This window comes from Netta rufina (assembly GCF_964035555.1).
Source record: "Netta rufina genome assembly, chromosome: 8".
NCBI lineage: Eukaryota > Metazoa > Chordata > Aves > Anseriformes > Anatidae > Netta > Netta rufina.
The window spans coordinates 16088578-16210473 of NC_140131.1; the positions used below are offsets into that span (position 1 = coordinate 16088578).

Below are 121896 nucleotides of genomic sequence, written 5' to 3' on the forward strand. Positions count from 1 at the left end.
TGCCTCTTAAAGGGATTTTGTAAGTGTGACATTTCTTTCCTTTTGAATACTTTAGCTCACTCCTGCAACACGTTTTTACCGTCAGGACTGCTAAAGAAGCGTGCAGAAAAAAACAGGAATAGAAAAGAGCTGTACCAAAAACAATACTGTCTAGTTAGAAATTAATTCAAGCAACTTGTACAAAACTGGTTGTAAGGAATGTATTATTTTTTAATCTCCAGAAAATAAACTCAGAATACACAATAATAAATATTATAATAATTAAATAATAAATATTATCTCCTCATAAATGGAGTATTATTTGTAGCATAAGTGGGTAAAGACTAACCAACCCAAGCTCTTCCATGTAGGCAAAGCATAATTTAAGCAAGGCAATCTTTTTCTCCCCCTTAGTTCTTTCTTGTATGAATAAATAACAACTGATTTTCCTTCCCAGTATCGTATCCTTCTTTGAAACATAGTTTGAGCTTCAAGCGAAGATAATTTACTAGTTACTACAGTCACTAGTATAGCCAAAATTCACTCACATTTCTGTTGTAAAAACACCATATTTTCTGTTTTAAAATGCATATTAATATGTGCCCAGTATTTCTGTTTCTCAGACTGAGAATTTTCACTAGCTGAAGTTTTTCCTATGGCTCCTTTCTTCTCTAGGAAAGTTACAGCTTTGGCTGAATTTTGTTTATGGAGTCTGACAGAGACTCAAAAAAAAGCCAAACCTCCTGGGAAAATATACGCTTAAATTAGAGGGAAAAGCAAAGGACATGTTCACTGAGATCAGATTCAGTTCTGGAATGGAGAAAGCCAGTTTAAGACACACACAAAAAAAAAAGAAAAGCTGCATTTGACATATGGTCTTCCTTTGTACATAAGACAAGCAACTTTGAGAAACTGTTTCACTGTACCACATATAGGGCCCTGTAGGGTTTTTTCAGATGAAAAGAAAAGCTAGTAGACTCAACTGCACAGGTGTCAACAAGAGTCTAATCAGACAACATTGGGACTGCAGGAGGTAGGCACCTAACTGCAGAACTATTACTACAAATGATGACAAATAGATGGAAGAGCTTGGTTTAATGGTCAGAGCTTAAAGGGAACCTGTAAGATCTATATGCAATAAAAATGCTTCTGTGCTGAAGAAGTTGATAAGAGAATCAGTGATAAACAATGGAATATGGAGTACCACAGTGCTATTACAGTACAGGCATTTCTAACAGGAACACTATCTTAATGACTTTTTCCTATATGTTTTATAAGGTAAGCAATCTTTGGAATGTATGTGTGCAATCTCACAGGTTTAGTCAGGCACATAGGCTGCAAAGGCTGATGGAGATTTGACATCTCTGACTAATTAGAGCATTTTGTGAATACCTTTACAATGCTTTCTATAGCTGCAAACACCTCAATACTTTTATAAATCTGGTTTATGTCTACTTGAGCCCACAGACATGATTCCTACATGAAAGAACACAGCTGTGTATGAACTGCAATTCAGTTTCTTGTAAAAAACATTTATTCCATCTTTTTCTAAATACCTGCGGTTTGGAAACATATAATACACAAGCACACTAGATTAATAAACCTTTCTTTATCACTTCTAGAAAACCTCTGACCCCATTTCCAAAGAGAGAAGAATATTTACAGAAAAAAAATCATTCAGAAAATGGAAATCAAATCTTTGGCGCCTCATACACTTCAGAACACAGATATCCTTAAAGCAACACTGTTTAATCTCCCAAATCTGTAAAAACAAACTTTTACCCTTAATAAATATTTTCATTTGTGTACCATGCAAACAGTCTCTTGGCACTTCTTGATCCTTTATACTGGGAAAACATAACAGGAAACTCCAGAGAAACAGAAACATACCAGTTCTGGATACACAGTGGGAGCTGCTCACAAGTCCAGTGCAGATTGTTAAAGGTGTTTAAAGGGAATTGTTCAATTTATTACTTCTTATTTAAAAAGCAGTATATGCCTTTACTCAGTGTCTGGGAAACAAAGAACATATGTGTAGGGAAGCCACAAGACTGCATGTTCCTCAGCTGGCAGAACTTCACCCCTCTCTTCACTTAAATACAAAAGCACAGAATTTGATACCCCCTGAATTTGTCATTAGTCTTACTATAAATTTCTTCAGTACCTGAGACATTACTGTATCCCTCATCTAACACTATTCTTATAGGTTCAGCCATAAATAGTAACACAGATTGTTGTTTTTTCCCATTTCATTCGTTAGATCCCCTTAAAGGGGCAGATAATTTCAAAAATTCTCAAAGACATGGTACAATCAGATCAAAACAACATAAAGAGACTTGGCTCTGAAAGTCTTGATCACCTCTGAAAATCTAGAGCAGGCACCCAAATCACACATCAATCTTGAAAAAAAAATACTTTGTTCTCTGAAATGGCAAAATAAAAGAGCTTGATCCTGGTGGCTATACCACAAAAATAACAATGGAAAATAGTGAGGCTATTAAAGCACCTAAGGGCAGCAGGTACAGGAACACAGAATGAAAAGGGCAGAGTCCCATCACTATTCATAATGCTGTCTTGTTCTGCTTACATGTTTTAATGGGGATAGATACAAGGTATCTTGAATTGTGTTAAAGAAAGAAGGTTGTGCTACCCACCATTGACCCACAATGTAAACAGGGCTGCCTGTGGGCATTTGAAGGTGCAAAAAAATCCTCGCTACTGCCCCTCCATACGTAGCTTCCTGCAATGAAGTTAAAATGTGGCTTTTTATACAAGCTACGTTACATGATAACTTCTTCTAAAAAATAAACTCATAAAAAAGCTCTTAAAAAAATCCTGATCCATGTTTTCAGCCCACATAGATATTAAACCTAGTTTCCTAGACCCTGAAAAGCTAATTATGCATTCAATTAGAGTTTCTTAATAAAGATTAAAACTCTGAAGTCTATTACAAGCCCATATTTAATTCAACTGCCATTTTATCCATGCCATGAAAGTGTGAGTGGTAACAATGAATATAAATTATAATACATGCCATAGAGTGAATGCTATTTGTCCAAGTACGTTACTATAAAGAATTAAATTTTGCTATCAGTTCCATAATCTAGTTAAAATTGGTATTCTTTATTTGGTCTTTCAATGTAGTCCAATTTCCTACTTTGAAAAACAAATTCTAGGGAATAAAGAAAAGAGATTAATTTATCATTAAGACTCTGCTTAATTGAAGTCAATTCCGAACAAACTTGAATTCAATTTCTGCTCATTAAATTGAATGTGCTCTGCGTTTCTCTCTGCATTGCTTTGAGCAAGCAGCTGAGAACAAGGGACTAACATCAAAATTATTAAATTGAGGAGATTTTATTTGGTCTTCACATGCCAGAGCCGCTTTGATGAGGAGCTGTTTTGGCACTGAAAGGAAACGAGAGCAGCTGGAGGAAAAATCAAATGAAACTAAGCCTCGGAAAATTGAAGAAAACGCAAGCTTAATAATATTTAATAATTAAATTTCCACAAACAATAGCGGCAAATGAAGTAATCTGCAAAGTCTGTGAACTCATTTGCATAATTGATGCCGGTCCCCTGTAAATGAATAATGAAGATAATAAAAGATGTTGCTAAAAATGGGCACAATAACAGCAAATTTCATCAAGCCGTGCGCTCTGATTAATCTGCTCTTGCAAATCAGCAGCGAGCGGGGGACGCGTGATTACCCGCGCCGTGGCCGGCAGCAGGCGGCAGCCTGCCCCTGCCCCTGCCCCTGCCCCTGCCCCTACCTGCCCCATGCCAACCGGCAGAGGCCCGAGGCACGCAGTCACAGCCGAGCAGCACAGCAGGGAAAGCCACAGGCCCTGGCCAAGCGGGCACACTGAGGCTGGCCACAGGGCTGCACCCAACCCAGGGACCAGGCACACAAGGGGGTCCCACACTCTGTCCCTCCTGGTGGGCTAGCACAAAGCTCTGCTGCTCAGGCTGTCCCGAGGTCACTGTTCAGTGACCTTCCTGTGAGCCCAAGCCTTTTAGAAAACCCTTTGCCCAGCCGCTGAATCAGCTGGCCACCACCCCAGCACGCTATTATTGCCTGGTAGGGCCTTCAGAGCTAGAGAAGGTGCAGACGGGTGAGCTGAATACCTGGAGCTTCTGCTCGGCCTGTGATCTGTACCACCGCTCACTTGTTGGCCAAACTAAGGCCAGCTGGATGGGTGACCGTTGAAACCTCAGCCTGATGCAGCACCTCAGGTTCTGCCCAGAACACGTGGCCACCGCATCACGAAGCAGCCTCTGCAAGCATAAATCACTCGCCAGTCATAATCTGGCTCAAACACTGGTCGACATAAAATAATACTTATAAACTAAAAACTAATTCTCAGTTTATCCTGATTTAGCTACTCCCACAAGGGTTCAACTCTGCAGATTTCACTGGTATTAATTAGTGCTTCTCACCGGATGGAGATTTTTCACAGATTGCAAAGAAGCTACGAGAAACCAGTTACACTGCTGCCTGGAGCTGATGCGTAGGCTGGCAGTGGACACTATGCATTGGAAATAGGAAAGTATTCTGAAAAGTAATATATTTTTATAATACAGCCACTTTTAAAGCATTTAGAAATAAACATATAGGAAGACATGACTTCATTGGGACTACTCAAAGGAGTATTTATAGGATACGCACTAAACTGTTAATCTATAGATATAACTTCATATTTATTCTGTTGGCTTGAACACATGCTCTCTTAGCCCATTTAACTATTGCAGTGAATAAAAACTTGTCATTGTATCTGATACGTGTGTTTTATAGCCAAAGCACAAGGTACCCTCTATTTTAATTGTGTTATTTTGCTCAAATCCTGGATCCACCTTAACTAGCATTTGTTTGAAGTAAAGGGTAGATATTTTATTACACAATGGAAACTTCAATACAAGACATCCAAAAGAGAAGCCTTTTATATCGGTTTAGTGAAAATAACAACAAAATTCTCTAGGTAACGCTCATCTGCATACTGCAATTCCATCTACTTAACTTTATGAGCTTTAACAAGTCTTAGAAACCACCATCTCTCTCCTTTAAATGTAAAGAAGAAAAGTCTGCCCTTTGTGGCAAACTTACCTTCTTCATCTCTCCTTTTGCACTGATATTAAACAAGTGTTTGAATCTGGTTATTAAATCTATGTACAACACTATACAGATACACAATAGAGTTTGTTTGATAAATCATAATTCATACAACTGTATCATGGGCAAATTGCTTTCAGAACATACAAAAGAACCCAAGCTATTCAAGCTAGCATAAGCTGTTTCTCAGGAGCTTGACAAGGAGGGCAATAACCAATCTTAAGGTACCAGCAGAGCCTGGATGGCAAGAAAGTGTAGGGTTTGATTGTTTTATTAGGTATGTAGGGAATAGTTCTATTAGTGAAATAGGAACAGATCCCACTATAGGAGATTATAAATCCATGTTGTGCTGCTAGGAGAATAGCTTTTAATCATATCCGTGTTTTCGTAATACTTGAAGTATTCAGTTCCCAGCATAAGTTAGGGCAGACTTTGAACTGCTAGAAATCCAGCAACTTTGTCACTGACCATAAGGGCATCCTACTGGCTGTGAATAGCAGTAAGCATAAAACAGCCAAGACCCAAAGGGGAGTGCTGAGCTGTGTATCAACCAAAACTGCTCCAGGTAAACCATGCCAAGTCCACGGAACAGGACTAAGGATTCTCTGTCCAACAGGTTTGTAAAGTTAGGAGTCAAAGATGTCATTTATAAGGGAGAATTCATTGAAAAAAATGAAAGAATGAATGGGAATTAGGATTTGATTTCTGATGGAAGTGATATATTTGGAGTGAAAGCTAGCTGATATACCAACTTGGGTTATACCTGAATTTAAAAGAAACATTATGGTCATTCACAACAAGAATTACATTCAGACTAGAATCAAAGTAGCAGGTGGAAGTGCTCTGCTTGGTGCTCTTTCAATTCTCAACTTGTCAATGAAATGCTGAGTCAAAAAAGGGACATGACTTCTGAGTGAGGCACAAAATAATGCAAGGGCCATAACAACGAGAGAGAAAAGATGGGTGTTATCATCCACAATATATACATTTTTAAATTCAAAATAGAGTTCAAGGAAAGAACAGAACAATTGTTGCCCTCTGCATGGTGTTCCAGTTGTAGTTTAGCAGTAGAATTGCCTACTAGGTGTTTGCTGAGTGATGTTTGCGAAAGGCCGGAAAGAGGCCACAGACCCACACCAAGCATTCAGGGCATTCACACGGGATATGGGATAATTAACAAAGAAAGGACAAAAATGCATGTCCTAGGTGCCAGGTGGTGCCAATGGTGCCTAAGTACCATTTCCATCCTGTTCTAACCTACAGTCAGACTTCATTTCAGAGCTGAGGTTTCAGCTTTTAATGTCAACAGTCATTCTTATGCCAAAAGCATATCCCAAAGATCAGTGGTGATTCTGAAAGGGAAAATTTGTTGAGAATTTTTTTGCATAAACAGTTTTCAGAGCTAGGACTTGAATGTGCATTTCCCAGGACAGTTCTCTATGGTTACGACAAGTCTCCATTCTTTCCACCACAGTCCAGGATAAAAATGATTTTTCCGACAGAAAAATACTCAAAACTGGCATATTCAATCAACACTTTCTGATAAAATATATTCTCAAATAACTCTCTGTACAGTTCGATTCAGCACAGTTGCAATATGTAATTAAATGGGAATTAATGGTAGTTTCACATCAAAAAGCCTGGGGGAAAACGGTAATTCCACTGAACAAAGCTGGAACAATTCTGCTTTGGGCAGTATCCAGACATACAGGTATATCACTTGTTCATGATCATGGAAAGATGGGGGAACCAAAACAAAAAGGAAAGGTTTTTAACTGTTTCGTGTTGTGATCCAAGACTAAGGACGATTTACAGGAATTCTTACAAGCTAAATATGTACAATTTGGTATCTGAATAAAAGTTTGAAATTATATCCAGTATAGCAGCATAATGTAAAATTCAGTATTTTTAAATCATATAAGTTGGTATGATTTTTTTTTCCAAACAGAAATGACAAAGTTCAAGTATTTCTTAAGCTTGTCAGCCTTCATCCCTCCACACCTCTTCCCTTATCATGAGGAAAAAACAAACAAACAAACAAACAAACCAAAACAAACAAACAAACAAAAGCTCCAGGCTGTAACGTGGCATGTAAGTACTCAACCAGAAAAGTAATTAGTATTTTTTTAATTCTGTTCTGGGGAAAGTTTAGTTCAGTCACTTTTAACTCAAATAACTGTAGAGGAGAGGAGAGGAGAGGAGAGGAGAGGAGAGGAGAGGAGAGGAGAGGAGAGGAGAGGAGAGGAGAGGAGAGGAGAGGAGAGGAGAGGAGAGGAGAGGAGAGGAGAGGAGAGGAGAGGAGAGGAGAGGAGAGGAGAGGAGAGGAGAGGAGAGGAGAGGAGAGGAGAGGAGAGGAGAGGAGAGGAGAGGAGAGGAGAGGAGAGGAGAGGAGAGGAGAGGAGAGGAGAGGAGAGGAGAGGAGAGGAGAGGAGAGGAGAGGAGAGGAGAGGAGAGGAGAGGAGAGGAGAGGAGAGGAGAGGAGAGGAGAGGAAGTTTGATGGCTCACAAAGCCTTCTTATACTTACATAGCAAAAGTAACTTTGGGAGTAAAAATACAGATTTGCTAACTATTGAATCATAGTACCACAGGCCAGGCATTTAAACAATACTCAATACAGAATTTATGTATCACAGCCACTGTCAAAGAATTGGGACATATATTGACAGTACTCAGCACAATTCATTTGGTGTTTGGATTTATTTTTTTAATACTTCCAACTTTTTTAACTAATGCATTTCCCAAAATTTTAAAACCCCTAAACCTTAAGTTTTCAGTGTGTTTTTTTCAAAACCAGGTGACACTACAGCTTGAAAAACTGATTCCATGTGAACCTTCAAGCTAGAAGAGCACTAGTGCGAGCTTCTAAAAGAAGGCAGGTGGCCATGCTGATTTGTATGTTAAAAAAAAAAAAAAAAAAAAAAAAAAAGAGTCTAATGAACTAGTAAATTAAAACCAAAGTTGTCTCCTTCATTCTGTCCTTCTTTACTGCCAGACAGACATTTCTTCCAGCCAAGGCTCAAAGGTGGGATGCAATGTGTGACAGATTCAGAATTAGCTCCGTATCCTCAATATCACAATTCATTATTTTCTGTGTAAAATACGTTCAACAATAAAAAGGACTAGGTGTCAATGTATGTGAAACAAGAATATATTAGGAACTAAATGCACTGACATTTCTTGTAACATGGGAAGTTTGAAAACTGCGTTGGCAGACTCTAACACTACCCTTTACAAATGGAAAAGTTCAGTAGGAGAGCAGACTTTTTAAAAATGAAAAATCAAATGTTTGATTTAAGAAATGCTGCAGTTTTCAGACAGTATATGCTGATATAAAGCTTATTTATTTTGAAGAATCATCTTTTATTTATCTTTTATTTCCTTCTCTTTTTGAGCCCTATCATTGCTAGTCCTTGTTAGAATTCATTATCAAGAAATCTTTGTCTGATAGCAGGACTGGGAATAATTAGATTTAGTCCCGTCCAGTCCAATGACTCTGGTGCATTGACTCAAGACCTGACCTTTGTTGACTAATTAATTAAAAGGACCCTGTATCAGATGCAAGTGTTGTGATTGTTTTTAATGCCCTACAGCAATCTTAGAAAAAAAAAATCTAGTGTGTTATTCTCAGCATATATTTTATACACCTGCTATTAGTACAGCTATTTTTCATCTTTAAACATGGACATGAAGAACTGTGGTTTTAGTTACTTGCATTTCCGTTAGAAATATTGTTTAGAAATGAAATAAACTCTAACCTCAATGACACACTAATTCAAAGATGCTGAGACTAATGCAGTATCTAGATAAACATATGATCTAAAGAAGTCGGGAAAAGCTTTTATTAATATCTATTTCTAATTTCCTTCCTTGCTCCCTCTCCTCTCTCTTCTGATTCTTAGAGTGCCTATGTATTCCTTATTCATCCAAAGCGTTTTAGTGTTGTGTCAACACAGGCTCCACTTGGAGAGCATCCAGAAATACGGATCTTCAGTGCATCCCTGTTTTGCCCTCCAGTGTTCCAAACAAAGACAGGCAGAATTTAGCAAGTCTTGCAGGAAATTGTTTCATTTGAAGTTTCGCTTGATCTTAGCTGATAGTTTTCTGGGAGAACCAAGCTATATTGCTCTTAATAATAACGAACTATCAGATTGCATGAAATCTTTGCAAGGGGGCAAAAGGACCTATTGCTCATTCATCCTTCTCCCCTGATTTCTAACATCCCTAACTGGAGCTCATGGGTTTTATCTGCAGAGCCACTCAATAAATCAGGCCAATGTCTTTATAGGCTAAGCCCACCCAGGAAATTGTGTTAAACCTTTTTGTGCTCTCTTTAGTATTCATCTGCCAAGTTTCCTGCTATAATCATAGCCAACTTGTCAATTTAATTGTTAGGAAATGGGTTTTCTTCAACCATTCCATTTGTTTATTTTTACTTTATCTTGAAATTGTATATGATAGTCTTCCATGTTAAATTTCCCTGGACAGTTTAACAGTTGTGTGGTATTTCTAAAAATGAAAAACTAAAAATTGACTGGCTTACAGTACCTATAGGACAGATTTCTTCCCATGGGAGGTTTCTCTTCAAACTTTATATCATTATATTAACTATGTTGAGTTTTGTTGGAATTTCTATGTTTTAAATGTTCCCTTTTCATTTTTATTTGCTACTTTAAGAGCTTTTATTATGTTAGTAACAGAACAAGACAGGTAAAAAGGTGTAAATTTATGACCATTGCTTAAAGATCTTTATTAAAGTATCATTAAAGATTGTATTTCTTCTAAGAATTCTCTAAACTAGAGCTTTGGCTCATTCCGTCATGTACTTAGTCATAGCTGGTGAAATTTGGTTATGCAACATGCTTTCTTCCTCTTCTAGTAAAGGAGATTTTTTGTCATGCTATGCCAATTTCCATACAACAGAAAGTAGCAATGAGTAATTAAAATAATTTTATTGGAAAGCAGTTGCTGAAGGGTTGTTTTGCCAAAAAATCAAACTAGCTATTTAATTGTACCTACAGTGTTATATAGAACAAAGAATATCCAGGAGGAAAAATTGGAACTATATTTGCCTAAAAGTAGTCCTGCCACTACAAAGCATTATATTCTGGAGCAGTTTTCTCAATCTTATTCAACATCATCTAGTTATTAATTCAAGGTGGTACTTTCAATGACATTCCCTTGGAGGGACGTTAGACGTGCACTTGTATGATCTCCACCTTGTATGAAGAGAATTAATAAAAAATGAAGTTCTTCACTCTGAACTATTCCAAACTAGGTATTTTCATTTATAAATCTGTTTATTTTACTTTGACAGTCTGAAGGTTAAATTAACTCTTCAGTTTTCTGTTCTTTTACTGTGCAACTAATGGAAAGACTTAGAACATACTGCTGCCTCTTAAGGAAAGCTATAACATATGGCGCAAATGTTAATACTTTAGCACATCTAAGTCATGGACTCATCAAAAAAATTCCTGAGCTGTGATAAGGTTTGTAAAAGGTCTTGATACAGAGCTACTGTAAATAAAAATGATTTAAGATGCTAATTCAAAATAGATAAAAAATTTCTGTTGGGCATTTTGAATGCCATGCAGTATTGCCTTTGCATTCCACAACACATGACTAGGCACCTCCAGTAGAGATACTGTTCTTGAGTCAGAAACTGAAAGGAATTAGATTGTTTTCTTTCCTTCCTGTAAATGTACATATTTAAGGATTTGATTCCAGTACTGGATTTCTGCAAATGCCTAAACAGAAGCAAAGGTTTTGATGACCCTGACTATGAAAAAAAGCATAAAAATGTATTGGTCATGCATATCCCTTTGCCCTTCTTAGTAATAAACTATAAGTAGAATTTGGGACATACTCTGCATCACAGATTTTGTAATCACCTCCTCCACATCATTACTGAATCTTAATTGGATTCACTTGGGAGGACAGTTTTCTAAACAGTGAGGCTTTTCTGAAAAAGCTAAAGTTACAGGGCTTTTAGCTGAGGTTACCAGAATCTATATGGGGAATTGCAGATCATTGCAGTTGTATCACAAAATGCATATGCTGCACTGGGCAGCTACCCTGAGAGGTTTTTCTGGACTAAACCTGTAAAGTAGAAAAGTATTGGAGATATTTGCTACAAGCTCATAAAGAAATGAGTCCAGAGCCTTTTGAATTATTTGTTCCATGTTCTAGCTGATAAACCACAGCGTATTTATTATAGTGCTTATTTCTCATTGTTCAAAATGTACTTGCTCATCATGAAAGACTACTATATTGTAACTAAACATAAATCTTAAATACACAAAGTCTTATCAACTATATGTAGAATATCTTTTAAAAGTATGTCTTCAGCTAGAGACTGACTACTTGCCTTAATTTATGCAAATATAGCCTATAGCAAAAAGCTTTGTATATTTGTTTCCCTATGGTATTAGTGTTCACAAAATAGGACATTCTTTCAAGGGCATTTTATAAACGCAGAACTATAATTTATATAGCAAATTAAAGCTCATACAAAATGTGTGCACCAAGGTACAGATTAACATATTTAATTTCAGTATTACCTGCAAACCTATTTTTTTCCATGCACTGCTCTAATTAGCCATATAAAATCAAGTCAGTATATCGTAAGCAATTATTTTAGTGGGAGTAGAAAGAGAATCTGAATTAAATATATGGTAAGAGATATTATCTTATGGAAATTAATATACTCATTTGTATCAAGAAAAATGTGTTCTAGTTAAATTTTATAAGATAGTTTGGAGTTCAAAAATGTGACTCATGTAGAAGTTGTAGTTTTATAGTTACTAAGATGTTAGACTATGAAACTGCTTTTAAGATCCTTATTAATGTGCCAGTGCTCATTCTTTGATATCTACAGATTGTCAGTAACTAATAATGTCATTTCATATTGTGCAATTTCTCCGATTATGAATATTCACTCCCCCTACAGTCAAATGCTTAAATTGTTAGCAACTCTGTTTTAAAAGAAGCTCTTCTTCCATCATTTAAATGTATATGTCATACTTGGTTCTTTATATTTTTACTTAACTATACACTTGAGAGAATTATATGATGGTGAAAAAGTGCAATTTTGGTTCAATTAAATCTAAAAATAATCTGATAAAAAGTAAATTTGTCTTTCCCATTTTATCCTCAAAAAGTCTAAAGCTATGGATGAAAATAATGTTTAGGGAATGAGAAAACAAAAAGTGATCCACGTAATAATGAACTTCAGCTGTCTCCTCCTAATGCCGTTTCCAATTGTGATGAGATTCAGACAGCAGAAACCATTTTCTAGCAGCACGAGCATTTAGCTGATCAAGCTGCTGCAATTCAGAATTTTACACTCAATTTCAATTGTAGAGTCAGCAATACGTGCCATAGTTAAGTTCCCTTTACAAGAAGGATAACAGACCCAGACATTTATTCCCACTCCTTGCTCACAATCTTAGGATCTCCAGTGAAGACCAATACTAACCATATGGAAATCTGATGCCTGTATAACTATCTTGTGGCTTTAAAGCAACTCCTCCCCACTTCTTAGCACAGAAGTTGTTGTCTGACACAGCTGCTTTATACCTCCCACTCAGTCCTGGGAGAATGATAATAAGGAATTTTATTATTTGGAAGGGGCCCGCAAAAACAAATAAGATAATAAAGCCTTTGAGAAGAGAGGTACAAAAACATGAATTCCATTTTTGCCTTTCTGCCTCCAGAAACACACAAGAGTAGCAAAAGTGCAAGAAACTTCTTGGATCTAGAAATGTAAAGAAGTCTTCTCACCCCATGAAAAGTGAAAGCTTTGGAACACTTTAATGTTTCATATCTGGATAAACCAGTGGCCACTACAAAAATACAGTAAAAAAAGCATGTTCTAGTTCTTCCTTTAATATTCTCACACATCCCAGTTGAGCATCCTGGTTACTTGGAAGTCTGAGGTAAGTCATTCACGAACTTCCCACTGAAGCCTTTTCATCACATGTAAGCAAGAAATTTTCATAGGATGAACCTGTACATGGACAGAGCACCAACTACTGGTCAGTCTTAAGCAGTCAGCCAGTATCAGGAAAAAAAGCATGTACACACACACGTATTCCTGTGAAACAGCTGCATTCAGACAAATCATCACCTCTAGAGAAACTCATTCTACTTTACAAATCCCACGTAGTTTCCCTGACTGAAGGAGGAATAATTTCCTATCCTCTATATTAAAGCGTACAAGTAAAAGTAAAAGAACTGTGAATAAAATATTTTTATTTAATAGTTCCCTTAACATTGTAGGACAAATTGGCAACATGGCCTCAACCCAACCTCTAGAAGAATGTGGAAGGACTTCAGATGTGACAGCTAAGCCTTGCACTCAACATAAAGAGCAGTAGGAGTGACAGAGAAAGTGGCAGACAAATTAAAGAGCTACCTCTGTTTTAGCAATTTTTTGTGACAGCATTTTAAAAGTTTGCTGGGCAATTGCTCTAAAATGACAGTGTGCTGCTGAGCTGGTAGTGCACTGAGTACATAAAAGAACTTGTCAATAACTATTTCAATAGGGACTTTCAAACTCACAAGAGCTTCAGTATACATCATTAAAATATTAAATTCTTTCAGCTTTCACAGATGTAAAATTTCTGCTGCACCAATTTTGCTTATTATCTATGACCTTTCAGTTTATGGCATAAATGTTACAAACTTAGAGACATCTCATTTCTATACATTAGTTAGTAGTTAGTTACTAGTTCTGCATACTGCTGGGTTAAGGCAACACACTTGTAGCATCAGAAGCAAAAGATGAGTGCTCAGAGAGCTTTAGGCTTAGTGAGGCAATTTTGCATTTATTTATTTCTTTTGCAGTTTCTTCAGCTAAGTCAAGCTTTTGTAAAGAATTTATTTCCATGTGATACTGAAAATGCATTTTAAATGCATTTTCATCTTATTGTAATAGAAATGATGTCAAATATGAGTATGCCATGATTTTATTTCAAAGGAAAGTGGCTTGCTTACAAAGCAAATGCAAATATGGCCATGTAACAGAAAATATTCAAGTAATATTACTAGAGACTGGTTTTGCATCTGCTCTATATTACTTACTTTCTGCAAGCTTTTTCATACTTATTTGCTCAAAATTAATATTGTTCCATGTTGGCATTTTAGAGCACAGCCTCACTTGAGTCAAGTGAGTCAATATTGAATATTTCAATAAAAATGGAGTGGAATTTTTCTCACAAACACCAGAGGTTTTCCAATCACTTTAACAAGTACTGTCGTAATCTTCCCAGCCAAAGTGACTAGTGACATTTTTCATCACATTCCTTTGGCTGATAAAGTATTAGAACAAGAATGATCCAAAGTTAGTTTATATCAGAATTATTCAAGTGACTCTAATATCTTTGGTAACAAATTTTAATCCTGGATAAAGTCTGCTGATGGAAGACAGATAAATACAGACAAAGATAAATACTGTTTTCCACTTCCATGTCATCAGTTTGAACCTATTGTATTTTACTACTGTCCAAAAATCACCACTGCTGTAAGCTGGTCTGTGTGAGGTTACTAATAAGAAACTAGTACTAAAAGAGACAGAAGATAATCTGAGATATACAACAGTTTAGTATTTTGTTATATACTGAAAAGACGGTTCATGAGCCATATAAGATTCACTTCTATCCCACGAAACGCATTTAATGCTAGCATATAAATGGAAAAAAATGACTACTATTCAACAGGAATTGCTACCAACCACCATTACAAGTATTTCACATTGTGCTCTTTCCCCATTCCTTCATATGGATTGGTTCTTTGCTCATGGCATGCTCTCATGATTCCTGTTTGTGTGCTTGACTTTGCATTCTGTTCCTATAGCATAGAGCCAGTGTGATACTCTAGTGCTGGTCACATGGATTTCCAGAATTTATTAAACATTTATAAACATTTCTAGTTTTTGAAAGCAACATACTGGGGTAGTACTGGTGGACCTAAAGCCAGTCCATTGTTTTCTGAAACTGTTAAAGTTAAAGCAACATAATACATACCTGTAGATAGGCTGTAGCTGGAGCAAGCATGTACCCCATACTAGAATATGCTCAAGCCCAGATTCCAATCAGTTTATGCATTTGGCCTGGAAATAGGTGGGAAAGATGTTATCTGCGAAATCATACCCAGTTCTGTAGTTAGAAACCATACTGGAAATCCAGAGCAGTGGCTCCAATGTGTCGAAAAGTCCTGTACCTATCTACCCCAGTCCTTGCCCTCCACCTGTCTGAAGATACCGCAGTGTTGAAGAGCAGTTCACATGCTGTCATGCAACCATTCACAAAATATATCAAATCTTGCACCTGAAGACTTTCTTTCACTTCAAAAAATAAATAAATAATTGTTAAAATGGATACTGCAGTATCTAGCTTCATGTGAGTTAAGCACAGCATTACTATAAATTCATACAATTCTCTGAAGCTCAGTTCTACATCAGGTACCACAAACAAATATGCAGTAGGTCAGGTATTATGTTGAAATGATAATCTGAATTGTAAGATGTTTAGTGAAAAATGATATAATGTCACTAAATTTTAACCACTTAAATACATGATTAAAAAAAACTTTATACATCTGAATGGTCAATAACTTTAACCTCTTCAAACATTCAGTCATCATCATGGATTTTGTAAGAAAATGACCAAAACTCACCACACAGCAAAGAAGTAGAATTCTTTTAAAATTTATAGTGGTTATAAAACAATTCACAGAGTGATCCCCATCACTACATATAAAATTTCATTTTGAATATTTGTACCATATCTTCAATCATGTTCACGTTGAGTGAAATACAAAAGCAACCATACAGAATTTAGATAATATTCACATTATCTTATATATCAACTATTATATTTATTATGAAATAAACAAAATACACAACATGAAGTAAACAAAATACACAACATGAAGGAAATCCATCAGTAAGAGAACAATTTTCCTTGCAGTAGATATTTCTGTCAATGAATTAACTTCTCCCTAGTTACTACAGTCCAAATGGAGTGGCAAAGAATGAGTTTTGTAACACATGGGCTTGATCTGCATTCAGGCAAAATCAAAATAAATGGGAATCTTGTCTAGGACTCTGATTCTGAAAATGCTTACACATGTGCCTAACTTCAGACTTAAGCAGTCCTATTGAAGTCCGCAGGGCCACATGCTTAAAATTAATCCCATATAAATTTGCAGGATCAGGGCCTAAAGATTGAGTGCAAAACCAAGCCCTGTGTAACTATGGCCCAGGGTTTCCAAGAGAAATTACTTACAGAATATTACTTTAAGAGTGCAATGCCTAATTCTCCTAGTCCCCTTTGAAAATCTCTTTCTATTCCCCAGCTATTTCCTGAATATTTCAAGGCTCCTATGGGCCAGGCACAAAGAGCACAGACATCCTCACTGCCTTAACCAACTCCAGGATTCACGTGCTGTACGAATAGTTTTGTTCCAGATCAAGTTCTAAACTTTATCTTTGTTCTCTAATATGGTAATGCTAACCCTGTATTCATCAGTGCTTTGGTCTATGGGAACATATGTTTGTAACAGTTACATAGCGTCACACAGGAGGGAAAAGATGATTTTGTGACAGGCAAATTATTGCTATATCTCATTAGGAATGTTATGATCCTGTGCTGAATTAAGACATGCCAATTGCAAAGTAGTAATCATCACATAATCATCACGATGTTGCTATATTTGAATATCAGATAAGCCTACCACCAGAACAGCCCATTGTCACCTACCAGCTTGGAATACAGAGAAGATACTGCCTACAGTGATTCATGCACAGAGAACAGAAAATACATACTACAAGTACCTATTAGGACATGTATTCAGTAATTTGTTTCTAGAAGCCTGTGATTTTACACTTGAAGAGTGGAATATTTTGAAAGTGTCTGAGCCTGCAAGGAATGGTGCCTGATCTATTCAATAATGTGGTATTTAACTCCTATGATGTGATGGCCAGTCTGGCAAAATTATATGAACCTTCAAGCCCAAGTCAGTTATTCTACACCATTTTTCTTGGCTTTTATAGTGGAAAATGCCACTATACTGATGTTTGATTTCTTTATACTGCTGGTCCAGTTCAGTCAGTCTTTGTTTAACAAAATAATTGTACACTCCAAATGAACGAGTCTTCAGACACAACAAAATTGTCTCTGACTCAAGTTCCATAAGGGGTTCAAAATCTATACTTGACAAAATTCTCTCTCATGTAAGGAGGTGTAAATACCTAATACATAAAAATCTGGGGAAGAAAAAAAAAAAAACAAAAAACTCCTCAATTATCTCACCCTAAAGGTAGTTCTTCATTTATAGGTGGCTAGAAGGTGATTACAAGGAGATTCCAAGACAGAGTAATGTGAAAGAAAGTATCTCTGTTGCTAAAACTTACTTGCAAAACTGCAAGGTCATTTGTGACATTAAAAAACTCGGTCCTCATTTGCCCTTTCAATGCCCCTGAAACTCCTGCAGACACTATGGTGCAGACCTGCAATACAGAAAGATCTTAAAATTATGTAGAAGTTTTCCATTTACTAATGTGCTTGAGAATCATTCAGCTTCATAGATGAATGATGGTTTTCCAGGCTTTCCAGCTCTGTCTTATTCTCCCTCCCCTGGACAATCTCATCTGATTACACATCCTTGCTTGCTATTATTTAAGGCTTTTTGCTCCCTGAGCTACACCTCTTAAAATTTAATCACAAAATAAAATGAAGAAACACACAGTTACTAATCTAGACCTAGATATTTTTCCACCACTACTGAAAAGGTCTCCCATAATAAACCAGATGAGCCTAGTGACATTAAAAAAGTGGAACCAGCACTTCCTTTTCCTTTAATTTTTCCTCAGAAGTAAAAACAAAATAGGAAAGAAAAGAGTATAGGAGACAAGAAAATGGGTTCTATTTCTCTAACAGGAAATATGTTTTTACAGTCCATATAAAATTTTCATTCAGAGAATCTAGAAATGAGAAAAATGCTTTCCCATTGGGCCTGCATAATTATTTCAGCGCAACTACCAATACTTCCCAATTGATCTCTGCTATCCTTTCTCCCATGAAACCAATGATGAACACCAAAAGGACCAAAAGCTTTTTTTTTTTTGAAGGACCAAAGCTTTCTTTGGATGAGTAATTCCTCAAGGTCCTGTACTCATAGATACCAGCTCTGTTTTTCTAGATACTAACATAGATAATTCTGTACGTCTTACCATACAGCACAGAAGACTTCCAAATGTCTCTGCCTGATGCTATGGCGCATCTAATGCTAGTTCCATCTGAGCTAAAGTGGTCCTGAACATCTCCTGATAGTTCAGTTGGTCTCATAAGTAATTCTCTGTCCCCACACTGTACTGCCTTTACTGATCTTACGTGGAACTTTACTGGATCTGAATTGACATGAAGACAAAAATTTGGGGCCTCCTACTTTATATTATGCATGCTGTTATATTTTCCTCTGACTGACACAGGAAAAATAAAACACAAGTGTTTTTTTGTTGTTTTGTTTTGTGTTTGTTTGTTTGTTTGTTTTTTTCCTAGTATTTAATTGCCTAGTATCATGCATTTTCAATGCAATCCTGAGTTACATTATATTAGGTGAGTGAAGAATTGATATCATATGTCAAGATGTCACCTGACAATTTTTTTTCCCACTAAGATTACAAGATCACCACAAATAATTTAAATGAAATCTGAAAGCAGATGAATGAATTTAAACATCTAATTCACTAAGAAGTAAAACTTTAAGTCTAAAGGACATACATGTACGTCACTTCTGGGTGATTCCAAGGGAATCTACATTTTTCACAAGAATTTTAGCATCATAGGAAAACGTGACAGTAGTAATAATACATGATATTATACAGTGCAAGACAAGTTGGACAAATTACATTTGCTACTGAATAGATGTGGAAAGAGTCTGTACTAGAAGACTACCTGCTGGGTCACAAACATACATCAGTAATGGTTTGTCTTCAGCAAAAGAAAAATTGCCATTGTCATATTCCAAAGTGAGTATAAATTGTTTCATTATAAACTCCCTGTTGGTTCCTGCTTAACTGAGAAATCATTCAATCTGAATTTATCTTTCCTCTGCATGGCTTTGCTGTGTCTTGGTATCACCAAACTCCACCTCAGTAACAAAAACATTATTCCCTTAAAAAACAGACCACACTCTTGATCTTTAGCAACACTGCCACATGTTAACTCCTGGTTTCTGCCACTTAGTTCTATTCGCAGTATGAGGCTCCCAGTTGCACAAAGTCACTGCTTCATTGTTACTGATTCACAAGACAATCTCTACAAGCTTTCACCATGCTCAACAATTCGACATTTACATTTCATATGCAAGCATATTAATATAAATATTTTGAAAACATAACATCCATTTTCTATTTACAGGATTTGCTGTAGTGTCAATGGAGAGAAAATCTCAGTCTAGGTTAGCAATTACAGATACACTTTTTCCTCCATTCAAAATGCTTTTTATTTCCTAGTAAGCTGACCTGCTTAAGTAATGCCACTTAAATGTACATAAAACAAATATGTTGCCTTTGTGGTTCTCATTTGCATTTTTTACTCTTCCATCACATTTTTAGCATCTGATGGAATAAGGGTAAGTGAGAGCAAAGACTCAAAGAGAACTATGAAGCAACCACTCAGCCATCATCAAGGCTCCCTTTAGTGCAGGTGAGTCTTATTGTTTTCTCCAAGAGCTCCACTGAGGAAGGCTTTGTTGAGAATAAAGTTTTTTCATGCATAGTGCCATGAAGTGTCAACCTGAAGCAGTATCATTTCCACCTCACTTAGACTCACAAACAGCTCTATTATATCAACAGGAGCATGGCTGAGAAAAGTGAATGAATTTGGGCACTCAGTAAATACTTATCTCCTAGATCTTTGTTATACTTGCATTTATTTGCATTGGAAACTTAATAGGTTTGATTTTTGTATGTAAACATCTGTCCATATTTATAAGGGGGTAGAGTTGTTACAAACAAAATGAAAGCCAGGAGTTCTTTCCTCTCTTAATGAGAGACTACAAGCAAGATGTCACAGAACACTTCCTATTAATTTAATCTCAGAGGAGTAAGAACATATTCTGTATTTTACCACTCTCCACTGGAAAAATTTGCATCTCATTCTTTAAGAAAGGAGGTTGGAAGAGAGGATGTTACTAAAAAATGAGGTGATCCAATCTTTCCTGTGTCCAGTTTCTCCTCATTCTCACTGCCCAAAGTGACAGCCAACTCAAACACTAATTTGCACAGGCAAACTAAACCAAGGGATAGGTGCTGTCTCAGAAGACAGCAGGAAGGCAGAATTGCTTCACTAATTATGGTGATCAGGGGCATCCTTAAAGCATATCATTCATTCTTCTTTCATAGAGTTTTACAGAAGAGGAAAACCAAGAAAAGACAGATCGGAAGTATAGAAACATCTTTCTGCTTTTTTTTTTTTTTTTTTAAATAATCCGTGATTTACTGGGTTGGCAGAACATTGCTTCTTCCAAATCTCTTGTTCTAAACAGATTTTTCCAGTTCCTCTACTATACTGGGAAATTTTGGAAAAACAGATGAAGTAGAAGCCTCAAATGATGAAAAATGACAGTTTACTTCCAGGTGACCCTGAGGTCTCCTTCCTACCCCTTCCAAATTAAGAAGGAAGCTTGCAGTCTTCTGTACTATGCAGAAATTTATAGAAAATAAGTGTTGCAACATGGCTTCTATTCAGTTAAATCTGAATAAGGGTTCTTTCCTGTAAGAAGAAAGAGAATCCAAGCTTGCTACAGCCCTCCTCTTGCTGTTTTTCAGTTCAATAGCATACAATGGAGAAACCATGGGTGTTCCTGAAACAGTCTGCCTCTCCCCACTGGCAGCTAGTAGGTCCCAGCTAGTCCAGCTGTGGCTAATTTAAGAAGTCACAGGTGCAGCAATAATCTAGCAGCAGGAACTGAGTCATTGTGGATATTCTTTTGGATATCTAACTGCAGCTACAGACTGAAATCTGTCTCAGGTATGAAATTCCTTCAGATCCAGGAAGACAGTTAACCCAAATCTTCAGCAGAGACCTCAGACATTAGAGACTCAGAATTAAACTGTACGAATTTTGGACATGTGTGGTATATTCTGTTATTCTGGAGTTTCCCAAGTCTTAAATTACATAAAAATTAAGAGTGTGAGTAATAAAAAGCAGTGACAAGTGCTGCTTTTTTTTCCTGGTACTGGCTTAGCTTTCCTATTGGGAAAAGTAGTGCATGAAATATTATTAGATGGTTTGCTGTAGCTGCATGATATCTGTTTATTAAAACCCACTGATGTAACTAAGAAGCATAAACATTACATTTGCCAACAAACCTATTGCTACAGAAAAGCACACATCATCACAGTTAGTCTTCATAGGGGTATGTTCCAGAGAGACGTGTATTAGGACAATCAATAAAAAAATAAAAATAAAAATTTAAAAACAGTACTTCATGATATTCAAGCAAAACTTCAATCTTCCTTTCGACAAGCATTTTAAAAAAGGAAAGAAGAAATGATGTATTTGAATATAAGTACCTTATTTAAAACAAAACAAAAAAAAAAGGTAAAAGAAAAAAGATTTTCTGTTAATCCAAGTCAAGAGCAATAACTGTGGATAAAAGAAATGCATTCAAAAAACACTGCATTTAGTGTTAGGACCTCACTTATTCCAAAGCTACTCAAACCAGCAATCTCTTAACGAAGTATGGCTACATAATTCAGATGCAAAAATGAAGTGTTCACCTTGTGAGAAAAGCAGCACAGAGAATCCATTAAAGGAGGAATGAGAGCTGGAGGACACAAGTTAGGAAAACAATACAGATAAAATACGAATAAACAAAGAACCAGTGCACATTTGATTTCAGAAAACTTTTGAAAAACAATAGTTGTGGGAAAAAAATAAGAGTTGAAATCAAAACAAAGCTTGTTTTCTGACTTTTTCCTGCCAAGACCAGAAAAAATGCAGATAGAAAAAAGAAAAGCAATATCTGAGGATGATGTGAACACACCAACTGGCAGGCTGGAGAGGGAGTAACCGAAGGGACTTACAAGGTGAAAAACATTCTGAGTGCCAGGAGAAATGACTTGTATGTTAATCATTCACAATCTGGGAAAGAATTAAAATGCCTACCGATTCGTCAATGATCATCGATTCTGGACTTTATTGGTATGAATGTTATTTAAATAGAAAAACACAAAAAAGAGTTAATTTTTTTTTTCTGTTTGCCAATACATTTCAGTGCAATCATTATTCAACTAACATGAAGTCCTAAGTAGAAAAAGTTCTTTTGTACCTGAATCTTTTTTTCCACTACAAAATTAATCTTCTCAATCTATCTGCACATTTAAGAAAATATCTTTTGAATTAAAAACATACTGAAAGATCACTTTAATGACATCCTTTCCAAGACCTCTTCTCTCTCCAATTCTGTTAATTCTAGCTGTTTGTAATTGCATGATCATAGCAAACTATAAACGTTGTGGGGGGGCTGGAGGGGTTTGGAAAGGGCATCTGGTTCAAGGTTAAGCTGAGATAAAGCCCTAACTTGCTTTATACTTATCTATGTCTCATCTCAACTGCCTGATATGACTCTATCTTCTTGCTGAGCTGTGTTATCTGATTTTGATAATATGCATCAGTTGACAGACTTCTTGTTGGGGTGTATTCCTGCCACTGTAGTTTCAAAAGCTGGCTGCAATGAAGTATGGATAAATATTTAGCAAACCTAACGATGTTTGGAAATAATTGTACTAGTCTTTTTTTATGGTAAACTATCCGACATTCGGTAGTTTTCAAACACAGGTCAGTTAAACCTGCTTTTTGACTATTCCCAATTAAATTAGGGCTTCATTAATTTCTAGTTCATTCTTAACAGTCTTGATACTTTTATCTAAATCCATACTATTTTAAACAGACTCTGCTGCTTAAAATGCCCTACAAAATCTTCCAAAAATATTGGAAAAGCACCGGGAGCACATATTGAAGTGGGAAAAATTAACAGCAGAAGAAAAGGCTCTAGGGCCTTTACTTAAGACAAACACTGTCTTGAGTAAAGAACAGAAGATGGCTTGAAAGCTCAGATCAGGTTTTGAGAGTATTTCAGATGAATTTTGGAACTAATAGGTAGTGATATTATCCAAGCCACCAAACTTTGAGAGGTTTTTAAAGGATTCAGGCTTTGGCCCATGTCAACGCAAAAACAGTTATGTTGATTCTAAAATACTTTTGATTTTCAGCATTACAGAAACAGCTGACAGTGCTATACTATTAAAGACTGTTTATAACTTCAAGCTTGAGCTGGAATGGGGCCAGAGATGCCTACATCTGTTATTATACTTCAGTGATCACTTACTCTCAGTAAAGAAAAGTAATGGTTTGGATTTTGATCCTGTCCTATTCTGTGCCAATGCTATTCAAAGAAACCCTTGTCTTCTGCCTCCCATCAACCATGTTAAAATGTATTCTCCTGAACATACGTATTTATTTATAAGAATGGATTCAAGGAATACTTTGGTCTATATTCAGACCAAAGAATACAGCACTTACCAGTAGATTCCACTTATGGTGCTTCTGCAGTACCCATACCTGGCATGTTTTGCCAGATCTGATTTATCAAACAAAGCCATAGTAATTACCACAGGACAATACTATTCCCAGAAAGATCCTAATTGTAAAATACTTACTTCTCTTTGATTTGGTTTATTCAATTTCTTAAGATTAAACCTTATTAAAAGACAAATAGCCATCATTACGTCCATTACACAACATACAAAATATGTAGGTTTTGTCACTCCACTACTTTTTTTGATGGCAAAAGTAAGTTTTCCAAAAATAAGACAAAAAACTATTAATGGGCTATTCCCTCTTCTGTTTTTCATTCAGCATCTAAATATTTAAGGTAATCCAAAGCTTAACTCCACATATTATGAAAAATACCATTTAAAATGAATTTATGTTTAACATGACCTATAAAACCTTTTTTCTAAGCCTCAGTTGAGGTATCAGTTGCTTAAATATATTCAACACATTTAGCAGAATCCTACCACCTCTCCTATCCTCATTTAATTAAGAATTACTTTTGTCAGCCACAGGAGAACCAGAAGAGCTTTCTTTTAGTTATTCACAAAGTGGTAAAATAACACATGCAGATACAGCAGCTGACAACATAAGCAGGGTCAGTATTAGGACAAACTGGCCAAAAAGAGCAGCTTTTGGCATAATTTTAATCAGTCCTTGGGTACATGAAATGTCATGGAGTTTCATATGAAATGAAATTATCCCTTTCTCTTAGCTTATTTCTGTTCCAAGTAATCCTCTAACTCTTTATTAAACATTATCTTTGCCATCTGCTCTGGGTGAATGTTCAACACCTTGCAAAAGAACTCGGGCTGATTGGTTTTTATGGGCAACATGATCTGAGTTTTATGCACATACTTAGGATTATGTCAAGGACAAAGAGGATGAATAATCCATTAACTATAATAAGCAAGAACCCATATCAGCACAGCTAGAACATGTGTTACGTTTCAAAAGCAAAAGATGAATTAGAGATAGGCGGATCATAAAATACCCATAACCCAGGACCCTTTCTATACTAGGACATCATTTCCATACACACACACTCCACTAAACAGCATTTCTGGAAATGACGTTTCACTCCTGATGAATCAGACTTCTTAGTGCTGAAATGGCATTTCCAAGCCTACAACATGCAAAGAAATAACCCTGCTGAATTTGACATTTCCTCTAACATGGAACAGATGGGAGCAAAATACCTGCCCTATGCATAGGTCTTTAAACCACATCTATATGGTTAATAGCAGAATGTTACTTTATTTGCATACTTTTCGGAAGCCTTTAAAATGAATCAGTATGGAGCCTCTGCCACGTAAAGTCACAGCCTACAAATTTACATTAAAAGAAGTAATTGTCAGAGGTTAGTCAAAAGTTGTTATTAATTAGATCCAATTATTGCTTCCACTCTTTGATAACCACAAACATTAAAATTAACATTATCACTATTAGTCATAATATTCAGTGTGAAGTGTATCATCCTACCAAGACCTCATTTGCCGCAAAACACATAATTGTAAGAGTTTGGTTTCTTGCTCACAACATTTCATGTAATTACTCACCTCTTTCACCTTTACACAGCTGTTGCAATCATTTGTCTTCCTTTGGCTAACCCTTCAGACCAAAGTAGTTACCCTCTCTTCTACTATAAAGGTTTATGATCCCATAATGAACAACAATTATGATGGCATCTGATCACTGTGAGTAAATTAACGACAGAAAATATCTAGACAAGATATCTTTACTCATCTCCTTCTGGAAGGTTTGCACCAGATACCCTTGCAGCATGCTCTAGGATGTAATTACAGACTGGTGTTTTAAACATTTTCAGAAATTAGCAGATAATTATTTGACCCATAGTGAGCAGTATACTTCACTACATATCATTCTATAACTGAACACATTTTCCACTGTTCTAAGTTATCTGGAACCTGTTTATTTCAGTAGAACTACGTTAATTTAAACCAACAGTGGGACCTATATACCTTTAGAATCAGTGGCACTAAGGACTGTGAGAGAGGTGTAGACTTCTAACTATTGGATGCGCTACCACAAACTATGAGAGATGTCCAGCTTAAAGCTTTGACTGGCAATAGAAGTCAATATTATATTCTGGTATTCAAACCTCAGTACTTTACATGGTTAAGTTGGCCTGGGACTTTGACTCTTTTACCATCTCCTCTAGTATCCACTGGAAGCAAAACAAGTAGAAGACATACTAAAACTTTCCAACACGTATCGTGCTTCAGACCATTGCACCATACCACATTAGATTAGAGGAAGATCAGATTAGACCCTAACTCACTTATTATATGGGAACCTACTGAAGTTGCATACCCTAATTTAAATCTTCTGTGCTAGGCAACATATGAAAATCTACACAATAGCTGATAACACGGGTTCTTGATAAACTTGTTTTCCTAAACTTCAAGACTAGTGACCAGCTTAGAAGTACAACTTATGAACAACAATGACAACAAATAGAACTGAAATGAAAGAGCACAAAACAGCATTCTCTGAAATGGCGAACAATAACCTAGTGCATTTCTCTCCAAGTCCTCTTGCAATAGCCAGTATTCAGTGGTAATAAAAGGTAGGCAAGGCAGGATCCAGATACTAGATGCAACACCACACATTTCTGTTTTCTCTCCCTTTTCCTCTGCAGGAGCTCTGTGCCCAGGAATAAACCAAAAAATCCCATTTCTACTTCATCTCAAACACGAGCACAGAAGTCCTGGGTGCTGAATAAAGGAAGTGAAGGGGAATGCTATAAGGAGTCTTTCTACAGGCACTTCCAGCTGAGATCCCAACCTCCAACTGTGTTTGGCCCTATCAGAACCACACTTTACTAATTTGATCAGTTTAAACTTGCAGTCTCTCATTCCCAGATTTAAACACCCAGTGCATTCTCTTCAGTGAAATCTATTATATCCTTGAATACTTCTGTTTTACTGGAAAATATATGTACCAGTAGAATAAATATGACATAATATGGCACATGATTTTCTGACAGTGATGCAAAGCTCTGTATACATTTCCGTAATTATAGCCATATTTATGTCATGGAAGTTCTCATGTAAATGAATGGCTGCTTGACACACACAGGGAGTTCTTTTCGGACTGACTAGTCCTTATGGATTCCCCAGGTTGGAATGCAAACACCTTTAGTAAATGAAAGAACACCTTCAGAATAAATTGATATATACTATTCAGAGAAAATCCCATAAAGGAGAGGATACTTCTCCTCTCTGAGCAGACAGGAAAAAGGGTTTCAAGCACTCAAGTCTGGTCAAAGGTCTAGGCCATGCACTAGAAGGCACTCCCATCAGCTCTCATCCTAAACACTGAACTTCAGTGACTCTTAGGAAGTACAGAAAGAAGTTCTATTTTTTCCTGCTTATACTTCCATTAAACCTCTTTGACTTAAAGGTTTTTAAGTTCCTTTCCAGGTGTGCCTGTGGAAGAGTGTCAAGTCCCAGCCCAATGGAAATTTTAACACAAAAGATAAACGTAGCCTTCATTCTTGTCTAGAAAGTGACTCTTCCTTGCCTGCATCTTGTTTAAGTACATGCAGGACTTACCTGAGGTGGAAAGACAGTGGGATATGTGGAAGAACCCTCTCCAAAATACAAAAGTAGAAAGTATAAAAAGAGGAAAGTAAAAGAGTTAAGTAAACTGTTGAAGGGAAATAAAGATTTTATATAAATCTTACCTATTAGCATAAGTAATACACAAAATGGATTTGGTTTAGGTTACCAGCTTTTATCCAGATTATCCAGACAATCAGCATCTGGTTTAAGTCCACTATGCAACCATCTGTAGTAATGTCACATGAAGGATTATCCTTATCTGACATTTATAATGAATACGTGGATGGAAGAGGAAGGAGTGTGAAATGGAGTGCAATTGTTACAATTTTTAAGTCAGGTGAAACCACATCTTTACTTGCCAATTCTGATAAGCATTTAAGTATGTAGGAAAAAAAATTCCAACATATCCTCATTGATTTTTTTAAAGAAAAGCGGGGATATTGAGAAAAAATAATATATTCTTATATTTGACCTTTTACACATAACTAGAACATTATATAAAAATAATCCTCCATGTTCAGTTATGACATATGGGTGTGATCACACAAATAAAAAATAAAATCAAAGACAATCTTATCATAATCCTGTGAATAGGTAAGTATTTCCTGAAAGATCTTGAGTGCCTTCTAATCCTACTGAGGATAGGCCACAAGCACAAGAGGCAATGGGAGTAAGTAGCAAGAGCAATGGCAGGCTTTCCTGTTCGTAGGAGGAACATAATGTACAAAAACAGATCCGATATGCTAGAAAATAACCTGATTTATCTAAACATGGAGTGTTTTCTCACTAAAAAGTGAGAAGTATGGGGGCTGGAAACTTGGAAGGTGTGTGTTTGTTTTCCACCTCCAATAAATTTATATACTATAGCCTTGGACACAGATTATGTGGCTATAATTCAGAAAATTTGGCTTCTCTTCCAGGCTATGTTATTTAGTCCATATCGTAGAGCGTCCCAGGACAGCATCTACCTCTTGGCATCAATGTCTTCTCTCCACAAATGGTGACAGGAGAATGACCTCCTCTTGCTAAATCATGAGGGTGTGAAAAAGTGACAAGACATAGGAATCTATTACCACTATTAGTTTTAATGCATCAGAATATGCCATGAAAAAGCTAATTTTAGAAGCATAACGGAAAGTCAAATCAAATCTTAGGAAATGTTTTGATTTGGGGGAGTGGGTTATCCTTTTGGGAGCAATCAAATATTCGGGATAGGGAAAATGAGAATATAGAATATATTCTATAGAAAACGAAGATGACGCAGGTAATACTACCTTTCGAAGAACAGAATTTGAATGACTCTAGGTTAGGTCAAACTCACCAAGAGAAATCGTTTTATCATAAGATGGCTAGGAGAAAGGTCTTATGAAGTCTAGACTAAGTGGTTTGAGGCTAGATGATATGAGAACATAGCAAATACTACTGTAGCAGAGTGTAACAGCTAAACAAACAAGGTAGATTGTTACAATGCTAACCACTCCTCCCCAGTTTAAAACAAGTCTGCTAAGTCACATAGCAGAAGTACCTTTTGCAAAGTCACAGATAATATCCAGGGTAGCTTAAGAATTAAGCCTCAGCCAGTTTTATCTAGTCTTAACAAAACCCTAGAATGATTGCTATTGGTCATGTAAGACATGGATATCCCATTTCCTTTGGTGAAATGGCCACAACTAATAGCTGGTATTAAAATAGGCTTCTTCATAAGTATATTATTAAGTGTCACATGCTATGAAGTAGCCTGACTTTTTTTTTTTTTTTTTTTTTTAGACATCTAGATACTGCTGTTACCATGCAGAATGTTGCTAATGACTACGTTTTATAAATTCGTATGAGACATTTTTATAGCACATGCTGTATTGGCACCATTGCCCAATACTGTATGCAATTACTTTGTTGTTGCTGTTGTTGCTGAGGGCCAAGCTCTAACAAATTAAATTTAGAAAAGGGAAATAGGCTTATATGCAAATGGAATTAAATGCTGACACAAGGATAAAACTGCACTGGATTTAGATAGGGCTCTCCCCCCGACTTTTTAACCAATCATTAGATTTAAATTGAGCAGACAGATTCATCTTTGATTTAACTCCACTGTAATCAATGGAACTGTAGCAGGGACCAATATGTTTTTGACAGTTTTTATGCAACGGATATCCAGAATGAAGTAGATGCAAGATTTTTTTTTCTTATAATTTATAAAATTATTTCCCCATCCCCAAATCCCTACATCAAGGAAATGAGTTAGTGCATAAAAATGTATGAAGCAGGCAGCTGCATGCCAAACACCAATAACTGATCACAGACAGTGTAACCATAAACCCAAAGCCAAAATATTTATCTGACTTACCTGTAATCCAGAAAGAACTCCCTAATGGTGTAACTACAGCAGGATAATTGCATAGTTTATCCTCAATATATAAAAAACAATGAAGTGCACTTCTATATGTTTCTATAATATTTGTACCACATATAAATAATTGCTAAAATCAGAGAAACGTTCTTTGGTGATCTATTGAAGACATGGAAAGAATAATGATTGTTTGTTTGAACATAGCATTAGAGGAGATCCAGTAAACTTTTAGAACCCCTGGTTGTATATTGTGCCTTTATTACACGACTTCTCTTATACACACTTCCTCCCTTACCTGTCTCCACTGGCACTTCTTGTGGAAAGAACAAATTATTTATCAAAATACTTTGTAAATTAATCTAGGACCAGAGTACTCTGGCAACATGCACTGTATATGGAACTAATGAGGAACTAGGGATCGTTGCTTGTACCAGTCTGACAGACTCTGATTTTTTTGGCACCTTGTTTTTTGGCATCTAATCCTCTTCATTTTTCTCCCTCTTTCTAGTTTTTCATTGCTTCTTTTCAGCTGACAACTCATTGCCTATTCATTTATTCATGGGTCTTTTTTTTTTTTTTTTTTGGTTTTGAGGATTCTTTATTCAATGGTAGGTTCAGAGGAACTACAGTTTGTTATTCCACACAGCCACTTCTCTGTATTAAAGCCATCAAATGATATAGAGAACCTTCTGTACAGGCATTAAGTTTACCCTTATTGTGTCACAGTTTGCACTTTTATAGGATTTTCTCCCACAAAAACAAAGTTCTGGCTTCTTTCTCACTGTACATATATAATACTGTTTTAGATAGCTGATAATGGTTAACCACCTATATTTAAAGGAAGCATTTGAAACCTTCTATGACATGGTCACTAACAGCCAGAGTTTGCAGATGATCTGGCTGGAATACTACAGTAGTACGTGCTTTTGAGGCCTAGGGAGACCCAGGGTCCACAATATGTAATTGAGAAGCCTATTGTCAAGAAAGAAGTCCACATATCAAAAAGATGTAACTGCTACAGTAGAATTATCCTCAGGTGGCAGAGTAGCCTCAGGGCTATAGATTGCCTTAGACAATGACAGCAAAGCAGACAAATTTTGAAAAGAAAAACAAATTTAAAAGCAAGACTCACTTCAGATCGAACAGCAAAATATCTATTTACTATAGCTGCAAATGAATTAAAGTTTCTTTGTTCTTGTATAAGATTTGGACACCTTGGCTTATGTACATATAAGCAAAAGGTAAGAATCAAACAAGATAAATACCTAGTATTGTGCTTTGGGGAGGAAGAGGGAGAGATTACTGATCTTTGCTTACACTTGTTGTTCTGTATCAAATCACTAGAGACATATCAAAACAGTGCTTATCAGTACTATTATACTGAACAAAGGTACTAGAATCAGGTTTGAAGCACCTACAGCCTTTTTACTTCCCCCAAACAGACATAGTTGCTTCTTCCCCACATATCAAAAAATAAATAAATATACAGATTACTTGCTACCAGCACATTTTGCTTTACTGGAGATTTTTGAAATCATAATCAGAATTACTTTGGCTACATGCAGTCCTATCACAATATGAATAACCAAGAGAAGTACTGTGCTATCATTTATTTTAATTAAAAGCTAGTTCCAAAAAAAAAAGTTTAACTAAGTTATGAAGACTTAAGCCAATAGAAAGTGAGGAAACCCGATGCTTTCATGGTACACATCCAGCTTATGCATGCCAGAAAGAGGCGATCCTACCTTAGCAAGTACGTAACTTGCAACTGTATAACTTACAGGAAAGTTAAGGTTTTACTCTTTAGCTACTAGTACCTTCAAAAACATGAAACATAAAAGCCTAAGTATTCCCCCTTTTTCCAATGGTAAAGGTTTCAAGTTTTTATCCTGTTCATATTTGTTACCACTTTCCCATCATTTATATTTCATTGATTTCAAAACACAGAAAATGGTCCATCAAAATAAAACATTTTACAGATGTTACAAACCGTACTACAATCCTTCTAAACGTTCAGCAGGGAAACTACAGGCATTTTCAACTAATGCAACTCTATGCTTACTTTCTGGAGTGCTAGTCCTAAACATGCTGTTCTGCTTAGTGATTTGGTATGACCTGGTAGTAGCACACTCACTCCAGGTATTCATTCTTCTTACATGAAGAAAGAAGATTAGTAAATGGCATCTAAGATTAGCATGAATTCAAGGGTCTAAGTAAAACTAAGAAACAGGAGGCCTATTACCTAAGTCACATCCGTGTTAAGCTGCCCCTTGGAATATTACTAATATTAGTAAGAAAGTTTTCAACTGAAGCATTAGAAGCATTTTTTTTCCTAATCTTTAAACAGATTAAAAACAAAGAGCATTGTAATGTGAGAAAGATGCTTCAAGTTACATCACCCGGAAAAAAAAATTGCTAGATATTGGAATCACCCTCAAAGAGCAGCACTAACAGGTTGTCTTGAAAATTCAAGTTAAGTGGTCCATTCATTTTTAGATCTTTCTTCTTGTTTTGGAATTCATCCTTTTTGTATAACAAAATACCCGGATCAATTTGTAGTTGCAATAATCCTATTCTCTACATGTTTCTTATGTCTGCAAGTAATCAGTTTCAAAATCAGTTAAGTCATTCAAACTGAAAAGAGACTGTCCATTTAAAGACATAATTCAGAGGCATATTGTCATTTTTTAAGTTGAAACAATAAAAAAAAAAATGAACCTATTCAATACTTTTTAAAATGCCTTTCAGTGCTCTGAGGTGACTGGCTGCTGTTCAGTGAAATCTCTCTGCTGCTCTGGAGCCCCCTGCTGTAACGTGAATACATACCTTGCCAGTGCCAAGGCAACAGGGGCGGCTGCCTTTGCCTGGCCCCTTCATCTGGAAGAGCTAGCTAATTAAATCCACAGCTGTGAATGGTGCACAGCTCTCAGATGGACATAACATCTTGTACTCTGAATATTCCCTCTTCACTTTTCACCAATTCTAGAACCTTATCTCAGTCTCTCACCCAAATTAAATGATATTCCTCAATAAAGTTTTATACTCCTCTGGGGAGAAAGTAGTAAAACAGAAAGTCAGAAAAGAGTCTTTTATAAAAAAGAAAACAACAAAGAAAGGATGCAGAATATTCAAGCATGTCATCTTCATACTAATCAAATGAATATCCCCAAATGAATTCTGAACTGGGTTCACTGCGAGAAACTGCCCTATTAGTTGGTGACCAGCCACAACAAAGACAGAAAAAATAAGTACATGTAAACATCTGAACACAAAATCTGAGAACTATTTAAGGAGGCCATTTCATCACCTTTAACACAACGAAACATCCAGCTTGCAAATATATACTCCAAAGAGTGGGGAAAAAAATGTTAGTTACATTCTCAAGTCAAGTTAATGTAACTGTTGGAAGGCTGGCACTGATTTGTGAAGTACGAGAATCTGGATTCAGTTTGCAGTGCTGTGTCTGACCTGTTACGGAATCTGACCGAGTTACCGCTTGTCTCTGCCTCAGTTTCCTTCATTCTCACCTCGAAATAGGGATCAGTTGTCATGGCCAATGCTAAATCAGAAGAATGACAGAGGGGTGTGAGTGAAAACACTCACAGATGGCTTTAGCAGCTTGCTCAACTGTCCCAATGAGACTTCAGTCACCCCATTAAGCACTCAGCTGAGGCGCTCTGGCAGATTTCTGCATCCTGTGCTGTAGTCCATGTTTCCTGCCAAAGTCCATAGATAAAGGTTCTTTCAGCTGTGCCTACCAGTCCTTCACTCCCACCTCCCACTTACAGTATGCAACAGCCACTTTGTGTAGGTGGCACCTGGATCTCAACTGAAACTCCTCGGCACAACTTTACAACACATGAAACTAGGGGCTCCTGAAATACAAGCAACCTTCTTGCACTGACGATTTGCTGATGAACTAGCCCTGCTTTTCTTCCAGTCTCATGTTTAGAAGTATTTCCCGCAATTCTGAGCAACTGACACCCCATTTGCCTAGCGTACATCCCTGCAGTGAGTGCATTGAGCAGTCAAACAGCCAGTCCGTGGCCTCTACAGCAGCGCCTGCATAGTGGGTTTACATGGCAAGGTTTTGGTAGAAGGGGGCCATAGGGGTGGTTTCTGTGAGAAGGATCTAGAAGCTGCCCCATGTTTGGTAAGGGCCCCACTGCTGACCAGAGTTGAGCCAATAGGCGATGTTATTTTGCGCCTCTGTGAGAGCATATTTAAGACAGGGAAAAAAACGCTGCGCCACACAGCAGCTGGGAGAGTGAGAGGAGTGAGGAACAGCCTTGTAGGCGCCAAGGTCAGTGAAGAAGGAGGGGGAGAGGTGCTCCAGGCGCCGGAGCAGAAGTCTCCTGTGGCCTGTGGTGAGGACCATGGTGAAGCAGGATGTCCCCCTGCAGCCCATGGAGTACCACAGTGGAGCAGGGTTCCACGCTGCAGCCCGTGGAGGAGACCACGGTGGAGCAGGTGGCCCTGCACCAACGGAGGCTGTGGCCTGTGGAAGACCCCTGCTGGAGCAGATTCCAGGCCGAACCTATAGCCCATGGAGAGGAGACCACACAGAAGCAGGTGACCTGGCAGGAGCTGCTGCCTGTGGGGGAGCCAGGTTGGAGCAGTTTTCTCCTGAGGGATGGACCCCGTGGTACAGACCCATATCTGGAGCAGTTCTGGAAGAGCTGCTGCCTGTGGGAAGCCCACGCCGGATCAGTTCATCAAGGACTGTATCCCGTGGGAGGGACCCCACAGCACAGGGGACAAGAGTGACCAAGAAGGAGCGGCAGAGAAGAAGTGCTGTAGACTGACCATAACCCCCATTCCCCCGTTCCCCTGCACCGCCCGGGGGGAGGAGGTGGAAGAGGGTGGATGGGGGGAGAAGGTGCTTTTGGTTTCTTTCCTTTGTTTCTCACTTCTCTAGCTTGTTAGTAATAGGCAATAAATCTTACTGTCTCCCTATGCTGAGTCTGTTTTGCCCGTTACAATAATTACTGCGTGATCTCCTTGTCCTTATCTCAACCTTTGAGCCCTTTTCACATATTTTCTCCCCATTCCTCTTTGAGGAGGGGGAGTGAGAGAGCAGCTGTGGTGGAGCTCAGCTGCCTACTCGAGCAGAACCACCACAGCCTGCAGCACAGACACACGTGTGTGGTGCCAGGCAGCAGGTGTGCTGCCTCCTGCTGCAAGCACTGCAACAGCCACTGCACAGGTGGTTGCTTAACACCAACAATATGATGCATATTTCCTGTGCTGAGGGGAAATGCATCTTTCAGGAATTGTATCAGGCTCTGGCAAAAAAATAATATAGCTAGAGAGAACATATTTCAATATGAGTGAGCTAATTATAATTTTGGCTCCTAAAGCTTTCTAACAGCCAAAATACAAAGTCCAGCTGGCATGTCCTTCCGCCTGCCTGAAGGAAATAATCCCAATTTATAGCATAATCAAAAATCATGTTTCCATATTTTGGGGGTTTTATAAGTTACTGCCAATACATCAGCCTATGGAAAAGCCTCAGATTGCTTTCCAAGTGATGGAGAGCCAGGAAGAAAAAGTTTCAATGTATATGCAACTTTACCACCTCTACACTGGTTTGAAAAGCACACAGGATTGCCTGGCTGGAAGTGAGGGGAAAATATATCAGTCAAGAACTCTGTGAATCACATAGCCCTGTGCAATTAAGGGGCCGTTGTTAATTTTCAGATTGTCATAAATTCATTGGAGAATTTGAGAGAATTCAAAAAATAATTACAATAGAATGAAGAGGGGACTGGGTAATCAGTTGAAATGAAATCCAGCCCATGGAAATAAAACATTGCAAGAAACCAGCCCTGAAATACGCTGGGAGAATAAAAGGCATATGGAACCGAGCGACTGCATACACACAGCGCTCTTTAAAGACCAAGGTTATTTGGCATGAAGGCAGAGGGTGTTGCACAGCTCTGAAAACTGTTTTGCTAAGTACAGCAGGTCCCCAGCAGGTCTTCATTTCAGTCAATAACAAGCTAAAAATGTTGAAACTACCACAGATGTACAGGAAAGCAGCTGTATGGTTTTCACTCACTCTACCTATAGTAATAAATAAATATATCTCAGAAAATACTATTGCACCATTTGCCCTGAAATGGCATTTTGACTACACACCTGCAAGGGCAGATACATTTTTCTACATCTCATAACCAAAACACTGCACTTCAAACAGCAGTTTGCAATGATCAAAACAGCATTCATATGTCTATTTTTAAGTGATGTTTCTTTAGAGATATAATTACAATTTTGATTACTTGTGCACTGATGTAAACTAAATGAATTATATTCTAGGTGTTATTGAAAAAAACATAAGAGACCAATCCTACAAACTTTACTAACATGAGCAAATCCTAAATAATTAACAACATTAAAATCAGCACAGCACTTCACATGTGTAAGAAGTTTATGTAGTATCCCTAATTGACTTAAAGCCTAGACATGCTATTTTGATTAGTAATCCTGCAAACCAAGAATCAAACCACATTTACTCTATGGCTGATAGTCATCTTGCAGGATCTGTACTACTTGAAGTGCTGTAAATAGCTTAACACTGGTTCAGATTCTGAGATTGCAGTCAAGTCTGGTGTGCCTCCTGCCTTCTATGGCACATTGTGACTCGAACACAATTTTCTGCATCACAGTCATCCACTTTACTTTTGTATGTTGAGATATTCAAATTCTTTCAGTTTAAGTCTATGCTCATTCAAGCCACCCTGTCTTATACAGGGTGGAGAAGATCTAGGTGGAGAAGGCTTTGCTAGCTAAGTGCCTGGAGAAACTGTTAGATTCCACTATTTTCTGCAATGCAGAAGTTCTGTGATATTCTTTCAGTAGTTCAAAAATATACAACCCTAAAGCATGCTTTGGATGGCAACAGAGACAGAAGAGAAACCTGCCTCTACACACTGCCTACTACCTCAGCCTTTGGCCTTTCTGACACCAAACCCTTCAACAGCTCTCTGTGCCCCTCTGCAGCTTGCATTATATAACACTATAAGGAGCATAGTCTGAAGTTTTGAAGGATCAGTATTTTTTGGCCTCCTAGCTCAATCCATTTTACATTATCATAACGTGTATACCTGTTACAACAGTGAAGCACCTATCAGTCTCACAGTACTAATACCCAGTTATTTAGTAGCAACTACAGCCAGAACCCTGATTTTCGCTCAGGATCCCTTTCTCTCTTACCAGTTAAATACAAAATTCCATACATCTGTATACCTTGATTGTCTGGGTATCTTAACTGCATTGCCTTCTGAGATAACATTTCCTTGGTAGGGATAAAGTTCGTGCGCAAACAAAGCTGACGGATAGTAAGCATTCAGGGACAGTAATCACATAGGAAATTTACTGATAAGATTACACAAGGAAGGGCTACCAGCAGTGAAAATATCCTCCTGCATCCAGAGAGAGAAAATACCAAGCCACGGAGTCACAAGATTGGGGGTGGTGGCAAGGATGAGGGAAGACTGAATAGTCCAAAAGCCATCACTGTCTCAGAGTAGTAAGGTACGTAGCTGTTTCCATAAGAGCGCATCAGAGCTCTCTACACAGACAGGCTCCTGAGGGAGGATGCTGTTTCCCTGGTCTGGGGCTGCAGGGAGAGCCTGGGGCCTCTCCCTGGGACTGGGGCAGGTGGAGGCAGTGGCCTTACCTGCAGGAGGTGTGCTCTGGTTGTGTTGTGTAGCCAAGCAAACAAGCTGCAAGAGGGGCGCAGTCTGCGCAGCAACAGGGAAGATGAAAACTAGACTAATGGGATCTTCAGAAAGACCCTGCTGAGTCAAGAGCTTGAACTCCTAACAGCCTTGAAGGAGGGGCAGCCAAAGGCTTTGCTTATTCAAGTGGCTAATGGAAACTCCCAAGACAGTGAAGGCCAGAAGTTTGTGACTTTAGGTAACAGGAGGAAGGCTCTGTCCACCCACACATCTACAACTGCGGAATAGATTCAGTTTCCTGATAAGAAAGGTGAAAGCAGATGAGGGGAGTAAAAGCTCTGTGTAGGGAAGTACCAGAGCTGGCTGGAACTATGAATCAGCACCAAATGGAAGTCACAAGTCATATAACTGGAAACTCTCTACCCTGTAAAGGAAAAAGCTCCCCCCAGGGCTGAGTTATTTTGCTACCTATGGAGGTTTGTTGCTTGCCAGGGGCTCACAGCCAGGCTGTTCCAGAGACTACCACTGCTTGTCTGACTCTTACTCTTGCTTGGTGCCTAATCTTCCTGATATCTGCTGTAAGGGCAACATGGCAGCATGCAAGCAGACACATTGCTGTAGTAGTAAGAGATTAAATAAGGAAAATGGAGGCCTGTGGCTGAATGGAGAATTAGTGACAGCAAATATGTAAAAGAATCCCATGGAGAATAACTACATAGAAATCACCATTGAAATTTCTTGACTCACAAATGGCTGTAGGCTAGATAAACATTCAGGTGATGCATTTGAGGTGTATTTTCATAATTTTCTTTAGCTGTTTATGTTTTTGGCTACTGTTGGAACACTGGGCTACATAGATCTTTAATTTGATTCAAGATGAAAATCTTTATAAAGATTATTTTCAACTGCTTCAGTAACGTGCTAAAGTTACTATCTCAAATACCCAAACAGCATAACTGAGAAGGATCTCAATAATTTAGAAGGGGTTGGATTAGTTCCTGTTTTCCATTAGGAAAATTTGAGGTTCAGGAGACTTGAAGACAAGATGAGCCATTGGAGAATTAATCTTCAGACATGGTCCACAGAAGTTTGAGAACTATCAAATCACTAAGTACTCAAAATTGTGTGCAAAATATGAATAAAATATTGATTTCATTAAAAATGTTAAGGACTACTTAATTCAACAACATTTTATATGTTTGCATATTTATTTCCAAATTTGCATATCTGTTTGCATATATCTTGTAAAGCTGAACGTTAATTATACTTTGAAATCATGTATAAATTGTAACCAAGGATGTTGTATGAATTTTTGAAATAAGAGATACACTCAAGTACCATTAATTATAAACTGCCATTTAAAGAACACTGAAGCAGACCTCATATTGAAAAAATATTGAGCCCTTGACAAATAAAAAAAGGCAGCAAGAGTTATTAACTGGTCTAGCTGATTAAACAGCATCTCCTACAAACATAGCACATATTTTTTTTCTCTCTCCCTTCAGAGCACGGCTTACTTTTACTCAGAAGACATATGACAATTTGCTGGCCAAGACAAATACTGGTATGTACTGCAAGTATGATGCACTGGATTTTAATTTCTATTTAGGATGATTCTCTTTTTGAAGCTCTCTTCACATGAAAATTAAATCCAGTAATCTATAACAATAGACAAATAAAACTTCACGGATTACTTTAATGCTAGTGTCAAATGAGGTGAGTTGAAATGGTTTTATCACATGCTAATTAGATTTGTGAAATGATTCTCAGTAATTTAAAAAGCATTTACATAAGGTCAAATCCCAAGCAGCTTTCAAAAAAGCAGACTTGCTAAATAGACAAGATACGATGATCTGTCTCTCACTTAAAGTGGTAACTAGAGAGAGTCAAATTTCAAAAAGTTTTAGATATAAAATCCAAGGTCAGGTGACCTAGTAATTATTAAAATCCAGGGGATTCCCAAACATTTGTTTCTTAAGAATTATAACAGTATTGGAAAAGTATTATTTGCTCTTGTTAATTTTGAAAAGATGTGTAGAAGATCCATTAATACTGAAAAAGCACAATTCAAACTTGGAGCTTGCATAAAGAAGGTTTGGCAAAATCATTAGAGCAAATTACTGCTGCTGGCCATAACCAGACCTTAACCTATCTCCACCAAAGGTCATCTCCTTAAGCAGGGACAGCAGAAAGGTAAAAATCCACACCTCCCTCACACTCCAATCTGACATTTTAATTTCACCAACACTGAAGCTGTGTTTGCCTTGATCCATCAGCATGGACACTAGGCAAGTAGAGATACAAACTCACATATCTCGTTCTGGTACCTCCATCTCCTGGGTGGTATCTACAGCACAAGGAACAGAATGGAGCTCCAGGAGCAGTAAAATCTCAAAGTACTACATGCACCATACAAATAGGACCACCTCCACCAGCTTTAGTGATGTTGCACACACATACACCTTGCACTTTGCCTGTGAAGGTCTGACCTGACATTGATATGCTATCAGCCATTCATGCTCCCCAGTCAAAAAAATAACTTTCTTCAAATCTATGGAAACTTCTCCCCATTATTTCCTATTAGAAATATAGAGCATTTCAACTAGGGGGAGACCCAAAAGATGTGCCATGGAAATATGACTCTGTGGTTACCACAGTATTGCTGTTTGGTTCAAGATAATAATCAAAGAGCAGCTACTTTACACACACAAAACTCTCATTTCATTGTGTTTTGTGAGACACGCCACATCCTTTCCTCTTCAGCCCATATTTGAGACTAAGCGGTTCCATAAGAGAACAGACATACTCTAGCACAAAGTACTACAGATAACATTTAACCTTGTCCTTGTATCACCGTGCAACTACTGTTCACATTTGAAGAGCTGAGTTAGATTTGCATCGAATTTTAATAGCTGTTGATTCCTGGTATACTATGTCAACAGTAAATAATAATGGCCAATTTTCTTGCTTTCTGCAGGAAAATAATGTGAAACACCATGAGTTTTGACTTTAACTTTTTCTAATTTTTCTCATTTTTCTTCCCCATCCTCTCATTTCAAAAAATATTCTGCAGAAGAATACAAATGCCCCAGTTCCTGAAACCTTTCACAAAATAACACGCTGGCACTCCGTGTAATAACTAATTCTTGGCCTTGGTTCTTTCTCCTCTATCAGTCACATAAATATTTAAAAAACAAAAACACACACACAATGTGCATCTACCAACATGGCTCAGCATTGTTAGCAAATGACAATGAACCTGTTTAGAGCCTGAGGTCAGCTATATTGTTATATATATATATTTGTGCAAAGTAAAGCCAGATAGTAAAGCACAGAACTTAGAGAGCTGTGAACACTGTTCTTAAAATGAACAACCAGCATGATATTAAGCATGCATGGCTGTATAGAGCAAAAAACTTTCACCATGGTTAAAGATGTAATGACTTCATTACCAGACGTGATGCTGTTTTTCCAATGCCTGTAGTCCTTCACCTACAACTGTGGAACATTTATTTGAAAACAGGGAGAAAGAAAAGATTGCTCCTGCTTCTTGAGACTAAGAATTTCTGTAGCATAAAAGAGAAAAGAGAAACCTGACAGGATCCTGTAAATTTCATGGCTGTAATTTTCCATTATAAATGAAGACCTATAGAGAATGAATTAGTACAACATTGCACAGGCAACAAATAGCTCTTCCTACTGGTATATTATATTCTAATGACAACAAAATGTCACTAACTAGTATTAAATATTCCACCCACTTGTAGTAGAAGCATTCTGTATTTCCTGTAATAGAAGGACATCAAATTGGTCTTTTGTTACAGAGCAGGATAAAACTAGACCTTTGGAAGAACTGGGATGCAAATGCAGCTCTTTGTGGTAAAAGTACCAATTGCAGGGATAAGCCAAAACCCTGACACATTGCTGAGCACTCCTCAAACTCTGGTATGACTTTAGGTACCTGAGTGTAGAATCCATTTCTCTCACTGAACCTTCATGATTATAGACACCTATTTAGGTAAACATGGCAGAATAAAAGACTGCAAAAGTCTTCAAAAAAAAAAAGAAAAGACTGCAACGTGTGATAAACTAAGCGAGTTTGAATTTTAATTTCCTCTGTTGCTTTATTATGGTTTGCTGCTTTGACACACAACAGCTACTGCATCAAAGTTGGAACTCAGTAACCAATTAGTAGGTGGTATTGGTGCTAGTTAATAATGGCTCAGAAATGTTGATACAGCAATTTAGAGTTTGTGTGATTAATTGTTTTATTTTGGTGTAGGTAGGTAATTCTTTAAGTCTGAAAATAATAATCATTCTAGTTTGGCATATCCAACACTTGCAAGACTTAGATAACCTTGGATACCTCACAGACACAACCTAACTTCTAACTAAAATCTTTTTCTTGATTTTTTCAAAACTAATGATCTTCCCAAGTTTTTTAGCAGCAAATAAGTTTCTTAGCTGAAAATAGTGTATCTGCAGCCAGCAGTTCTTCATATATGCAAAAAAATACAGATATCAGTGTACCCGTTGGTGATTTTCATATAGCATGCCTTAGATAGCTACTTTAAAGTATGAAGCAAAAAGTAGAAGACCTGAAAAAAGTACTAAATCCTTAAAATTTAGCAATCTGTTTTCATGTGATTCCCATCCAGTGAAAGAAATTAAGACAGAGGAAAATGTAATTTTCTCCTTTCCTAAATTAGAAAAAAAATAATTAACACTGAAAAAAAAATCCTTTAAGAAAGTGGAGAGAATTTATGATGATTGTAGTAGTTTTTCTTTGTAGTCCTATCAATAGAGTACGTGCTGATCACATTTCAGGAAAAACTATTCAAAAGTAAGTTTAAAGATCAAATTTTAGAGAACATTTTAGTCTTGCTGGTATTTGTAAATATAGATCTGTACTTGTTATAAATAAAACTTTAAACAATTAAAATGTGATGTAGGTGCGATTGCAAATGAACTACTATCCTGTACTTTCAGGTACTCTACAATGTACCTTCTGTAATGCTGTTATGAACAAAAAGACAGCACTTTATGTAGTATACTATCAATTACTCCTGCTCAGCTCTTTGAATTCTGCTTGGAGAAATGAGAGGATATAATATAAAGACAGTTTGTGATGGCAGTCCACCTTTTCATGTGCACTCGTGTACAGAAAGCACTGAAACAACAAAAACTCACTCAATAACGTCAGCAAAAATAGTCTCTAATCATCATTAGCTTGATTTTTACAACTACCATGCTAATCTAAGCATGATAATACTTCTCCAGCCTTGAGCACATCATTCTATAATGCATAAGCAGCGATGTCAGCATTGCAAAGGAAAGAGTGTATAGCCATTTTAAGGATCCTATAACCTGCTTTCTAGCAAAGTTTCACTTCTTCAATGATCTTAGAAACTCCCATAACAGAGCCTACTCAAGATTGCATCCCCAATGTAAGATCATTTTCTAAAACAATCAGTATACGAAAATACAAATACATACATCCTTAAAGTAACTGCTTGGCTCAGTCGAAACCAACAAACACGAAACTCTAAATGTGGGTTTCACCTCAGCTGTATGTTAGAGCACTCTGGAAACCTTTACGTTACTGATGTTCTGAAAATTATTTCAGCTAGGGGGCGTTCAACTGACATTTTTTACATGGCTGCACTTCTGACATTACCCTGTATGAGCAGATGTGAAAGAAACCTCCTGAGGAGAACTATAACAGAAAAACCTTAATATTCTGTGCTAACTCGAAATTTCTCCAATACCCTGTATTAAAGGCCTCAAAATTCATTGTTAAATTGTAGCAATACAAGTAAACAAGCATTAGAATCTCGTACAGAGAAGTGCCTGCCATTCATTTATGCGATAGCCACAGCAGTACAGGGATACCCCCGAACTCCTTCTGTTTTGCACAAATCAGTGTTGTGCATTGTACCAATACAACAAAGTCAGAATCCAAAGAACAGATTACAGCAACAACAGTTTTGCCAGTGTAACTTCATGTACACAAAACCACTAATGGCATAAAACAGACAGAGATCATGCCTCCTGTTACCTCCACTTTCCTAGTTGTTACAAGTGACAGCAGTAGCATAACTATAACCTGAACTATTATTTATCAATGCAACTATTTTAACTTAAGATACTACATTTAGGGTATTTACAGTGGCAAAAGCTTTGTTTCAGTTAAATAAAGTCTCTTTCCACATTTTATAGAATGTCAAGTTCAGTTTAAAAACCTGAGTCGAACACTCCCTAAAGGCAAAGAAATCAAAAGGTGGGTGCATGATACTACGTGATTTTTAAGCCACTCAAGATACAATAAGAGCAGACTTATTCTGAGGACTTTTGATTTGAAAGCACTGAAGTACCTGGCCAACCAGCCAGCTCACTGCTGGTTCTGAGATACAGAACCAGAAGCAGGCAGTCAGCAGTCCCTCCCTCAGCCCCCAGGTTTCCAGTGACCACTTTCCTGTAGTATGTTCTATGCAATTACAGTTACTGGGAAAGGCAACTGAGGGCCTTGGGATTAATGCCTGGCTTCTCTGACCACGTGTCACAGGCAGCTCCCAGGTGCCAGCACCTCCACCTCACTCCTGAAGTTCCCTCAGTTGAAGGAAGTCAGAGACAGTTTCATCACGCGTCCACTCAGCAGGTTCTGCAAGAATAGAACATTTATTCCTGCCTCTTTAATGCAGATAAGATGAGTGCATCGACACCTTTTAACTGGCTGAAAGGACCCAGAGTTCAAAGTGTTGGACCCTTCCTAAGCACATATACCTTGGACAATCAACAAGCAAGACAAACACAGGTCTATCAGCATGGGTTAGATAAGGGTAATGAGGCATTGAGGTAAAGCTGGTTAAACACTGAAATTTGCCTACAGAAACTGTAAACTCTTCAGTGCTGATAATTCTCTCCCTGGAATGTCATAGGTTCAAGCTGACTGTGTTGGGCTGGAGGTCTGGTTAAGACAATGCTATGATACTTCTTCATTCCGCATACGAGATTTTATTTATATGCTGCTGTCTACCCCTCTGCAGATGAAGGAAGAGCAACACGGAAGAAAACACATTGCAGCATGAGACTCATTATATTTGAAGATGTCCTGTATTAAACTTTATATAGCATAATTTCCATAATTTCATGGGTGCCACTTTAAGAAACAAAATACAGTCAACTTTCATTGTGCTGTGGGAAGCAAAGCTGAACAGCACATCAGCAGTTATGGCGTTACATATGGACTTTTGCTTCCTCCTGGGAGTTGTTTTCCTTAGAAACAAAGCTGATTCCTATTTTCCACTTTGCTGATAGCTCTGTTCCTGCATAGTCTGTGCTGCGGTAGGAACTATTGTGCACCCTTCCCACCCACCCTTGCATACCCCCACACTTCCTCTTTTGTGGAACAAAAGCCTTTTCCAATTAATGAGGGAATTTCACAAAATTATATTCTATATCTATAAGGATATATTTTTATATTCTATATCCTTATAGATATAGAATATAAAAATTTATGAAAGAACTTGTTCCAAAACAAAAATTCAATAGGGAAAGTATAAATTGTTACGCAGGAGTTGTGTCCCTATCAACTTTGCATTTAATCTTAAAAGTCAAAAGAGGAAAGCTTCTGGGAAAGACAGGTTTCCATATCAAGTTTGGGTAGCACTACCTCCCAAATTATGAAAACAATTTGATTTCAGAGGATTACTTATGTAAGGATTCTGGAGTCAAAACTTACTAAAAATTCTGGTTACCTTCAGTTATTCTCAGCTACTGTCCTATGTAACTAGCATTTCAGAATTAGTGCATAGTCTGCAAGCAATAATGATACAAAATCAAGGCAGGGCAGGTTACTACAGCTATCTAGCTCCTTGAAAATAAGCTTTCTAACCTTCAGAAAAACAAGCTTCCAATAAACACAAGAAGCAGGCTCCAGTCTATGATCAAGAAATCTCTTATCTTTTAACCCTGGTTCACAGGCTAATGAGACCACTTTGAAAAAAAACCTGTCTTTAAGTGTCTCCCCTTTATCCTTTCCAGAATTCTGCAGGCTGTATTGCTCATTACGTGTTTCTCATAACACTGACTAGCCCCTGCCATAATCTCTCTCCTGCTGTCTGAGTGCAGGAACTCCTCACATCCAATTAAAGGGCCAGAAGCACATGGCTTTTCAGCAAGGACACAGAGGTGGCAAAGCTCACTGACTCTAGAGGCAATACTTATTATGTTTTCTTAAGGGAGATATTTCATTACTCAGGAAGTCCAGAAGATGTACTTCCTGGGAGAAGGTGGTTCTCTGCTGATAGAGGTGCTAATATAAACTGTATTTGAGACTACCGTTATAACTTTATAAAAAAGCGATGTATAGCCAAGCTTCCAGCCTTTACCCTTTCCCAAAGCCAGCAAGTATGTTACTGTTCTTAAAGTTTTGCATTGACACAGTGCTAACCAAAGGCAAATGCTACAAAACACAAGCACAGTCCCAGCATGTCACTTTGCACAATAAAAATGTAACAGGGAAGTGATACAATGCCATGCAAATCATTTCCTGGCCTAAATAAAAAGAAAAAAGAAGACCATTTTAGATCAAGTAAATTCACTTGTCCTAGAAAAATAAATGCATTCTGACTAGACACTGGAAGAAAAACAGTAACAAACAATATGGGAAAATAATAATAATACCAGCCTTAGCTAAACTTAATGTTCCATAAATGAAGACTGAGTGAAGAATTCCAAGTACTTGACCACTGAAAATTACTGATCATTATTATAATCCATAAGATAACAGCACCTGTAACCGAAGGCAGACTTTTTCTGAACTCTCACAAGCTATTAGCTGGGTTTCAAACATCTAGCCACACAGACAGAAAGGAGTTGAGTACCTGAAGGAGTCGTGGGGGTATTGCATTACAAAACACATTCACACAGCTGCAAACTGATCTGCAATTAGCACATGGCTGTGGAGAAGCTCTTGATAAGCTTCAGAATAGGATCACACTAAGACCCATCCAAGGTCTTCTTGCCAGTAGCAACCTTATTAAGCAAAGCATCATCATTTCCAACTCTGAAGACATACATTTTTACTGATTATGCCATTCTTTGTGAACAATGAGTTTTCAAACAGCATAGAGGAACTTAATCAGTGCTTACTGTAAGCCCAGTTGAACTTGCAGTGAATACAGCAAATGTTTCTTCCTTTTATATTAACAGAGCTGTAGTAGGCCCCACTGGGCCAAGCTGACAGAGTACATCCCTGTAAATGTAGTCAAGTTGAAAACAATGGCACTGCTCATAAAAAGTAATTATAGTTTTGTACATGTAATGCTCATAGGAATGAAGGTGTTTAGGATACAGCCTTATTGATAGCTTTTGTGATACAAAAGCCCTTTAAGGGGTTGTGTTTTGTTCAGTCACCTAGGCAATAAAGAATCAGCCTGCACATACTGGAGTTAAAATATATATATATATATATATATATACACACACACACTTTATATATATTATATATTACTATATATATATAATATATATAATCTATATAGTAATATATATATTATATATATAATACTATTACTATTATATATATAATATTATATATATTAAATATTAGTTATATATATTATATATATTATTATATAATATATATGTATGTATTATTACTTATTATATATATTATATATACATATACTTTATTATATATATACTTTGCTACATAACAGACAAAATTAAAGAGTGACTTTGGAAATTTCCTTGTCACAGAAACCCCAAAATATCATGGAAAAATCTTTAATCATCCATCCAGCATGAAAATGAGTGTTATTCATTTCATAACTATTTGTGATGGCTGTGAAACAATAAAGAATACATGCAAATTACACCAATACAATAAAGACTTGATTATGCTACTGCTTTGCCTATTTGACTGCAGCAATAAGCAAGAAAATGGAGACCAAGTGGAACACAATTTAGCCACCTTATACTGTAAAAGAACACTCACTTCTGTTACTGGTTCAGCTACTTAAAATAAATATTTTTGGCAAATAACTATTGTTAGGGGTCCTTATTTAATGAACTTTCCCTAGCTCCATCACAGTGATCCTGAGACTACTTTCACTGTGTTTGTGTTCCACTTTTGTATTTTTAAGACAAAATTGTTTTGATCTTAAGAGATGGCAAAATACATTTTACAAAATGTATTTAGCAAATCAGAATTCCACTTTCAAAACTAGTATTTCAAAACAACCTGAGGACCTTCTAAGTGAGAATATTTACATTTATTAGAGTTTACAATCATAGTTTAACCCTATTAAAGTCAATGGAAATTAAACGGCAACTTGAAAGTGTTTTTTATTTTTGTTTTTATTTTTTTTTTCTTTCCTAGTTCAGGATATTCCATTGTATTTTAGAGGAAGGATAAGACAGAAGAACACAGATAATGATATTTCAGGCAGTTTTCAGAGTGCGCATACAAGATATCCTACAGAAAACATGGCAATACACTATGCTAACAAACTCTATTTTTTCTGTTGTGGCAAGAAAATAAACCAACAATGTTGCATATGGGGGTTTTAGGAAGAGAAAGAGTACCTTCTATTCCCCTACACGTAGTCTAAATCTAGGAGGTGTTTTCTCTTCCCTGGCTCCTTTTCCTTTAAGCCATGAATCTTCCCACACCACTGCGGGTGAGAATCCATATTTTAAATTTGATTCACTAATGCTGCTTGAAACACCATTAGCTCATCCTTCATGCTCCGTAAGCTGTGTTAGAAGGGGTCACAGAGTACTGGAGCTGGCCAGCAGCCAGTCACAGCATGGCTAGCGGCCAGCCATTCTGCTGTGGACTGGAGGGGGTTCCTGAGAGAATTTGAGAGTTCTTGCGTATTTCCACCTCTATCGCAGCCCAAGATCTCCTGCAGAGTTTGTATGGACAGCCTAAGGATACAGAAGGCTGTGCTCCTTGTGCTGTATTTTCTTGTTGACTAAGAGTTATTTGTCCACTGGATGCCTTCATAAATTAATCAAATCAGCAGTAAGATTTTTACACAGTTTCACGCAGCTTAAGTGCATGATCTTGTTTTAGCCAAACCATATCAACACATGACTTTGTAGACTTGGTATTTTAAGATAATTCTTACTTTCTTACCAAGCTGAGAAAAAATAAATATAGGAATTAACAATACTATCTTGTCAAAATTCCATTTTCAGGAGGAAAGTATTTTTCTTTGTTACAGTTTCCTGTACTTTTAACTTTCCCACCAATGAATTACTGGATCTGGTCCTGAAGCATTCTTTAGCAACATTTGGAAAATTTGTACATACATTATGAAATGAAACCAAGTAACATATGGCTTCCAAGAAAATAAATTAATCTGAGTTTATAGATAATAAGAGAAATAGGCAGTATGGTTTATGGGAAAAAATGCACTTAGACATGGCACAGTAAAAGTAGCCTATCACCAATACATCATTCTCTCATGCATACTTATAAAGATCCATATATGAAATCTCCCACCCACAAACGCAAAACAAACAAAAATGCATAGCTCTTTGGCAATGGACTTGGTATAATCTGATAAAAAAACTTTACTATGGGATGCTTGAAAATTATTGCTCCACTTCGAACATCTCCTGAAATACATTGCAATATCAGTACAAAGCTGACAGCATCAATCAAGAATCTTCAGAGATGCTTCATTTGATTTTTCAGACTGATGAGAAAGCAACAAAGTTACAGGACCAAGCAATTTCAGATACTTACTGTACATTAATCAATTTGAAATGAACTCCTTTTGTCTGCAGCTGTAATGGGCTGGAAGACATTTCCTAAACAAATAGGTATTTACTTTTTTATTACTACTGATCAAACACTGAGACCTATATAAAACTTAAAAAAAAACAAAAATGTTTTTGTATTAAAGAGAATGTTCAGAAATGTGAAATCTTGGTTACAGAAGTTCAAATAAAAATTATTTTTTAAAATTCTATCTGACCTTGGATTTGACAAAACTGTATATATATAGGTCAAGATTATGAAAGGGCTTCCATTAGCAAAGTTATCTAAGTATTGTTCGGACTAGTTTTCAGGATGAAATACTAGCTCAAGTTTGTATTTACTTCATGCACAATCACTTTAACCTTGCTATTTGCACAGCAGACATCTTCTTCACAAGACTACAGAAGCTATTGACTATAAATCTTGATAAGATAAGCTGTTCATTCCTTCCTTGTCAGAGTGCTCTAAAAAGTCACATAAAAGAAAACAATTACTGAACTGAGGCAAATACTAAACGCTGATCCTAGATTTCTTATGGGGATTTCAGTAGGACTTCTGCCCAAATAAAACCAGCAGAATTAGAACCATTGTATGAAAGTCATTTTAAAGAATCCAATTCATTTGCAAAATTTAATTAATATGAATGCCAAAACTTCAGTTACAATTTATTCTAATTGGCACCATTTCTGAAATCTTAATACTTAAAAAGATGATGAAATGAGCATAGTAATTCAGCTACCTCCTTATCCTTGCATCTACGTATTCAGTCATCAGTTATACAATGTGTGGCTAAAACAGGAGTGAGAAAGCTTGTATTCCCCATCCTATGGAGGGAAAGAGTAGCCAAGACTGTCAGCTCAATATTTTAAATTAACAAAAGCCTCCACTGAGTGCTTTCTACTGTCTCTGGAGCTAATTTTGAAATGCAGGTTCCATCTATCTTTCTGCTTTAGTGAGTTGATTAAGGAAGTTTGTTTCACTTAGTTCATGGATTTAGTGTCATTTTTGTAAGTCAATGTTAAAAAGAATTGAGGGCTCAGACCTCCTGCTAAGAGTAGAAAGGTATTAAAAATACAACGGTATTCCGCATGCGTGTGTGTGTTCACAATAATGGTTTAAAAAACTAGATGAGTTAGACTACTCTTGTAGGAATGGGAAGACTGTTTCTTCATTTAGAGAGTTATTAACCTGGTCAGGGAAAATTTTAAAAAATTAATAATTAAAAAAAAAAAAGTTTCCATGTACTATAACAGATGACAAGCAAAGGACACTCTGCAGAGTGCAAAGAGCCTACAGCCCATGCAAAGACTATGGGCCTGCCGCAATCAAACAGTAAGACCTCCAGGTGAGGAGAAGAACTTCCCAGGAAAAAGAATAGACCTGGCAGAGTTTCCTATTATACAAAATTCACTGTGTTAGCTTGAAGCAAAAACTCGCCTGCAAGGACTCAGTAGGCAGAGCTCCATGTAAGTGTTTTTACTTGTTTCCTTTGCTTGCTGGAGTTCTCTGCAGAAAAACAAAACAAAACAAAAAAACACTTCTAATTGATCCTCCAGAAGTTCAGCTTTTTATAAATGTAAAGACTATTAGTTTTCTTGCAAGAAGTCACTATAAAGAGAAAAGTTTTATCTCCTTAATCCCTGTCCACAAGGTGAAACAGAAAACCACTAACCTCATTCCTTCAGTCGTTATGCAAAAGGACACTTTCTAGAAATACAAACCTGATTCTACTGACCTTCACTTGCAGTGTTAATGAACTTTCTTTAGCTGAGAGCATTCAGGCTATTTTACTAGGGCAAAATTGACTTGCTATAGGATAGTAATTCTCTAATGCTAAGCATCGGAAGATGTATTGTGACTGGTTCTTTTTTATAGGATTCCATGCTCTGGCATACAATATTCTACAGCTTTTAGATATCTAGGATCAAAAACAAACAAAAAGTTATCTGCAACCCTACTTTAAAAGAATATTTAACAGATAAAACAATGAACTCTGTGTGATTGGCCAGTCACAGAAGAATGCCATATGGTGCCATATGACACCACCTTTAAATCACACATACATAGGCACAAGCCTCAAAAAAACATTAGAATTAATATACATATGATGTTAAGTTGATCTCTGTATACTCAGACAAAAAAAAAAAAAAAAAAAAAAAGATTTGATTCAAATAGAGGATTCTGCACTGGCAAGTCCACAGTCTACCAGTTGTCTCCTTCGCCTGCATGCTGTCATCAAAGCCTTCTGAAAAGCTGATTACCTATCACACTTTCTAAAAAAAACCAGGAAAGAAACACAAATTATAGAAATATGTAAGCTCACTACATCCCCCTTAATACTTAATTAGCTATCTGATGAAAGAGTGAAACCATGCAAGATGATATGACTGATTCAACTGATCTACTTGGATTGTATTTTATCACAATGTTGTTCTCCAAGTGACCAAGAGACCTGAAATAAGTAATGAAGGCAGACATTCTTCTGGTTCTTAGAATAGGTTAAACATATCTACTAGTAATTTCCCTAGCTCCCCCTCTCAGCCTTTCCAAATTTGTTTTGGGCAAACTAAATCACATTCATTTTCACCAAGTCTTCAACTTTTTACTAAGTTAGAAAAGCATCTGTTTTTAGAGACCTCAGAGAACACCATTTTCCATTATCTTCATGTGAGTGGTAGACCTTACTATGTAATCACCATCTGAGTGTTCTTTTATAGCTACCACAAACAGCAATGCCTTGAGACCTTTTCAAAGTTACTTCTTTATGGAAGAGAAGAAAATAGTCATAAGATTGCATATCTTATCTTCTGAGGATGGGAAGTTACATGGTGATTATGATGTGGGTGAGCCACAGAATTAGGTTTGTAAATGGAAAAGAAGCCTAACAGATCTAAAAACAGCAGACTGAATAAATGTGAATGTGCACATGATACTCATGATGCAGATCTATGTGTAGAAGGATATGTAAAGAAGCGATTATTGTCTTATGGCAAACGAACACGGTATCACAGTTTGAAATAGGTCTCTTCTAAAGATGAGTTAAACATCATCTCTCTATCCTTCCTGGCAAAAGCATCATATCAGCCCTAGGAAACAATCCCATTACTGGGAAGTCACAGGTATTTCTACTTCTCAGTAAATTAGGTGCGTTTTCTTTAGCCTTATTGGATTGTTATACTACCTTTTCACATTTTTGTGAGGTATTTCAAGTCAATGACCTTTTAACAGATAGGGAAGATCATATGATGCAGCTGTTTCAGCCTTCCAGACTCCCAGATTGTTCAAATACCTTCATTCCAAAACTTTAACTTTGGTTTGCAGAAGACATACTGATGATGCACATGCAGCTGTATCTGTACATATTTCTCTGCCCTGGTTCTCACAAAAGGCTTTTTGGGGGCCTTCATTAAAGGTTAAATACCATCTCCTGCATGTTGGGGGCACTGTGTAGAATTTTTCCAGAAAAGTGGTACTAAGATGGCCTGTGTGCTTCAGAAACATGTCCCTTCTTCCTGTTGCAGCTTCCACTGTCCACGCTGATGACAACATTTTCTTGTTTGTAAGCCCCATCTTCTCCCCCTCTTTAGTGTGTATACATACACACTTGTAACAACATAAACAGTAATTTATTTTCAGGCAAGTTGGCCAGTACATTTTCCCAGAGATTTGGATATTTTGTAGAGATTATCCACTTCATTGACTTAATTCAGATGTTGATGCTTCTTCAAAGCATTTCTCCAAACCAGATATTTCCATGATCATCATGCTTAGCCCACCAAATTTCCTCTTTCAAAGAGTTTCCACAAAATAAATAAATAAATAAAAATCACACTACAGCTATTAATCAGCTGAAGTTTCAAAGGAAATACATACACATATTTAAGAATTACAACATTTCTTAGAAAAGCTAATTTCCCTACATATATTGGTACTCAAAAACTTCTCTACAGTCCACAAGGAGCCATCCACAATGTCCAGGCCAACTCCACACTCTAGCACACAAACCTAATACTAAGCCTGCAAAGCAGTGTGAAATACATTAGTAGATATTTGCCTCCATTGCAATCCCTTAATCTTTTCTATTTCAAAACAGCTTGCATATTGTAACCCACCTCCTACCCACATGTCTGACAGTAACTGTTGTGATGCAACTCTGCTAAAGAAAATAGGATGCCATGAACAGTTCAGTAAAACAGTGGGAAGCTCACATTAGCAATGGAAACACAAGAAATTAAAGAAGCCAAGTGAAGAGCCACACTTCTCTGCTCTGTACTGGAGCAGTCCTTTTTATTGGTTATCTTCATGACAGAGCTGAGAAATTTAGGAATTTCTACATGGGAATGCATAGGTATGTCAATGCAATACCATGTGATTCCACTTGTTGAAGAGTAAGAATGCTTTATTTTGATTCAGATGTTCTGCTTCCAAACCTCTGATACATTCTTTCATGGAAGTGAGCCATCTGCAAAACACAGAAAACTTCAGCATTGGTTAGCTGAACCACAAGGCATTTACTACCACTAATGTCCAATATTGCCTAACAATTCCCTTCTGAGAATATAAGAACTGGGTTTCTAGCATACAAAGACAAAACCTTGTCAAGTGAATCTTGATAACAGACTCAAGATGGGTAATACACAACCATTCTCAAACGTTATACTGACACAATGGCATAAAAAAGGCTAGAGAGTATTAACGCAAAACCCTTCTTTCAAAATTGCCAAAGCAATCAGGGCAAGAAACTCCTCACACATCTCCAAAAGTACAAGGCATCAATTTGTTTCCAACTACTTGGAAGAGAAGTCCTTCCAAGTCCTTCTATATTACTGTCATTTCCCAATGCAAATGTTGTTCAAAGACACTAAAAACAAGCAATTATGTACATCAAATGATTTTCAGTGAACAGGATACATACCTGAGTTAGCAATACTTATCAAATTCCTGTAAGGTTAACATAAAGGGATCAAACAATTTCATGTGACAAACCTGATAAAAGTCAATACTCCAGACTAAACTGTCTTTGATTTGTGTATTTCAAAGTATTTCAAACAATTTAAGTATTCAAACAGCACACTTTCTTTTCTTATATACGCAAGCCCTTTAATACCCAACCGTCTACCCTGAACCTTGAAAACTGCCAGGTTAAAAAAAAAATTAAAATCATTGAACTGCTGCTATGTCTGTTTCTCCAGTCCAACAGAAGGAGGAACAAAGGCCAAAGCTTTGTTTGGTTTTCTATCAGCATTACTGTAGATTCCAGTACCAGGGAAGTAACTCATTCTCAGCAACCCTGACACAGAGTACCTGCAGGAATTACATTTCAGAAAGAGTACCCACAAATCCATCAGTCATTAGAAAAAGGGAGAGATGGGGTACAGCTAATTGGCTTTATTGCCCAAGACCTCAGCTATGTACGAAACACAGAATATGAAAAGTGCCATTCCAACTCACAGCAATGTTAATTACTTGCTCATGTACTATTATCAAGATGTGTTGCCTTGTATTTCAAAGACTCAAGTTCAGCCAAAAGTATACAGCTGAGGTTAAAATGAATGTTGCAAGGAAACTTTGGTTAGCTTGCAGGGAAGTTATGCAATTGTGATATTTAATGGGTTCATTTGCCTGGGAAAGGAAGATAGGAACAGTGATCTGCAATTTTAAGTGACCAAACTAATTGGGGAGAGGAAGTCTGGGAAAGTGCACTACAGAGTTTATGTTCCATTATTCACTTGAATAATGGAACAGTCTTGGAATAAACTGCAACTCTTCCAGTGTTGAGAACTGTTTCTTAATCTAAAAGGAGTATTCAGACTTGGACGAGAAGTAAGAATTAATCTACCAGGAAATTAAAGGTGTATACATTATGTAGAAGATTAACCAAAACTGAAAAATGAATGAGAAAAGTAAAGCATAGGGTGCCAGCAAGTTCAGTGCATCCCGTTATATTCTCAAGCACAGACATAATATATATATAATCTAAAACTTGCAATATTTGTTTTTAAACTATGTTAGTACTTTTCCATTTTCTTCCTTTTTGTTTTTAAATATTTTTGCTTCTCAGCAGGACTTCAGCTGCTTGCTGCACCGTTTTGTACTCTGTTCAGAAACACAAAAACAATACTATGCAACCACCCTGAAACTGATTCATTGTTCAATGATCTTGCATTCTTAAGTGCATGAGTTCTCTCTAAAGCCAGCTGCACAAGGGATCACAGCAGTGGGCTGAGGGAAATACACAAGCCTCCTCAAGAGCTCCCTTCAGTTTTGTCAGAATGTGTTTTTTCAAGCCTTGCAAAGGAAGAAGGCATCAGAGAACCTTTCCTTGGACATTTTCCTTTTGAATTTTCTCCCATTTTCCTATGACTAAGAAACACAGGGGTTTTCTCCTTGATTGGCAAAAGAATTCCAATTGCTTTCAAAGTATATTGACATTAACAAACCTTTCAATTAGCTCGTTACTATTATGAAAAATGCAATACCAATACCAGTTAAGTTTTGAAGGAAACAATCTGCAGCAGAAACTTATTTCATGTTAGAATGCAAGACGTATCTCAGCACACTGTACTCAGTACACGATTCATTGTGTACTTTAATTCTTTGTCAAAAAATTAGAGACTTCAACTTTATTGTATTCATTATTCATGCAATCCAGCTTCCCACTTTGCCCTCCCAGCCCCAAGAAGAGCTCATACCAAAAGTACTAAGACAAAGTTCTCAAAAGCACTTCAGACACTTCGGCACATAAGACTTGCTTCCATTGAAGTAAACAGGAAAATTCCGTAGAACTAACTGGAAGAAAAAAAATCAAGGTTTGTACCTTGTCACATGTGAAGTTCCCTTGGCAGAGGACTTCCCACGGAAAAGCAGAAAAACTTCATCTGAAATTCTTAAAAGGAATAATAATCGCTAAGGAATAATAATCACTGAAGAAAAATTAGCTTCAGCAGTTTGCCACTAGATGGAGCAATTTAATATTAAAATTTCCATTTATATAGAAAATCCTCTACGTTCCTACCCTTTCACACCTTTACCTTTTTTGTTTTTTCCTTTTTGTGCTAAGGACACTTAGAAATACTGCATCCTTACAGGTGATGCAAGTAAGAAAGCTGCATATGAACACACACAAACGTTTCGGTATTTTACCTGTATTATATCAAACACTGGTAACAACGTGAAGTAAACTCAAATTCTCAAGCACTTTAATTAAACTATTAATTCTAGTTGTCTAGCAATCTACATCATGTAATCTTCAGGAACATTAAGCATTAAGAAATATGAGGCAGTTTTCTCAGAGTATTATGCTCTCTATTCACCACTGACACAAGAGGAAGTGGTATCTTAGCCTTCACACTATTAAATATTTAGAGTTCTTCTATATCTTAAAACAGAACTGAGAATTAAGAAGATTTTGTACCAGCACATAAAAAAAAAAAAAAAAAACTCTTGACCTCATTAGCCAGAATTTCAATTTATATCAGTCCTATCTAAGATCCCTGCAGAACTGCCTGTGCCTTCTGTCAGCGTAAGACCAGAGTTGAACTGATGTCTATCTAAATTTCAAATACCAAGCAACAATTTACAATTGTTGACACCCAAAAATACTTCCTGGTAACATCAATCCGTACCTTGTAAAGGTGACATGTATGTTTAAAAAAAAAAAAAATTAAACAGCAATGTTGTTGCCGAATGCAGTTCTGAGGCACCAAAGGAAGTAAATCCTCAATGATTACATAGACCTTACAATCCTTCTTAAATACAGGATTTGCTGGGAAAAGGGGAAGCAATAAACAGTTAAGGGCAGCCCGTGAATGGCAAACCCACTACTGACCTCAGTTTCACCTTTTTCTTTTAAATGAATTCTGTTAATTATACTTACTAAATATTCATATTTTCAAAGTAAGTTTTGATAATCTGAATGCTATAAAAACAAGTTATAACATATTGACTGCTGTAACTAAAGTCTGTGTGCCTCCTCAGAATACAATACACAGCTTTATTACCATGCCTGTTATTGCACTCTTCTAATGTTAAATTAACTTCTACCTTCATGGCAGGTGTAAATAGGCACTGTATTAGCTATTGGGTTCAGGTCCACGGTGAAAATACAAGCTTTTAATGTCTAGACATGTTGCTTTCTTCTAATAATTGTTACTATTATCTTTCATGATTAATAAAAGAGCAAACATCAGGCTGATTATGCAACTCCTAATTATACACTTCTGTCACACAGTATTCGGTCATGGTTCCAAAGATACTGAGGACATATAATTGATATGGTCCTGTCATCTCCACCATTATTATGACCACATTACTCTTAGCTCCAATTAAGCTAAATTCTTCTACCTCAATCAAATAGTCTTTAAGGACACTGTAGCTGAAGATTGGCCTACTAGATGGATCTGAGGATGGAGAGAAAGAATATAGAACAGAGGGAAGGTAAGCCCTATTATTTTATTTTTAGATTATTATACTTCATTTTCATCCTTTGTTCCATCACTGCACTACTTCCAGTAAGGAGGGGGGGAAAGGGAAGAGACAGGAAAAAAAAAAAAAAAAAAAAAAAAAAAAACAAGGAACAAGTCAAGGAAAGAATGAGAGCACGCTGAATAAGGCATTCCACTAGTTACAGACATTTCTAACACTTGTGTAAGAGCTACCTTCATTAAAACTAACGTCAGCACTGCAGCAAGCAAAGAGGTCAACGAATGTAAAGAAAATCCAGGTTATCACATTTCAAATACCAACCTAGAATATTTCAGCCTTCTCCTCCATTAACACCACCTCAATGTTTGCCTCTGGCTGACTGCTCCTTGACAGCAGAGATACAGAAAACAGATCAAGGCTCCAAAACATTTCTCCACACGTTCTTCAGTAGTTTCTTCTTTGAACAAGAAATGAGACTAGTAGCAAGTTTACTGACTGCACACTACCTGCTAGGCAGCAAAGCAACTTTAAAGTGTTTTATATTTCTATTGATATATTTTGTTATGTGATTACAATAAATGGTTCAAATCTGAGGCCATACTTTGTGGGATTTCAGTGAATGCATTTCGAGATATCTCAAAGCTACTTAAATGAATTCAGCTTAGTCCTTTAGATATCCAGTATTTGCTCTATAATATAAAAACAGACTAAATCATAACATCAAATGTTTATAGGAAAATTAATTAAATTTAAAAAAAAAAAATCACTAACATCTATGTACCTAAGTAAATTATGAGAAGCACAAGAACTTAATTGTAGTTTCTCTTTCAGATACCTAACCACTTTCCAATCAGAGCTACTCCACAATTAACTTTGTAGCTAGTCTGCAGTATATAAATCTCATCTGAGCCCTTCTACACTGCGTGTATTTTCAGGCATCACATGCCTGCAAATTTCTCCATGCAATAGATAATATCTTTGAAAATACCACAGATGTGTCAAAGTTTCAGTTACCGCCAGTTAAAAAGGTATTGCAAGCAGAATGTGTGATTAATTTCCATGCCTCACCTCTATTATCACCATTCCACTCAAAAAGGAAAATAAAATGTAAAAAATAATAACACTCTTACTTCCTTACTGATGCTTAAACAACAGTGTACTAAGGTTACATGTGGAACACCGTAACAGCCACTCTCTGAACCATAGGGTTCAGAAGCAGAAGAACATGAATCAAAACAATCTGAAGCTGCACTAAATTACAAGAGAGCACGTTTGTTTGCCATAGCATGAGAATAAAAGACTGGAGGGATGCAGGGGGAGGATGGAGAAGAGGGAATGGGGTGGGAGGGAAGCAGAAACATATCTGGTATCAGCATGACCATTTTTTTCAAATGCATCTTTCCTTTTACACTGTTTGATGCAACTGTCCTTTCCTCTGAAAATTCTTCAGCTCTCTTCTCTCTTGGGGATGTCAATCCCGGCAGACCAAGAACTGTGGACCTTGTAATGTAAGGCACCTTTTATTTGATGAGCACGGAGAACACAATTAAAGCCAGGTATAAACCTGCCTGGTAACTCTCTTGTTTTAAGTGTTCATTAGATGAAGATAGATCTACCCTTTTAATTCAGGGACGTTGCACACTAAGAACAAGTTAATAACTACTTAGGACTTCAATCCCTGACAGAGTTACATATGCAGGCTACTGTCTCTGAGAAGAGATAAAGACATGGAGAGAAAAAACAGCCATCAAGTTAATCATGACCAAAAATCATTACCATCTAAGACTGAGTGTCTGATGAAGTCTGTTTCAGGATCATTTGGCATGGTTGTTTATAATACCCACAAACATATTAGAGCTAAAGAAAGCTTTGATGTATGGCCACTACATCACCAGATGTGGCACTGCAGCAGTACTTCTTTCCAAGCGAAGGGCTTAGTGCCTGCTTCTCTCAGTTTTTGCTCTACTTTTCAGAGCACCAAATCAAACTTGGCTGAAGACAGCCTCAACAATTCACGAGCCACACACACAAAGTTCCACAATACACAATGAGACCATCTGTCAGTACCATCATGCAGTGGAAAACGCACACAACCTTCTACCTCCTGCATACTCTGCTGGGAGCTGCTAGCAGATCTGCGGAGGTTAGCACTGCTGGCAGTAACAGACTCATCAAACTTGGGTCAAATCCCAGCTCAGAAGCATGCAGAGACATCCCCACAGCAGATTTTCAAGTACAGATCCTCTGCTCAGTGGAGATTTCTCTGGAGATCCTCATACCTGACTCCCTCCCCTTACAATACATTTCCCTTCCCTCCAAACACAGCCTGGGACTTCAGCTACCTCACAACTCTCAAACTCTCTTGATTTTTAGTCTGCTTGTTTTAATTTGCTGGTGTTTTTTGTTTGTTTTAATATTTGCAAAGTCTTTTGTAAAAACCTGATTTTAGAATCACAGAATTATGGAAAGCAGCACCCCCTAAAGCCACACATGAAAATGCATTGATCACCACCAGAGCCCCAGTTTTCTGATGTCTCCTCACAACAACTTTAGGTAACAATCACCCACGTTTCTTCTGAAAGTCAGTCTTCTTCATAACAGCGTAACATACATTGAATCACTCTTGGATGCACCTTACCTTACTTTTGTAATGAACTAGGGTATTTTAGATCAGCTATCCTTGTAGCTGACAGAAGTAAAGGTGTAGTTACCTTGCCTGAACTGACCTCTTACCTGCATTCATGGAAAACAAGGCCTTAACGTTGCGCATGCTGCCAGGCCCTATTCACTTCACTGGGTTCTATAAAATCACAGAGCCCATCTGTGCTGAGCTCATTGCAGAAACAACGCTGAGTATGTTAAGCTTGATCCTATCATCAAGTTTAATTAGAATCACTGGGACTTAGCATAGGTGTAAAGATCCATCATGATGATCCACTTGTAGGATCATAGCCTTAATGTAAAGGCACATAGCATTTTGTTATTACATCAAATAATCCAAGTTGATCTCCTTTAAAGAAATATGGTCTGATCTTACAGCTGGTTCCGTACAGGTAGGGCACTTCGTCTCCACAGACATTAACTGGCATAAGTCAGAGTTTCCCTCATAAGTGGAGAAGGGAAAAGAACATGAATGAACCTCCTTCCCCTCCAGCACTCTTTTCTCACTGACTGCTAGTCTTCCCAGGGTCCAAAATTAATAAATGATAGTAAGATAAGGTCTGTTGTACTCCACTCCTCCTGGCATCTGCCTGCTTTGCTGGGTGATAATATCCTTACATGTAGCCCTGGGTAATAGTATGTAAATCCAGAAGACAATTTTTAACTATAAAGTGTGCAGCAACTGGTAGCAGAGCTACAATTACATCACAGTAATTTTCACTCAAAAGTTGTAAGATTAGCTACTTAATTAAAAGAGTATTAAAGGAATAGTTTAATAAATAAATAAATAAATAAATAAATAAACAAACAAACTTGCAGGCACCAGAAGAGCTAAACAAACAAACAAACAAACAAACAAAAAACTTAAAGTGATTTTAGTTTTCTGCTTAGGATGTGTCATCTCATCCCCTTCACTGCCAGAGGTATATCAGTAACAGCCTCAGAGTTCTCATGCTTTTTTAAAAAAATATTGGAATTCCCTTTAAGAAATTACTCACCTTTCATTCAGATTAACTTCTAAGAAATACTGTGGTAGAAATGAGTTTTCAATACAGGAAACAACATCTCAAGCTAAACACAATACAATTACATCTCTGAAACTCCCCCTTTCCCTTCACCGTTTGGCATTTTCATTACTAAACACCAGCCAGCTCTGGTCTAAAAAAAGATTATGATATTAAATTATTTTTTATCACAAATTTTAATCTAACCTAGACACATGTCACTCTAAATTTAATGCAGGGATTATTATTGGAAGCTCTTTGAAGCAAAGCATTCTCCTATCCCCACAGTGATCTGAGAAGCAAGACAGGAAGGTAAGAAGCTATTCCTCATTAATACACTATTCGTTAAACATCTCCAGGCTACCACGCTATTATTTAAAAAAAAAAAAAAAAAGGCAAAGTTGTATACATTCTCCCATCTAATTTTTCCTATGCCTGACAGCTCCAGAACTTCACAGGATCCAATCTAGAAGGCCAACTATGGGAATACAAAAGTAATGCTACCACGTCTACAAGTCAGGGAGAACACATGCTAACACTATTGAAAAGCTTTTTTTTTTTTTTAAACTAACATCAGGATCACTTTTTACATATGACTCTTTATTTTTAAGCAAAAGAACTAAAGAGAAAATGTTATCCTAAAGTAGACTTGTACTGTGAATTTTAGCATTCCCACTTTACCAGTGAACAAAGGAAAATGATTTTCTTTAACAAGTATCAATATTACTTAAAAATTAAATAATCTTCCCCCCCCAGCCCCTCCCCCATCAAAAAACTCATTTATTTTTAGATCTTATTATGTGCCTAAAAATTAGTGGGCTGCACTACAAGTGCTGTGCCCTCACTCACTAATACAGTGCAGGTGGAATGCTATGTAATTTCTTCCTTCCAAGAATTTCATTTAATGCCAACCCAAACACATCTATGCATGGTTGTCCCTCTAGAATACAATACTAATTTAAACAAGACAGATTACAACACTAATTTAAACAAGACAGATTAACCAGAAGGTTAAAGGAAAACTTACTTCTTTCCCGGTAGAGTCTTGATGGCAGTAAACATAACATCATTATTACACCTGTTGGCTGTTCTTCACAAACCTTCCATCCTAATTTCTGTATGCATCACTCATTGAAGTCACACTCTTCCTTAGATAATGTATAGGACTAGCTAAACCTAATCCAAAAAATACCCTCGATTTTGCTTACAGTATCTTCGATATGTTACTAAGTAGTTCCATAATATTCACAAGGATTCATAAGGCGTGCTTTGTCAAACTAGAACACCAGAAGTCACAGTACTTTTCCATCTCTTTGGGACAAAGGCCTTAATAATACAACCTCAAGAAAATAAATAATTAAAGGCAACTTAGCTAATGGTACTGACATCCCTCTTATTTATTTTGCTTTTTTGGCATGTTAACTGAGTACAGGGGATGAACTAACAGAATAAGGGCTGAAGAAAAAGCATTCAGATATTTTAAGGCAAGGGCTGAACTCAGGATTCCATATAATGCTAAATTCATGGACTTACATACTTAACTACCTTCTATTTTGGGACTCACTTGGAATGTTCTCGTTTGCTCAGTATTTCACTGTCATAGTACTTAAACGTAGAGCTACAGTTGTTCAGCACTGCCTTGTGCTTTCCAAAATCTGTAAGAAAAATGATTTAATTATCAGGTATTTAGAACAGATAATGTTGCTCTTTCGAACTGGTTCCTCTTTTGATTCCTGTACCAACACACTTCTAACAAAGAATCTAGCACTTCAGGAAAATGAGAAAGCTTATAGTCCCTGTCTTGGCAGGGATAACAGTATTTCTAGTCTACACCCAATTGGCAGACTAAACTGAGCATGAACTAAATCAGCTGCCTGTTTTACACTGAATCTCGGAGCTTCGCTAACTCTGTGGACACCTGCTTATACAGCTACAAGTTTTCTTTAGGGCACTTTCTGTGTTTGCCTCTGACCACAACTTGTAAATCATACACACCAGCACATGGACTCCTCCTCTGCAATAGGAGCATTCTAGTAGACAAGCTGCAGCAACGGAACATGTACATGATGACAAGTGTATGAAGTCATTAAATCACATAGTTTGGTCATTTCTGATTACTTCTATGTACCCTTAAACATCTGTTCTCAAAAATGGTTCAAGTTAACTTAAATACAATTTAGCATCACTCCAGCATGTTCAAAATGATAAATTATTGTATAAATATCTTGTCTTGCCTCCCCCACCTTGTCCAACAATGTGCCCCAATGTGCATCATGCTCCACAAGTAAAGCCAATTTACGCCTCTTGACTTCTGTCTGCTAAACTAAGACCACTTCATATAAATTAGAGCAAAACTGTGCTAGCCTAGATTTTACTGGATAATCTGAAACTCTGTCCACAGTAAAAATTGAGCCAGAATGTCTGGTGAAGGCAATATAAGTACGATTCCCCCACTTTTTCACAACTGAGTTACACGAACAATTTCTGAAACTCTTCTTTATACCCAAGAAATGAGTTATGTACCTTGGGGCTTTCGATTACATAAAGATGTTTACATCATGCCCACAGACTCAGAAAAGAGACACACCCCCCATGACCTTCCAAGTTAGAATTCTTTCAGTACTTTAAAATAGCACATTAAGTAAAAATCACTGAGGAGCCCAAAGCACACCTGAAGCACTTCTATTCACCACAGAAGGCGTACACCTCAACAATTTTATCCAGCTGCTAAGGCAATTCCGGATATTATCTACAATTTAGCCTGGGATGGTGCACCTTCATCTATGATATCTAGTGTGCTTTCCTCACTGGTTGCTCTCACATACCAGTGTGACAGCAAACGATAATTAAAACCTTGCCTTAAAACTGTTATCCGTGATTTATGAACTTTCAATATTCTTTGTAAAACAGTGACTGTTAGACAAATGGCAGGTAAAGTTTTCCTCCTTCCTTCCCCTTTTCTTCTTAGCCTATAATTGTCTGGCCACTCAAAACAAAAATTAAAGCCGCTGGCTTCAAGCGAACTAAGCCTATATGCAAATTTGCATATGTGCAAGCTTATGAACCATATCAACATAGTTTTGTATGCATAAGTCAGTGGAAAAAAATCTCATTTGTGTAAAGATCTGCATTGTCATTGTACAGCTATCTTAACATCTCTTTTATGTGAAATTAACTCCGTGAATATGTCCATAAACTTCTCTTGTAACGCACAATAGACAGTACTGCAGGTTGTTGGGTTTGTTTGGTGTTCAACGATGGAAGTCTAAGAACATTTAAAATGTTAATTTCTTTGCTTTTTTCAAAAAAAAAAAAAAAAAAGAAAAAAGAAACTCCAAAATTTAACCAGCAGTTCTAGAGCACAGAGGCTATGATTAGGCCACAGCAATGCAGAGATGCACTACGACAAATAGAACAAATATCAATGCTTGCATGAAGATGTATCTAGCAAAAATGCCCCAGCTTGTGTGAGCCTGGCAGGAACTGCACAGACAAAAACAGTTTAATTGCTTTCACATAGCGTCCTGAATGAGCTCAATTAGCCTAATGCGACACCAGAAATTACGGTGGAATGGGAACGTGCGGGTGTGTACAGACCAAGCAGCAGAGAGCGTGTTCTTATGGGCAGGTGAAAAAACACACAGGCAGGAAACTACGAGTAAATACTAGGGCCACACGCCGCCGGGGGTGGGGGGAGAGAGACCATTTCTTCACAGGCGCTCACTTTGAAGCTCTGAGACTCCCTGGCCCCCCAAGCACCCTCAGGGCAGCTCGGCCCATTCGACTACCGAGCACCGCCCTGCCAGCCCCTCACTCACCTCGACCTCCTGGGCCGCCGCTGCAGCTCCCGGGGGCGGCAGGGGGCTGCCCCTACTCGGGGCGTCCTTCCCGAGCTAGCTGCCTAGGCTACAAGCGGCTGGAGGAGGCTCCCGCCGGCCCGGGGGGTCTGCCACACGCACACCCCAGAGGAATCCCCACAGTATGGGGGAAACGGCGGGACACGGAGCTTCGCAAACGGGGCGGGAGCTGAGGGCGCTAAGGGGGCTGAGGAGCTGAGGGGGCTGAGGAGGTGGGGCGCTGAAGGGGTGGAGGGGGCTGAGGAGCTGGGGGTGCTGATGGGCTGAGGGGGCTCAGGAGCCAGGGGGCAAGGGCACCGAGGGGGCCCAGGAGCTGAGGGGATCTGAGCGCGCTGAGGAGCTGAGGGTGTGAGCAGGCTTAGAGCGCAGAGTAGGTTGAGGAGCCGAGGGGGCTCAGAGTGCGAGAGGGCTGAGGAGCCGAGGGAGCAGAGGGCGCAAGTAGCCTCGCAGCGCCAAGGGAGCTAAGGAGCTGAGGGGGCTCAGAGAGATGAGGGGGCTGGGAGCGCTGAGGGCGCCAAGGGCGCAAGGGGTTCGGAGGGGGCTGGGGGCGTCGAGGGTGCGAGGGGGCAGAGGGGGCTCGGGACACAAGCGGGCTCAGAGATCTGAGTAGGCTGAGGAGCTGAGGGGGCTGAAGTGGTGAGGTGGCCGAGGGAGCCGAGGGTGCAAGCAGGCTCACAGCGCTGAGGGAGCTGAGGAGCCGAGAAGGCTGAGGGCACTGAGGGGGCTCAGAAGACGAGGGGGCAAGGGCGCTGAGGGCGCCAACGGGGTTCTGAGGGGCCGAGGGGTTCTGAGGAGATGAGGGGGCTCAGAGCACCGAGGGGGCCAAGGGCATGAGCAGGCAGAGGACGCAAGCGGGCTCACATCGCCGAGGGGGCTCAGAGTGATGAGGGGGCTGAGGGCAAGAGGGGGCTGGGGGTGCTGAGGGTGGGAGGGGTTCCGAGGGGGCTCAGGGCATGAGCGGGCTCAGAGCGCTGAGTAGGCTGAGGAGCCGAGGGGGCTGAAGCAGTGAGGCGGCCGAGGGAGCAAGCGGGCTCATAGCGCCAAGGGGGCTGAGGAGCCAAGGGGGCTGAGGGCACTGAGGGGGCTCAGGAGCAGAGGGGATCTGAGCACGCTGAGGGACTGAGGGGGCTCAGAGTGCGAGAGGGCTGAGGAGCCGTGGGAGCTGAGGACGCAAGTGGGCTGAGGGTGCAAGAGGCCTCACAGCGCCGAGGGGGCTGAGGGGATCTGAGCGCACTGAGGTGGCGAGGGGGCTGAGGAGCCAAGGGGGCTCAGAGCACTGAGGGGGCTGAGGAGCCAAGGCCACGAGTGGACTGAGGGCACAAGCGGCCTCACAGCGCTGAGGGAGCTAAGGAGCCAAGGGGGCTGAGGGGGCTCAGAGTGATGAGGGGGCTGAGGGCGGGAGGGTCTGGAAGCACTGAGGGCGCCAAGGGCGCGAGGGATTCCGAGGGGGCTGGGGACACCGAGGGCGTGAGGGGGCTGAGGGGGCTCAGGGCGCGAGCAGGCTCAGAGATCTGAGTAGGCTGAGGAGCTGAGGGGGCTGAAGCGGTGAGGGAGCCGAGGGTGCAAGCGGGCTCACAGCGCTGAGGAGCCGAGGGGATCTGAGTGCCCTGAGGGGTTCTGAGGGGCCGAGGGGGCTCAGAGCGCGAGAGGGCTGGGGAGCCGAGGTAGCCGAGGGCGCAAGGGGGCTCAGAGTGATGAGGGGGCTGGGGGCGCTGAGAGCGCCGAGGTGGTTCAGGGGCCGAGGGGATCTGAGCACACTGAGGTGGCGAGGGGGCTGAGGGGGCCGAAGCAGTGAGGCGGCCGAGGGCGCGAGCCGGCTCACAGCGCCGAGGGGGCTGGGGCGGCTGAGGGGGCTGAGAGCGCTGAGGGGGACTGGGGGCTTCGGGCGCCGAGGGGTCGAGAGCGCTGAAGGGACCGAGGGCAGGGGGCTGAGACGCCCCCCCCTCAAACGGCCGCCGCCCGCTCGCGCCACTCATCCCGCAGGGGGGGGGCTGCGCGCGCCTCCAGCTCCCTCCAGAGAGCCCTTTCCGCCCCCCTGCCCTGCCCTCTCCGCCATCACGTGCTCCGGGAGCCGCAAAGCAGCGGCGCTTTTGCGACAGGGTGACAGCCAAATGGTGCGACATCGGCGGCGGCCGCAGGAGCAGCAGCAGCAGCAGCCGCAGCGGTCCCGGCAGCAGCCCCAGCGCCAGCAGCAGCCGCGGCCGAGCGCCGCCAGGGCCGAGCGCCGCGGCAGGGCGGGGGAGCGCAGGGCGGCCCGGCGGGCAGCGCAGCGCCTCGGCGCGCCCCCCATGAGCGCTGAGGGGGCGGCAGCGGCCCCTCCCGCGCCCCCCCGTCTGGCTGCCTGAGCGCGGGGCGCTCCCCCCGCCCCCGATGCGCCCGTAGCGCCGGCCCCGGGCCCGCCTCCCTCGCTCCCCTCCCCGCCGGCAGCGGCAGCGGCCAGGTGCGGACTTCAAACCCCAGCGCGATGGCGTCCAACGCGGCCGAGAGGGAGATCCTCTTCACCGAGCTCCAGGTAAAGCCGCCGGGGTTGGGGGGGCAGGGGGGAGGCAGAGCCGGCCGAGGGGAAGGAGGGGAAGGGAAGGAGGCGGGGGCAGCCCGCGCCCACCCCGGGCCTCTTCCCGCCGCTCTCCCCTGGGAGCGGAGGCGCCGCCGCCCGGTCACGGCCCCACCCCGCTGCCGGCCGCGACCCGCTTTTGTCTGCCTGCCGCTGCTCCGGCCCTCCGGCACGGCTCGGCACGGCCCGGCCCGCAGCGCCCCCCGGCCGCAGGGGGCCGCCTCCCGCCGGGCAGCTTCGAGCCCGCGGCCCCGCCGCCGCTGTGCAGGCCTCGAGCTCAGCGCCCGGCAGCAGAAGAAAACGGGCCCGCCGGCGGCGTCCGGCACAAGGCGAGGGGTTTGTCGCTGCTGGGGGGTGTATAAATGAAGGCCTGGGGCGCCGGGGGCTGCGTGGTCGCGCTGCCCTGCCTGTCAGCTGCGGGCTCGGATACCACCCGGGAGCTCCGCTGCCGTGCCCTTATCTGTAAATGTCAGCTCAACCTGCCAGCTCTTCCGCTTCCTCGTCTGAAAGAAAGCTCCTTTTCCGTTTGTTTTTTTTTTGTTTTGTTTTGTTTTGTTCTTTTTTTTTTTTTTTAATCTGTGCGAGTTTATGGTTAATCGGGCAAAGAATGCCTTTCTGAATTTATTCCTTGGACAATTAGCCAAACTGACAAGTCCATAAATGGAAAGCATTGAATTTAGCATTCAAATCGAAATTAGAACAGCGTGCTTAAAAAAGGAGGAATTTATTTCATAAACACCGTCAAATTTTCCTGTAGTTTTAAATGTCAGTGCTCGAGTAACAAAGGAAGAGAAGGCACAATAGAGGTGTAGCACTTCTTCAGATTGGAGCACATGAGATGGCTGAAGGCTAAGAATCCATCCAAAACGCTAAACTTTAATCAGTGGCTTGTAAGTGTCTAGGAAGAATCAGTATGTTAATACAAACTTGATACGATGATATATAAGCTGGTAAACCTGTTTGAAGTGGTAAGCTGCGTGAATAAGTAACTATGGTAGTGTTACAGGTAAGCTAAGTGGAAGCAGAAGTTCTGCAAGTAGCACTGAAGAGGAGTAGGGTTATCTAAACAGAAATTAGCTGTGTTTTTTTGTTTAGGGGGTTTGGAGGTTAATTTTTTTTTTTTTTTTGGGAAGATTGACTGATGATGCATATTTAAAAAATAAAAGAGGGTAGATCAGATCCTTTGGTTACCAAGTGTAACACAAGATAGGGTGCAACTTTTGTATCAGTACTTGTAGTTTTTGAGCAAAACAGAAAGGTCATGAAATTAACATGGAAACATCAGTAGGGCTTAAGTTTGTAAACTGTTATGTTCCGGTATTTTTTTAGAGGAAGTTCCATATCAGGAAGAAACGTTTTAAAGGTATTGTTTTGATTTCAGTGGCATATACTAGCAAAAATTGTGATATCATTTTCCTTGTTAATTTTTCAAAACATATTACTCTTCATATACCTATGTATAAAAGTTGCTTCAGTGGCATGTTACCAAAGTAAGGAGAACCATAGTGCAGCATGAAATATACCATTTTACTAATGTTTTTTTTTTTCAGGAGAAAACTTCCTCAAACTAAAGGATGCTAACTTAAATAGTGTTCTTATTTTAAATAGGCTTTTACTTGCATATTGACCGCAATCTTATGTGGAAAGGGGAGGAAGTTGTAAAATGCATAGCTACAGTACAAGTTGAAAGCCTCACGTAAGTGGGTTGATCTAGATCATGAACCATGTGTGGTTTAGATGTTTCGATAATACTCTGAAGACCTACTGAGAACGAGCTAAAAACAGTGTTAATCCCGGGCTTGATCCCGACTTTGAATCAAAAGTGAGTATCAGTCAGTGATAAACGCGGCATGTTGCTTATTGACACCACATATTCTATATGTATTTGGTTATGATAGCCCTGAAAGCTCCAGTGTGATGCAAGTAGTTTCTGTGAGGTTTGGATGAAGTTAATAGACGTGTTTTGGTTCTTGTGAATCAGCTGGACTCCCTGGTATGAAGATTGGTAAACTTCCACAACAACTACTGACAGGATGAGAAGTGGGTTTGGGGGAAATACAGAAAACAGAAGGGCAAAATAGCTACCCACTGAGAAGAAAAAATGTGGTATATGCACTTGTTTCAATGCAAACTCCATTTAATTAAATGGGCCTTAGATTGCACTTCTCCTCACAATGACAGGTTTATATATATAAATATATATAAATACTCTATATCTGATGGAACAGTTTCTTAAAAACCTCTGCTGGCAAATGGCCACAAAGCATTTCTGTCCTGCTATTTCTGCAAGGCATTTTTTCCATTCTTCTATATCTCACTTAAACATTTCACAGACAGTAGGAACTATCTCCTGTTTCTAAGCAAGTTTTGACATAAGTTTGTTCAAGGCACAAAACGTAACACTTTTTCCTCAGTAATTACCAAACACGTAGTGCAAAATAAACTTGGTAGTAAACAAACACCCTTTTAGATAGTTTTGTTTAGTAGCTTCATCAGCAAAATTACCTGATTACCAAAGACTGAGAGCTTACATAAAGGCAGCTTACCTTTTTACTTCCTTTTTTATCTCCAGTACAGGTTCTTTTGTAGGAGGGGGAAGGAGCTTGGGTAAGAACCTGTATTGATGATGTTGTCTTCTCTTCCAAAACTCTGCTGTCCTTCTCTGAGCTTGCATCCTTTTAGAACTTTGTCCAGCAGGTAAACTGGCCTCTGAAATGCTTGCTTGCAGGTTAATTGCGTAGCCTTTAACTCTTTGCTTTCTAGCGGAAGTGGTAACTCTGTTTCCTCATAAAATACATTTCAACTAACAATGCCCTAGGTCCTTAAGGCAAATATGAAATAAAATTTTTACAATTTTAAATGAAAAATGCCTTATTTTTTTTCAAAATCGGTTTTCCATTTCCAAAGATATGTGCTTTTTTTTAAGTGGTGATAGTCAGGTTGATATGGCCTGGGTAACAGAAGTTACTAAGCTATTCAAATGCATCTATTGTTTGTGACTGTGCTTCTAGGTGTTCTCTAATGCTACTTTTCAGGACAGAAATGTAAAAGTTTTCATTTTCAGACTTTTTTATTGTTGATGTTACAGGATATAAGAATTTTTTTCATTAATTCAAAATTACGCTTCCAAAATAATTCCTGTGTCTTTTTTTTAAAGTATGTGATTTTGTAACTAAAATGAAATACTTGATTAAATAGAGAACTTGGGCTATACCATATAGCAAATACAAATGTAACAGCCTCGCTTGCTTCAAATTGAAGTGTAAAATTTGAAAGAGTGTTTAAAACTCAGTCGAAAATAGGTATATCTAAAGACACAAAATATTTGCAAAAATGTCTTTATTTCTGGACTGGTCAGAATAAAGGGATTTTATTTTTTCGTCGCTGATATTTTGTTTTAATGGAAGCCCTACTCATCTAATCCATGATGATGCCGTAGCCAGAGCTCTTTGAACTATGTCACAACAGTCGTGTTCAAAGGCCATTGCTAACTTATTTTGTGTCTAAAGGAGTGATGAACAATACCATGACTGAAACAAAGGTAAAGTGAAGTTTACGCTTACTTGGATGGCACATCCTGTATAGTTTTGACTGTTTGCTTTTATTTTTCCATTTCATATCCGTTACAAGAATATCCATAAAATGAACATGTTTGAAAAATACTTGATATTTTGTTAGCCTATTTGAAATAAATTGGACAGTTGAGCTTCAGAGTACACAGCCACGTTTTACATATAGATGTGCACAAAATGAGGGACTTGTACCTTGCCATGTAGGACTAAACTACGAGTTGTAACTCTGAAGACCTGCATTTCCTTCCTGGCTGCTCTAGTCTCTGCTAGGTGACATTAGGCAGATGACTTTGCCTGCTCATGTCTCAATTTCCCCATCTTTGGAATAGAGATAATGATGCTTGCTTTTTTAGAGATAAAAATGTACTGGGTATTTATTATTAGCTGTGGTCAAGTGCCTAAGGACATTTTAAAAAGGTACAAGTAACCTAATTAATTTGTTTTGAACAGACATTATAATTAGGCTGGATATTCAGCAGTAAGACTACCTTCAAATACTGTTCAGCTAGGACAGATTAGCCTCAGATAATTTTGAATTATCTTGTTTCTTCAGAACAAGAAAATGTCACATTCAGGTGAAAATATCCTAAACCGTTCTATTGCAGTTTAGACATGAAAATGTGTGTACAGCTGCTTGAACTTCTCAGCTCCCTACAAATGCTTCCAGAACTAGTGGGTTTAGGGAAGCACTTCAGTTTTTTTCCATTTGTGGATATATATTACTCTTTAAACAGTACTGTATTCAAAATTTGTATTAGTAAAATATACATCCTGTCCTCAGTGGAACATAAACAGTCCTTAAAATACCTTTAGGTAGGTGCATGGGTAGGGCTTTTGGTTTGGTTTTTGTTTTGTGTTGTCTTTTTTTTATCCTTCCACATCTGAATCCTGTCGGTCTGCCTGTTAATGTTACAGGTTTATGTATGATGTGGACTTGTATACATTTGACTTAATTTTCTTTGTCAGAGCAGATGTCTTTCTAGGACCCTGATCTGTTATTTTAACTGAAAATAAATCATTAGTGACGGGTAGTAGAAAAGTAGATTTAGTTACAGTATGCTTAATAGCTCTGCTGGAGAAGTTTTACACGCTGAATGGTCATTCATTATAATGTAACCTAAAATCTGTAGCAGAATAACTAGATAAACATGTCCTTTACATTGGGGAACGGTGGTTTAAGGGCTTAATAATGGGATTAGGAATCTCTTCCTTCAGTGTCTCAGTGCTTTGCTGAATTAGAGGCTCAGACATTACATGGCCTCTGCTTAGATTCAGAGGAGTAAAGCCTTATGGTGGGTTGTATGCAGCACAAGGGGCTCTGCCTGCTTTTGATTTTTTGCTTTTTCCAGGATCACTTGTACAACTGGTACAAATTGGTGGTAGGTTTTTTGGTTTTAAAATGTATGTATAATATTTTCCCTTCATGGATCTAGTAAGCAAATGAGTTCAGGAACAGACTGAGCTGAAGTTTCTTGTCTCTCCTGAAATAGTTTCTGTGTAGCACAGGCAAGGCATTTATATGGCATTTTGAAGCAAGCTTTAATTATTGGTGTGTTGGTTTGTATTTTTGTATTCTGTTTTCTCTTGTTGTTGCTGTTTTGTTTTTTGAAAACTGAGTCTGCAGTTCCTACCATAAGGAAAATAACTTTTTTGCTAGTGGTATGTTTTTTTTTTTTGTTACCTTTCCCCCCACAACAGAAATGAGATTTATGTTGTAAGGTCCAAAACTTCTGCTGCCTTGAGATACAATTCAGAAGTACTACATGAAAACAGGAACTAATAGCACCATTAGCCAAAATGCATTGGGCATGTCCTTACAGTAATGTTACATCTGATCAGTTTGTTTATTTGGAGCGCAGCAATATAATTAAGTCACACTGACAGAAGACTCTGCCATTTTTTGTTACTGCCATTTTGCAGTTCTTTGTTGCTTGCTATGTTTGACAGCTCACCAGTGATTTGAATCATTTGCATGGCAGTCTCAGCATGCATCCTATGAAACGACGTTCTGCTCTGTGGGTTTTCTCGTGGTGCTTCTTGGGATGCTTTCCAGAACCTTCAGGAATCCCGTGACTGTGTCAGACCAATGCAGTTTTGTGGCATCCCTTGACTTTGCCAGCCCAACTTCTGGCAGCTGGCATGGGGGATATGGCTGAGCTCTGTGGTGAGCGGACACTAATCTGAAGAGGACAGCGTGCAGCTGCAGAGTTTGGTTCCCCTACGTGGATCAGCTCCACTGGGAGTGGTGCTGCTGGTAACAGAAGAGGCAGTAAGTGAGCTGCTCCAGATAGGCACTTACCTTCACGGAGGGGGAGGGTGATCACTTGCTGTGGCTCACTTGTTGAATCCTGAAGTAGTGGTAGTTTGATTGCGTTTAAGCATGTGGCCACAACTTCTATTTTTGTTGATGCTAGCTACAGATGCGGGTTCCTGTGCTGGGTGTGAAAGTCATGGCTGCCTTGGTCGTTGTTCCTGAGTGCTGCTGCAGTGGTGCACAGAGTGCTTCTGGCGTGGGTGCACCGTGATGGCAAACTGTGCTCTTCTTGTCAGTGTGCTTTTTTACTTCCGCTGGGCAACCAGGGAGAAAACAGGAAGATTACCATAAGCGTAGTTCTGCTAGGACGACTGTGTCTATACTAAAGGCCTTTGTTACACCATTATAGATGGCTGTTTGTGTTACTGTGGTGTCTGGGAGCTCGTTCTGGGTCGGGATCTAGGCTTTACTTAACACACAGCTAGTAAGAGTCTGTCCTCAAAGAGCTTACACAAGCAAGTGTGCAAAAAATGGGTGATGTAAATTCAGGGAGGAAGAGAAAGCACTGATATAGGTGGTAGTGCCTGAGCATCAGCGTCTCAGCTGTTCGTTTGGGGATGTGTTGTAGCAAGGGATTGCTTGAAGGAGTGTTGGAGGGAAGTGGCTTCATAGGCATTGGACTGGAAAGCTCTTCCAAGGACTGAGGGGTGTGTGTTGTGGGTGGTGGAGAATGGTAGTGCAGCCTGATCAGAAGGAGAAATAACCCAAAGGTACCAAATAAGAATTGATTGGGGAAGGGCTGGGCTATGGAAGATTAATACATGCCAATCTTTTCCTGTTCAGGGTGTTTTTGTTATTTTTTGTGGAGGGGGGGTTGTTTGGGTTTTGCTATAAAGAAAGGCCAATATGTGGCAGGACCCAGAGAGTGTGTGCTCTGGCCTGTTAAGTAAATCCAGAAAACTGGGCTATGTTGTTTTTCTTCTTTAAAAGAAAAGAAATGCAACCATGGGTAAATTAGCTAGCTTTTTCTGCCTCCAATTCTTGTGGGTTTCTGTAAGCCTTCCTACACCACTGGAGACGTGTTAGTTTTTAAATGACAGAGAATTCCTCATTCATTCTCTATATAAATACAGATCAGAGAGCTTGAATAGAAGACCTATCTGTTTCATGTATGTGGAGTACTGGTGTTTCTGCTGAGGATTTTCAAATGGCTGCAGTCCCACACCATGGTACAAGGAATCATAGATATTTAAACTGTGTTAAACAGAAGAACCCGATAATGAAATTAACAGAACCAATGGCTGTTTTTTTATTTATGTTGAGAGGAACCAGGGAACAGCTTTCCACTTAGTTCCAGGATAAATCTCAAGGATGATGTTAGGCTGTTAACGTGACAGGAGTACTTAAAAGCAGATCAGGTCAAAAAGGAGAACTTCTTATGTGGATTATAAGTCCACTAGACAGCAGGAATAGTTTTCTGAATTAGTGCTGGGCGTTAAACATGGAAAATGTTGTTCAGGTCTCAGAATGTAAGAGCTTTATTGATGTCTTTTAAAAATTAATGCTCAGAGCATGTAAAGATCCCCATAGTGTACAATATACTTATGTATGTACATTTTTTTTAAATATGAACTTCTCGTAATTTGAGGAGAAACTGGGAGTTGATGGCTGAAGGAAGCAGAAAAAAGGTTATGTGTTTGTTTCTGTTTTGAGGTTCTAAGCACAAACAACTTTATTAAGCAAGAAATAATATTAATGATATGGTTTAATGTGTCACTGGCACTGTAGTTTGCTTTTGAACTTAGGAACTCAAAGATATGTATATTTGAAAACTATAAAAAGGTTGATTCAGTTTGTTTTATTGTTGTAGATTGCTAAGACACAAGGCAAATCTGTGATAAATTTAGGATGGAAAAGTTCTAGTTGGTTCATTGTCCTCACTGTCTGCTATAACTGGAAGTTTTGCCCAGGCAGACTTGAGGCTGTTCAGAGAACGTGTCAGACTTTGTCAGCTGGTGCCGCTGCTAAAAGCGGTTCTGTGCCATGCTGTGTTGCTTTGCATTTGCACAAACAGCTATAGAGCGAACAGATTTTGTTGCTAGTTTTGATTTGATGTTCACTTGGTGGTTTGGTTTTGTTTTTCCTAAATCAGTTTTCAGCTAGATAAGTTTCACAGTCCAGTTCACGATGTGGCCCTATAAAGGTTTGCACTGGCGTGCGTCAGGGGGTAGTCTGGGGCAGGAACAAGCCTCTAGGAGAGGTTAGGACTGCTGGTTCTTCAGGGTGGGGTTTCTATTGTGTGCTTTTTTGGTGTGTTTTTCTGTTTTTCTGTTTTTCCCAGCAATGCTGGTTTATGCAGTAAAATGTTTTTCAGGTTACAGGCTTGATGCAGACAGATTTACTCTGTTTATGTGGCTTTTGCTAGGCACTATGAAGACAGTCCAATTCTGCTGGAGATGGATAGGCAGATAATGAACATCCATGCCCTGTCAGTGGCAATTCTTTTCTAGCTTCGCATTCTTCAGGCAGAAGGTCTCATGGTATGCTGCATGGGAGTGTAAGAACTTCTTTGTCTGAGAGAGCCTTGAAAATAGCATTGATTTGTGCATCATGCGTGGATGGAAGATGTAGTTTCATCTAGCTTGATGTCAAAGGTTGAAAACAGTGTTAAGGTTTTGTAGCAGTACGCTAGGTGCATGTGGGGATATTACCATTACTTTATTTATTGGTCTTCCGTAGTTCATGTTAAAGCTTTTATATGCCTGGGGCAAAGAGTAGTTTTGAAAAATCATCAGTCTTTTTGTTATTTCTGTAACTAAGTGAAACAAAAAGCAAGGATACAATTAAAACAGTTGGGATCAAATTTTGGAGTGAAGAAAAGTTACTGTGCAAATAAATAACGTTACTTATCCATAAAGAAAGTGAAGCATGTGTTACAGTTAGGTATGGATACGTTTGTTATTAAATAGCTCAATAGCTGTGAGGCATTTGAATATTTAGTAAGAAAAAAAAAATGATTGCAATAACAATACCTCTGACTGGTCATATGAGCATCAATTAAAGCAGCACTTAGAGGACTTTGAAATCCTGTGTTATAAGATCAATGCTGTGCATGAGAGGTGTAGCCAAATTTGGGAAGGGGGAAGGCCTGAATATATGGTACAGAAATAACAAATTTGAGGTAGCAAAATAAATGTTTTCCAAGTTCTTACAGTGTCGAATTCATTTGTAAAATTATCAGTTTTCTCCTCTTCTTTGTACACATTGGCAAACAGTTTGCTTTTTTTTTTTTTTTTTGTTATAACTCAGAAGTGCCATTAGAATTTAGGACATGATTTTTATGAGTTGTGCTGTTGGGGTGAGCATTATCTTCGGAATAAACAAGGAAAGATTTTGGTTTTTCAAAATCTTCTGGAGTGCTCTGCTAGCAGCTGGCTTATTTGTGTAACATGGGCAAGAAACTTTCTGCCAGTCCAAAAATAAAACAGAAGAAAACTTGCTTAGTTCTGTTCTCCTGCCCACTTTTCTTATTTCTCTTTCCCTGTAAGAAAAACATAGCCCCTGTTATGGTAGATTTATGACTCAACATGTTCACATCAGATTATTAGATGTGTGATTGAAATTGCTCTTTCATCATTGTGCTGCATATTATCACTTGGATTCTTAAGTAACACAAATCCAGAAGCCTCCCAAATTTGTCTTGAGAACTTAAAAGACATGCAGGATGACTTTGTGGCCTGGCTTTTTTTTTTAACAAGCACTGTGTGTAAAGCCATCCATTGCTTTTCAACTTTATATGTTTATTTTTGTGGTAGAACTTTTCAAAACAATGAAGTAGAATGCATTGTAGGATAATGTTCCCTGCATAGATAAGCCTGCATGTGACATGACAGGATTATTTCTTCCCTAATTCTTCAATTTCGTGGGCTACACTTACAAGAGACATAATGACAAAGAACTGTCAGCTTTTTTTAAACACAAAAGACAAAAGTACATCATTGCTCTCTGCATTAGTGATGAGGTATCCTACTGACAGCTCGGAGTGCATGAGTAACTGCCTGGGCGTGATGGCGTGGGGGGAGAACACGGTACGCTAGCTCCTAGCAAAAGGTTATGGAAGACGGTCAGGCTGAAGGCAAGGTCTCAAAGGCCTGTATTGAAAATACCAAAAATAAGTGTACTACAGATCTGGAGAGCACTTTAAAATCAGGAAGGCCTTTTTGTAGGGCATGTTCTAAACTTAGTGACAGCAGTAGAAAAGTAAAAGTACTGTAAATCGTACATGCCTGACTACTAGTGTAGCATTCTTGAACTGCTGCCCATTTAGGACTCGGCAATCTCCTTTAATGGAAGCATGTTTTCTTCAATATTTGACTTTGTTTATTGCTTATAAATAAGCTCATATGAAGCTGGTGTTTTAGGCTGAGAATGACTAGATGTTGAAAGTTATCATTTGCAAATTCAAATATCTGTATAATTAGAGAACCTCAGGAAGATGATTTAAATTTTGTTCTTGAAACTTAACCCATTATTTAATGATTTTCCTTAAGTTGCTATCATTTGTGTCTTAAGTCTCTCTTCTCTTGAAGAGATGGAAACATGAAACTTTGTTAAAGGACCATTTTAATTTTCAAAATAATGCAATGTTAGTATAGTTTTTTTTATATATTTATTTTTGTTCTCTACTTCCTAACTTATACCAGTTAGCCAGAGACAAACGATGTATTTATGAGTTGGGAGAAAAATTTCATCAGTTTTAACTCTTTGTCTTTATCAAGTTAGTTCAAATATGACCCCACAATACATAAGCCATTTCACAAACTAATATCTAAATCTGATTTTTTTCCTTTTCAAATTGTATGTGTAGATTTCATATAAAATGAGCATCTGTGAGAAAGTGTGTGCCATTCAACAAAAGCTTATTTTTGTTTTGGGGGGCAAACTCCTTTCCTGAACTCTGTCTTTGTTTCTGCATTTTACCGTATGTTACAACAAATTTGATAGTTAACCTAGATTCCTTCAAAACTGATGTTCACCTATACTGGAATCCTGTACAGAAGAGGGAATGTATTCTCAAACTTTTGATTAAACTACTTCAACAAATATTTTTTAAAAATCCTTATAAGTTTAAGTGCAGAAGGAAAAAGAATGTGGGTCTGCTGTAAAGTAGCATTCAGTACCATCTTCTGTTTTGCAGGCTAGCAGCCAGCACTAATATTAAAGTGTTCTTTCTGAAGTGTTTCTTCTTGATGGGAGTAACTCAGTGACACCGGCAGGGCAGCAGCTGCCACACGCATGGGAATTGGTTTCTTTAACTCCAATTTGAGTCTTGAACCAGATGACCTTGGGTACGAAAGAAAGACAAGGGAGATGCAAGTGCTATAAGTGGCCTCCCATTTTTGCAACTCTTTCCTTTCTATAGTAGATAATACTGCCTATGGACTTGAAAGTAAGATTTTCAATTCTTCAGCCTTTTCATTTCTGCCTTCCTGTCTGTTGCATTTACTTGAATTAATTTACTGTCAGTTTAAAGTTTGTGCAGTTGTTCAAATAAGCACACTTTAAACTGAACTACTGGCATCTAGCACATAGTATTATCTGCAGATTTCAGTCTCTAATTTCTGTCTTGCACTTTGCTAACCATATATGTTGAAAACGTCAGATGTTCTAATTACTTTTATGAGTTTTTCCATTGTTATAAATTAAGCTGTCTACTGTCCCAAAGTATTTAAGTGTTTCTTTATTGCAATGAATATACTTGAAGCTTAGTACATAGTCAAGTATGTGTGCTGGAGGTTCCTACCAAACTGAAGTAGAGCAGCAAGAACCCTATCAGTGGCATGTACTGATACACTGGGGACAGTTGCCCTTCCTCCCTTATGGCTGGCAGAAGAAAGAGTGGGCTGGTGTGGTTCTGGCACATTCAGGAAATGGGGAGAACCTGTGCACTAAAGCACTGCCTGTACCCCAGAATATTTATTTAACATCTGTTTATTGCATCCTGTCTAGGTAAAGCAGTGGGAAGGGTGTGAAAAAGAAACCAGTAGTGTTAAGAGAGGTCAGAAAAATGTACGGTTGAGAGGCTGACAGTGTGAGCTAAATAGCATATGTTATTTCAGATGATGGTATAGACAGATTGAGACCAATGTTTATTTCTGTCTCTTTTTTTTATTATTATTACTATTGGGACTAATCTTTATTTTTCTCACATGTCTTAACATCTTGACATCTTTATTAGAATCCTTGAGAGAGCCTCGGTGCATGCCCATGCTCCCCCTTCTTTCAAATACAGCTGGGAGATGCAGCCTCCTGAAACCATGTGTTGAGTCAGAATATGCTGCTCTGATGGAGTAGAAGTCATCTTCCTGATGGTATTTCAGTCAAAAGTTAGTTTGTATATTTCTGTCTGCTAACGAAGGCACGCTTCAAATTAGATAGCTCATTATAGGGAAATACAGACTCGGGGGAACGCAGCAGGTTAAACTTCAACCATAAATAGATTTCTTCCTTTAGCTTGAAGGACTTCTTGAAGGTTTTGCTGAATGTCAAATCTAGTCTTCATAGCTCCTGGTTGTTAATAAGCATAATATTCCCCTACTGTTCAACAAAATTTATATACTACAGTTTGGATTTTTAACTGAAGGTTTTCTTGGGATGATAACTAAAATGTTTCTGAACTGGAATGATGTGGAAATTCTTAAAAAGTTATGAGCATGTCAAAATTTGTTAGACCAGAATATTGGCAAGTAATGTGCCTAGAACATTAAAACAAAAAAAAGAAGTGTGAAAACTACTTTGTATATATGCCCTGTAAAATAGGATGAGTCTTTAATATTTAAAAAGAGGTGAATTTAGGGTGAAAAGAAGTTAAATATCATATGAATGGATTCTTGAACATGATTGATGCTGGAAAGCACACACAAATGTATGCATGTTAGCGTCCAGTCTGAAAAAGGAAGTACATTGAAGTCACTAGCAAGTATACCTCATTGTGGGCTTTCTGAATACTAGACGGTGTAAAGACAATATATAATTTCTCAAGCTTAATGTGGTTGTAAGGTGATTATTTTTTGGGGGGGGGACATCATTACTTTAACTCAGTTTTATAGCATACCCAGGAAGATTCACTTTTATGGGCACGCGTATACATGTTGTTGTTTTATGCTGTTTTATAACTGTTATGTTAGAGGTCTCCTTGGTGCATTGGTTATTTGGAAACTGATGCTTCCCGTTTTCATTTTAGCTGATATTGGGACTTGGTAACGAGCTGATGGAAGAGCCGTACACAAGTGTATATGCAAAGTGAAGAACAGCTTGTTTGAGAGACAATTTGGATTACTGTGCTGTAGGTCAGTAGGGGATCAGGGCTCCTAAAAACTACAGAAAATGTAGAAAGCTTTAAAAACAAAACCCATAAGCAGATTTGTTTTTGAAATGTAAATGTATTAAGACTTTGTGTAGTCCACATAATCAGTAAGTGAAATCACCTGCTTCTCACAGCTTTTGCATATGAAGCAGTGGTCAGAAAATTTTCTTCTTGCTTTTATTGTAGGTTATGAGAGGCTACTGGTTCTTCATGACTTCTGTAATACCTAGGGAATTCTTACATACAAACTGGATATTAGGAGCTAGTGAGAAATTTCATACCATGTTTCAAAGGTCAGAGAAAGAAGAAGATTGCAAAAACACTATTCAAATGTATCACAGCATACATCAGTGATGCTCTGTAGAAGTCTCAGACAAATGGGGATGTGAAGTAATGCTTCTATAAATAACTCACGGCTCATCCATAAACTTACTGGAAAGGCATGGAATGAGATGCCTGCATCTCTGCAAATGGAATTTTGGGTGTGGCAACAATACTTAATCCTGATCCTGAAACGTGAGGGGTTTTGGTTTGTGTGTGTTGGGGGTTTTGTTTGTTTGTTTTCCCACTGACCACCTGAAAAGATGAGGAAAGGATTTAAGGAGGCTTTTCCATCTTTCTTTTAGTGCTGGAGATTAACAGCAGTAGCTCTTTTAGGTGGTTGGAGTGGAGGGTGTGAGCTTTCTCTTAACTTACTTCAGAGATAATAGCTAAAACTGCTGTGACTGAGTTTCCTACAGCATAGTTTCTTGGTACAAATCAAAGTATATGTGCCATTCCTGTTTCAAAATAAGAAAAAAGAGATTCAGCTACCAAGCTGAGGAACCCACAGGTTGCGGTGAAAGCACTGCTAAGCATCCTAGAAAGCAAAAAAATCTGGTCCCTTCACCAAGATCTTCTATATAGCCACCTGGCTTGTTGCCTCCTAAACAGATGTTAGTATTATCTCTGATATGTATTGCTGCATTTATAATGTACAAAATAGTTGGCCGCTAAACATGATGGCTCAATTAGAGTGGAATGTAGGCTCTCAGCTCTTCCATTAGTTTTGCAATGGCTAAAAATAGCTCTGCTAAAATATAGAGAAGTTAAATGGACTAACATATCAGTTGTCAGTGCTGGAAGCTGGAATTGCCAGAAACAAAGGTGTTGTTTTTTTTTTCCAATCACAGTTACCAGTGTCCTGACATTTCTATGTGTTACTGAGAAATTCCTGTTTATTAGCTGGGGATTTCTTTTACATCATTTCAGTGACAAAATTTTTAACCTGCACTGAAAATACAGAGAAAAATTGTACTGACTTCTGTAGTAAGGCATTACAGATAGCATTCTTCTCCAGCAGTTTAGTTGGGATGTGGAACACTTCTACGTACCGCAACTTACAAGATGTGTTAACAGTTGATATTGTAATTTGTGGGTGGGCAGAATGGTCAGAGTGTTGAATTATCTGAGCTAGATAATAATACATTTTAATTAAATAATAACTACAATTATTTAATTAATTTTTACCATAATACAAGAAAACCACCTTACAAATGGGACTAGGCCTGCTTGTCATTAAGTACTAATAACTGGGGTTTTGATTTTTTTTTTTTTTTTTGCTTTTATACTGTGCTATTTTGATATTTCTGCTTAGTGATTAAAACCTCACAAGTAAAAATTTAAGCATGCATGTTTATCTTAATGCTAACATTCCAGCCACTGAAAATGGGTGGTTGCAATGGTAACTTTGCATTAAGGTGAGTATATGCTTTGGATGCGTGCCCAAGTGTATAACCTTTGTACAGTGTACATTGTATTTGAGGAGGAGTTACCAAAGTCATAAGGCATGATTATGACTCATGTCTATTAACTGACCTTTTCACCCTTCAAAATCTCTTCCACCAAGTAAAATATCATATCCTGTAGCTTGTATGATATAGTATTACTATTTTTTCTTAACAACTTGACCTATATATATAATGTTACTTGGCTTTGAATGTTAGACAAAATTAGATAAATATTTTTCTCTGAAACATCAATAAGAGTATTTATATTGGGGTGAAGTAAAACAATTATTAACTTTCTGTAGCAGCAGGAATGCTTTATCTTAGGTGTTTATTTCAACACCTACTTCAACAGATACTTGACTGTAGTAGTTGCCCATTTGGGGAATGGGGAGAGTGGTTATCTTTTGTGGACAGGTTACTAGCTTCTGTATTACATGAACTTAGAGGCAAATTCTCTGTACAACATCTGCATTAACTTAGTTTCATATCAAATAGTTCTGTTACATCAGAATTGTATTTGAACTTAAAGCATTTCAGAGCAGTAAAATAACTGCTTGCACCAAACCTGAGCTTCATGTAACTACAGGGAAATCAATTATGTCAAATTGAGACAAATCCAGTGATAAGAATTTCTCTCAAATAACTTTTCATCTCTAACAGTTGTTCAGAATGCATATTAATTTCTGAAAGAAATAGATACCATACACACCTGTATGTTGTATTTGTCTGGCAAAAATATTAAAATACAGACCTTATTTTAGAAGTCCATGTAGTATATACTCAATAAATAATTCCAAGACACTAGGATGAAGACGTGTTTTTTTTTATATATATATATATATATATATATAAAACAGAAATTACAGATGGTCTCATGAAGAAAGCAATGACTCCCTGTTTATCTGAAAGTGGTTTTTTGTTTTTTGTTTTTTGTTTTTTTTAAAAAAAAAAACTAACCCTCTTTCAGTGATTACTTTTACTATTAGTTTTAAAATGGAAAAATATCTTTTCAAAGTAGCCTCACTGTCACACACACAGAAATGTTGATTTCTCTGCCACTTACCAGTCTTTAGTTTATCTGTGAAATATATATTAATATATTTTTACCATATTCTGTCAGAAAATAAGATTATATTTTTCAGTTTAAATTTGGAAAATGCAAGATGCATGGAATTCATGTGTTGTCCATAGGAGATATGATATGCATGTAAGCCCATTTTTGCTTCCCAGTCCAGTATGTGAAATATCCAGCTGTAGTTCAGAATCTGTGACGAAGGGACTTCTTTTCTTCTTAAAATGCATATGCTTGTTTGAGCTTGCTTCTCTTTCATTTATCAAACTGTCATTTAATCCACCTGCTTTTCCTCATCTTTTAAACCAGAGTGTGTGCATTTATCGAATTATCAATACATGCTATGATAATGTTACAGGAATTAGATGAAAACTCATTATTTCAGTGTTTTTACTGAATGCATCTGTGCGAGGCTGCATTTCAGGGGGAATTACTTCAGTCTCCTGGGTACAATTCTATGGTAAATAATTATTGGAGATGCTTCCAGCATACAGTATGGCATTAACAGTTCAGAAAGTCATTTTCCCTTTATCTTGGAAGAACTAGTTTATATTTTTGGCATTTAATAGAGCTTCTAGTAGTGTGTGGTCTGTTTGAAACCATATTAGGTATGCTAAATGTAATTTTCCTCTGAATGTGTTCAGCTTCTTTGTCTTGTTATGCTGACTCAGTTACAGTAGCACCCCTGATACCATCAGTGTTTCACGTGCACCTAAAAATTAGAAGCTAAATTAAAACTAAGACAGCAAGGTCCCATAACAGAATGGAGGAATGACATTATTACAGGCTCAATTTCATAACCTGACCTTGTTCCTGGACACACGTAATGAAAGCTGTGACAGTAGGCTGTATTCATTGTATCCGAAGTTAGTGCCATTTCTGCCCTCCATCTGACAGTAGGCAGGGTAAGGTTCGGTTCCATTCTGCCAGGCTCCTTGGCACTTCTTTGTTGGGAGCTGCAAGTTACAGACAGAAGTTGGAAAGCTGCTGGAGTATCTGTACCGTGCCTGTTGGCAGAATTTGCAGTCATGTTTCTTGGACAGTGTGGCCATCTGCTGATTTCAGATTCAGGTGCTCACTGTTCGTGCTGTACCAGAGCCTTTGTCAAGTTCTTGCTATCGTGAGGAAGGAAACTGGGGGTGGTTCTTTTAATGTCATTTCTTTGCAAGCCTTCTTGCAGGTCCTTTTAGTGTAAGGTCTCCAGGAGCTGCTGCAGTGAGAAGCAGCTGAAGGCAATGTTTTTTAAAACGTTTCCTTCCCCTGCCGCAGAAAGGAAGCTCTCTTCTGCTGCTTGCTGTGATTGCCGTTGGCATGGCGCTGGCACAACTTCCAGCTCTGCAGGCGAACCTTTTGGGGAGCGTACTTCTCGAGTCAGTAAGCTTTGGCCTAGTCAGACATTGCTTGTGGCTGGCAGCCTAGGCAGTAGCAAGGAACCCTGCACAAACAATTGCTGAATGTTTAGTTTTGGTTTTGTTTTGGAGTGTTTTTCAGACATAGAAGGTAAGGAAAAAATACCACTTGAGAAGGTGGCTTTTGGAGCACCAGCAGTTCTTTCTTACCCTCTAAGTGTAGTGTTCACATGGTGAACAGCATCATAGAGAACTTTAATACCTGTCTGGGCGTGATGGTGGGGCTGAGGCAGGACTGTCGGTGCAAGCTGAGGCTGTTGGCTGCAGCCCCGCCGCTGCCAGGCTTCCCCACTGGATGTTCATGGGGGCAACATGGGAGAGGGGCAGACAGGACCTGCTGATCGAGGGCTGTCGGTGGGACATCCCTATTTGAACAAACAGGCTTTGTACATATAACATCTCTGATAGGTGCAGCCAGGCCCTCACTGTATGCACCGTGGAACTGAACTCCATTTAATGAATGTCCTACTTGAATTTATCCATGTGTAATGCAATGCACTGCAGTTATTTGTACCTTAAGCAGCCTCTTGGTACAAAGAAGAGAACTGTGACTTGGATTAAATTTAAATCCTGATTTGCGACATGTTAGCACAGCAAACTAATGCCAAAATCTATTAAGCCTTCAAGGTTTTTTTGTTCTTGACATTGGGTGAGTGCTGAGATCTTGACCACAATCACATTTGCTTCTGGGCAGGAGGAAATAGTCCCTGTAGTTCCAGTAATCCAGACAAGCCGTCACATCTGGTTTTCTGAATGACTTTAGGGGAAGGGGGGAAGGACAAGGTTTGCAATTGATTAACATTGTTCTTAAAATCAAAGACTACGGTAGTTTCAGAAATTACTCTTAGAGGGCTTCAGGGACCTTTGGCAGTTAGTTCAGAAAAACTCCAACCCCACCCCTCAAAAAAAGATTATTCAGAAAATTATACTAAGAGACCTAATAGTTCCAAATCTGTATTTCCAGCTCCTCAAAATGAAATGAAAAATGAATAAACATTTAGTCTTTCTGGATTATGGTAACTTTTTAAATTATACATGAGATTATTTTCATCTTTGTTTGAAATGAATATGCTTGCGTTAAACAACCAAACATTTTTGACTCTACATGTCAAACAGGATTTCTTATTCTTTCAACAGACTGTAATAGACAAAAAAAAAAAAATGGAACCTATAATTCAAAGGTATATAAAAATGAATGGTAATACTTTTAGGAAAAATGTACTCAATTTTACTGTGAGTTCTGATATGGCTTTTTTTTTTTTCCTGAAGGCAGATTGGGTGCATGTTAGTAGCAAGTCATCGTGAAGTGTAAATAATATTGTGCATAAGTACTCAGCAGGTGTCAAGCATTCTGTAGTTTAAGGCCCCACTTAGGTTTCTGTAAGAATTCCTACCAAAATTGAGCAATCTGAGTTCTTACCCTGTCTGATATTTTCTCAGCCGAACACCGGATCACCCAGTGCCGCTGTACAGTGCTGTTAGAAGCAAGTCTTCAGCAGTTATTAATGCCCAGTATTTTAGGGTTATCTTTTCCTAAGTTGTGGCAATTTGAGGATCTCCTTTTAAATTGGAAGTCATTCAGTTTATCAGACAATCCCTTTCAGTTGCATATATTCACCTTCGTGGTAATTTCTTCTGTTCAGCGGTATCAAGTTCCATCATTGAGACAAATTCAGTTTGTCAAGGCACTTGCCTCATCCGTTATTTGGTTTAGAGTTGACCTGAGAAAAAGTGCAGGGACTTGATGGATTTTTATAAGCATTGCTGGTGTCTCTCACCACATCAGCCAAAACAGACTTTGTGTATTATTAGAAGACATGCCCAGACCACTACCCAGTATTTTCAGCAACTATACTTAAAACGTTTCCCAGGAGTACAGAAATTGAAGGCTGGCATCTAGCATTCATCTGTGCAAGTAGCTGGTCTTTGAGCCAGCAATCAAAGTGAGGTTGAGCTTTAGACCATTGCAATAGGATAGCTACGTATGTGGTTTCCTCGTCTGTTTCTCTAACACACACTTCCTCTTTTTAGAGCACTAATATCTAATTTGTGGTTCTTGATAGTTCATTGCATTAAACATAGCTTCAGTTTCATTACACACTGAAATATTTCAGAAATCTCCAGTCTGGCTCCTAAACATGTGTTTTCCCACTGCTAAGTGTGCCTTGCTGCCTGGAACTGCTTTCCCTGCAGCAGCCCAGGAGCAGGTTGTTGGGAGCAGCACGGAGCACCGCTGCCCTTTGCTGCTGCTGGTGCAAAGCAGTGGTCCTGGGCAGGTGGTATGGCACTGGGGGGGAAGGACAGTGTGCTGCCAGGGGGCCAATCCTGGGACCACCCAGTGGGGAATGGCTGCTCCCTTTTAACCAGCAGTCAGGGCATGACCAGAAGTCAAGAAAGGAAACTAAGCATCAAAAACTGGCTGCCCGTTCTTTTGTCTTAGAGCAGGTCCCACTGCTTTAAAAATCTAACTTTGTTAGGCCAGCAGGAGTGGTTTAATCATTACTTGCCTCTTAAGAGAGGAAATGCTCTGATGTTTCACATTAAGTGATTCTGGGAGGGAGAGTAAAGGAAGTAGCCATAAAAAAAAAATAATAATAATTGATGGCTTCTTGATGTAGAAAATGTGAATGATTTTTTTTCATCTTTGCACCCCTGCCTGCCTGAACAGTGCAAAGGAAAGGAGCTGGTCCCCACCCCCAGCTGATCTTTCTTTCCAATTACTGAATTTTCAGGCTGAGAGCACAGAACAGCTGTCTTCTGAAGGATGTGAGGCTCAGCCTGGGAGGGAATTCATCCAAATGGGGAGAAAGAGAATTTAAAAATAGAATAAAATAAAATAATTCAACTCTAACAAGAGGCTTTTGTAATAGGTTAATTCAGGTACCATCAAATAATGCTGGAGAACCCTGTGTTTTAAGTAATTTCTCGGTTTAATAGAGTTTCAGCTGGGGGGTTGGGCAGATGCCTTCCTCAAAGGAAAAAATCTTACTGTTCTTTCTCAGCTCTGAGGCGTTCTGCCCAGTGGTGTTCATCTTGGCATCAGCTCCATTTTGAGATGGAGCACTGCTGAGGGTGCTCATCCCTCTGGAACAAGGTCCTGTCTCCGGCCCTTGTTGCACCTCACAGCAAAACGTGTTGGAGCAGCAGTGGTGTGACTTTACTTGCAGAACGCCCTCTTGCTCTGTTCAGTGTTGCTGAGTCTGTGCTTTCCTCCTCTGAAGCCTGTTTGCTTCCCAGTGACCTTTGTGCCCAGTGAGATGTCTAGATAACTAGGTGACAGGATGCTTTCAGTTCAAAAGTGCTGTTAACTCAGGATGACAAGACAGTGTCATCCATGGTTTTGCTTGGGGTTTTCTTGTAGTAGCTCTAAAAAGTTTATGGTCTTGTAGCATAGCAAGCTTGTTGGACTTTGCTTAAAACACTGCATCCCGAGGCATTGGCAGCCACGTGGTGGTGGTGTCTGTGTATACGGATATAGAGAGATAAGCAATATTATATATGGATATGTATAAATACTTAGTTCCTTATAAAATTTTGTAACAACATTGAAATAGCATCAGCTCATAAAGCTTGTTGAAAGTCGTTGCTGTGGGATCAGCTCAAATGCACAGACTGTGACCTGCTACCTGTGTCCGCATCCATGCTGCTGGTGTCTCTGAAGCATGTTAAAGCTTTAAAGCTTCTGTGTCCTGAAACTCCAAGTCTAGGAACAGAGGGTGTGCTGAGACTGCTCAAACTGAGGAAAACTTTATCTTAGGTACTAGAAATCTGGAATGCAAATTCCTGATGAACGTGAAGAGTGAATTGAATTGAAGACTTGCTAGAGACACTAAGCATCTGGAACAGGGGCTGCATAAACCTCTTCACTGAAGAGCATAACCTCTTTAACAGGTGGGATGTGGGGCCAAAGAGGGATTAAAAACCTGCCCTGTAACAAAATATCTTATTGTTCAATAGATAAACAATTAACTCAAGTCACTTTGGGAAACCCTAGTCTAGAATATTTGTGAATTATTTATATTTTAATTACATTGTTCTGTTTGAGAAGTGCACGTTCTTGGCATATTCTTAGCATACTTTAGGTGCTATTATGGAAAAAAGGTTTTTAGTTTTGTCTTACATTTACCTTTCTTTCTGTGAGCTTTGAAAAGTGGGATATCATGCTTTGAAGGCAGTAGGATGATAAGTTTATATCTAGGATTCTTGCAGAGCAAGTGTAAACTGTCATGACTTAAAAATACAGTTTTCGTATTTACAAACAGTTTTGATTCTGGTTTGTAAAGGCTAAATAGTGGTATGCTAATCTTTAATCTTTTTTGTTTATTTTACATCCCTAAGTTTTTATCTGTTAGAGCAAACAGGGAAATCAGAGATAGCAATCTAATTTGGATGTATTCATTTAAACACCAACACATTATGTAACAATTGCTATACACATTTATTTTCAGTTTCAGTTGTTTCTCAACATGCACCATTCAACATGTGGTTGTTGGTTTTCTTTGTGATTGATGCAAACCTTTGTACTAGTTGCTAATTGCTATTGATTATTCTAAAAAATAATCTCCATATGACTATATATGGAAGCAATGTCACGTATTTCCCAGTACAGCTATTAATAGCCTCTCTACATATGCATAATAAATTATTTATTTTAATCTGCACTGACAAAAGTGTACTTGCAGGAATCACGAGTGCCCTTTAAATATATATTTGCATGATTTTTTTCCTTTTGCATGTCTCACTCGGTTTGTCATTTCTAAATGGCTTGTTTGTTGTCTCTTTCACAAACAGACAAATCTTGTGGCAAGGTGGTGATTCCAGCTACTTTTAATAGTTAAGAATCTTTCAATTACTAACTTTGTATTAAAAGTGACAGCTGTAGATGGAAATGTCTTAATAACAGGGGGTCTAAAGATGAGTTAGTGAACTTCTATAACTATGCTTACAGATTAGTAGATTGGATCTTACTTACAGAAGGCATTATCAGTGGAATGTGCGCAGATCTAAATATTTTGACTAGCATTATCTGTTGACATGCATGGCCGAGGCAGAACCTTCACGACCTTCATTTCCCCAGATTATTACAAAAGCAAACCCTGAAGTACATAACACAAAGCTGCAGGGGGTTCCTTATGGCTGTTAGTCATAGAACCAGAACCTCAGAGCTTTCCCACTTCTTTCATTTTTTGAAATGAATCTATCAGTGCTTGAAGTCACTGAATACTGTTCTGACTTTTTATCAACATACAAATGTGACTTTTATAATGATGACTTTTATAAATATTTCATAATTATTCATGTGGGTTTTTTTTGTTTGGGATGGGTTTTTCTTTGTTTTTTTTTTTTTTTTTTGTTTTTTTTTTTTTTTTTTTTTGAAGAAAGATACATGTCTGTAGTCTAAAAAATACAAATAGCTGTAAACTATATCTAGAGATCATGTGTTCTGGGACCTCATTACAGTTTATTATACTGATGCTATTCTTTTTGAATTCCTTTCCAAATGGTGGTATTTCTGGCAGCAAGTAGTGATGACAAATAATTTACACCAAAAACTTTTCTAATTATCCCTTCATATACCTCACTGTCTGTCCAAGTATCTAGGCGATTTCTTTATCGTGTCTAGGAAAATCTACAGGAATTTTGGTCTTTCAGTTAGTGAGCTTGCAGATCAGGCCACATGTACACTAAATACATCCTGAATCGACAGTGGATCACATTCAGAGTTCAGGAGAGAGACACGCTGATCATCACTCGCTTAGCTAGCCTTCACTATGGCTGTGGGTGGGACCTAGTGTCTGCTTGTTGTACAGACTCCGTGTAGAAGACGACACACAGGAAGAATTACTACGTGTCGTTGTCTTGGTGTAGGTTCTATAATCACGCTCTTCGTACTTGTGAGGCACAAGCATGACCTCCAGCGGTACCGGGCACTTCATTCCCTATTCCCTTATTACAGCAACTCCCACTCATCATTGGATTTATTATTATTGATATTATTTCAGCCTAGTTTGCCTGCACAAAGAAAAGAAGTTTTTTTTTTTAATTATTTTTTTTTTAAGTGAAAGGCTTTATTTGAGTGTTTAAAGGAAAAGCTTAGCAAGCTTACTTTCAAGTAACATCTTGACACATCTTTATTGTCTATAAAGATGCCAGTACTTAAACATTTGTAAGCATCATGAAAGTTTTTTTTTTTCCTTTTTCCTTTTTTTACTAAAGAAATACATTCTAATGAACATATAGAAATTCATCGTAGTTAATAATTGTTAGAATTTAGTCTTAATTCCTATATCCATCTGCTCTATTAAAACACACAATTAAATCTAGAAAGTTACAAATGTGAGTCATTAGCTCTGAGGCATATAAATGCCAGGCAGGCAGCCACGACAAATCCAGAAGTATTTAAATCTCTTGCTGTTAAAAATAGGCACAGTAAAGATGTCACTAAATTTAAAATAAATCTGGTGTAAAATGTAACTCCAGTTAACATGTAATGTCTTTTGATAATGTTGCTTTAGGGCAACATGAATGGAGACCCATGGTCAATAAATGGTCTTAACAAAGTGAGCATTTAATATACAGAGGCCAAAAGTCTAGTCACTTCAATTTTTCAGCATGTGTTGTCAAGTAACCACATTTTCTGGTAGTTATATTAATGTTTTTCTTTCTAGGGGGATGCCAAGAGTCTTCTAGTCTCTGAGAATCTGAGCACTGGCCAAAAGTTGGACTTTTCAGATACAATGGTACAGCAGAAGCTGGATGAAATAAAGGACCAAATCAAACGGGAAATAAGGAAGGAACTTAAAATCAAGGAGGGAGCTGAGAACCTCAGGAAGGTCACAACGGATAAAAAGAACTTGGCATATGTGGACAACATATTGAAAAAATCAAATAAGAAGTTAGAAGACTTGCATCATAAGTTACAGGAGTTAAATGCACACATTGTTGTAACGGATCCAGAAGATGTTACAGGTACTGTATGTCACAGTGAAATTGTTTTTTCTTAGCTTAGATAAACTGTAGCCCATTTCACTTGAAAAAGCTGCTCGGGGAATAAGCGAATCTGGGAATAAGCAAATAAGGTGGAGAGTTTGTTCACCAATGTGTGCTTATTTATTTTGACTCACACAGAAATGTCTAGTCTCTTTCAGTTTTATATATTTTTTGGGGGGAGCAGTGTTCACAGGCTATTTGATGGTGCTCTAAAGACTAACTTAACCTGTGCTAGTTCTTCACTTTGGCTATTACCATATTAAAATATTTTCTCAATCTTTCTAGTATTTTCTAGTAGCTTTTCGCTATGTAAGAGCAAATTTTGGTGTGAAATAACCACTGTGGGGTTGCCATTTTTCAAATATTTTACAGTTGTTTTAATTAGTATTTTCTGTGGCTTGATGATGGCTTGATATTAATTTTGAATAGACATGTTTTTTTACATACCAGTCCTGGTGTTTTAAGATGGAATGTTGTAAAAGTAAACAGTCCTTTTTTAAGTTTTACGGAATGACTTAGGAGGTGTTGCCAGCCTGCTGATTTCACATTACACAGACTCTTCTTGGCAAAAAGTTAATAAATGTACACATGCCATTGAAGGCGTTTGTAAAGTGAATGCCAAGCCTTAAGAAGCTTGTGCAATAGAGTTAATAGACTGCATGATCATTATTTTTGAAGTAAGCTTGGATACAGTGAGAAATTAGGAAAGTATTGGCACATAGTATCAGGAATTCATATAATCTGGCCCTGTGACATGCTACAGAAGTGTTGAAGTGTCTATGGTAGACTTGCACAGTGTTCTCTGCATTTGTTGCTTTTGAGGTTTGAGAGAGACAATTCAGGGGGGAATGGAACTAGTGAGGCAGAGTAGTTGCTGCAGCATGAGATAGGAATACAGATAACATGCTTCATAGATAGCCACGTGTTGTTTTTTTTTTAGTGGACATGAAGCATTCAGCTTCATATTGGCTAAGGTTTATGAAAGTCATCTTTGGTGTTGAGAGTAGTGGGGCTTTTAAGCTAACAGGAAAAAGGGAGAAGAAATAAAATTGGGTTCAATTTCTGTAGAAACAAATATAAAAGTCTGTATGGATATAAATGTGTCAAGTCACTGTAGTAGTGGAATTTGAAAAGTAGATGGCACAGGATGATGGCACATTAGAGCGCCCCTTTCAGTGCAGCATTTAAAAATTTTCCCCAATGAGTTAATCAGCAATATTGTCCATGTACATGGCTCAGGAAATACAATAGACCCTAAGAAAGCACTTAGTTCTAAAGAGATTGAGGTCTTTGGGTGCAAATAAATAATTAAACAATGCTGTTCAGAGCTGCAGTACATGGCTGAAAAAGCTGGCAGTGCCCATGGCTTTTGGGAAAACAGCAGCAGCCAGGCTCGGCAAGCCTTGTGCTCAACAACCAGAGCCTTCGTGAAGGGCTTATGGAAGAGATCAAAGCTGATAATCTTATGTGCTTCTAAGTGCTTTTGATGCATACTAAGCCCCTTAATACTATATTTTAACTTTTATTCTGTTCAAAGCATTGTTGGCAGAAAGCCTTTACAACCTTAATTATTAAAATGTGCCCTGAGAAAAGTACATTATTTCTTTAATACTTCAATTATTGCAGGTTACAAATTTATTAAAAAGAAACTTAAAACTTTGTGGAGATCTTTATATTAATTATTTAGTATCAGATCAGGTATTCCTATATAAGACCCATTTTAATACAATATACTTCACAACCTACTTTAAAAATACATATATATCTTTTTCAGATCAATGATCTAAAACCTCCAAAGTAGAAATGATTGAGCTTTTGTGTGCCGTTTGCTTTATAATTTAATTGCCTGTCTCCTTCTTCATTCATGGTCACTAATTCATGGGGGAAGTATGCTATCACTAAACATTTGATCTAATTTCAAACTAATGTCTGCATGTCATCTAGGTGATATTCTGATTTTAATACTGAAGTACTAGTTTTGACTTGAGATATTAGTGAGATAGGCCCTTGTAAAATAAGTTTAGTAGCGTAAGATTTATGATACACATGCAGAGTTGGCTTAAGTATAAAATATTTATACAATATTCAACAAATACACAGAGATATGGCCCTAAACATCCCTATCATCTGTCAGTACAGCTCTGTGGAGAGGTCACAGCTTTCTGTCTGGTAATTCTTGCTTTTCCTCCAGAGTGATACAGTGAATTTAATAACGGTTTATTGCTGAATATGTGAGTTTCCCAAGTGTAAGCGAGTTATTTCCAGAGGTTAGCTCTATTTTGAGTTACAGCTTTTCACTTTAGCTTGTATTTGACCTTTTTCTGATTCAGTTAAAATCTTTTTTAAAAGATAAGGACGTATATGGGAAACTTCTAGACTGTGCAAAGCATAAATACTGAAAATAAGGTAAAAAGGGTTCAAGAACTCTGGGAGTCAAAGCTTGTATTGTCTTTATATAGTTATGATTTTGTGTGTGTGTGTGTGGCCCTAGGTTTTCCTAGTCTTCTGCAGTATGTTAGGTAGGTTATGGAGGGCTCTAAATAGTGAGGTCAGGACTGAAATCCATTGATAAATAACACTGAGAATGCCTGTAAGATGATGATCCTTTTGACCTGTCAGGCCTGACCTTTGAAGATTCTTGGACTGTTTCAGTTGTTTTCAATGAAAATTAGTGGCAGCTTGGAAAAGTCATTTATTCTTTTCCAGCTCCAGTGTTTGAAAAGTAGGTGTGAACACGTTTGTGAAGTACTCCAGATTTAGAGCTGGGAAGTGTCAGACAAGCTATTGTGACTCTTAATGTTGCTTAGGGTATCAGGCGGTGGCTTACATTACTTTTTTTTCTTTTTTTGTAGTCCGACTATTTTGTAATCAGTACAGTGTTATCAACGTATGTTAAAACCATTAAATGTAATCTTAAATCTGCTGTAGAAAAATGTGTTAATATCAGCCCATTTCAAGTAAGTTAAGATATTTTGATGGTAGCTTGCCCAGAATTGAAAGCTTCCCATGTCCTAATGCCATAGGAAATTATTTTCACAACCACTTGAATTGATACTGTACTTTTTGTTTAAAGTTCAATATGCCAAAAAGCTATATTACTGAATGTGAGGATAGACTTTGCAGCTGATGTATGATTCAGAAACAACTATGACCATAATGTAGGTTTACTTTCCATTATGGGGTTGTTGGTAAATCTAGATATGTTTTAGAAGTGAGTCTTTGTACCCAGGCCTGTCCTTATCATGCAGTGCATTAGTCATACTAGGATGCAGGGCTTTAGAATTTGTAGGTCACCACTTAAAAGGGAAGCAGAGTGCAACAATAACAAAGTAGGACAAGCCTAGTGACCACTACTGCTGAGTATCTGCGACTTATTTGAATATATAACATGGGGATGATTACTTCACACTAGACATGAAGGCATTTCATATCCTGAAAATGTACTTCTACAGAGTAGCATGGATTAAATTGATATTATTTTCATATGTCTAAAAAATAACAGTAGAGACTGGGCTTTTGAATATGATTCAATGAGGTATAAGGTTGAACTAGCTAACCTGCAGCAAGTCCCCGACTGAATTAGGCATATAGTTGCTATGCGAGTTATATAACATGTATTATACTTATATGTGTATATACCTACGTATTTATGTAGATATGTAAAAATTGAGAAATGAATTTGGTCCATAGAACTAAAGTAAAGGGAGGTGAGATGATAGAAAGCTTTGAGGGAATGGAGGAGACTGGATATAACACACATAAAATAAAATCAAAATGACTGAAGTTCGTTCTTCTTTCATTCTCATATCTCTTAAACTGTCCATAACATATTTGGCTGAAGAGGTAGGTCACAAAGAAAATACATTCTCAGGTTGAAGAATATGAGTAGCTAACAGAAGAGAGACTTTTTTTTTCTTTTTTTTTTTTAAATCCAAAAAGCCCATATAAAAGACCAGTTCTTGAAAATTGATGAGGTAGCAAGCAAGTTGGTCAGGGTAGTGACTTACTTAGACAGAAGATGCTACCTACAATGCTGATATCCATAGAAATGTCATGGTAATTCCTGGAAACCTTAATGTGGGATAATGTTCTTGAAGGAGTGTGAGTCAATCAGCTGTTGCTTTCTCAGTTGTTAAAATTTGCTGTTACCCAATCAAAATTCAGTTTGACTTCAGCAGTTTTCAGGTCAGTGCTAATGTTCTCTGTGTGTGTACGTCATCTTGGACTTACAGACAGCTTAGTTCAAGTGCTGTTGAAACCATGTGACTCCCTGAGACATGCCTGTTTTGTGTTTTTTTTTTTTTTTGGTGGTTTGCTTGTTTGTTTGTTTTTCCCTAGCAATGCCTGAATGCATCACAGGTATTTCTGTTGGTTAAGACACTACAATTAAGAGTCCTCAAATAAATTAAAATTAACTATTTACCAACTTGCTGCTAATTGAATAGCATAGCAGCGTGGGAACCAAAACTCAGTTACACGGGATCCAGGATTTCACTCTGAGCTTATCAAGTAAAAATCGTGTACCTACCATGTGGGGAAGAGTCCCTAGAGAAATGAGAAGCAGTCTAGAAAAAATACAGTTGTCACTACTCTAACAAATATAGTTTAGATGGGAATGTTGGTAAAAAGCAATTTAGAAGCAAGGAGTATATGCTAGTAAGCATTATGCATAGACCCAGTCAAACTGAAGAGGTTTTCAGAAGAGCAAGATAAACATTTCAAACTGAGAACTGCCATTATCCTGATGCAGTCCAGACACTTAAAAAAAAAAAAAAAAAAAAAAAAAATCCATTAAGCATATTAAGCATCACTTTTAAGTTAAGTCTTATAAGTATATGTCCATGAAAACAGGATATCACAGGTGCTAGGGACATAGCATCACTGCTCTTCCAGCAGCCTGGATGTGCATTACCAGGCTGCAAAAAAAACATTAGCGTTAAGCAACAATATTCATAGCTGTTCAGCAAAAGTAACCTAGTTATATGAAATGAAGTCTAGTTCACTTGAAATACATGTTACTTCATTTCATATTCACAGTGTCAGGCAGAAAATGCCTAGGGGCACTAATCCATAGCCCAGCAAAGCTATTACTGTTTTATACAAAGTTAGACTTGAATGTCACATCCAAAGTGACTGGTCCTATACTGTTCTTACTGACCAACAAGCTTGGCAAACTAAAGGATCTGTCATTTTCCCTAGTCCCTACATACCTGCTAGTGTGAAGTATCAATTTGCTGTAAGTACTTAACTCTCGTTGAACTTTTAAGCATGTACATAAAATCCCATTGCTTGCGCTTAACCTGGATGAATGTATTGCTTGTTTGTATTAGGATGATGACTAAATGTCTCCAGATGAGATTCAAGACCCTCTGTATGGTGATTTACACAAATAGATAATCGCTTTGGTATGGCTAGGTATCTCTTACAACCGAAGCAGACATACAAAGAGAGGGGAACAGATGTAGCTTGTAGTGCTGCTGCTAAGATTGTCAACACTTTCCATAATAGGACCAGTTAGACTGGCTGACTTAAACTTTAATCTGAATTCAGCCTCAGGCTGTTTATTGTAATGGGGTCGGGGAGGTGAAGGGGGGGGGGAGAGGAGGAGTCACTTGGAAGCCATTTCTGAAAAATTATAGTAAATAAATTTACAAATAAATATATTTTTCCATATTCAGGAGTTTGGTGAGCAGCTATTATGTCTGCAAGTGTATTTAAAAAAAAAAAAAAAAGTTTTCTTTGCTGCTGGTTACTAACAAAACATTCAGTAGCTCCATTTAAAGTAAATGGTAGAGGGGAATTTAGGTCCACAAGTGCAGACCCACTCTTTAGATGACCCAGGTAAGTGATGTGGTTAGACCTTCACAGTGCAGACAGGCAAAGAGAGATAATAACAGCTGCATGGACAGCCTGAATCGTGGTATCTCTAATTAGTGCTTGACTTGCAACTGGGTGTTGTTTTAATGCAAAGGAAGAGTGCTGGTTTGCATCTTTAAAAGCTATGAAAACAGACTTCAGGAGCACCACAATCTTCCACATGCATCATCAGAAGACTGGGATCTTTAAATGGCGGAGGCCTGCATCATAAATCTAAAGTTGGTAAATATTCATTTATACAATTAATTTACTTTATAAGGAGACCTGACACTGTGACTTTCAAGTTTCATGTTTGTTTTAATTTTGAACAGATTATTAGGTGAGGATTAGTTAAATGTGAAGACATAAATGGGGGAAAAGTGTGTTGTTAATCTTTGTTTTATTAATAACAGATTTAAGCTAAATCTGTGCAAGTGCAGTGTTTCACAAACCAAGCCAAAATGCAGAGAGGAAGAATGAGAAAACAGATGCAGAATAGCATAGGCGGGTGTTTCTTTAAAACATTTGGAGTTTTTTGTACTACCTTTAAGTAGTGAGGGTGCAGGAAGAGTCTTAAAGTAGCTTGAACTGAAGAGTGAATTAACAGTAGAGGAAATTAAAAGTTCTCCTTACATGAAATCAGTGTTCAGCCTTGTCAAAGACTGCAATTTAAAAGAAGGAAATTACATGGCAAACTTGAAAGTAAAATGTATTAAATCTCAAAAATTAGTTATTAGAAGCTTCTGTAGGAGAAATATGAAATAGCAGATAAGACACCCCCATCCCCCTGATAACTCACCATTAATAATTTGTAAGTTATTGGTGCAATGCCTGTGTTTTCTAATAATTGAGGATTTCAGGAACTTGATCCATTATCCTAGTTTTAATTCAAAGAAAATTAATTAAAATTTAAAAAGACCATACTGTTGATGTCAGATAAATATTATCTTCCAGGACACCAACTAATGTCCTTTGTCTGTAGAGAAGGTATTCTCTCAATTGCTAGGGTAAAAGAAATCATCAACAACAACAACAAAAAAAACATTACTGTAGTTGGACATAATTTATCCTCTTTTTGTAAAAGTTTGAAGGAGATGCCATTGGGGCTGTTAGGGAAGATAATCAGCTATAGCTGAAAGGCTGATTTTGTTGGAAATTACAGAATAGTTAACCACTAGGAAACAGTCTGGTGACCACGTATTCTCAGTTCATTAACAGTTCATGATGCAGAAGCTGAATATGAACCAGTGATTAATAGATTTTTCTGGAGGACAGTAGCAAAGTTAAGGATTTTGAGTATGCAATTTGATTGAAAGCTAGCTTGCATTCTGTTTAATCCAGCAAGATGGAGATCCATCAGCAAGATGGATAGTCTCAAACAAAAAAAACCTTCCCGCAAATCATAGCCATTCAATTAACTGCCTGTATATCCAATTACCCTGTGATTTGGTTAGGATTGCAGAGCAAAAATCGTTCAGTCCTATGTCTGCATTCTTTAAGGAAAGGAAAATACATTATTCTTAATTCTGTCATAAACTCCGTCTGCAGTGGTGCTAGCTGAAATAATACATTCAAATCAATGAGGAAATGAATCTTTATTTAGGCTGTGTTTACTGGTACTGAATATCATTGTCCAAGTTGGTTTGTTATATATTTCAAATCAGGAGTGTAAGAAAGGTCAATGGTAAACTGAATCTTTAAGTGACATGAGACATGGCAGAAGAAATAAATGTGTGAACGAAGAGCAGACCTCACAGCCAGGCTGCCTGCATTACTGCTCCCGGAAGTGATTCATGGGAACTGGGACGGGTGTGGGAGTCGCTCTGCCTTCGCCAGGCTTTTTGTGCTAAGGCGCATTTGCAAAGTAGCTCAGGACAGGACGGTCAGTCTTAAGTGTGATGTTCCAGCTTTGTTTAATCTATAACTTAATAGAATAGATGCGTTTTTGTTGGCTTTTTCTTTTGTTTTGAGCAGTGGTGGTGGTGGTTTTGTTTGTTTTTTTTTCTTTTTTTCCTTGCTGCACACATTACATATTGCATTTAATTCACAGATTGTCCTAGGACTCCTGATACTCCAAATAGCGATCCTCGTTTTTCTACTAACAACAGATTGATGGCCTTAAAGAAGCAATTGGATATAGAACTGAAGGTAAAACAAGGAGCAGAAAATATGATACAGATGTACTCAAATGGCTCTTCAAAGGTAAGGCTTTGGAACGCTTAAGGAACATGAAAATAATTGTGGATTTTCATATTGCTGTGGTGTGAACATACAATGTATAAACTGTATGCAGTGTTGGTGTTTTAGGGTTGGTTTATTCTTTGTTGTTAAGTAGCACTGTAAAGTCAGCTACAAATTGTTACACTGTTTTTGTTGTCCTTTGATACCCACTCAGGATGCTTGTTAAATGTGGTTGTTTTTATCAATTTGTCCACATGCAGTTCAACTTAAGTAATAAATCCGGCTTACTAAATTTAGTACCTCTAGTAATCTTTGATCATGTGTGATTTACAAAGCAGCAAAGCTCAGTATGACATGGCATGGTGGCTGATGCTTTTTCTAGCTCAACTGAAAAAAAGATCCATTAATTTAAAGCTGTAATGTGCATGACAATTACATAAAAGGTGGCACTGCCAAATATGCTTCTGAAATGGATGTCTAGTTTTAGTTGGCAGTAAAAAGACTTGTACCAAAAATCCCTTGTAATAAGAAATGCATAATATTCAGATAGAGTTATTATAATCACCATTAGAACACAGATGCATAAAATACTTTGTTAAAATACACTTTCCCTCTCCCTTTTTTTTTTTTTTTTTTTTTTTTTTATTACAGAAGAGGGTATTCTAGAAGTAGTATCTGATAGCATCAAACTGAAACTATGAGTTCTCCAAGGGGTGGGGAAGAATACAGGGAAGGGGCTTGCTAACTCCTAAATGGGTCTGACTTGTTACACAGTCTGACCTAGGTAATAAAATTCATCAGACACTAAAAGAGTCCTTTAACTCCACTCTGAAAGACTAACCAAACATTTTAAATGGGGGCAGGAGGGAGAGACATACTTTCTGAGTATGAGGGAGTCACGGTTCTCAAATGAGTAAAACTGTATATGTGTTGAGGGGGTCCCTACTTACAGACCCTTCTGTCTTCATTAGTTACTCATTACCTTTTCTTTCCATTTACTTTTATTAGATCTTTAAAGAGATGAATTGCATCCTCAAACTAAGGGGGAAAAACAAACATAGGTATAGCAAATAATACATAGAGGCTTGGTTAGCTATTTCTGTCCAGAAGACAGAAAATACAATTGAGACATTTGAAGTTCTTAACTGGCAGGCCCAACATGTCGCTGAGTCAGTGAACATACTCAAAAGAAATCTTTAATTAGAAGAGCAGACATCTGTAAATTGTATTGCTACCAGCTGTTAATTGATACTAACCAAAAAGTATTGGCAAGGAACTTCATGTTTCTGGATGAATTTCTGCCAGGGACTGGCGGAGAGGCAGATGACCTGCCTGCTTGTACCTTTCAAAAACCACAGGCACTGCTGTGCTCACTCCCCGAAAAATCATTTTAGACTAGATGGATCATAAGTACCATCAAGTTCATTCTGTCCCAGCAGCACTTCTGAGCCAGCTGGTATGCTGGTAGCCTTAGCTGAAAGTGACCTGTCACCTACTAGCCTGGGGCAGGTGGAAGAAATAATCTGGAGTGCACCTTATGACTAATGGCCTGGGAATGCTGTCCTTGCACTGCAGTCCCCAGATCCTGGAAACCCTGGAGTCTGCATTCTCTGGGGCAGTATACTTAACATCAGGTACGCTTAAAAATAATAATCAGCTGATCCAGATGGATCAAAAGTCATACATGCATTATATCCCTAATAAGCCCTCAGTACGTAACCTTATAACATCCTGAAAAAACTTAACTAAACACTCAGGCTATAATATTAGACATCGTTAGCAAGCTTTGATCAGACTAGGTAGAAGAGATAAATTCTAGCTTGCTTTATGATTGAGGTATGTAATTAAAATTCTTGATTGAATCTGATACTTGCAATTGGTAAATGTTTAACTTACCAACGTAACAGGCACTGTCAGTTCTGTGCAAAGAAGATGCCTTGAAATATTTTTTTTTTTCAGGCCCCAACTGAAAGAGCTGCTAAGTATAACACATCCGTTCTGATGATGTGGATAGGATTTTCTTGTGTAGGGATATCTCTATAATCCTGAATTACCTCCATTTTACACATTGAAGTTGCCCCGAGCAAGCAAATCAATTTGAGTGACAGGATGTGGGAGGTGATCAAGTGCAGCAAGATGAAAAATAAGATAAAAATGAAAATGAAGACACAGGCAAGAAATGCTTAGAGTATGTGTGCATCGGAATGATGCACAAATAAGGCTTAAAACAGTATTCCAGAGTTCTTTCTAATCTGTTAGTTAGATCCTATACTCTGCTGTAGGCAGTGTTTATTTCAAAAGTTGATATTTGTATTTGAGAAGCCATTGCTTTAAGAAATTCAGTGTACTGATTAAATAATTGGATAGCTAATATGGAATCCTCAGCATAAGGACTCTAAAGGCCTAAATATGAAAGCTAGCAGAGTATTATTATGAAATATTGATTAATATTAAGACTTAAAAATGAGAGTTCTTATACAACCATATGCAGTGGTGCATAATTTCTTCCAATGCAGTCAAAGCTTCTTCCCATGTATCTTGTGGTGGTGTATGTACCCTGTAGAACATAGGGTAGCTTAAAAATATCAGAGTGAGTAAAATACATCAGGTACAAGGTCATAGTGGAGCTCTGTGTAGTTAAATTGTGAGCTGATTTCATATTTATAATTTTGAGATTGAAATTAAACTCAAGTGAATGAGTACAGTTACTTTTTTATGGATTCAGTCTAGCAAATGTGTTTGTTGGAAGAATTATTAGAAGAGTTCTCATCATCTTCACTGTACACTTGAGTCATCCTCCATAGCATGGAGGAGGTATTTTGCACTTAGTATCATGTTCTGTCTTTAGAATCAGCTTACAAAATATTCATCTACGCACGCGGCGTTTCTAGATCATGCCTTTTATTCAGCTTTAAACAGATACAGTCTCCATAGGAGTGGTTTGTAGTCTTTAATCAATCTGAAAATGCATCTGTCCTAACTTAATTTCCTCTAGTATCTTACTGTGGTTAGTTAAATTGGTCTGCTATACCTCATGAACTACATAGACTTAGTTCCTATTCCCTAAGCATGTGGGTTTTAAAGCTTTTGATGGGTTTTGTTACATGAAGAGTTTACAGTTTTAACTTTTTTGTTTTAATAGGATCGAAAACTTCTTGCCACAGCTCAACAGATGCTCCAAGACAGCAAGACAAAAATAGAAGTTATAAGGATGCAGATTCTTCAGGCAGTTCAGACCAATGAATTGGCTTTTGATAATGGTGATGGAGTAGAGAAGAAATATTAATCTTGTTAATGTCAAATGCCACATAGATATGTACCCATATGCACACAGAGCTATGATAAATTTCTAGTGGGAAGGTTAGACAAAACTTGCATGAACCGAAAGTAATCAGAGACCAGGCATACCAGTGTTAGGATGCTAAATGCATCAGACTTAAAGCAAAATACCTTGAAGCTTAAGGACCAGAAAAACAATTTCTCTTCATCTTCTTTATACCTTACACAGTCCAATCTTGCTTTGTGGTCTTCATTCTTGCTCTATGTATGTCTTCTTTTGTCTTGACAATAACTAGCAATTTTATTTAAAGTTTATTTAAAGTTTTTATTTAATCTTTTCACTGTCCTAAAAATAAGTTCTGACACAGGTATAAAGCCTGTCATACTTGAATAGATTGACCTTGCTTCTACTAGTGGGAACACAGTTACAGGGAAACTTTTACTATCTTTATATTAGTATTTAGGCTTGACTGAGAAATAATCACCTTCTCAAAAAAAAATATTTTTCTAAAAAGATGTCTGATTTGAAACAGGTATACTGCATTCAAAAATAGTTTTAAAATTGCTTATCTTTATTTTAAAAAAGGCAAACAAAAACTAACCTTGAGCTATAATAGCATGAGCATACTAAAAGTTGTGGGCATATTGGTACATCTCTATGTTTAGAACTTCATTTGTATGCATCTCTGAGTACTGAAGTTGTATGATGATGCTTGTAATCAGGGCCTCAATGTGTCCTAGGTACTGAAATGCTTGTGTTTGTTTTGTTTTGTGGAGTTGGCTTTGTTTCGTTTGTTTTCACACTTGTGAGGCTTCTGGCCTTTGTAATACCCCATGTTAGTATATGGATTATGCATGTCATGTGTTCAAGAGGAAAACAAAAAATCCTCAAAATGTATAGCCCCCTTTTCAACACAGACTTGCAAGAAAATTAGCAGTATGAGCAGGACAAAGTGAACATCTATGAAGCTGTATATTGTTGTATCTGTATTACGTGTTACAGGTAGGAAGGGCTTTCAAATGCCTGTTCTAAGAACAGTAGGAACACAAACAGTAAGAGATAAATCTTTTCTAATTCTGTTTTTGAATCTTAACACCATTAAAAGTGGATATTTAAGTTCTTAACCCAAACTGTTCGGATAAGGCATTGTATGAGACCTTACATCCTCCCTGCTTGCACAACCAGATAGCCTGAGATTTAGATGTATGTGTAAGTATACATATATCAGGAATATAAGTAGCTACAGAATAGTGTGAGAGAGAAATCCTCAGAACATGATTTGGAAATGTCTAAGTCTCAAAGCCTCTTTTTTGCCAGATGAGTGATGTAAGGGAGGTTTGGCTTTATACAAAGGCATTTGTCCCATAACTCCCCTAATGACATCTTCTATTTCTTGCATCTTCTAGCAATTATAGCCCTGCAAGGAGTAGTATCTGGTTTTTTGGACTGAGTCTTGATTACTTATTTATTTCTTCAAAATGCAGATGCTTAACATTTTACTGTTGCTTTTATGACATACTTTTACTTGATCTACCAAATCTGCATTATTTTCCCCTCTGTGTGCATGGGGGAGGGGTTAGTACATACAAATTAAACAAGGTCATGGTCTTCAATGAAGTCTGTTTCTATTTCTTTGCAGCAAAACCTGTAATAAGCCCTCTTGAACTCCGAATGGAAGAATTACGGCATCATTTTAGGATAGAGTATGCTGTAGCAGAAGGTGCAAAAAATGTGATGAAATTACTTGGATCTGGGAAGGTTACCGACAGAAAGGCACTTTCAGAAGTAATTTATGTCATTACAATTTCTGAAAATTTACTTTAAATGTTCTTTCAAGAAAGGAAAAAAATATATATTTTAATTTTTGTATTTCAAAAAGGCACAAGCAAGATTTAATGAATCAAGTCAGAAGTTGGACCTCTTAAAGTATTCACTGGAACAGAGATTGAATGAACTTCCTAAAAACCATCCCAAAAGCAGTATAATTATCGAGGAACTTTCATTGGTCTCTTCGCCCACATTAAGTCCCCGTCAAAGTGTAATATCTACTCAGAATCAATACAGTACACTGTCCAAGCCAGCAGCTTTAACAGGTATGATTTATGGAGTTCTTTGTTTTTGTTAGAGGATTTAGAAGAAGTCTTTAGTACTAACTTTGATGTCTTTCTGGATATTCTTCATTGTTCTTTTTCTAGACTAAGGCATTTAGAATTTTCAAGCATCTATGAACCAAAAAATGCAGAAAAGTTTCCTAGATTTATTTGTTGACTGTTCTATGATCCTGTTGGAAAAAAGTGAAGTTCTGCCCTTAAGTTAGGTCACTAGGGAATAATATTAAATAGTGTTGACCTTTTTTTTTTTTTTTTTTTTTTTTTTTTAATCTTTAGATTATCAAGGACTTTAAAAGGTGAATAAGTATCATTATCCCCATTTTACAGGTGGGGAAGCTGCCGCAAAAGGGTTAAATGACTAGTCCGTGGTCATACACCTAGTATGGCAGAGCTAGAAATAAGTACCATATGTCCTTCCACTCCCTATTTTACCCCCTGGACCATACTGGCTTCCTAGAAGGTGATTTATGCTACTAGAAACTTAGGATCTCCCTCTTTGGTTTATAAATATAACTAACAAAAGTGCACAGAGCTATCAACCTGCCTGGTTTAGGGATAGATTTAATTTACTGCAAGGGAACATATTTACAAGATGTAACACAATTTTTCGTAGTTGGGTTCACCTGGAATTGTTGTCCTTCATCAGAAGTAAATGATTTTAAAAGATGAGACATAATTTAACAAATTTTTTAAATATTTACCTTCTGATGTTCTTAAAGAAAAGCAATACTTTGGACCTCTTTGAGAGTATGTTGGTTTACGAAATTTATTTAATAAGTGTTCACATAGGAATCGCTTGTACCAGTAGTGTTCGTTTTGTTTTGTGTCCTAAAAAGTTGTATATGCAACTCTTACACCAACTGCCAACAGAGAAAGTTTGCTAAAATCTCTAATTTAAATGTTAATTCTCTTTACATGTGTATAACTGACATCAGAATTTAGTTCTGAAGTAAGGTTATATTTTAAAAGAAAAGAGGAACTCTTCTGCCAAGCTGCAACAATAATACAACGGAGGAAGTCTACCTGTCTTACATTTTGGTTCAGTAAGATGAGTAACAGAGGGTAAAAATATCAGAACCTCCGACAAGAGCCCTTGTGAAGATGCAGAGTGGGGAAATTCCATCTAACAACAACAAAAAAAAATCCCCTCAGATGATCAGTAACCATGGGCAGGCACAAAGTATCATGCCTGTGTTTTAAAACAGCTTTTTTTTTTTTTGTCTTTTCTTGTAATACATAATCATAGTAACAAATAATTCCTCTTGAAAGTGGATCAACTGATACATATTAGGATATATATTAGCACTTTCTAATAGGAACTATCAGAACAGAGCTATATGCTTGTAAAGTTCTTAATGGTTTCACTTTCCTATTAGATAGACAAAGAGCCTTTGTATTGAACTGGATTTAAATGAAGAGTGTCTTGGTATTTTGTGTCTAACATATTGTGAAGAATAGATCAATGCTACTGTCATACTTCTTAAAATGCACTAACAGGACTTTCTGATACGTATCTGCTCCTTTTACAAGATTACAACCTTTCTGTTTATTAAATTCTTAGGAAAATAAGCAGAGATTTGGAATGAAGTTTTCTTTTGCCTTTTAGCCTGTTTTGAGAGCCAATAGAATCTCTTTTGCTATGTCTTTTATTATGTCCTCATAGCATAATATTTAGAGCTGTCACTTACGATTGTTAGTTCCTTACAAGATTGGATTTCTTCTTGAACTGGTTTATCAGTGTCTGTTCTGTGCGCTTTAGTGTTGCCAGGCCATTTGTAGGTCAGGCCCGACTTAAGTTTCTGTTACAAAAGATTACTTCTAGGTTTTGCAGTTACGTACATCTAGCACAGGAGCTGCATTACCCTAGTAGCTGTGTTTCTAGATGACTATATGATTTTGAACTGACTAATTTCACCATTTTTGATAATCAGTTTTATTCCTGTTAGTGGTGTCATAGTTGTACAGATAATGTCTTTGCATGATGAGGTAAGCCTACCATTCTTGAAACCATCTGTTATGTTCAGATCCTTCTGTACTGCTGGAGGAAGCTCTTTCAAATTAAAACTGAGGCTCTATACCTCATCTGTTTGAAAAAGTTGAAGAGTAGCTTCCTGTCTCAGCTTTTATAAAGCCAGATTCAGTCATGTTAGAACAATTCAATTACGTACTAACTCCTGTTTGACTTCAGCATCAAGCAAGCAAATTTGATTTATTTGTTTTAAACAAATGCGTAGTCAATATGTTCATTTTAATTATCTAAGTGATTTATCCAATATTACGTGGTTATGTAAGACTCATGGAAAAACTAATACTCTCCCATCAGCAAGGAGACCCATCACTTTAACTTCTCATTTTAAAAAATGACATCACTTACAACTTGAACCGATGTCAGTTAGATTCCGAGGAGAAGTATTTCAGAGGCTAACATTGTAGGACAAAAATTTATTGTGTGGCGTTGTAGTAAACTGTTGCTCCTTTTAGAAGGTTGACTCCCACATGTTTGACCTTTTTTAATGCTTATTTTCAGTAGGTTTGTCTTTCTTGAGTCTATCTCGTGATTTTGTCTGATATTTCCATTATTCCCAGCAGGGGTTAGAATATGAGCTATTGCTCTAAAATCAATCATTAATCATTCACTTTGTACACTTGAGCACAGATTTGTTTGTTTGTTTGTTTTTTGACAAATAATGGTGTGTCTTGTTCTAGGTACCCTGGAAGTTAGGCTAATGGGTTGCCAAGACATTTTAGAAAATGTCCCTGGTCGATCAAAAGCCACCTCAATTACACTACCTGGTTGGAGTCCAAATGAAGCCAGATCATCTTTCATGAGCAGAACCAGTAAAAGTAAAAGTGGGAGTAGTAGAAACCTTCTGAAAACTGACGACTTGTCCAGTTCAGTATACTCTTACTTCTCATATTTTTATGCTTATCTTTTATTTACACTTTAATGTACATGCTGTATTCTTTAATTAAACATACTAAGTTGTTTTGAGACTTTAAACATAGCTGTTCCTTCAGCAGTCATGTTGTGATGGATTTTTAAAAAAAAAAAAAAAAAAGCAACGAAAGCCCACGCTATTATGCCCATAAGAACCAATTAAATATGAGTACTTTATTCTTTTTTTTTTTTCTTTTTGAAGAAAATTACTGAAGATTTTTGCTTGAAGAAAATCCTCTTATAACTTTAATCTGAATTTGTGTACTTTACTTACAGATGAAGTCTGTGCTGTACTGAAGCTGGATAACACTGTGGTTGGTCAAACCAGCTGGAAACCTATTTCCAATCAGTCATGGGATCAGAAATTTACACTGGAACTAGACAGGGTAAAGATGTGGTCTTACTTCATTGACAGCTATAGTTGATTATGTAGATTAGTGTCATGTTGCTTTCTATCATTTTTTCCTGTTGTTGTGATTATGTGCAAATTTCACATATGCAAGTATTCCTGTGCTTAACAGAATGAGTTCCCTGGAGATAAGCTGATTTGCTGGGTTGCCATTCTACATTTTTTACCTCTTCTGAAATGTGAAGAGACATAATATTTTTGTCTAAGACGTAATACTTGAGATCTTTTTAGTCTGTAATGAAGGTGCTTAAATTTTTATTCAGATCATCATCATCAACTTCTCTTTGTTCATCAGGAACTTCTCATATTTGATGGAGTTTAGATATTTTGAAAAGTTGTATCACAGATTTTTTTAGTATTTATCCATAAATACTAAACATGTTCTCATGTTAGGCAGATCGATTCCTTTTTCAGGAGTAATAAACACTATTAGTGAAATCGGTTTCCTACAACTTTAAATGTTATTTGTATGGACTTAAGTATATAGAATGATGCTCTTCTTGACACACCTTTTGAAGAGAATTTCTGTCACGTAAATTTAAGTATTTTTTTAATAGATACCTGATACTCATGCTATCATAAGGGAATACAAGGACTTTTTTTCATCAGTGTTTAAAGTAGGCTGAATATTAAGATATATGCCTCAGGAATATATTTAGAACAAGTGAACAACAGCAACAAAAAATCATCCCTACCTCTCCCTGGTTATATATTGACCAGTATTTCTCTCTCCACAACCCAACTCACCCCACCACTCTGAGCCCCAGACCAAACTCCTTCCATGTAGGAAGGAAGCAGATTTAGACCTGCAGCTAGTGACGGTCAGTTTCCTGTTAGTACTGCAGAACAAAACTAGCAGTTGTGGAGTCCTGAAGTCTTAATTATTTTCAGTTTAAGACTAGAACTAGTTAAAGTTTAGTAGTTGCTCTTACGAGCCTCATATGGGTCCTCTATCTAAGAACTCTAAATACAAAGTGGCTTTTTGGTGCTGGAAGAGAATCTTCTTGCTGGGCATGGCAACATATCTTCCCATGGTTGATACCCATGTTGCCAACTGCATCACGTTTGTATCTGTTGCTTCCTTTTAACTTTTGTTTCTTTGAAAACCTACACTTAGCACATAAAGATAGTAAGTTGATGCATTGTGATGAAATTAAGTTATGCTAACTGACATTAGTACTATGCAATACTGATGTATGGTGCTGTAGGAGTTCTTGCAGTTTGTAGCAGCTTTTGTAACAAGCCTATGACACTCTTAAGAACATATAATCCCAACAGCAAGATACAGAAGCAGTTCTTGTTAAAGTTTTTGGCCCCTCTTCATGACCAGGTTGAAAAAAAAAAAAAAAAAAAAAAAAAGCATGTGTTTCTACAGATACTGTGTAGTCTTGCATCATGATGTATATCCAGATACAAAAGTGCCACTGTACAACCATGAAATACAATTTATACTTGTTAATTAAATGGAAAACTAGCAAAGTTGACCTTTCTAAACACATTTAAAAATCTCTTCCTGGAGCTTAAGCTAAGATGCATTCAATTAGCACTTTTGACTGAAAAAGTGTGTGTGTTTGTGCCTCTCTCCTTCTATTTTTGGGAGTATTACACTTACGATTCTTATTTGTAAACTGGATATCACATTTGAACTGAAGCAAAGTACAGAGCAAACTCTCACAGTTAGTTAGCCTTGACACTTTTTTTTTCAAAGTAAAAACTCTGCATCTTGATCCTTGAGGTACTAGATCTTATGACTGCGGAGAGGTAACTATAGCAGAACAATTACTAATAAGTAATTTCCTGTGTGTGTTTACTGTCATAGTCACGTGAACTGGAAATCTCAGTTTATTGGCGTGACTGGAGATCTCTGTGTGCAGTGAAGTTTCTGAGGTTGGAAGACTTTCTAGATAACCAACGACATGGCATGTGTCTCTATCTCGAACCCCAGGGCACTCTGTTTGCAGAGGTAAGAACATTTCATTGAAACACTTGGGCATACGTGCAGCTATTATCTTGCAAAATAATGCAAGCATTTTTCTTAAACATTTAAGAACATGTTTTGTTCTAAAACTTAAATTATGATGTGCATTATTTGAACTGCAGGTTACATTTTTTAATCCAGTTATTGAAAGAAGACCGAAACTCCAGAGGCAGAAGAAAATTTTTTCAAAACAGCAAGGTAATTGTTTAATATAAATATATAAAGATTTTTTTTTTTTTAGGGAGACTTAATGTTTGTCTGTGAATAAAATGGCTGATAATCAAGTATTTCGTATTGCACTTAGAAATGTTTTGGTTTAGAATTCCTTATTATGCATTAGCATTTAATACTGAATAATTAGGAATTGCTAAGGAATATGACATTCAGTTGGTTCTTCATAAACTATAAACTAATGAATATGAATTTTTGTTTTTAATTATAGCTTTTCGTAATAAGTAAGGAAATTACTTGCACTCTTTCTTTTTTCACAATATCCACAGGCAAAACATTTCTCAGAGCTCCTCAAATGAATATTAATATAGCCACTTGGGGAAGGCTGGTGAGAAGAGCTATTCCTACAGTAAATCACTCTGGCACCTTCAGCCCTCAAGCACCAGTGCCTGCTACAGTGCCAGTGGTTGATGTACGCATTCCTGAACTAGCACTGCCAGCCAGGTAGGCATATCTGCCTTTTTAAAGTACTTTTATGAGTAAGAGTAATGGTGAAATGTTTACACACTGATGTATACATTTTAAAATCCATTTTATAGACATACACACACAGGATGTTCTCTAGGAGAAATACAAGTAACATGTTTTTAAGTTGGTTTTCATATTACTAAAACTTTCCTTGCTGTATAGTGAGGAGTTATTTATTTTCTTGCCAGTGACTCTCCTGTAGCTAAATTGGACTTCGAACTTGAGCCCGAGCCCCCACCTGCTCCACCCCGTGCATCTTCCCTTGGTGAAATATGTGAATCTTCCTCTGAGATGAAGGCTCCTGATATGTCAGCTCAGGTAAGTCGATTTAAGAATTTGGGACTATTTAGTTTAACAAAGTTGTAATATTGGTATCTTTATGATGGACTTTTTCCTGTGCACTTCAGTGTTATGCTCCCTGTTGAGAGAATTCTGTATGTGCAAGTTATGGATGCCCTGATTACTTGTTTCCATGGTTGGTATGTTTAACTTTCCGCGCCATTTTTTCCATCGGGAAAAAAAAAAATAAAACCGCTTTTTCCCTGAATACTCTGATGGATTTTATATTAACAAAGGGCAGAATAATTGGAGGAACAGGTTTCATCGTCCTGTGAAAACCTTGTTTACCTATATCATCTTGCGGTATAATGTTTTAGCTTAGATGATTCTTGAGTTAAGAATTTCTTTATCTGTTTACTTTAGTAATCTTTTAAATTTTCAGACTTATTTTTCTTTCCAGGATGAAGTAACAGCTTTTGATTTTGAAAATGGCAGAAATAGTATCGTTCCAAAACTCCAGCCTGAAATAATCTGTGAGCCTGATGTTCCACATTCAGACATAAAATACAGCAACGTCCGAGAGCCTGAAGATAGAAGGTAAAAATACAATATTTTTAGTGTTGATTATGAACTTTTTTTAAAGTTAACAAACTAGAAGACTTTTTTTTTAATGCTTATTTATTTATTTATACAGAACACAACAACGGTTTCAGTTCAGTCTGAAGGATTTCAGGTGTTGTGCTGTACTGGGTAGAGGACATTTTGGAAAGGTAAATGTCAAAAGGCTATATCAAATGTCAAGATTATATCAAAAACTAGATATAAGACTTAAATCACTTATCTTCTGTTTTAGGTGCTGCTGGCAGAGTACAAAAACACAAATGAGATGTTTGCTATTAAAGCCTTAAAGAAAGGAGATATTGTCGCTCGTGATGAAGTAGACAGGTCAGTTTGTAAAATTTAATACGTGGATTACCTGAATCAATTGCTTTCTTTCTGCATGCAACACAAGTATAAACCCTACCATACGGTAGTTAAATTCCATGACAGAGCAAAACAAGTCATCTTCCTGCATAGTTCGCTGTTACAGACCCTTAGCCCTTGTTCTGGGGCAAGTAGTGTTGGTTACTTTAGTGCCCCTCTTACCGTGCCTGTATTTTTAATTTTTTCATCCATTCAGATTCTCTTGTAATCATTACTTCTAATTACTTGTTTTATAGACTTCCATCACATTCCAGGAGGACAGTGACTATGTTTTCTTTGCTGGCAGAAACATATGATGGTATTTCTCAACCTGTAACATACTGTCATACTCTGTCCATCATATTTTGCCTTAAGTCCCATGTATACTCCACTATTATGTTTTTAATCTCTTTGCCCAAGAACTACAATCCTTCTGTCTGGAAGTGAAATGGCAGTTAGAAAACGGTCTAGGTTCATTGCAAGTAGATGCTTTTACAACTGTTTAATAATCACTGTTTTAATTTGAATTGTAGGAAGACAGATAACAGTATTAAGAATAAGCTACAAATTAACCAATTGGCTTACAGAGAAATAATCAGGAATGATTTTATTATTGATTATTGAATGATTATTACAGATATCTGTAATATCATTGCTTTTTTTGGACTATATATTATATATACACAATTAAAATAAATGGATTAATACTAATGCCACACAACATTGATGCATACTGATTTGGAAGGAAAACTAGCAGGATTTAGTCTTTGTGGAACACTGGGTTGCCTATTTCATTTGTGAAAGACAAATGCAACTTCTTGAGTATCCTAGCATCAACTTACTATGTGTGGAAATATTAAGAGTTCTCTCCTAAAAGGGAAAATATTCTTATCTTTGAGGAATAGAGGAAAAAGCATAAGATATGTGGTTTGGGATTCAGCTTTAAATTTTACTGATTTTTCTGTTTGCAGCTTGATGTGTGAAAAGCGAATATTTGAAACTGTGAATAGTGTAAGGCATCCCTTCCTGGTGAACCTTTTTGCTTGTTTCCAAACCAAAGACCACGTTTGCTTTGTAATGGAATATGCTGCTGGTGGGGATCTGATGATGCACATTCATACTGATGTCTTCTCTGAACCAAGAGCAGTGTGAGTATTCCATTTTTGTGGAATTAATGGAAGGGCATTTTCTTCTGTTTCATCGAACAAGAACTGAAATATGCATCACCACGCGCCTCTGTGTTATGTCACTTCAGAAAATACTGTTCAGTTCTTAAAAAGGGCAAAGATTCTAACTGATTTTATTATAAAAATACATATGCAGGTTTAATGTTCATGAAGCTAAGTTGAATGCAAAAATGGTATGTAATTAATGTTTATAATACTTTTTTTGGCAAAGATTATATTAAAAACTTAAAACAATAATTAAAATAACAGGCAAAAAAAGTGAGACAAATTAAAAATTCTTCAGTGGCATGGCAATGAACACTACAGGAAAACTTACCTTCCAACTTGAAAGCTGCAAGTTTAAATATTTTCAACATTTGACTTCAGAACCCTGACCCTCTATAAAGCTAATGTAATGGGTAGTATTAGTGGTGGGGGACAGGTAAATCAGATGATCTTGAAGGTCTTTTCCAACCTTAATGATTCTATGATTCTATGATTCTAAGCTGTAGCTGAAAAGGCAAAACATATAATCTTCAGAGGATGGCTAATAAAAGATAAATTATGATGACCTTCACATTCTGAAAAACAGGACTAGAATCCATTAAAACTTTAAACTTTTTCAACAGATTCTATGCTGCATGTGTTGTTCTTGGACTTCAGTATTTACACGAGCACAAAATAGTATATAGGTAAGTAGTGATTGATGCATTTCTAACAGATGAGTTTCAGCTATTCAGAATAGTACTAAAAAATTCTTTCTTGAATGTTCATTTAGAGATCTGAAGTTGGATAACTTATTGCTGGACACAGAAGGCTTTGTGAAAATTGCTGACTTTGGTCTTTGCAAAGAAGGTAATGGCTCTTAAATTTCTTTCTTTATTCCTGGGAAAGTTCTGTCATCTTACTTGCTGTTGACTGTTCTGTGAGATTTGTGAACTGCCAAATGTATACAGAAGGAAAAATACATCACCTGATTGTACACAGGGGGAGATGGAAGGAAGTTCCTTAGTAGGAAAATACCAAGAACATCGGAGCATAGCTTTTTTTTTATCTCAGTTGTGACAAACACCTATTCTGACTCTTAAATAATTTTCTTCATTCTAAAGCTAAGTTGACAATGAAATCAAACCACACCTCAACTTTTACAGTGGTTTGTTTTTCTTTACTCTCAAATAGTTGCATATAAGTATACAGAAATGACAGGCTAAATATACTATAGCTAAAAATGAGAAATTTACTCCAAAAGGGAAGCTTAGATGCTAGAAAGTAACTCTCAAGCATCCAGCTACTGGCAACTACCTTTCAAATATGACAAAATAAAGTATTTTTCTGCATTGAGGAAAGTGCCTTTGTCAAACCCCATCGGAGGATATGGGGAGGGAAGATCTGACAAGGTATACTTCCTTCTCCAGTTTGTATAGCCTGTCTCCCAAATGTTCCTCTTTCAGTTAGCCTAAGAGGGAGAGGAATTTTGTAAATTTGGTTGGTGGTCAAACATGATTATTGCTTTTAATATCGTAGGGCAAGCTGTATGAGTTCAGCTACAAACTCCATAAATGATGAAAGGAGATGAGGACCAAGAAAGCTCTTTAGTTTACTGACTGCTGCTATAACTGGTTATCTTAAGCTCTCCGTAGCATTTCCACTCACACAGTGGCACATCAGTGCTTGTGCTGCTGTTTCTAACTGTGCCTCTCTTGCACAGGGCTCATTTTGCTCAAGGTTGTTTCACTGCACTCCCTGTTTTACTTTACTATGTGTAGCCTTGCCATTGCAGAAGGATCTGCAGTAGGCATGTTTGACTGAACTAGGGTACCACATTTTCCTGTACAAGCTAATAAAAACATAGCATAAAATCGTTTGTATCTTTCCCAACAAAGATAACTGGGTGACAAAACTGTAATTGGAAGCTTGATTTGGCTCATTGTATAGGGATAGAAAAGCTTATACTGAAGTACACTTGGAACAAGGGCATGAGAGAGTTGGGGGAAATGTTTTATTTGCCTCGTTTAGAGTGAGGTAACTGAGACAGACCATGGAACCTCAGTATTACTTTGGTGAAGTTGTGTTAGAGGTTTTACTTGCTGAAGGAATAGTTTGTGGACTTGCAGAAAATACTGCTTGCTTTTCATTAATTGTAACCTTTCAGGAATGGGATTTGGAGACAGAACAAGCACATTCTGTGGCACACCAGAATTTCTTGCTCCAGAAGTGCTGACAGAAACTTCCTATACAAGAGCTGTAGACTGGTGGGGTCTTGGTGTACTTATCTATGAGATGCTAGTGGGTGAGGTAAGTTCTAGTAGAGATACAACACAGTCATAAGACAAATATATGTTTAAAATGTTACAAAACTATCATCCTGTCAACATCTAATATGCCCCTATATGCCATAATTATATCAGTATACAGTATGTGTAGGCATACCTAGTTTTATCATGAACATTCTAGTTTCATTAAGTAGGAATAAATTCTGAGCAGCTCTTTATCTGATACTAGCTACTATAATGCTATAGAAATCGATCAGTCATGTCAGGGGCTGGAGTTACCAGCTGCTGTGGAAGTGGATTAGTCATAGTTGGTCTAAGACTTGATCTCTAGATTTTTTTGTTTTGCTTTTAATTACATCATTACACCTTAAAATCATATGATGGTAATAGTATATTAATGCCAGTGACTCTAAACAAGAAAACAGCACATCTGGATGGGGGAGCTCAGTTTCTTGCATGCAGGGCACAGCAATCCTAACTTTGATTTCAGTTTCCTTGTCTGTTATTGGCAAATTTGGATGCGCACAGTTTATAGCAGGCTTCTGCTTTTAAATGTTCTAGGGAAGAAAACCAACTCCTTAACTTGTGCAGCTTGAATGCACATAAACCTTAATTCATAGAACTGGATAGTCATGAAAGACTATGCTGAATGCAAAGTTACTTATGATTAGAATTGCACATGCACTAAAACAGAATGCCCCTGTTCCGTGTAAATGAGATGATAAATAACTACTCAGTTGTTCACTGCTACTGCGTACATAACCTGGCCTCCTGGTATCATGGAGTTATCTCCATGTTATCTCCATTTTTGTCTTTGATGATAACCAATACGTTAACTCTTTTCAGGTCTGGGGGGGGGAGAGGGAGAAAAAGAGTGTGTGCTGCATCTTTCAAGCCACCTTATAGTAGTTTCTGTTCTTAAGCTATAACGTGCTAGAGGTATTACAAAAATAAAGTCTTCCACATGTTACTCATCTCACAGAAGAGCTAATAGAGGCCTTCCATATTTCCTGTGTATCTTGTGTCAGAGTTCAAAAAATATACTACTTTTAGGTTTTACTACTTTTACAAGCACACTTTAAAGCATAGTCCTTTGATTAAAAAAAAGAAGGGGTGAGGATAATGACTTTGCTCTCTTCCTTATGGAAAAGGACTGTATATTTCTGGGACAAAGGAAAGTTTAATTTTAGGGAGTCTAACTCCAAGTTGTCATCTGAATATCTTGTTTTAAATTGTAAACGATTTTTAAGCCTGTTTAATAGTTTTGTGGTTTTTATTACTTACGTTATAGTCTCCTTTCCCTGGAGATGATGAAGAAGAGGTGTTTGACAGTATTGTAAATGATGAAGTAAGATATCCACGCTTTCTGTCCACAGAAGCCATCTCTATAATGAGACGGGTAAGAAAGTAATAAAATATATTACACTATTCCCCTCTTACGCTGTTTTGTCTTCTACCTTAAGAAAATCAATCGCTTTTATGAAGAACAAAGTACTCTTAAGAACCTATATGCAACAATCTTTGCTACAATTAAGTTTCAGACTTGCTTCATTTATGCTGTGCCATGCTGCCTATCACCAATTTTTTTTTTGCCTTAAATGTAATCTCAGTGCCATTTCACTTGATTATTCAGGAACAAGTTTTTCTTTTTGAAATGTGAAACACTAAGATCAATTTTCTCCCTGAACTAAGTTTCAACGTCATCTCTAACTAGAGAAGTTCCAGTTTCATTTTCTAGCAGAATACTGCTGCATTGACCTGCTTGGTAGATTAATGTAGTCACATGAACATTTTAATTCAAAGACTTTAGAACTCTTTTTGGTTTCATTCCAACTAGGGTAGGGAACTTTATACACGTGGCATCTACAGCTCTGTTCTTGGCAAAGAAAGGCTGATTTTGATTTTTATTAGTGCTATTCCTTATTGTAATGTCTCTACTAGCTTCAGACATCATCTTTAAATGTCTCAGAGGCTTATCTCAGTTAATGGAAAGGCATTTCCTGGGGAGGGTTCCAAGTCTTGGGAAGCAGTCTTTTTGCTTAAGTTCAGCAACATGAAACAGCATGAAAGTTAAAGCATGTCACAGTAACTACTGTTACTTACTATTTAAGTTAGAGCATAAATACAGTTCAAAATGCATGCTTCCTTTCAGATTGTTTTTCTAGAGTAAGGAAAAAGAATACAGCTTTAAGGCAGTACTGGAAAAAGGTAGTTTTATCGTGAAGTGCCTCTATCTATATTAGCAGGTGGAGAGCATACTGCTATACTGCACCCAGAATGTGCACAAAGGGAACTTTGCATTTATAGTTTGCTAGTTTTATCTCTGTGTACTGTTTCCATCTGAGCCAATCCTATACTCTCAAATAGTGGGCTTTCATGGGGCCCTTCGTCTACAATTTCATGTTACTTTGATTCCATTGTAGAAAAAGTCTGCAGTGACAAGGTAGCCTCAACTAGAGGCTACCCAGAAAACTGTTGTATTTGGGTGTATAAAGCAGTATCCACCCCTCCCCTGGTAAATCAACTGCTGTGAAATAGCTGAACACAGCAGACAACAGCCTAGTCTCTCTTGAGCCAACCAAGCTGAAATACCAGCTTATATAGATTCTCTGTCCTCTCCAGCAGAAATCACACTTAATCTCTCTGTGCTGAATGCGAGCCCCACAGATTACTGCAGGTACTAAGATGCAGTGCATATTTGCAGAGTAAGACAGGTGAGTCTGTTCAGTACACATTCAGAGCTAGGCTGCTTGTGGAATCTTGCTGTGATCCAGGTGTCTCTAAAAGAATACTGCTGTCTCTGTCTACAGCTTTGTTCTTACCTTTCTTTTAAGGACTAAGAGTTTTTCATTGGTCAGGCAGTATGAACAGCACTGTCCATCCAGTCTTAGTGTTGACTCTTACATGGTAGCATTACCCATGAATTTTCACACTAAAATACCACTTATTTTGTCAGCTGCTACGAAGAAATCCAGAGCGGCGTCTTGGAGCTGGAGAGAAAGATGCTGAGGATGTGAAAAAGCATCACTTCTTCCGGGTAAGTCCAAGTTAGTGTTATTTCTGATGACATTAATGAGTAGAGATGGGAAACTAAACATCAGTTGGATTATTTTACAGCTAATAGATTGGAATGCTTTACTGGCCAAGAAAGTGAAACCTCCTTTTGTACCTACCATTAGAGGACGAGAAGATGTTAGTAATTTCGATGATGAATTTACCTCTGAAGCACCTATCCTCACTCCACCTCGGGAACCAAGGATACTTTCAGAAGAAGAGCAGGAGATGTTCAGAGATTTTGATTACATTGCTGATTGGTGTTAACTTCTAGACACTGTGAAATCCTAGCTGACTGGCTCACAAGAATGCCTCTCTCAGAAGAATACCAACCCTTCAATTGCTCTCTGTGCCACCTGTAGCTTTTTTTTTTTTTTAAATCACATGAAGACCCTTTTAAGTACTGTTTTAACACTCTTGTGAAGAGTGGCCTCTTTGTATATTGTTTTTTATCTGAGCACTGGAAAGCAGTTCTATGGAGTTCTTAAGCTGAGTGGGTGAATCCAGGCTGTATTGAGCTTCCCACACATGGGCACACTTGGATCTGTACTTTCTCTCACTCTTCTACGGCAGATTACATTGTTTTTTTAAGTATCTGCCTGAAGTGGGAAAAGCAGACTTTGAGCTAGGTAATCACTTAACTCTACTCAGCCACATTGAAATAGAAGTTTGGGATACTGATGACACTCTCACAGAACATGGTTCTATCTGGAGAAGGCAAACGATTTCAGTTAAATATTATCTTGTGCAGTCTATAAAACTACACATTTCTATGTACACCTTCCTCTTGTGTTCTTAAAATAACGGTATTGAGAACAGCTATGCCTTGTTTTATAAATTTTCTATGGTATTTATTAGGAAAAATGTTAAATGCCTTGCCTCTGAGATAACAACAGTGTAAGTGCTTCCACTGAAAAGAAAAATTGAGGAAAGACCCAGGAAGTTTACCAAAGCCACTTGCCAAACAGTTTTGCCTTCAAGCTTTTTAAGCATGGCTTAAAACCCTGGTTGAAATGAAGAATGTAACAAGGACGTTGCTCAGTCTAACCACAAAGAGCAAAGCATATGCATTTCCCAAGCCCATCCACTTCTATACTCAAACTTAGGCCTTTTCCACTCCTGGAGTGGACAGATAAGTTAACCATTCTGTATTTAACCACCTAAATCATCCTGTATCTGCTGTACAAATCATATCACCTTTAGAAAACATAAGGATTTTCAATGTATACATGCTGTGAACATGTATATTTGGAAGTTGTAATGTATTCTTATGTCCAGGCAAGTAATTTAATTATACCACTTCATTAATTTTGCACAGTGGCCATTTGAACAACATAGAACTCGAGTGAAAAAAACGCTCATATACCTTTAGGCCACTGAACTCCAGAACTTAGATTGGCAGTTACCAAGGGTAAAAGCAATATGTTGTAACAGAATGTATAAATATTTTTGATAAAAACTGTATATTTTATAAACTTCCTAACACTAAAGCTGTACCTCAAAAGTTGGAAAACAGTTTAGACCAGACACTGTGTGTACTTGGAAACCAAGACCTGTTTTTGGCACCTGGTGTTCCGCAGGCAACCATGAATTGTTAGAAAATAAATTTTCATGATGTCCTTAGCTCTCACACCATTCAGAGTTTGTGTATTCAATCTCACAGGTGCATCCTAGCCTGGAGTTTGCTGTTGGTGGGCTAAGACAGTGAGAATGAGCACTCAAATGAATTCAAAATCCCTAATTCTGTTCATTCAAAGAAAAAATGGAAACCACTTGAGCGTGCAACACTAAGGTGGTTGTTTAAAATTCTGATGCTGGACAGACCTGCAGGGTCAGGCAGAAGAAAGGCTTAAGAAAAAAGGGGTAGTGGTTCTAAATCAGGCTTGCCCCACCCTAGAAAGCAGGAAGGCACCTTCACCAGCTCTACAAATCATGTCAGGAAGAAGGAATGAACTTTTCAGCATTACTTCTTTCCAAATTACAATAAATAAGAAACAAATTGTGTTCCTATATCAAGTGGAAACTAAATGCTAAATACTTTTGAGGTACAGTCAGCTTACCCCTTTTTGGTTCCCAAGTATACATATGAGCATCTAACGGGGTGCTTAACGCTTATGAAAGTATCCTGAAAAATACCTTTTTTTGTAACTACATCTTGTACAGAAATCTTTTTTTTTTTTTAAATCTAAGTAAATCACTAAAAAAAAAAAATTAGATGGCAGGGTATGTTCACCCAGTTAAGCTGAAAGAAAGCACTAATTTTATCTCTGTAGTTTTTTAAATATTTTTAGGCAGATTAAGATTTTAAACCCTAGATTGTAAATATATTTTGCTATACTTTATCTGTATGTGGCTGCTCAAGCACTTTGTAAGGAAATTAGGATATTTTAGAATGGTACACTATGCATTAAAATGAAATGTGCCTTTAACAACGTCATTTTAAGTGTTTTGCAGTCATTAATATCACAAATTAAAGTTTTAAATAGAGTAATTTGTAAATTGTGTCCCAAACATGATTTTGCTCTTTCTTGAAGTGACAAGTCCTGTTTTTTTTCTACAGGTAACTTCAGAAAAGAACTTGCACTCAGGAAGGGACTTACAGAAAACCAGTCTCCTAGGGCTAGTTCAGTGTCCTCTGGCCCCCCCCCCTACACTTCTGCCCCTGTTTTTTTTTT

The 121896-nt window shown here is 37.9% G+C and overlaps 1 protein-coding gene across 3 annotated transcripts; it reads left to right on the top strand.

Moving 5' to 3' along the window:
* Positions 1-67171: 67171 nt before the first annotated feature.
* Positions 67172-121669, top strand: PKN2 (protein kinase N2). Of its 3 annotated transcripts, none has more exons than XM_084291389.1 (22): positions 67172-67560; positions 91713-92013; positions 99941-100092; positions 103214-103331; positions 104991-105136; positions 105231-105444; positions 108169-108354; positions 108677-108786; positions 110629-110772; positions 110910-110985; positions 111288-111462; positions 111675-111804; positions 112226-112362; positions 112460-112535; positions 112619-112710; positions 113700-113876; positions 114524-114586; positions 114673-114749; positions 116047-116189; positions 117459-117566; positions 119124-119204; positions 119285-121669. In XM_084291389.1, the coding sequence occupies exons 1-22, from the start codon at positions 67513-67515 to the stop codon at positions 119486-119488; spliced, it is 2958 nt and encodes a 985-aa protein (XP_084147515.1). In that variant the 5' UTR covers positions 67172-67512; the 3' UTR covers positions 119489-121669. The 3 variants fall into 3 exon arrangements, with proteins under 3 accessions (XP_084147515.1, XP_084147516.1, XP_084147517.1); XM_084291390.1 differs by lacking the exon at positions 67172-67560 and adding an exon at positions 70199-70299; XM_084291391.1 differs by lacking the exons at positions 67172-67560; positions 91713-92013 and adding an exon at positions 99702-99772.
* Positions 121670-121896: the final 227 nt, after the last annotated feature.

Excerpts from the sequence above, each read along its gene's own strand:
- PKN2 (XM_084291389.1), top strand. The coding sequence starts at position 67,513 with ATGGCGTCCAACGCGGCCGAGAGGGAGATCCTCTTCACCGAGCTCCAG. Across the intron at positions 100,093-103,213 it reads ACTCAAATGGCTCTTCAAAG|GATCGAAAACTTCTTGCCAC; the intron begins GTAAGGCTTTGG and ends TTGTTTTAATAG. Across the intron at positions 112,536-112,618 it reads GTAGAGGACATTTTGGAAAG|GTGCTGCTGGCAGAGTACAA; the intron begins GTAAATGTCAAA and ends CTTCTGTTTTAG.